The sequence below is a fragment of the Populus trichocarpa genome, chromosome 10, assembly GCF_000002775.5.
Source record: "Populus trichocarpa isolate Nisqually-1 chromosome 10, P.trichocarpa_v4.1, whole genome shotgun sequence".
NCBI lineage: Eukaryota > Viridiplantae > Streptophyta > Magnoliopsida > Malpighiales > Salicaceae > Populus > Populus trichocarpa.
Window position 1 is genome coordinate 21229344 of NC_037294.2, and position 137660 is coordinate 21367003.

A 137660-nucleotide genomic window follows, 5' to 3' on the forward strand; every position below is an offset into this window, starting at 1 on the left:
AGTTGAGATAAGGCAACACTCCCATGCCCCCAAGATCGCTAAATGCAGCCGCATTAACGTTGCCACAATGCCATTTGGTCAAGCTGTAACAAGAACCGAGTAGGATTGGCCACCATGCACATCAAAGGGAGTCCACCATGATTTGTATGATCCTTCACTTTCAACCACCACCACCACCACCTCCTCCTCCTCATGATTTTTATCCTTGAAATTGGAACTCCATTGGTTCCTTACGTCGAATATTTTAAATTAATATGTCTTTTTCTGCAAAATTTTATTGTGTCCCAATTAATTTATAGTAATTAAGCCACATGGACCTCCTTAACCTTCTATTTCATTACCTTGAGCTATCCTGAAGGATCCATAAAATTTTGCAGAAGGGTTCAAACATGGGCCTTTGTCGTTCATTAACATCCAGTGAGGGACTGTGGGTGACATTATTAATTATACATAAGATTAATGATATTTATTCTAAATTATTCCTCACATATATTTTTCTGTGAATATTATCAATATTGATGCTATACGAGACAGATATGTTGGGATATATAAAATTACTCTAGCTAAAAGAATTCCAACAAAACGGTGTAGTACCTAATTTATGTGATGGGGTAAATTACCTTGTGCATGGCTTTGTGAATTCCAATCACCAATGAGAAGGTCGAATTCATCTTCTGGTTTAGGGAGAGGTACACTAAGAACTTTACGATTGTTGACTCTGATGGGACTAAATCCTCCACCAGCTTTCTGGTAATTGATGGATAGGAAAGTAAGAAAAAGTTTCAATTTGGTCCCTGATTTGAAACACATAAGTTCAACTTGAACCAGGCACAATTGGAGAGTTTGTGCCGTCCACTGCATCTTACCATGAGTTCAGTCTTTGTTGCATCCCATTCCTGCACCATCAAAATCAAAAGAAAGCCTTGATAAACATTGCCAATACCATGTAAATTAGGGGTGATTATTTTTTGTTTGGTTTGGTTTTTATCAAAAAAAAGTAACCAGACCAAATTTTTTTTTAAAAAACCGAAACCGGTTCAAACTGACCGGTTTCGGTTCGGTTTTTTAGGACAAAAACCGGTTTGGCTCCATTTTCGCTCAGTTTGGCTTGATTTTTTCAGTTTGGGTTCGATTTTTTTGGTTTCAGGCTTATAAAACCGAAACCGAACCGGTCGGGTTTTTCAAAATTTTAATCAGGTTTTTTTCACAGTTCGGTTTTTTCGATTATTTTTTTTCCGGATTTCTCGGTTTAATCGGTTTTTCAATTTTTTTACTTTCCCCTAATGTAAATAAAATTGGCACATGAATGATATTGTTGGTAGTTGATAAGGGGTATAGGGTCCCTAAGGGGCGTAGGGTGATGGCAAAGAGCTTAAGATCTGCATAACAGGTCTCGAGTTCGAGTCAGGGCGTGCATCTCTTGTAAGAGCCTGGAACAGCCGGGGTTTTACTCACTCACCTGGGCTCACAAAGTGCACTTTTCGGGAGGTGGGGTTTCCTCGAATTCAAAAAAAAAAAAAAGTATATGGAACTTCTCATTGATGAGGATGTATGAAATATATGATAAATGTGTAGTATGGTGGAGTGTTGGAGAATTTTCTATTGATGGATCATGTGATAGACCCTAGTCACTATCCAATTGCTTTGATTCAAATTTTCTAGAAGCCAGAATAAATGTGACATGTGATGTCCTCATATCTAGAATATTTGTGTAACAAGTTATTTAATTTATATAAGTAATAGTTAATTAAGATATTCAAGTGAGTGGTTTTCTTCTTCTTACTTCAAGAAACACTAAATCAATGGTAAAAACCTAAGTACTGCAGAAACAGTCCCAATCAAGAGACTTGAAGACTTTCTAATGATAAAATCAATAATTTTATAAAAAAGATAATAAATGACTTAAAAGAACCTTAAACTCCAAGAACAAGTAATGCCTATTCTTGTATTTTATGATGATTAATGCTCTAAAATATATGCAAGCTATTAAGAAATAGAAAATGTTATGAAACTTTACCTTGATGGTTCAAGAGAGTATTTATATTCCCTGAACCTTGTCATTTATAGAAAAAAAAATTTACTGAAAAGTCCATTGTTTTCGGTGGCATTAATAAGAGACAAATATCTCTTACATATCATTAATAAAAAGATAAGTATGATATGCCCCTTAAAAAACCTTTTATGTATATATAAATGTAAGGAGATCATTAACTTTGACATGAATAATTCATGTAATTATTCTAGAGGTAGAATTTCTTAGTCCTCGATACTCAAGACCTGAGATGTAACCAAATATATAATAAAAAAAGACATGATAGTTTATTCAACCCATAACACTTTTAGTTTAGATGATTGTCTGGAATCTAACATATTGTATTGGATTTGATTTATTGTTGAACTCAAGTATTTTAGGTCTGACATCTTGCTAGGTTCATGTTTTATTGGGTTCAGTTGATGGTTGAACCTAAATTTATTGGATCTAGCATCCCGCCTAGGCCAAGTTTTCTTGAGTTTAGTAGACAGCTGAACCCAAGTATGTTGGGCCTGGTGAGGTTGAGCAAGCGGCTGAACCCAGGTATGTTGGGTCTGGCGCTTCGCGCAGACCCATGTTTTCTTAGGTTCAGCGAACGATTAAACTCAAGTTTATTAGATCTGGCATCCCGCTAGGCCCAAGTTTCCTTGGGTTCGACGGACGAATAAACTCAAGTATGTTGGATTCGACGTCTTGTCAGGCACGTGTTTCTTTAGATTCAGCTAACGACTGAATCTAAATTTATTAGGTCTGTCATATCATTAGACCCAAGTTACATAGAGTTCGGCTAATTGTCGAACCCAAGTGTTTGAAGTCCGATATAATGCCAAACTCATGTCATGTTGGGTTCAGCTGATTGCAGAACTCAAACGTGGTGGGTCTGACATTTCATTAGGCTTGTATTGCTTTGGGTTCAACCGTCAACTGAACCCAAATATATTGAGCATGATATATTATCAAACCTAATTTATATTATATTTAGTTGATTACTCAACCCAATTATTTTACATCTGATTTATTATCAAACCCATCTTATTCCAGACTGTTTTAATTCTAAATTATATATACCTAAAACAACTATCTTATCATGTTAATTAAAAAAAAGATAAGTTCCAGTTATTATTCTGTGGATGCTGAATGTTGAAAGTTGTGTCAATTGAAACATACCATTCTTGAAAATTTTCCTCACTTTTGGCTACCTTGACAAAGAGTACGAAAATAGCCACCAAAAAAAGTTGACCCAGAATTTTTTTTTTTAGTTTAATGTAGGTGTTCGAGCCAGCTTGCGCGCACCTCGACTAATCCGACGGGCCCTGAAGTTAACGACCATGTAAGTCTCCAGTGGCCATCATATGAGCAACCACAGGGTTCGAACCTGAGATCACAGAGGAAGCAAACCTCTTGGTCCCAAGCTCTTACCACTAAGCCACCACCTACCTAGAATTTGATTGCTTAAGACTTTTTTTTTTTTTTTTTTCCACTGGAGGTTCGTTATAGGAAGAGAAATAATTCGGATGGGGCAAATGTCAACGTATTTATATGCATTAGTGGAGACAAACTTTGGAGTAAAACCATGCACTGCAGGCCATGATTTTTTCAGCACAATATTGCTTCCTCTTGTAGTCATCGAAGCAAATACTAATGTCTTATATGTGAAAAATTAAATTAAGTTACATTGATTATTCTTTTGGAAATGAAAGAGATAAAAACAATGAAATAAAAAAGACATGTCTTTTTATATTTTTTATTTTAAAAATACAAAAAAATTATTCAAAAACCATTTCAAACACATATTTATTTCATGGTTTTGTCCCTATTTTTTTATTTTATCTTGGTACATAATGCAACCATAATAATATTTTTAAATAGTTTTGATGTGCTATTATAAGAAATAAGTTTTTTTTAATATATTTATAAATAAAAAATATTCTTAAAAAATAACATTCACTGTAATACCAAAAACATATTCAGCCACAACGTGACACCCGTAAAATAAGTAAATGGAGCAGTCTCCACGTGCACTAGGAAGCCGGGCAGCCTCCTCCCAGTGCACAAAACATCAGGATAGCGTTGATTCCTTTTGCCTTAATCTGCCAAACTATGTGCTAGCTGTTTAATTTCTGTCAATTGTGTTATATCCCAAAACTTTTCCTCAACTGTTAGTTTGCAAAATATGACTATTACTCCCCAAATAATAATAATAATCTATTTATATGTATATTTTATGTCTAGGAGCAGATGTAATTTAATTCAATATTTATATAATATTTTTAAAAGTGTTTTTCAATTGAAAATGTACTAAAATAATATTTTTTAGATTTTTTTTATTTTAACATAATACATTAAAATTATCACAAAAAATATATAAAAAATAATGATATGATGTTTTTAAAATGAAAATAATTTGAAAAATCACGTGCATAATAGACAAAATCATTAGACACTTTGCATACCTGACACACTTTAGAGAGAGAGAGAATACCTTTACCTGCTGTTCTATCCGACTAGCTAGCAGTCTGGCAAGTTTTTTCCTTTGAGAGTCCCAGTTGGAAAGATCCAGCAGAATTCTGAGATTTTAAAATTTCAAATCAGCAATCATTTTAAAATTCTTATCCTTCAAGTTTTCTCATGTGTAACTTGTCCTTTAACTACTTGATTGTTGATGTGGACCATTTGAGGTGCAAACAGCTGTGGGATGTTAAGAGGGCTGGTCAACCAATCATTCACCAAAATACTCAGCTTCCAAATATTCTGGACTGCTAAAGATTTAAATTATTTCAAGCTCTTTTTCTTTCAGCTATTGCGAAAGCTGAATTGCTCATAGTTTGGTATGGCCGACAGGACATTCTGCTGGGTGTTATTATCCTGCTCAAAGTGCTTGACACTCAAATGATTGTGATGTTCCCTCCACTGAGAAAACTTCAGTACTTTTAAAAGAATCAATGAAAACCACTTTCCCTGAAAATATACTATACAAGTGCTGCCAATTTTAACAACGTTCTTATTTTCTGCCCTCAACTGTGTGTAAGCATCTACTTTTCTCTGCGTGATGCACCACCGGTTTGGAAACAGCATTCACAAGCAAAAGATGTTACAGCACTCAACTTCCCAAAATTTTATAGGTTACAGCGGAAGCAGTAAAGATGACCATAAGAATAGATCTCTAAGAAGAGCATGAAATCGTTGACAGAGAGTGAAGGAGATCTGGCCACCCAATTGCCCTTGGCACAGATTTTGCGTCGTAATATTACAGGCAGTTTAATTAGGAGCAGCAACCGCCACCACGAGGTGCCTGGTATACTTGTTTCTCTTTCAGAATCTGTTGTCTCACTACTACTGAACCATTTTCCAATAAACTAGGAACCTCCGATATCTGTAAAGCAGTAGAAATGTTCAGAATTTGCACTAGATATTAAACAATGAGAACTACTTTTAGCTCTCAATTCTTTCATTAGATTTGCTACCATTAACTTTAAGAACATATTGTTCAGAGCACAGTAAAGAAAAAAGATAAAAGGGCATTTTCTTCGATAGCAATGTACCTTTAATGTGAGTTCTTTGAAACATTGCAGAACATTTTCCCTGGTTTTAGCACTACATTCTAGAAATGAACATTTATGCTCCTGTGCAAGAGCCATCCCTTCTTCTCTACTTACAACTCTTTCACTATCCTGAAAGCATTGCATCATTAAGACAATGTGCCCATTAAAAGCACAAAACTTGAAGACAGAAGGTCTCTAACATGACATGGAGGAATATAATCGACGGGCTCTTAATATTTAATGCGCATGTATGCATGTGTCGAAGTAGGAAAAGATAGGAAGTATTTCAGCTTACCCTATCAACTTTATTTCCAACAAGTATTTTGATACACTTCTGATTAGTGTAGAGCTCCACTTCCTCTGCCCATATATCTGACAAATTTTCGAAGGTTTCCCGTCGCGTCACATCATAAACTAAAACGAAATCAAAGCACAAACTAATCAGGATTTTATACATATGTATATCGCAAGGGAAAAAGCAAACTGATCTTAACTAATTTAGGTTGTTTCACTTAACCAATAATGATCAAAACTCAGGTAAACGAGGGGAGTTCAACTCAAGGCTTAACAAAATAGGATAACTTTAACTATATAAAATATGTAGTGAATGCTTAGACAATTGCCATACCAAGGATTATTCCATGTGCCCCCCTATAGTAAGAGCTTGTTAATGTTCCAAACCTCTCCTGCCCAGCTGCAATACAACAGAACTCATTATTCACACACCGCTTATTCTATACCTCTGCAGGAAAGAAACACCTGCCGAATCCAATCTGACACTTTATAAAGGGAATAGAGTTTAATTCAAATAAATAGTTGGCACTTGGCAGCTTTGATCTTATCGGAACCATGTCAAATTTTTCTTCAGGTATGAAAGGAGTGTGGATGAAAAACAGACTTGTTGAAGATTTTTCTTTGGGTATGAAAGGAGCGTGGATTGGGACAGTTGATTAGGACAACATCATGCACTGGATTTATGCTATCCAGAAATCTATCTAAAGGGGAAAAGGGTTTGCTTGATCTCTTCATATTAAGTGGCCGTTCGGATCCCATGAAAGCAAATGTTTCCCCAAGTTCAATCGGGGATGGAGGTTTGGAGCGCAGAATTCAGAGCATGAGAGCCATTTTCCTCTAATTACCTGTGTCCCAGATTGTTAACTTCAATCTTTTCCCACCAAGAGTGAGCACCTTGATTTTAAAATCCACACCTGCACATTTTTGAAGCCTTCCCCTTTAAAACACTATACATTTCAGAGCTAGACAAAATTATTGAAGAATAAAGACACGAGCAAGGCTAGTGATTTAATCCACTTGTATACACCCTGAATTCCTGATCAGATTCTAGATAGAAGCACAAGTGTGGCTCTCACAATAAATTCCAGTCACAAAATTTACATGAACAAAACAATCTCACCAAATTCGCCACTGAAAATCTATTGTCAAATCTCCTTACATGCAATTAAAAGATAGCTAGAAGTTGCAGCCAATACCTATCTGCAAATTTGCCGCTAAAAAAGAAAGAAAGGAGAACATTAAATGACAGTACCGATAGTAGGAGAAAGGTCTCGAACAGAGTTGGAGATGAAACTTAAGAGAAGACTACTCTTGCCAACTCCAGAATCCCCAATCAACAGAATCTTAAATGAATAATCATAACTGTTATTCCATCCTTTAGAAAAAGAGCCCGCCATTTTTTCTTTAATTCTTTGCAACCTAAACCAGATACAGGTAGTTTCTAAATGAAAACAAGAAAGAACTGTACGAAGAGGTTAGAGATTTGAAGAGCAAGAAAGCATAAAACGAAATGGGAAATTTCCTGAGGTAGAAGGAGACATGAAAGGTGGGGTTGGCAGGTAGTGATTTCTTTTGGTTGATGATGATTTATTATAAAGTAAGATTAAGAGTTTAATCTTCGAGACAAATGTCTTCTTTGTTTGAATTTGAACTTACTTTGATTTTGATAGCTGCACGCGCCATTGCAGGCCTCTTGGACTTACAAATATTATGTATTAAGGATTTTGGCCACTAATTAATCTGTATCCTTGTAATTAACTCTGTTCATTGCTTTTAACTCCTCTTTTTCATTAATTTAATAAATGAAGATTAAGTAAAAAGAAAAAGAAAAATTCTCCTATCTATATTTTGCAGTAGTCGATTCTGACTACTTATGTCGACGTAGTACGTCCAAGGTTTTTTTTTTTACCATGCACAAGGTTTAGCTTGAGACCATTTCTACATACAGATATATTAATTAGTAATTAAGATAATCCAATTAATTTTTTTTAATTAACACACCGGTTCATTATTGCAAAATCAATTGTATTTTATTTTGGAATTAAATTAGTTCCAGTTTTCTTTCTAATTTTGAACCAACAATGAAGTGGTGGTCTAGTAATTAAAACTGCTATATCCCTACAAGGATGAGAACACAAGTTCGATCCTAGAAATCGCACTTATTGGAAGGAGCAGTCACGAACTCTGAACAAGACTAGTCTCACCCTTTAGAAGGGTGTGAGAATATCCGGATAAGAACAAAAGAAAAATATCTTGTCCTCACCAATAAGCACAAAACTTGTCATGAAGAAATTCTTACTTATTGATTTATTATACTAAAATAGTTTTATTTGATTTATATTCTATCCAAAAGATTTTTAAGAATAAAAAATATAATCATATAATTTTCAAACGATTTATTTTAAACAAAGTGATTTGAATCATGTTTCGGGTCGGTTTTGATAATATTAATGCACTATTTATTCCTTGTTAGGTAAAGTAAATATCCAACAAAATTTTTTATCAGTTGTATAAGGTTAATATCTATAATTTTCATATTAAATTATAATCACTACAGGTTGAACCTTTCTTCTTCACTTAGCCAACCTCTTTTTCACGTAACAAAATAATTAATAAAATGAGAATAGCAAATAGCTATTGGTGGAAAAAACATAAATATAAATGTTATATTTCTTATTGGTAATAACCAACTGTCGTTCTATAAAAAAGACAAACACAAGAGGTTAATGCAAGAACACTTGACTTGAGTTTATGATTTCGATTTCAATTTCAATCACTCTAATTTTGTGTTGGAGTTCTTTTCCATGGCAAAAAAAAAAGCCACCGACCCTTCCACCAATCAGATCACACACAACGCCACACGCTAATCAGTGGTTTTCTGCTGCTTCTATATTTATTAGCCATTAATTAATGTATTTCAAAACCTTATTCCATTCTCTAGAATTCAGTGTCTGAAATAGGAAAAAAAATAAAAATAAAAATAAAACCCATGATAGCATTCGGCATTGCTTAATAGCTATGAAGCGAGGAACACACAATAAAGCCCATGTTCTTGAAATGGCTCAAGAGTTGGTGATGGGCCAGATTTGCTTTAGCCCTAGTCCTCATTCAAATTCAAAAGGACAACGGTTTGTTTGGTACTTTGACCAAGAAACGGCCAAAATTCACCACACCCACGTAAATATCTCGGCATGCACAGTTTCAAGTTACAGTGTCAACTGTCTAGCAGGCAAAAGTTACCCTCTTCAATCATCGGAGCTCGAGCCAGACCAGAAGACATAGCGCTAAAAATCAAACCAAAGTACTTCTTCTATATTAAAATCTTGGACAGAACGCCCTGCCCGTGAGGCCACATCAGTCTTGAAAAAGCGCTTTATTAGTTGAGCCCAGCCGATTTTGCTGCCTCAAAAGCTGAGGCACAGTAGACCACCGGGCATGACCATGAACCCATCTGGTCAAACCTTCAACTCCACGTCGTTGGTTGATGATGGAGGAGCCTGTGCAAGCAAGGGTTAGCTAAGTCATCCTCTGGGTTGATCCTTGATAATACTGTGTACAAAAACTTAGTTAGGTCCCACGAGCCATTACTTGCCTTAGTGGGCAAGTATCTAATCAAGACGTAATTTTTACCCTTGTTAGGGCATTTGTTGTGTCAGAATAGGATGCTCTGTCCAATTAAATATTTTTCTGTCTATTTTTACTTTTCAAGTAGTAATAAAAAAGGGGTAATTTCTTGGCTGTTTAGTCGTTTCATCCTGTGTTTTTTTTAATCTTAAGTTTTGCCCTCTCCTTCCTCTTTCTTACACCACACTCCAGAGGTTTCCAGCTATGTATTCATGGGCAGGTTTCCAAGATACTTGCCGAGCTGGTGATGGCTATTTTTACTGTTTTAAGATAGAGGATTTTACAAGTTATTAAATCATTAGGGTTGTTGGAGTTCATTTGTTTTTGGTAATGATAAATGAAATTCCATAACAGTATGGTGAAATCGGAAACAATGGCAATACTCCCATCACCTCCGAAGCCCCGAGATACTAACATCACCTCTTGGTGGCAAGATTCAGCCCATGAAAATTTAATCATGCTGTGTATATTTTTAGTCTTGGCTGATGAATTTAGGTTTTGTCTGGGAACGTGAAAATCTTGTTGGTAGCCACATTCTCGAGGAAGTTATTAATCTCCCATGAATTAATAGTACATAATTTCATGTTATATACCTGTCATAATTAACCATGAAAATATTTTTCATGCTAAGAGAATAATGATAATAATTAGTATATTTTCATAGCCGATTGACTTTTTATAACAACGGTATGATATCAAATAACCTTAATTATTTTAAATTTAATATGTTTATTGTTATTTTTACGGTCTAAATAACCGTGTTTGGTTATAATAGCTTGATACTATATGAAAAAAATTAACTATTAATTTTAATTTTTATGTTTATATAATATAAATACATGAAGATTTTATAGGACTTGGGTGGGATATTGTCAAATATTCTTATTTATTTCAAAATTGATTTGCTTACGTATATTATTACTAATTAAATATTTTTCATGTTATTATAACAACTCGTCAGATAAACTTATTTATTTTAAAACGATATAATTACAATTATTTTTGCAACTTTAAATAATTTTTACCAGCCTTGACAACTCGATATGATGCCAAATAACCTTATTTAGCCATAAACCAAGATTCACTTTATTTACCTACCATATATTTATCCACCCCTCATGTTGCCCCTGATCCAAGCCATATACGTGACCCTCAACAAACAAACATCCCCCAATTGAACCAACCAGAATGTATTCCATTGCAATTGCCATCAAATTGCTAGACAGTTCTTTTTCCTCCTCCTAAGTTCTAACATAACATATGTTACATATGTCTTGTCTACATATTCAACAGTAAACATTAAACCCCTCAAAAAATCAAAGGTCAGAAATTATTGCCCACAAAAAGAACCTAAATTGCTTGCAATCGAAGGCACTACCCTTAACTAGCCAGTTTCTTCCCCATCAATCAAGAAACCTTATCTCCACTCCCAAAAAAACCCTAGCCTCCTTTTCCACCCTTTCCCCTTTCCCAAACAACCATAGCCCATCATGGGTCCTGAAACTTCCTCGCAAGAACAGCAATTACGACTAGCACTGACAACCCCAGCACCACCAGCTTCAGCACCGGCAAAAACGACACCAGTCAGTACTAAAACGACAGCGTTAGCTCCTGGGTTTCGATTCCACCCAACAGATGAAGAACTCGTTATCTATTACTTGAAACGGAAGGTTTCCAATAAACCTTTCCGTTTCAATGCTATTTCTGAGGTCGATATTTACAAAAACGAACCTTGGGACCTTGCAGGTAATTACTTCTTCTTCTTCTTCTTTTCCATGTCTAATTGTTTTCTTGTTTATTTTTGTGATTTTTTGCTGTTCCTTCTGTTTTAAGGCATTATAATTGATTTTTATTTTATTTTTTTGTCCCATTTTTTAGATTTCGTACTACAGGTAGTGTTTATAGGAATACATATTTACTAGGCTGTTGCTGTTTTTAGTCTGTAATAACCATGGCTGGCTGCTATTATCTCTAATGGATTGCTGGTGAATTGGGGCTTTTTTTAATTGATTTTCTTTTTGGATGATACAGTTCTTTGTTGGGCTGTAAGTGTTTTGTTCTTGTTTTATTTTACGTTTGTTAGATTGGGTTCTTTGCTTGGTATTAATCTATTCGCATGGTGTTCTTACTGGGTTTCAATTATGCAATTATGCTGGTCTGTAGATAAGTCAAGGTTGAAAAGCAGAGACCAAGAATGGTACTTTTTCAGTCCACTGGACAAGAAATATGGGAATGGAGCAAGAATGAATAGGGCGACAGGCAAAGGATACTGGAAAGCTACTGGAAAGGACCGGGAAATTCGGCGAGAGTGTCAACTCCTTGCAATGAAGAAAACTCTTGTGTTTCATAGTGGGCGTGCACCAGGTGGGCTGCGCACCAACTGGGTTATGCACGAGTACCGGCTTATTGATGAAGAATTGGAAAGAACCGGAGCTATGCAGGTCAGGCTGTAATAGAATTGTTGTTCGTGGTCTTAGCAATGTGGATTTCTATATGGTTGCCTTGATAATTTAGGAAATGAAAAGGAAAATAGGTATTTTGGTTTGACAATAAAAGGAGCTCAACCAAAAGTAATTGTGGAGTGGTTGAGGAAGGGGAAGATTTTCCATTGTTATGCTGTTCTGATTTTGTTTGTTTTGTTTTCTGTGAAGATCGACTCATATGTCCTCTGTAGAGTGTTCCACAAGAACAATATAGGACCACCAACTGGGAACCGCTATGCCCCTTTCATCGAGGAGGAGTGGGATGATCGTGGAGCAGCGCTCATTCCAGGAGAAGATGCTGCTGATGAGGTGGTGGTTACTTATGATACTGGTGGTGAAATGCACCGTACCGAGCAGGTCTGTGATATTTCTTCCATGTTGAAGCATTACAACTTTTAGAGATGCTTACCGCTGTTGTAGTATGATGCTGGGGTATTGATAACTGTTAGGGGTGCTTAGTTTTTTTGTAGTATGATGTTGGAGTCTTGCTTAGTTTCCTTAACACTGGAGTATTACTTTTGGATATTAAAAAGAGCTATTGGTTATAATAAACTGCTACCTTGCTAATGTTTGAATTGAAGGTCTGAAAGCACTGCAGAACCTCTTTCTTTATTAGAATACGTGGTTTAAGTCTGACACCTATAGAGTGGAAAGGTAATGGATTCTCTTTTAGTTCCAAGAATGGGAGTGGGAGTTTGACATTGGAAATGCAGTTAAAAGTTGCTAATGAATTTGAGATCAGAACTGTTTTTCATGATTGTTTGTCTATTGGAAGAAGGGTTGGCAGATTGATGCTTATGACTAGGAGGTACATATCAAACAGATGTTGTTTGGAAGATTAACTGGAAACAAGCATTGAGGGTTGCTTGAAGAAGTTGACTTTTATGGAATGAAGAATGTGCATGATCATGATTGCTTATTACTTCAACTATATAAGAGAGCAGGTCCTTGGGGAGGCTGTAAAAAAACTCACTTGGTCAATGTGACTGCTACATAGATCAGCGACTCATATTATTGACCAGAGTTTCATCTTGCAATGGGTTGTGTTGATGAAAACATGGTTTTGATGCTGTAGCTTTTGTATTAATTTAGCTGCAATATCAAGATTAGCCATGAATGTGGAGTTGCATGACAAAAATTGCATATATGATTTTTGTTTGGTGATGTGGTGCTGGTGCTTTTTGCAAAGTGTGTTTGGGTTGAAAAACATCAATTTTTGATGGTTTTTATAGGGTACTTTTCAATGGTTATGACATCTTCATATCAAAACCATACACAAGCCACCTAAAAAGCATCAATTTGATGCCTTTTCTGTCCACATGCACTTTGAAAAACACTTTCAAATGCAACTGCTTCACCAAACAGTAAAATATTTTCAAATTGCTAAAGTATGAGGAACAGTGCCAATTAAAGCATTTTCTTTCCTTGAAAGCTAGCCCATACTATTCCTTACAGTTACCTAAACTATCAAATGTAAAACATTTAATGGACTAGATAATAGTGCATCCATTAGATGGATTGATCAAGTGGTAAGAATACAAATGCATATTTTGCTGTCATAATTAAACTTAACATGGAGAAAACAAGGATAAAGAGTAGCGTTCTTCAGTGGGATCAGGTGTAAACAAAAGGGCATTTGCTGTCAGATTGCTGAAATGGGTTTGTGCATGCATGGATCATGATCTTGCAACTCTACTCAAGTCTCTTGACATTTCCTTGAAAAGTTTTCAAGCAAACTGATCAAGCTTTACTTTGTATCCTGTCTGGTTATTGTTTTAGTTGACCTCCTTGATATGTCATTTGGAGACCAGAACCAGGTGTCAGGTTTTGTATCAAGTTCTGGTGAACCAATTCGAGCTTGAAAATTTGCTGCATGCCCTACCTTGGTGTTGAGGTTTTGGGTCGCAAAAAATGAACTGAAAAGTGATTCTACTTGTAGAAATTTAATCGTTTAAGCTTCAAGTGTGTTGGGATGCCTTGTAAAATAGGGATGGACAATTCAGAATTTCAGTCACCTATTGTAGACATGCTTGTTACTGTAATGATGTAAAAGTACACATCTATAGTAGTCAGCATGGAATTTCTTGAAATTTAATTTTGTATTTCAAGCAGCAACATTTTGCTATAAATAGTGTTACTTGTTTGTTGCAGGATAGTCATTCCATCAATAAAAGTCCTCTTGGTATTACCGAAGTTCCGGGGGACTCTCAAAATGCCTTACCTGTGTGTAAGACTGAAAGTGTGGAGGATTGTCCTCCACTGTGTGTGCTAAATACAGAAGCACCCTTCCCTCTTCTCCAGTATAAAAGAAGAAAGCACAATAACGAGACTGGGTCTAACCGTTCAAATGGTTCGGAGAACTCAACAAGGACAAGTCAGGATCCTTGCTCATCCACAACAACAACAGCAGCAACAACATCAGCAGAAATGATGATGGCAACAACTTCAGCAACAACAACGGCAATATCTGCGTTGCTAGAATTTTCGCTGATGGAACCTCTGGAACCCAAAGAAAATCCTCGTGTTCCCCCACCTGCACTAGATGCTGCTAGTCTTGATTCATCAATGTCTCCTAGCTGCAGGAAGTTTATCAATGATTTGCAGAGTGAGATCCGCAAGATTTCTGTTGAGAGAGAGACATTGAAGCTTGAAATGATGAGTGCTCACGCCATGATTAACATTCTCCAGTCTCGAGTTGACTTTCTCAACAAGGAAAATGAGGATTTGAAAAGGAGTGTCCACGCCAAGTGAAATCCAGTCAATCCTGAATCAGTTTCCCAAACAAGGGAAACTAGTCTGTGACCGGTGCCAGTGTAATCACACTGTTTGTATGTAATAAGAATCAAAGACACTGCCGCGGCCGCCTCCTCTTCCCTTCTAGTCGGATAAATTGCAATATGTAAAATTAGGATTTTATTGTTGTCTTTCAGTTTAGTCTTTCGTTGTAAGAGAAGTAAGCTGGTGGATTTTGTTTCTTTGTACTTCTGCAGTGGATAAAATGAATTGCATTGTTCGTAGTTGAATATCCTGTCCCATGTCAATTGATCAGAATTCTGAAATTTATGCTGTCCTCAAGAACTCAGTCCTGTCAGGAGGATCAGTTGCCTGCCTGCCAGCCGTTAGTTGCTCATTTCTTTTTTCTACAGGCTATAGTTAAAATCAATTTCTAAAATAGAGAATCAGTAAGTGTATTGCAATTTCCCACGCAAAGGGGTCGGATTAGGATTGCTTCATCTAATTTGAGATGGAGCCTTCTTTTCTCTCTCCTTAATCTCCATTGATTTGCATATATTGCTATTAGATCTTCTCCAGTGTTTTCAGCAATGCAAATATGCAATGGTAAGTCGCTTATCAGTCTTTTCTGCTGGTTGGTGGAGCTTCTACCTAGAGATTGAAGGGTGCAGCTTAGACAGACATGCCCAGCTGTTTACACGCAGTGAGGGAAACACTGGTCCTGGTTTTCATACCAGCAGGGGTTGGTCTTTTGTTTTTCTGGCCTTTGGCCCTCTTAATTACCTAAAAAATTATAAATTATTCCTATTTAATTAGAGACAATTTAATTTAATCTTGATACTTAAAAGCCCATTCAAAAACATGTAAAAAAAAAACGATTATTCTTTACAATGAGATACATTTATTTGTAATATGACTCAATTATATCAAAATGTCTCCAGTGTAAGAGATGAAGACAATGGAAATTCTGTTTTTAAAATACAAAATTCATTTTAAAATTGTTTTATAAACATATTTATATTATATTTCTATTTTTTGAATAAATATATTTTTGTTCTCACTATCTTTATTTTATTCATTTGTTTTATTTCAATAATAAAATAAAACAAGCTGGAAAATGAACTCAACTATCATTTTACCAAAAATAACGGGAAAAAACTCAAACGAAGTCTACGAGAACGACGTCGTCATTACGCGAAAAAGGTCAAAACTCTGAAGACGCGAATAAACAGCGCATCACTTCACTTTTCAACTGAAACGGCATCGTATTACAGAGAAAGGGCATAAGAAAAATATCTGCGCGGGTCTAAAACCACACAACCCTTCATTTTCTCTCCCTCGCAGACGCCACTGTTTCCGCCACTGCAAAAACATCAAACAGTAAGCATAAATTTCTTTAATTTCTTATATATATATATTCAACCATTTATCATTATAATTTTATTTTCTTTCCTTCGATCTGTTTGGCTATCAAGAAAATGAAGGCAAACAGGAGCAATTTTTTTTATCTTTTTTTCATTTCGCTTCAATTTGCTCTCTAGTTAGCGGCTCTGCTTTGTATTGGCAGTGAAATGACTCTAGGTTTATTTTTGTGGTGATTTTGATTTAAATTAAAAGAAAAACGTGTGTTGTTATGGGAGTTTAATTTTGTAACCATTAGGGTTCATGGGCCCTGTTTGGTTTCTAAGATGGTTTGGGAAAATTAAAGTTACTAGAAAGTTATTCATATTGGTATTTAGAGGTCATGAAATTTGTTGTGCTCCTCAGTGTTTCTTTCGAAAGAAACTGATGTTTGTGTTTTTCTTACATCAGCTCTTGTTTATCTCTGTGTCCGACTTTGTAATCTTCATGGCGAGCAGTAAGTTTCCTAATTTCCTTGCCGGTTGTTTGTTTCAGTTGTACGATTACTGAATCGTGCGAGTTTCTTTTCTTCTCTTTTGTTAATTTCAAGTTTAATTTAGATGGTGAGTGTTCTATTTATCTGAAGCTTAATGGGTGAATTTGTGCAGGACTTCAGTTTGAGAATAACTGTGAAGTTGGTGTGTTTTCCAAGTTGACCAATGCGTACTGCTTAGTTGCAATCGGTGGATCAGAAAGCTTCTACAGGTGTTCTGAATGTTGAGCTAACAAGTTATCTGATCTGTTTACAAGAGTCGTGTCTGGTATTATTGATTTACATGGATTCTCTAACCGCATGGGTCTCTTGCAGCACTTTTGAGGCAGAGTTAGCTGACGTCATTCCTGTCGTTAAGACCTCAATTGCTGGCACTAGGATAATTGGACGGCTATGTGCTGGTGAGAATTCTGAACTTTTTCCTTGTCCTAGAATCAGGTATCCATTGCTTCTTCCTACTTTAGTGAATGCGAGTGTACTCTTTTGGCAGGAAACAAAAATGGGCTTCTTGTGCCTCACACCACCACTGATCAAGGTGAGTTTGATGAGATACTGGAAGCAGGAAGAAAATATTATAGCTGCTTTTATAGTTTAGCTGTTTCAGCTAGATTATAGCATTGGATTATAATACCATGTTTAATGAATTAGCTTTTTAATATCACTCGTGCAATTATAGCATTGGATGATCATACCACACACACACAACACACACACACACTGCAATGCAACTCTCTTTGGCATCTTACCATTTGAAATTTCCAATTGTGCATTTTTAACAGTTGGACCTGTAAGCATCTCATGAAAACAAGAAAACGTGCTTTCAATCATGTTTAATAATGTTTGTTCTTTTAATCACCTGCTTGATTTCTGACTTTGGACTCGGTTATCTGTTGGAGATCTTATGCTCTAATTGTTTATGTTTTTAATTGAAGAGCTCCAGCATTTGAGAAACAGCCTACCTGATCAAGTCGTTGTTCAGAGGATTGACGAGAAACTATCTGCTTTGGGTAATTGCATAGCATGCAATGATCATGTTGCCCTTGCACACACTGATCTGGACAGGGTAAAGTTCTATATCCCTGAAGGATTTGTTTCATGACCTTAAACTAGACTCTTGTTATCATCATTGGGGACTAATGGAGAGTTCTGAAAATGATAATAGATTTTAGTGTTCATTTAGTTTCTTGGCATGTGCTTAAGTTAGGAATGGGCTCTTACTTAGCAGGAGACCTGAAGTTAAGCTTAAAACCTGTCTGAATGGATTCGTGTATTAACTAGTCAGTAGCAGATAGACTGTTAGGCTCAGAAAGTGACTCAGAGGTATAACATGGCCTCTTATTCCTACACGTTGTGGAACTTTTCTTTAATATGCTTTAAAGAAAGATTTTGTTGGAAGTTAAGAATATTCAAAGCCTCTTGAAGAACATTTTTTGACTGTTGTTGTAGTACTCTCTTTATCTGAACATGTTAAATAGTTGGTGGTGGGGTCATCATGCTCTATGATAACTTTACAAGGATGGTTGATTGAGATGTAAGAAATGAATATCAGAATGGTTCGCAAATCACAAAAACAACCTCTAATTACAAGCATCACTTTTTATTATTTTTTTGAGTGCCCGCATTTTCTGCCATGTTCAAATTTCACCAGGAAACTGAGGAGATAATTGCTGATGTTCTCGGGGTTGAAGTGTTTAGGCAGACAATTGCTGGCAACATTCTTGTGGGGAGCTACTGTGCCTTCTCCAACAGAGGTGGTTTGGTAAGAGAGACTCGCTTCTTCTTGAAGGATTGAACAAACGTTTTAAGTTATTCAATCACAGAACTTGCACTAAAATCTTGTGTTTGGACAGGTCCATCCTCATACATCCATTGAAGACTTGGATGAGCTCTCCACCCTTCTTCAGGTCCCCTTAGTTGCAGGTACTGTAAACCGTGGTAGCGAAGTGATCGGTGCTGGAATAACAGTAAACGACTGGACAGCCTTCTGTGGGTCCGACACTACAGCTACCGAACTATCTGTAATTGAAAGCGTCTTCAAGTTGAGGGAAGCTCGACCTAGTGCCATTGTTGATGAGATGAGGAAATCATTAATTGACAGTTATGTTTGAATTGACGTTACCTATTCTCCCACCTGTCAACGGGCTCCTTATCCTCCTGTAATGGAAACATTAATATTTTAACCTTCTTAAGTCGGATTTTGTTTTCCAATTAAGAATACATGCTTTTGAAATGGGGTTTTAAGTTCCCTGTATTTTACGGGCTCTCAATGTCTCTACAATTGATTCTCCTTTTGTTCCTCATTTTCCCTGCTAAATTATATTGTTCCCTCTCATCTGTGTTGTTTCATGTAGCTACAAATTTCACATGAATTAGATAGAGAAAAAAAATGTTATTTAATGGTAGCTTTTCATGGACTTCCTTTTTTTTAATAAAATTCTTTGATGTTAATCTAATCATTTTTTATTATTAAAAATTTAATCAGGGTAATTGAATTTTAAATTTTATGAGTTAATATTTTTTTTCCAATTTAATATAGAACTTAGTGTAAATAAGTTTTCGAATCAAAAATTTTCAAGTTAATTGATCTCTTAAAACAACTCTTTTTACTAGATTGGAACGTAATTTTTGCATCTTATTTGCAAATTAGTCCAAGGAAGGCAATTGCGAAATAAAAAAAAAAGTTTTATGTTTTAACTCAACATGAATTTAAGTCGAGTCAAAGAATAAGTAGATAAATAAATAGAAGAATACAGAAACACGAATTATTAATAAACTCACACCAACCATAAGGACAAACCGTCATTTCACTTTGACCTTTTCAGTCCTCTGTTCTTCCCCTTACGGTTGCGATTGCGTCAGTGTCCCTCACGAACCCCATTCGCGTGTGCAGTCTCAATTTCTCCACGCGTCAATTTATTTCCACGCCACGTAAACAATACCTTTACTTAGACCCCACTTTCTAGCCTGTCAGACACCGCCACATTCTCATCAGGTGATACTTTGGATTGTCCTCTCCATGTCGCTTTAGCTTTGCCTTACCGAATTTTCCTCGAAAAATCAGCTCGCTTAAAAAGGTAAATAAAATAAAATGAAAGACTCACTTCTCGACCCCAAAATAATGGCTTCTTCTTCAATCTCTCCTCGTCAACAATCGGACTCCGATTGAAACAAATTAACCCTAACCCTACAAATCTCAATCATTTCTTCAAAATCCTCTACTTAAAACTCTGTAAACTTTACTTTAACCCTAATACGAACTATCGTTTCGATTTCGAATTTGATGGGCAGTAGTGACTCGGCGACTTCACTTGCTCCCGGGTTTCGATTCCACCCGACGGATGAGGAGCTTGTCCGTTACTATCTTAAACGGAAGGTCACTAACAAACCGTTCCGTTTGGACGCCATCTCCGTCACCGATGTTTATAAATCTGAGCCGTGGGATCTTCCAGGTCTTAAATTTCACAACTTTCTCTCTCTTTAGATCCACGTGTCTAGCTCTTTATTTAATAGAATATAATTGTTTGATTCGTGACTTAACTTTTAAGTAATCGATTTTTTTTTTGTTTAATCATAGATAAGGTAGTGATTTAACTTGATTAGGTTTTGATTGTGAATTGAAATATAACTTGCTTGACTGTGAGCTATACATGGTAAAGTGATTTAATTTAGTTAAAAGTAGTGAATTTGGCGATTATTCAGTCTTTACTTTAATGGGGATTTTGGTTTGTGGGTTTTGTAGTTAAGTCAAAATTGAAAAGCAGGGATTTAGAATGGTATTTCTTTAGTATGCTGGATAAGAAGTATGGAAATGGGGCCAAGACGAACCGGGCCACTGAGAAAGGGTACTGGAAAACGACTGGGAAAGACAGGCCTATTAATTGGAACTCACGAGTTGTGGGGATGAAGAAGACCCTTGTGTATCATCAGGGTCGAGCCCCACGTGGTGAGCGCTCGAATTGGGTAATGCATGAGTATCGGCTTGCTGATGAGGAGCTGGAGAAAGCGGGAATTGCTCAAGTGAGATCGATATCTCAAAAAAGATTCAAGTTCTTTTTTTTTAATATGTAATTTGTTGGGATTTTTTTTTTGTGTTGATTGTCTTGTGTTTTTGTATTTTGGGTGGGGAAGGATGCATTTGTGCTTTGTAGGATTTTCCAAAAGAGCGGGACAGGGCCAAAGAATGGGGAGCAGTATGGGGCACCGTTTATTGAGGAGGAATGGGAGAATGATGAGGTGCCTCTCTTGCCAAGTGAAGAGATGGTGCCAGCTGGAGAAGCACCAGTTGGTGATGGCTCATACCTGGAACTGAATGAGCTTGACCAGGTTTGTACTTGTATGGTTACTAGTGGTAAATTATTTTGAATCGTTTAATTGTAAATTAAATGGTTGAGTATAAAAATGTAATTTTAATAAAATCTATTAGATCTACATGATGAATTGAGGTGCGCACATGAAAACATTTACATGCAAAGAAGTTAGCAAAAGTAGTTCATAAGAATAGAATGCCATTTAGTTGATTGTTTAAGTGTTAGTACTAGATCTTGCGTGTTCTTTGCATCGCCAATGCAAAGCTGTCCTTTTTTAAACTCCCAAGAAGTATATGTTCAAAATTTCAAATTTATATAATACATATTATGTTGGGGTAATAAGGATTCTTGATACAAGTTCTTAATCTAGAAGCGCTTGACTTGCACATTTATTTGATAATTATGTCCTTGATGTGACTGCATTAAAACTTTAACTTGCTTCATTAGTCCTAGTATCCAATACTTTAACATGTTGCATTTTTATTTTTTTTGCCATCTGATAATTGTCAAGGTTTTTGTGTTGAGGTTTGAAGTTCTTTGCAACTTCCTGAGAAAATGGGATCACTTTCTGTTTTTCCTTGTATTTTGCTTGTGATTAAGTACATACTCAATGCAGTTGCTTTTGCCATCTGATAATTTTCAAGGTGTTTGCTTTGAGGTTCTTCAGATGTTATGCCTTATTCCTCCAAAGGGCTAGCTTCCTAATAAGACTTGCCATGGTTAGGCTGTTATTTTGGACCACTAAGCTATGTCACTGTATGTTATTTTTTATTTCTTGATTGTGTTTATTGCACCAGGCTTGTAATATACTCTCTGGGGTCTACATGTTCTTAGATGGATTGCCTTATTCCCACTAAAGAACTTGCTGCTTATTAAGCATTTACGTGCCTTGGCTGTTAATTTGGATCACTAAGCTGTCATTGTATGCTGCGCTCTTTCTATTTATTGACTTTTGCATATGGTAATATTGGTTTATTGTAAAAGGGATCGAAACGTATTTGGTCAACTTAGTCAAATGTCTTATGTAGTGTATCTGCTGCTTTGGTCTTGTGTCTTTGCCATGGTGATTATTTATAAATTTTCTGGGGGAGTGTTGTCAATGTATGTTTCTTCATCATTACTTGTGATCCATGCTCCTCTGCCCAGCCTTCCTGTTTGTTTGCATTTCATGATTAATGTTCTCACAACCAATTAAAATTTTCATTATTTTTGTCTTTTTTCCGCCAGAATTTTGACAGTGGAATTACATCTGAAAATACTGCTCGTCCACTAAACTTCTATTATGGGGAAACAAGCAACCATGTGGAACAGCCCAGTAACTTCAGTGACAATGATATAAAGCCTGTGATAAGAGGGGCGGAGAATAGAAATGGTCCAGCTCCACCAGCTGACCAAAACTTGGATTTACCTGGACAATATGAGATGGATGCAGACAAAAAAGAACACAATGCGGAGCCTATCAATATTGTGAATGCTCTCAATGCAAATTATTTGTTTGATGAATCATACTTGGATGCACTTGGTGATCTTCCACCGAGTGAAGGATTTTTCCTGGAAGCTAATGATCTTTCAAAGCCTGTGGAGCCAGAGACCGGTGGAGATTCCTCAGGTTTTGACATGGTGGATGAGTACCTCAATTTCTTTGATGCTGTTGATGAGAACATGTCTTTTGATCCTTCTGATATCTTCGGAAGTGAGACTGCTGTTTCTGACCAACTTCCACCCCAAGAGGTAAGAATATAATTAAATGCTTCATTGCTTTAATTCACTGATTGAGCTGCACGCAGCAATTAATTTGTAACTGTATAACAGGATGTAAAGGGACAAACTGAAGAACTGTCCACGGCAAGCCTAAACCTATTAGAAACACATGGCACTATTGATCCATCTTCATCAAAGCAAAAGCCAGAGGCCATGAAATTTGATTCTGGTAAATTTATATTTCAATTTGTTTCATCGGTACTCTTTGTGCTTCACTTTCCTGTAGTCATTAAGAGATGTAAGTTTTGCAAGATAGAAATAATTCAGCTGGTCGCATTTTTGCTCACTGGTTTTTACATTTGCTTCTGTTTGTCTGTGCTCATTCTTATGTGTCTTGTTTAGGTGCAGATTTCAAATATCCATTTATCAAGCAGGCTAGTCACAGGTTGGGGAACATTCCTGCACCTCCTGCCCTTGCTTCTGAGTTCCCTTCCAAGGACGCTGCTCTTCACTTACATCCAGCATCTTCCAGCTCAATTAACGTTACTGCTGGTATGATAAGAATAGAAAACATGAGCTTAGGTGGCAATGAGATGGAATGGTCATTTGGCAAGAACGGGAATGTCAATATCATCCTTTCTTTTGGTTTGCCACAACAAGGTGGTCCTGCCAGTCTGGTGCCGATGAATAGCTTATTCCCAGGCAAAACAGAGTCGGTGGTGTCGCGAGGTTGGCTGTACTTGATGTTCTTTTGGGTCCTAATTCTCTCTGTGAGTTATAAAATCGGGACCTGTATCTGTGCCAAGTAAACCCACGGTCAATGAAGTTGGCTTAGAGATGCCCGGAATAGGGTTGATTGTTAGTTGATTCCTTATAGATCTATTAGGACAGCCTGACATCAAGATAAATCATTACTTTATGATTGTTATTTATGTTAAACTGCCAAAAATGAGGATCGGTGTGCTTAACTTGCATCATTTCATTGTGATCATACCAAATCGCTCATCATGCCTAACCTTCAAGGTTTTTATGGGGGTTCAGACATCGCACGTGGAGTAATCCTACCACACTTTTAAGTTTCTATGTTTGTTCTAAGCTTCAATTACACTGCATTAGCCGCTGCCTAAGTTGATTTACTGTCAAGTGATATATTCTAAAACAAAAGGATGGCCTACTGAATTTGTCAGAACAGGTTGATTGTTCTCCTACCTCTATGTCGATGATAACTAGCTGTAGTTCTCCTTGAAGTTACATCGGCCTTTTCGATTTGGGAATTGTCTTTTTTGGTCGGCGAATGTAATGTGACCAGAAACCCTGGCATGACGGATTTAGATATTTGTAAATTTAACCTTCGAAGTCCTTAATTCTTCAACATAACCACGGATAAATATCAGGATGCGTGGTGCTCATTTTCTACACGTAATCTCTTCTTGAAGGTTCCGGTGATCTGCTCAGTCTCCAACTAGAAAGATTTGGAAGTTGTGAGAAAGTAGGCAGTAGCATGCACAAGCACACAATGCATGTGACAAGCAGCTTGGAAGAACACGGAATCGAAGTATCTTTACAAATCCAGGATGGTCTTAATGTGGCTATCGGAAGTTTGAAGCACTTGTTCTCGACATGCATGACATTCAGAAATAGAGAGGCAAAGTACTTGTGTACCTTGTGCACTTGAAACTTCCGGTGACAATATATTCACCAAAGGTAAAGGGTGGAAAGAAATGGCAATGGCCATCTGAGCTAGATGGCTACAAGACCCAGCAATAGCAATGATTTGTAAACTGAAGGTTATCAAATGGACTTCTACTACCAGCTAAGGTTTTTTGGACCATTTTGAATAACGATTAACGATGTGTCTAATTACGTTTCCCCTGGAAGCTTTGTGTCCTCTGGTAAATCTCGGAAAGCAACACCCTGAAAAGAGCAGGGCCGTTAGTAATTGATGCGGCAGAATCAGCACAAGGAAGCAATGATGGGGTAATACATATACCTCTCCTGTGAGGTGAGCTACACATCTCTTCTCAGGTAGCAATTCAGCTTCAGTCTGCAAAATGACAGCTTTGCATAAGAAAAATGGTCCTTGTGTCTAGATTCTAGGTGACCACGAAGGGTCTGAATATACATTTCTAGAAACAATCAAATCATAGGAAACCATCTTCTTGTCTTCGGAAGTTGATGTCTATAATCACAGAAACATTAATGAACTTGTAATAAGAGATTATATGAGAACTAGTTGCACCAACTAGACAACTTATTTAACATACCAATCTCTATAATCCATATGATTAAACATGATCAAGATAAACAGACATAATTACATTAAACATAAGCATATGCACAAATATTATAAAGGGTAGAAGCATTTACAGCTTCGAGATCGTATGTTTGGCAGAAAACACCGAAGCGTTCAGACTTGTTCTTGGCTTCTTCGGTCTGAACTGCAACTGGGGCTGGAACTTGACTAATAAAAAACGAAGCAAAAGGTAATATCAACTAATTATGAGTGCATCAAGAAAGCAGAGAGAGAGAGAGAGAGAGAGAGAATATTAATTACTTGACAGAGCAAGTGATTTTGAAGTTTTGGGCACGAGGGATTGGTCTAAACGAGCGACGAAAGTGAAAAGAGGGACTAGTTGATAAATGTGAGAGCTGTGAGGAGTGTAAACGACTGCTTGTCTTTGTATATTTAGCAGTAGCAGGGGATGTGGTTTGCTCTGCCACGGCCATGGTAGCAGAGAAGAAAAAAGTAATGGGAAAAAAAAAAGAAGAGAGAGTGAAGGGTTCGGAGGGAGAGGAACTGAAGAAGAAATCAAGAACAAAGTAGGCAAAGAAAGAGAGGGGGAGAGAGGTGACGAGTATTTGAGGTGAAGAGTGAGTAGTCAAAGGCCATGCATATGGCACTTGGCTATAAAATGTAATCCATGAAATCTACTTCTTGATAATAATCATGGGCTTTGGTATGGTTATCCTCCATTTGGTGTGTCTGCTGCTACTTGGATTCCGCCATTTGAGAACCTTCAAACTCGCCAACATATAGCTTGGCTTCAATTATATTCTCATTTTCATCGAAGGATGTATTGGTGAGTCATTTTTTTGTTTGTAGATACCATCTTTATTTGGGGAATTGAATTGGTGAAAGATATGTCATAATTTTGTTCGCATTTCATAAATGCTCTCACCTATGAGTTGCATGAGATGTGTTTTAGAGGTATATACCTTAATGACAACAGAAATTGGACCGAAAAGAGATAAGAATACAAGCTAATTTTTTTTTCAATAATAGTAAGAATACAAACTAGCACACAAGCTTTCTAAAGCCAAATGATATACAATAATAGCCCAGCTCACAATCTCCCAGCTCTTAATGAAAACAGAGCTGTATATCATTTTGCAACTAACAAATGATAAAGGAAAAAAATCCCCGCAATGATCATCGTGCATGATCCCAGCCAAGTTGCAACTGATGAGAACCCAATTTAATTTCTCAGTTTTTAGCAACCTAAACGAACACATTCAAATAAAAATGTAAGAATGAATCCCAAAATTAAAAAATACCCTACGAAGTACAAAGGTAATCACTTGAACAAAACGAAGAAAAATGCAAAATTTTGTTGAGATATTGGATGTATTTTGAAAATCATATCTTAGAATGTAGTTGCCTACCTAAAGGAGTTGGTTGAGAGATGGTATCAGATATGAATACACGATATTAGCACCATTCTGTGAAAGATGTCCAGCGTCCCAAGAGATTGACAATGCAGGATTTTCGCATTTTTTCTAAGCAATTTGGCCACACATGTGACCATCCAAGCAGCATGCCTTGAACAAATTATCAGATCCCACAGTTTCTACAACATGAAAAAGAAATTATCACGATTCTGTGCATTCAAAGTTTGGATACATTGAGGTGAAATATTAGTTCTTCCATGTTTTTCATAAGTCCAAAGGCATGGAAAAGATGCAGAGCAAAACAACTTTGAAACATCTCTGGTTCGACACTTTATAGTTTCATGTCTTTTCAATGTACTGCAAAAAATTATTTTTAATAAAAAAAACAAAAATTTTAGAAACACTGAGGGCACTCAGCCGTACTAAAAGAATCTTCTTACTTTTGAGTTTTTCTATTTTCTCTTTATTACTTTGTTAGACCAAATTCCCCTCAAAATGCACCGGTCCAGTTTCTTGGATTAGGTCAATTCACAGACCCAAAATTAAGGCGATTTCATACTAATACAAAACTAAAAATTTACAAAATGAATTTCATTCCTGAAAAAAATTCATTATTTTTTCTTGCATTTCACAAATGCATTTACCCATGAGTTGGGTGAGATGTGTGTTTCGGAGATGTAAGAGTAAAGAGTTTATTGCCTGCGCTTTTGTTGTGGGTTGTACCCAGCTTTTTTAGGATGTAAAAAAATAATATCTAAACTATAAAAAATATCGAATATTATTATTAAACTTGATATAATAGTTTAATTTTGAAAAGTTTCAACCCAACTTTTAAATTAATTTATATTTTAAATTAAATTGTTTAAAAGTTATCTCGTTGTTATCTTATCAGTTAAATAAATTTTAAAAATCAAATAAAAAAGGTTAAATTCATCCTAATTAGTCTATTAAATTCACAACTCGAGTTGTAAACTCTATTGAATTAAATTATTATTTTTTATTATATAATAAAAAATATAAAAGATAAAAAAAAATATAAAAACTGATTCATAATCAACTCAATAATGAATAATAAAATTTAATAAAATATCAATATTAAAGCATGACATTAAAAAAAAAAAAAAAACTCAAAAAATCACTAAAAAAAATCATGGGCTCAAGCTAGAGACATGCTAGTGTGCTTGAGCTGTGTTTTTTATTTATTTATTTTTGATAAGGAGATAGGTTTTTCATCTTTTTTTTTAAAAAAAAAACAGATATTATTTTTTAAAAAAATAAAGATAAATGACAAGTCTTCTATCGCATAACAATACAAATTGTTGTGCTCAAATTTCGAACCCATGACGTTCTCTACTCATCACCACCATGCGTCAACCAATTCGGCCACTCCACAAAATTTGTACGGGGTAATTAAAAATATATTAACCTAGTTTTTATATATACAGTTAAACCGACCCAAGTTTGACCCCAAGTTTTCTAGTTGTATTTAAAATGAAATAGTGACAACAAAAATTGAACCAAAAAGAGACAAGAACACAAACTGGCACACAAGCTTTCTTAAGCCGAATGATATACAATAATAGCCCGACTCACATTCTACCACTTCCCAGTTCTTCATGAAAACAGAGCTTTTATATCAATTTAATAAAAGAAACAAATGACCGAGAAAAAAAATTCCCCATGATGAACATTGTGCGTGATCCCATCCAAGTAAGCACATGATGATGCCATATTGTTTATGAGAACCCAATTTGATTTCTCGATTTTTAGCAACCTAAAACAACACAGTCAAATAAAAATGTAAGAATGATTCCCAAAATAATATCCTGCAGAAGTAATCACCTGAACAAAACGAAGAAAAATGCAAATTTCTTTAATATATTTGAAATTAAAGCGTATCTTAGAATCTAGTTGCATACCTAAAGGAGTTTGTTGAGAGATGGCACTAGATATGAATAAACAATATTCGCACCATTCTGTGAAAGATGTCCAGCATCCCAGAAGATTGACAATGCAGGTTGGTCGCATATTTTCTGAGCAATTGGGCCACACATGTGAGCATCGAAGCAGCATGCCTTGAACCGATTCTCAGATCCCACAGTTTCTACAACATGAAAAAGAAACTATCATGATTTTGTGCATTAAATGTTTATATATATAGAGGTAAAACATTAGCTCTTCCATGTTTTTCCTAGGTCTAAAGGCATGGAAAGGATGCAGATCAAAACAACATTGAACATCTCTGGTTCGATCAACACTATATATTTTCATGTCTTTTCAATATACTTGGAAGCACCGAAGAACGCATCTTAATTATGCAGAATAATAATAACAAATCACCTTTGTTTTCGTCAAATAATGCTGACTCGATGGCACTATAAAGATCCAAATACACAAATTTGGCTCCATTGCTCTCCTTGTTCAGAATTTGCAGTGACTCTTTCAATAACTTGTTGTGCGTACTCGATGCTTTGTTCCAAGTTTTGTCACACCTTCGAAGCGTTTCACTATACATGCCTGGAAAGCATCCCCTTGGAGGTGTCCCAAATATTGCTATCTTTTTCACTCCTAAAGCACGAATTTCTCTTAGGTTCTTTGTAAGCAGATCAACAATTTCTTTAGTTTGATCGAACACATCCTGTTACGAAAACAGAAAAATATGCAGCTTATTTGAGAAAGGGCAAAAAAAGAAGAAAGTAAACGAGTCGAGGCACTTACGTTCATGGTGCCTTTTTGGCTTCTAGATTTGTATATATAATCATTGCCAGTGTAAGACACCAGAGCAATAGAATTTCCAAGATCAGCTTTGGTGTAGACTTCTCGGGCAATTTGTTCCTTAAAATTACGCACTTGGAGTGTCATTGAGTAGTTATTAAATGACACGTCGAGAACACCGCTCCCTCCACGCGCAAAGTTCATTCCATCCTGTAGTTCTGATTTTGATGCTTTGTCCCTCTGTGCATAAATCACGGGAGCTCGTATATGGAGAAACGACGCTGCATGTATTAAAAAGTCCAAAAGTAACAAATAGATGAGCAAACATGGAGATCGTTAAAGAATTAGTAAACGTTAAGTGATTGGTTTTTAAAGTGTATACTATAAAACAATCTAAAATCATTAAAAAAATAGTTTTTAATTTTTTAAAAAACACTGCTTGAAACCAATTACAAACAATTTCTAAATCCGGTCTAAATTTAATTTAACCAGCTTAACACCAAGAAATTTAAAATAAAACGGTATAATTTTGGATAAAAATAATATATTCTGGTTGATAGGATAACGTAGTAATTCGTACTTTTTTTAAATCAAACCAATATATGCAAGTGAAAATCAGACAATTAAGTACCTATATAATCCGTCAACATAAGACCATCAGAGGTCTTGATACCCATGTTTCCAGTGTCTACGAACGAGTCTCCGATGACAAAAAGCTTTGTTTTTTTGTTCTCTTCATGTCCTGCAATTCGTAGGGTTAATTTCTATGTTCAATAAAGAGTAGCAGAAATACATAAGAAAATTTTGAAAGAAGAAGAAAAACAACTTCAAATATAAATGGTGTGATTAACCTGTGGAAATAGCAACGAGGGAAAATAGAAGCAGAAGAGCAAAAAGTTTCCCCTTCATTTCCATTGAAAAGGAAATAGAGAGAAATCTGTAAATGTGGGTGAAGTTTTGAGAAAGACATGGTCGGGTTTTATAGGCATGGCTTTATGGTTATGCACAGCTCATTGACAGGGTTTCCATGTGAGTTGTGAGTTTTCTGGAGACAATCAAGTTAATGTTTCTTGATAGTGTTAGTTTTACCTTCCTATTTTTGGTGTGTTACATGTTAGCATCCATTGTCCCAACAGCTCATGAGTAATTACAGTGTGTTCCACTCAAAATTATGAGTTAATGTATTGGCAAATTAAGTATAAACTGCCAACTAAACATGATAAGTTTGTCTTCTTCTTCTTCTTCTTCTTCTTTTTTCTTTCTGTCTTGTTAGTTTTGATCAACATTCTGTTCGAAACAAAAAAAAAAATGAGAGAAAGGAGAAGAAAGGAAGGAAGCTTGGTCCCACCTTTTTGGGCAGGCAAGTCATATGATTAAGGTGAAACTATGTTGATTTGGTTTATTAGGTAGTTTTTGTTAGTGTGGTACGAGTGCAGGGAGGAACTGGTGTCTGTTTTTTTTTTTTAAGTGAATCTCAGGATATTATTAATTACTACTAAACACTATAAAATTTTCCATGGATGTAGCATAACTTAAGGAGAAGCTCTTGCTAAGTTTTTGATGTTTCTACAAAACTCCATATCATCTAATAATGGAATTGAAGCCCAGCTTCGAGAAGTATGCAGAGATGACATAGCCTGCTCGCATTGGTTCATGATGTCAGACAAGGTTGAAGAGCCAAAGCCCAAGTCTCTTTATGAGCTTTTCAATAATCTATTGAGGTGCAGAAACCAGGGGTTCATGTGTCAAACCCCCACTTGGGAAAATAAGAGGACAAGAATGAATTTTTCAAGACCTGGTCAATAGCCATGGGGTTTTGTGATATTGATCAGTGAGTGTTTTCATCGAAGCTAGCTTGTATACTAGGCGGCAGCAATATATGAACCTTTATGGGTAAAACAAAGTTTCATGGTATATGCTAAAGATAGATTATTCCATGTCTCTTTTATCAGCAACGTAAACACGAATGTTCGACTTTCAAGATACCATGATACCTGATTGTATCTTCCTTGACAGCTAATACGCCAATCGTCAATGTATTTACCAATGTTGATTATCTGAGTTCAGACGCGGTGACATGCATTAGTCCCAATTAGCAATTGTTTATGTAGACATCATGCAGCAGATGGTTCAGTCCAGGACATTTTCAATAGCTTTTCAAATTTCATCAAGATGCCTGCTGAAGAATTGTGGACTAGTATCATCACCGAGAAGGAAGCTGACAATGCTCAATCCAAGAGTGGTTTCAATCCAAAAACCGGAATTTATCACTCTTTACATCAACTTGGAGAAAATCTCCAAATCCCCACTAGACATGACTTAGATACGTCCAGTTATGTGCTATCCCAGTTCCCCCATCCTGATCATGCTGAGACTAAAGTTGCACTTGTTGATTTGGCTACCAACCAGCAAATCACCTATGCTCAGCTTCATCGATCTATCCATGCCCTTGCATCAGGCTTGTACAATGGTCTTGGAGTCCGAAAAGGTGATGTGGTGTTTCTTCTGTCACCAAACTCAATCTTGTACCCGACAATATGTCTAGCTGTATTTTCCATTGGAGCAATCCTTAGCCCTGCCAACCCAGCTAACACAATATCAGAAATTTTGAAACAAATACGGGACTCGGGTGCTAAACTTGTCATCTCAGCACCAGAGGAGTTGCATAAGTTGGTTGAAAATGGAGTGCCTACACTAGTTACAACTCGAGAGTCAAATGACGATTCACTATCTGTCAAAGAACTAATTGAATGTACTGGTCCGCTTGAGTTGCCACAGGTCAGGATAACTCAATCAGACACTGCAGCTATACTATACTCTTCAGGTACTACTGGCACAAGCAAAGGTGTGATATTAACACATTCAAACTTCATAGCCATCATGACCCTCCTGAAATGGTCAGTCTATGCAAGTTCATCGCAAAATGACATATTCTTGTGCTTCGTCCCAATATTTCACATCTACGGCCTTGCGTTTTTCAGGTTAGGATTATTCTGTGCTGGAATTACTACTGTGTTGATGCAAAGATTTGATTTTCAAGCAATGCTTGATGCTGTTCAAGCTTACAAAATTAATAACATTCCTGCAGTGCCTCCAGTGATACTTGGGCTAGTGAAACATGCTAACAAAGTCAAGTGTGACTTGTCATCTTTAAGAAGGGTGGGATCTGGGGCTGCCCCATTGAGTAAGGAACTGTCTGACGAGTTTAGGCAAAGGTTTCCATGGGTAGAGCTAAGGCAAGGATATGGGCTAACCGAAAGCTGTGGTGCAACAACCTTTTTCATCTCTGATGAGCAGGCTAAGGCACATCCAGCTTCTTGTGGAAGGCTCGTGCCAACTTTCAGTGCTAAGATTGTAGATACTGAAACGGGATCAGCTTTGCCACCTGGTAGAAAAGGAGAGCTGTGGTTGAAGAGTCCTACTATAATGAAAGGGTACTTGGGAAATGAGGCCGCTACTGCTGCAACATTTGATCCTGATGGTTGGCTGAAAACTGGTGATATGGGTTATTTTGATGAAGATGGATTTCTTCATATTGTTGATCGGATTAAGGAGCTGATCAAGCACAATGGGTATCAGGTATTTCAGAATACTCTTTCACCAGTTCTGCTCATCATGTTTTTGCGAAAAGCTTAGCTCTTCGAATGATCCAGAACCAAGCTCCTTTCTTTGTCAAGTTTGGGGGTTCTTTTAACCAAAACTGTCTGGTGCTAAATGCAGGTGGCTCCGGCGGAATTGGAAGCTATTCTTCTGGGTCATCCCCAAGTACTTGATGCAGCAGTTATACCGTAAGTTGTCTTTCAGTGTCTCTCTCTTTCCCTCTTTGATCTATCAGTATTTATTAACACATATTTTGCAGTGTTGAAGATGAAGAAGCTGGACAGATACCAATGGCATATGTGGTGAGAACAGCTGGTTCTGAACTCACGGAAGAAAAAGTCATTCAATTTGTTGCTAATCAGGTTGATCTGATAGCTTCTCCCTCTTACTTCAAGCAGACTCTTAAGATTTATTTCTTCTGATCCTGTTATATGAAAATCTTAGGTAGCCCCATACAAGAAAGTACGAAGAGTGGGTTTCATCAGCGCCATTCCAAAGTCTGCTGCGGGCAAAATCTTGAGGAAGGAGCTTGTATCCCACAGCCAACAAGTTATCTCAAAATTGTAACTTTCCTCCGTTTTTAACTTGATACCAGGCCAGGAAATGGTGGAGCTGTAGAACTCTCAGGCAGAAAGGACTTGAAAGAGAGAGCATAAACACCTCAGATAAAGATCAATAGAAGAAAATAGTCATTCAAACTTGATTTTTTTTTTCCGGTTCTGTACTGTGAGCTTTGGATAATTGCATATCTATGTATGATAACGTAGAACAGAGTGATGATACCTGATGATGAAATAAAATGCTTTCGAAACCTAGGGTCTCTTACCGTCATCATCTTTTGCTGTTGAAGTAGAACTCGTAATGTAAAGATCATAGCCATTTCCCACCCTGAGGAGGAAAATTGGAAGGCTACTTGTGATTCTCAATAACAACGTCAGATCTAGAAGAAAAATGGATGCTGTGGGTTAAATTTTACGGATGCTTTATGATGTTTTGTGGATATGTATATTTTTGCATTTCAAAAACATTTTTGAAAAAATTTAATTTTTTTCTTACTTTAAATAATTTATTTTTGTTTTCAGATCTTGTATTAATATCAAAAATAAAATAAAAATATTATTTTGATATATTTAAAAAACAAAAACACTTTGAATGCTCTACCATAATCATCTTGCAGAGAAAAGTCATGCAGTATTACATGGAACTGCTTGCCACCGGAAAGGGAAACAAGTAAAACGTTGGTTTTAGAAAGGCATCGCCAGAATCAATTCCCTTCCAAAGAATTATATGATATTGTTCTCCATAAAATAAATAAGTTCATAAAATAAAAAATATTTGTTTATTATATGATATCCAATGAAATTTATAATGTACTAGGAGAGAATAATTCAATTCTACAAAAACAAATAAAATAAGTGCATGTGTGGGATGGGGAAAAAATCAAACAATTTACCCGTTTCACAGAAAACAACGGTGCGACTGCACAGACTACTGTACCCGTTTCAAACTTAAACCTCCCAAAAAAACTCTAACAGTGGCCGAGGATTAGCACGCATTGGCCAAATACACACAAGCTATTTGTATTAGCTTGAGACGGCTATGGCTGCTAAAATTTTGGCACAATTTTGAGGCTTTGGCCTTGAACAGTTCGATGATTTGCTAGTTTAGCCAGCTATCCAGCGCCAGACACCTCCAGAACCTTGTCTTTGAGCTGCACTACGCTCTATCTCCTGCTCCAGTGCAGATTTCTGTCTTCGAAGTAGTTGTACTTCATTCTCTATGGACTGCAATGATTCCAGTATCTTCTGTAACTCAGCAATTTGAGCCTGGAAATTACAATTAACCAAAGTAAACCAGATTTAGGAAAAGGGAATCAAAGTCCACGCAATAAACCGGTCAGATCACCACAAGATGACATAAAAAGGTTAGCAGAGGGGGAAAAAAAAGGGATAGCAGGAACAAGATGAGAGAGAGGGGAGCACCTCAAGTTTAAAGCATCTTGATCTCTCAGCAGCTAGTTGACCTTGAACAGAATGGAGTTCCTTCAAAAAAAAAAAAGAAACAGAGAGAAAGAAAGAGAAACCAGAGAGAAAATGTTATTAAAACTATATATTACCACTTAATGAAAGAATGTGTTCCCTAGTACAAGAAAATAATCATCAAGAACATACCTTGGACAGTTCTGCATGAGTACCATTAACTTCATCAACCTTTTCTGTAAGCCTAGAATTTTCTGCTCTGACTTCGGTGAGGAACAATTCCAGCTCCTTTTTCTCTTCTTTAAGTGCATCAATTTCAAATGCTAAATCTAGTTCAGAAGGATTGTTTCCAACTCCATTAGAGTTCAGATTTAAGCTGGAGAAATCTAACTTTTCAGATTTGGCTAAAGCGTATGCAGCAGTAACAGAAGCTGCAGCTGCTGCTGCTGCTGGTGACTGAAAAATCTTTGGACGTGATACATCACTTGGTTTAAGTCTCATAACAAAAACCTAGAAAATACAGGTCAATCAAGGAAATCAGGTTATAGTGAGAAAGATGGTGCATATAGGCACCATAACCAGCGCAAATGTTACTATAGCACATACCTCGTTATTGTATTTCCCATTATAGCCACCAAAGGCAACCAAATGCCTCTCTCCGTTGATTAATGCTGAGCAAACACTAAGTCCCTGCTTTTGAAATTATATTTAGAAATTTTGCAAGCATAGAAGTAACTACCACGTCAATTCAACCACAACTAAGCTAGATCAACACATTAAAGTTGATTGAGCTATCTTGGACACATAATTAGCATATAAGTTTCGTCATCATTTTAGTTATAATCCACCAGAATTTTTGTGTTTCCCAACAACTATGAATTTTCTACACGACTTAAAATTACCATCAAAATCAACTGTACAAGCATGGAATCCATAAACGGATCATTCTGGAGTCTAAAACCTACAATCAGTGAATTGATGTCTGAAACTGGGGGTTTCTTCGTCTTCTTCAAATTGATGATTAGGTTATAGCCATATAATTTAAATGAGATCCAGAATGATACACCCCGTGTCTTTAAACTGATTTTGATTGTTTTCAGTCCTTTTCAAATTATTAATCTTTGACCTATGAAATTGCTATCCATTATCCAGCTTTCCTGAAAAATGAAGATGTACTAACAATGTTTTGCTTCTGGTCCAAAAAATTTTCTAAATAAAACAGATGGCTAAAATTAAAAACTTGAGAAAGGCACAAAGTACTGACCTCACTAGCAAGTGGATCTCTTTCCTTTACACTTGTCAATGCTGACCAAGTTAGCTTAGACATATTTAACACGAGGGTTTCTGGGCAACCTGTACATCATCACCAATTGGAGGTACCAATTTTAGAGAATAGTGGTGAGCGCATCCAATGGTAGGAATACAATTAAACAAAGAAACATTACAGCATACCATTTTTGTTATCTCCACCACCAACAATATACCAGTTCTCACCAATGGTTACACCAGCATGACCAGCCCTAGGAGTGACCAAATCACCTTGAACTTCAGGCTGGGACCACTCCATCTACGATAAGAAAAGACCTTGTCATTGTTAAAAGGAGACAGATGTCTGCATCTATGGAATCTAGGGAATGCAAAATCTGTATATATTCCAAATATTGATATACCAGAGCAGTAACTGCTGCTCAGTCAACATAATTTTCTTACTACATAAAAATCCCATGCAATAAAATAAAAAATAAGCATGTCTTGGTTAGTCTAGAAGCAGCCACTGGAATATTATCACTGAATATGCAAGCCAATGTCAACACCCATAGCATGCTTCTTTTGTTTACAAGTGTCTCATGGACTAATAATTTCATCAAGAAATATTATCATTTATAGAATACACTGGCATGCTATGTATCTTATTGTGATGCCTTAGCAATCCACTTCTTGACACATATTAAACATATGCATTGAGTTTCTAGTAATTCATTTCTCAATAAATAAATTAAACATGGTAACATTTACCTCGCATTATACACGTCAATTCAATCAAGCCCACATCCAACACCTACCTCTCATCCCAAAAGATAAATAAACAGCAACACTTACAGTTTGTAAGTCGAGTACATGAAGATCATTGAAGAAGATTGAATGAGAACAGCCACCAAAGATTAGAAGGTAGTGTTCCCTGTTAATTGCAGCTGTGTGATCAAATCTGGGAGCTGGAGGTGTCTGCCTATCAAGACACAAGAAAATGATGCAGAAGACTTCTGAAAAGTTGCAAGCAGCTGGATCTAAAAGTTGAACAGACACTTACCTCGCCACTACCACATCCCAAGTCATTGTTTCCAAGTCAAGGGCATACACATCATTCAGCAATCTCCTGTTCCTATCTTCTCCGCCAAAAATTATCAGTCTAGAACCAACCAGTGTAACAGAATGCCCCCCACGGGCTACCTGAAATACACTCAAGAAATTACCAACCAAATTTCCATAAACAAAAGTGCATTTTGCCTCCTTGTAGAGTACATAACAACTTCAAAACATATCATAGAGGAAAACATGAACTCGATGAACAAGCCCAGGACAGATATATATAAAAAAAACAAGCCATTGATAAAGTCAGTTACCGGAGCATTTCCTGAAGTCTCAATAAAACCACAGGCATGTGTTTCCAGATCAATGAACCTCACTGCAAGAAATCAATGACAGAGGAAAAGATTCTTCTCAATATACATCTGCGAGCATCGCCAACTAATTTAGAAAAACATCTAAGCCCATCTCTTGAAAAATATTGTAAAGAAACAAACCTGTCATACTATCGGAAGTTGTCTTCGAATGCCCCCCAAGGAGAAGAAGTTTGTTCCCCCACTTAACCTGACACAAAGATCAATAAACTGTCTGAATGCACAACACAAATCATGTCAAAACACTGCATTAATGCATACAAAGTCTTACCATACTATGATCTGAAGTGGCCGGGAGAACTTCCTGTGCGCCATTCTCTTCACTTTTTCCACCATCCGCCTCACTTTTAAGTTTCAAACTAGACCACACCAAACCTCTAAAATCAAAAACCTGCAAAAACATCCAATCCAAGATCAAGTAAACACACAACCCACGTCGATACACAACAAGCACACAACCGGCAATATCGTATACCTGAACATCAGGTAGATACCGACCAGTACGACTCCCACCCGCAATATACAATTTCTCGTCAGCAACTCCTGCAGCATGCTAAAAATTGACAACAACACGTCACATTGCCATTAAGAAAATTATACATTCATTAATCTAGACAACTATAATAACAATAATTGATTACTAGGTTTTTGTAATTGTAACAAACATCACCTTGTACCGAGCTGAAGGTCGTGTGCCGGAGACAGGGATTGGGACCCACTGTTCATAAGGCAATTGCGAAAACCAATTGGCCACTTCCATTTCCTTCTTAAACTCCTCTGTTCCCATTGAAAACTGTTCAAGGTTACTGAAATTCATCACTTGTGAAACCTTAAACAATTAAATCCATCAGCTTAATTAATTGACTATTTAACGTTAACAAGACAGACATCTTATCAGATTGAGATACAAGGCAACAGATCCAGGATTAAGAAGGGAAATGTACCTGAATTGGATTGAAATTGACGAGGAAATCAGGGGCGTTGGTGGATCAGGTTGAGAAATATTGTGGATCTGATCAGAGATTGGACGGTGTTGATTCTTCGAGTGATGAAATGAAGAATCGAACAGACAAGCGGAGAGATCGCTTGCCGTGATTGGGAGAGTGTGTGAAAATAGCACTGTAAAAATCTGAAAGTTGTCTCTGGTGGGTTTTATAGTCTACTGCAGTACTTGCTGTCCGTATGTGTAAAGGAAAATAAGAAAGAAGAATCAAATTTTATCCCCACGCTATAATTTAAATATACATTAAGCCCTTAATAAATTATTTATTTCACTTAGGTCCTTTTCATTTTCAAGTGACTATTCGGTTATTCGAGATAGGGACGAAATGGAACATTTTTTTACATGAACAGGTTATTTGAACGAATTCATAATTCATTAACAAATATGAACAAATAATTTAATTCAAAAAAAAATAAGAATTTATACTCTTAAATCATTCGTATCAAGAATTTTAAAAACCTTTTTTTTTTAATTGTGGATAGAATTATTAACGTAAATATAAACAATATATTAAGATAATAAGTTAGAGATACAGAATTAAAGTCAATGGGATTATAACCTGGAACCTCAATTCAAATTTTTATTACTCAATAAATAAATTTGATTTAGTTTGTCTCTCTAAAAGTTTCACATCTTTTTATTTCAAAAAAAAATAAAAATCCTGGAAAAAATAAAAATAAATAAAATTATCAATCTCAAAAATTAATTTTCTAAAGTAAACAAAATTAAATTTTTCCAACAGAACCTTAATTCATTTTTGTTATTATTGAATAAATAACTATTATGTAATGTGCTTTTCCAAGAGTTTATAACTCCTTAGATAAGTTTAAAACCAACATAGACAAACTAAGACATGAAATAAAGGGAAAACAATAAAGGTGCTAAACAAAATATAAAAAAATAAAATTAATAATATTAATGGAAAAAAATAAAAACATCATAGATGAAAATATATTCTTAAACCAATAATAATAACTAAAAAAAGTATCACCTCTCTGTAAATTCACATGCAACAACTATACAAATAATAAAATTATGAGTGATTATTTTCAGTTTGATTTAGTTTTTATCTGAAAAAAATAACCAAATCAAATTTTTAAAAAAAAAAATTGGAATCAAAGTCATCACTTGCAAAGATAAAAAAAAATTATTTAGGACCTGACCTCAGAGCTAGCCAATGAAAATCTATAAGTTATTTTAGAAGAATCTAACAGAAAGTCGTTGCAATTATAGTTATTAACTAGATCCAGTAATTTAATAATATGAAATTTAAACTGGATTTTTTTTAATTAAGACAGATCCAGTTAAATTAAAAAAGACTCAATAAAAATTTATAATTCAATTGACTTGATGAATCTTAAGTGAAACCTCACCAAGTTAATTTAAAAAAAAATATTTTTAAAATCCCATTTAAAAACCATTATTTCAGTTTAAAAACATATTGTTATGAAATTGACATGATGGACCATAATCTAAATCTTGAACCGTGTTATTGAGCTGGGTTCGACAACTTTGTGTTTGTGTGACCTTCCATCCTTGCCATTTCAGCACACAATCCAGGCAACATAGAAGTCATGGCCCAGAAGCTATAAAGGCCGGTTCAACCAGGCCTCAGCAGAGTGGTCCAAAATGATAGACCCAGTACTGTCGAGCCTTGAGCTAGCTGGACACATAGTCTAGCAAGCCCGCATACGAACCAGCAGTCCAGTCCGTCATGTTTTCAAGCTGGATTTTCTTCAGGAACACAAACTTTTTAATCGTTCGATGTGTTGCTACCTCCAAATAACAATCTCTGAAGGCAACAAAATATCGAGTCCTAGCCCTTTTCATTTTTTGTATTTTCAGAGCAGGGTTTTGATTTTGAACTCGAAACATTTGTTCCCTGCCATTTTTCAAAAGCTTTGCATCACAAGTCTAGTTGGCCTAAAAATTTTACGGAGAAAGGGATGGATAGACCAAAGTTGTTAATACGAGGATCCCGACTGCACTGTGAACAGGGAGGAGGGGTTTTGTTAGCATTGAATGGGGCTTACAAGATTATCTAAACTAGAGAAATAAGCAATTAGTCTTATAGATACACTTTGTTTTAGCATTCCAGGCCTAAATCATTGTGGGTAAACTCTGTGCCTCCAGAAAATGGCTGTGCAAAATCACGTGAAGTATGCAGCAAGGACTGAAACATAGAATAATTTAGAAACTGAAGATGGGGTCGAATTAGTGGGGGAGAGCAGGCGGAAAAGAAAGAGGGACGAATGGTGGAAATGATAAATAGAATATGCAGGGGGCTCACAGTAGTTTGTTAAAAACTGTGCGACATATTTTATCTTCCGCGTTGGACATAGCACGTCAAATTCAATCACAGATTAAGAGAACGCAACTCTATCCTGTCTACAGGAAAAGATAGACTCTTAACATGCAGCTGAATCTGTCAGGCATGGACAATCAGTATCATGGCTATTATTTCTAGCTTTAACTATTATGAGATTGCCCAGATCTACAGTGTTTTCTTGTTATGTTCGTTCTGTAGCACTCTAGTTGAAGTTGAAAGAAAATATAATACTTAGTGATCATCAGCTGAATCTCCAACCAGAGAAAAATCAGATAAAACTAAAGCGGTCTTCACGAAATGATACCGAATAATTGGATGGTACTAGAACAAGTCGGAATCATTAGGATCCCAGTGGAGAAAGCGAGTCGCCATCAAATTTACCAGACATAACGAAGAAATCTCGGAGGAAGAAGTCGAAAGATGCCTCTGTTGAGGGGTCAACTTCAAGATCAAGATCTAAAGCCCCAGCTCCAGAGGGGGTGGGGATTCATAAATGATTACCAAATATAGTAACAGTAACGAGCAATGTCAAACCAGAGGTTAGAGTGCTTCACGAGATTATGAAGAGAGTGGATTTAGTGGAATTTCTTGATCATATTTTAATATTAATATTCTTATTCTTACAATGGGTAGCTGCTAGAATCTTTAGTTGAAACCAATCCAAACCAAACCAAACAGAGTTCATTTCCATTTTGTCTTGATCGACCGACCCTTAAATGATCCCTATGGTACATAAATCGTGAGAACTGAATTTTTTTCCTTAACTAGACAGCTTCATCTTGTTTTTGTGATAAATATGATGATCACATGACTAGTTTTTCTTCTCTCTTTTATTCTTCCTATGTCTGTTCATAATTTATAAGTGGTTCTGACCTATGATAATGGTGAAATGATCATTAATTGATCACAGAAACATGTCCTGATATCCTGGGGCCAAGCAATCCTGCTCTACTAGAGGTGTGATATCATAGCAGCATGTATTACAGGAATCACCGGGTATGCTTCAGTGGAGGAGCACTAGCGCCACATTGCAGGAATGGAAACCTTTAAACGCACTTTATTAGTTGTTACTAGAATTGTTGCATCTAATTTCTCGGGGGGGTTATAGTAGTAACTAGATAAATAAATAGATTTTATTTGAATCATATTAAAAAAAAACCAACAATAGTATACGGGAATATATATATAAAGCTCATGATAACATGAGAAAAAAAAATTTATCTAATAGCAAAAATATGATGTTATTTAATTATTAGCCAATTAAATATGAAAGGATAACATATGGTAAAAAAAAAAAAAACAAATTGGTGCGAACTAATCTAAGCCAGCACGATAAACATGTAATTTGAACATTTAAGGGCAAGTTAGCCTAGTTAACCTGACAAACTCATATTTTAGGTCATGAGATCAGAATAATTTGATAGAAAAAATTTAAAGAAAACAACAAAGCTATATTTTTTTTAAAATGTAGAACAACAATATCAAAAAATAAAATAAAATAAAAAGATGTCAATCCCAATTAAATTTTCAAACATGTGACCAAGATTATCAGATCGAAAACGCTATACATGAAAATATCATGAACCTCGATCCATAGAAAATAAAACGTTGAAGGGTGATTTGAAAAGAAAAATAGATAAAAAAAAAAACAATAGTAATTAGAGAATGAGGGTTAAAATTAAAAAGCAACAAAATTTTTTTTACAAAATAAATTAATATCACAATACTGGTCATTTACTCAGTTGTGTTTAACAAATTTATTTATTAAAACTAATTTATAATAGAAATCAATACACACATAAAATTTATTGAATAAAATTTTAAAAAAAATTATCCAAGGCTCCACATATTAAAAAAATTCTAAAAAAATAAATGTTTTTTCTTAAATTTTAAAAATAAATCTAATCTAATTAATTATAGATGAATCGCACTAACCTCCTATAAAAACAAACAGACCCAATATAATTATAAAATAAGCCAAAACAAATAGCAAAAATTATTTTAAAAAATGCATACATACATACATATATACATTAAAAAAAAAGGGTGGTGTGCGTCTATAAAGCCACGCCAGGCGCCTCATCCACCACGAAAGGTCCCGGGCTCTTATTTAATTTTTAAGTTAACAGGGGCGGGCAACATGGGTTCTCTACACGCCTTTGCTTTATATGGTTTCTGAATGTAATGTTTTCTAGATAGCTGCTAGAGATTAAATTAATTATTCAACAAATATGTTTATGTTAATCTTTTTTTTAGTTTAACGTGGGTGTCCGGGCCAGCTTGTACGCACCTCGATTAATTTCACGGGCCCTGAAGTTAACGACCATGTAAGCTTCCAGTGGTCATCATATGAGCAACTACAGGGCTCGAACCTGAGACCACAGAAGAAGCAAACCTCTTAGTCTCAGGCTCTTGTCACTGGGCCGCCACCTAGATGGTTATGTTTATGTTAATCTTGCACATCCAACATCATATGTGTCTTGTTGGAAATCATATCCTTACCACAATATGCCATTCTTCTAGAGGATTGTGACATTACTAGCCGAGGAACCTGAACAAACCCCAAGCATAAACTTTTCATATGCAAGCATACCTTTATCTAAAATCACATCATTTGAAAAAAATAATTGTTTTTAAATTAGGATCACCTTAATAATTGTCAATTTAATTAGAGGCCAATCCAAACTATATTTAAGATTGGAATTCACGGTTCGATCTAAAAGATTAACCTATATAACCCTATCAAAGTTGAACTATTTAAAAGATAAAATAAAATTGTTTTAATTTTTTAAAAAAAATCTTAAAATTACACGAATATTTTGGATTAATCCAGAAGAATCCATAATCATCCACCCGGATGCTAAATCTAGTCGTGGCATGAGTGATTGTAATAACTTTCACTACAATTGTGCTAGCTGGATAAATGAAGAGAGTATTCAGATCACTTTCAGTATTGGAGTTTGTGAAATATAATTGAGTGGCTAATCAAGAACATGCACGTAGTGGATGCCATTAACGATGGTCAGTCTTGTTATTATGATGCCTTCCACTTCTTCCAGCTCGGCCGGCCATCCTTCAGAGTCCAAACTTCAACCACCTAAATCTTACCAAACAAATCCCAATCTGTCATTACAGAAACATATGACACCACCTTAACGTTGGTTGATGACTATCAATATCGTAATAAATAACAAATCACACCGAATCACGTTGTGTACGGCACAATGTAAGTGGCTAGAAGAAGTGACTCGTTCACACTTGAAGTCAGCAATTGCAGAAGCCCATTTCTACTCTGGTCAATGATATGATGGCTAGGCTGCTGTAATTGAATGCGAGCATGCTACGCAGATGTCCATCCAAGGCAAAGAAGAAGGAAGTGAGGTGCCAGATGTCAGAGTAAGCGTATATAAAGAAAGAAGACAGACCGCACTAACACTCCATGGAGAGAATATACGGGCGGACAGTACAATGGAAACTTCTTGCTTAATTATAGGCTTACGAGATGTTCTCGCTACCTAAAGTTAGGGCTTATTTTATTGGATAGGAAAACACACGGAGAAAGCTGAGAAATTTGATGGCACCGATAGTGCTCTCGTGACTAGAAGAGCCACTGAGGTTCAAGACAAATCGTGGAAAAAAGGGTATGCATACGTGCTGCCAGGCACAACCATTAGACCAATGCATTTACAGTGTATTATTAAAATAAATTTGACATGGCATTAATGGAAGTGATGCTAATCTGTAAATGCATGGAACTAGAAGTCATGAATAATTGCGCAAGAATTGAAGGTTAACAATCAACCATCCATGTATATATACATTCCCATTAGCAGTGATCCACGAGGATGGTGTTTTCATGTGACAGAGCATATGCAGGCACCAAAGTTTAAGATTATTCACCAGCATTCCGGCACCCTTTGTCGGTGTTCTGATTCCCGACCTGACCCGGCCCAGCTTGATGGATCCGAGTCCAGTCAGTGAAAAAACTGTGTTTTTTTAAATTAAAATAATATTGTGTTGAGCTTTTTTATTCAGAATAGTAAAATCAATCCAGATGAATCCATCAAGTCCCATTACTATAGCATTAATAATAAATTATGACAAGTGTTCTACAAAATGCTATCTAACAACTATACACACACACACACAGAGTACATAAACACTGCAAAACCCAGTGGGTGATGTAAATACAAGGACGATTAATTAACAGACATCTGTGTGCATAAATCTCCGTTGTTAGTTGATAAACTCATGCTCAAGGAGACAACTGTTAACATAATCACCAAACAAGTGTTAGTGTCTGTAAATTCCATGCCTTCAAAGTAGGGTTCAAATATATATGAACAGAATGACGAAAGTGGGAAATGCATGCCACTGGTCCCAGTTCCAAATTTGTACATTTTAAGACAACTCAAGTCAAAAGTGGAGATAAAGCTTTTATTCTAGGCAGATACTGCATTAAGGCACAGACAGACAGTCCACCACATCACCGTCACCCCCACCAGGCCACCACCAACACTCACCACTAACAAAAACCCAAAACATACATTCCTTTCTATCATCACCTTTACAATGCCTCTATATATAGGGTTACCACCTTAAGCATTCTCAGTCAAGAGAAGCATCGATCGGTTTCTATATATTGAGTGACAAAAACAGAACCACGCTAATTTCTTCACTAGCTACATTGAGTTGTGAAGTTTGGAAATGGCAAGCTCAAGAGTGATAGGGGCTGCATTCTTGATCTTATTTATTCTAGACCTCACTTTTGCTGCTAGGTCACCCAAGGCAATAGGTAAAGGAGGTGGTGGGGGTGGAGGAGGTGGAGGAGGGAGGGGCGGCGGTGGTGGTTCAGCATCAGGACTTGGATCAGGTTCTGGTCATGGCTCAGGGTATGGGTCTGGTGGTGGTGAGGGATATGGTGGTGGTCTTGGAGGAGGATGGGGTGGGGGTGGAGGCGGAGGCGGCGGTGGAGGCGGTGGTATGGGGTCAGGTAGTGGATATGGTTCTGGCTATGGGTCTGGCAGTGGCTCAGGCTATGGCTCCGGCAGTGGTGTAGGAGGAGGTGGAGGTGGAGGTAGTGGTGGTGGAGGAGGTGGGGGTGGAGGCACTGGGCTAGGAAGTGGGTCAGGCTATGGAAGTGGAGGTGGATCAGGATATGGAAGTGGCAATGGTGGTGGTAAGGGTGGTGGAGGAGGAGGAGGAAGTGGTGGTGGTGGTGGTGGTGGTGAAGGAGGAGGAGCATCCGGCTTTGGTTCTGGCTATGGTAGTGGGTCAGGATATGGAAGTGGCAATGGTGGTGGTAAGGGTGGTGGAGGAGGAGGAGGAGGAGGAAGTGGTGGTGGTGGTGGTGGAGGAGCTGGAGCATCCGGCTTTGGTTCTGGCTATGGTAGTGGGTCAGGGTATGGATCAGGGTATGGAGGGGATAGTGAATATGGTTTGCCATGAACTTGAGGTCATTTGTATGTTAAATGAATTGTAGTAGAGCATTACCTGTATGCATATTTTCATGTACTAGTATCAAGCATGTTCGCTAGCGGCTGCAAGTTGCGTGCATGTGACTTATAGTCTGCATGTAATAGTACTAGAGTCAAGAACTATATATATATATATATATATATATACTCAAATTCTAGCATTCTCCCTCCTCCCCAGTTTGAATAAATAAATACAATGATTCATAAAAACAGGCTCTTGTCGCAATAAAAGGGTAATTATAAAAGACAAGAATTCCTCCCCGACAGCTGATCAGACTTTGCATGGAGTGAAAAAAACATGCCAGCAGTGGGAATCAGCATGGCTGCTGAAAATTCCATGACAGCAAATTTGCCAGGAGTGATAAAAATGACAGAAAAACAGATATAAAATTAATAAAGAAATAAATACTGATCATAGATATTATACCAAAAAAAAACTAATTGGAAATTTTTTATTCTTTTTGTTTGGTTTTGTCTTAGTTTTTTTAAAAAACTCATTATAGACTAAAAACCCACTATACATGAAATCAAATTTTATTAAAAGATTAAATTAGATTTATTCAATTTTTAAAAATGTAGAACCGAAGTGAACCGGTGATCGGTTTGAACTCCTTACACATGAGTTTACAAAAATCTAACCTCTAAGCTTTTTTTCAGTGGCATCTAAACGCCCAGGCTCCAGTTTCTAAGAAATTTTGATGGCTGAACTCTTATCTAGAAGATAATATGCAACTGCAGCTTCTGCTACATGAACAACTTAATTTGCATTGATCTGGCGTCCAAATTATAGCTTGCAATCGTTGCACTTCAAGCCTCTCGTTTTCCTTTTCTAGAGCATCATCAAAACACATTTTTGGACAGGAACAATTAAGACTTTTTCAAAGCTTCAAATTTGATTTTCCTTCATTTTCTCATCAACCAAGCAGAACTTAAGATTAACAGTTAGTACTCTTCCTTTCAAAAAAATCTAGGGTTAATGTTTCAAAATTAAGTTTATCGCAAAAAGAAACCTTAAAAGTATGTCCTGATCAATTTATGTCAATCTAAATCTTCTTTTTTCAAGTGATATTAAATGTTCTAGAATCAATACCAGCTCTTTCTCGGCAGATGCCATGGAACATATTGGATGCTATCAAGAGCAAGTTGACAATATGAAGCAAGAGCTCTTTGCTTGTATAAACCCTAGTTTGTTTTTGGATCAAGCTGTCAAACAAATTTGCTACTACATAAATTTTTATGGCATGTGCTAAGAAAAATCCAAAACATGATAAGACTGAATACGGGATGAACGCAAAAGTTATCAGATTGAGTGATGGACTGGAGCCATTGATTCACAAACTGTTGGTTGTATGGTTAAAACTCCGTTTGAGTACTAGTTTATTAGCTAAATATTCCTTAAAATTTGTGTTTATTTTTATGCAGTAGCAGTGACAGAAGATAAAATAAATTTGACTGAAATCATGGTTGCTTCAAACCTGAAATTGCGGTAGAATCATGTTTTTAAAATTTTGGAAAGAAAAATTGTTTCAAAAACTTTTTTTTTGTTTTTTTAAATCATTTGGATGTTTTAATGTAAAAATAATTATAAAAATAAAAATAAAATATTATTTTGATACATTTATAACTAAAAAAACATTTTAAAAAACAACTTTTATCAAACTCCTAAACATATCCTAAAATATTTTAAAAAGTAACTTGTAGCACAATAGCTATTGCTACCTATTATTATCCTCTTTTGTCTATCTCGATAAGATGACCTAATAAAACCCATGAATTAAGACTTGAATCAAGTTTTAATTTGAACTGGTTTTCATCAAATAAAACTCAGGTTACTCAACGTGTTAATTCACAACCTGATTGATTTGGATAAACTGAATCTAAACCAAACTGGATGAAAACTATATAAAAAAAAAAAGCATTATTTTCAACAAAAATGATAGATCCTGACTCGTTGATCGACTCTAATTAACTCGACAATCTGTTATTGAATCTTAAATCTAACAACTACATTGCTATCCTCTCTGTGTCGATCCTTTATTAATCAATAGGAAAATCATTGTTGATGATACCAAGTATTACTAATGAGAGCATGTATATCCATGAAGAATCTTCTGATCACATTCGTTAATGGAGTTGGTAAAAAAGAAAATCAAAGAGCACATGCACATAATGGCTGCCACTTGTAAGAAAATAATGGCTTCCACTTCTTTCCCAGCTGGCATCCTTCACATCGCAAAAATTCTCCCTAACCAATTTATCTCCTGGTCAGTATGGTGTTAAACAAGCATCCTCTTAAAATCTAATCGCAGATTTGAGAGAAACAAAGGATAGCACCTTTAGACCTATTGTTGCACTACACACAGACCTGACCAAGCTGTGTATTGTATAAAATACAAGAAGTTGTGATTCGTTTACTGTACTTGAAATTCAGTAAATTGACGATAGCCCAATTCTTTTTTCCTCGAGGAAATGATGGCTAGGTTGCTATGATTGAAAGCAAGCATGCTATACAGATGGACACCCTAGGCAAAGTAGAAAACAGTAATGTGCCAGTTGTCAGTATAAGCGTAAATCTAAAGAAAGAAGACAGAGACCACACTTGGCATTCCATGGAGAGATTGGGACCGGGAAATTTTGGTTGGGAAGTTAGTGGGTGTCTGTGGCCTAAGATTTTCAGGATATCCTGAAGAGTAGAATATGGGATTGAGAAGTTCATTGGGAGCTGGAATACGTGTAAGCTTAGAAGGAGTTAATCACACTTTGTACTTATGGCTTATTCTATTGGACAGGAAAACATATGAAAAATACTAAAAAATTTGATAGCATAGAATATATAGTGCTTTCATCAATGGAGGCACCAAAGTTGGAAACTACTGGCATTTGACAATGCCATGTTTTGCTCGAGGAAAAATAAAAAATAAAAAAAGGATGTGATGCGAGGCACAGACATTAAAGTAAAGATTATGGCCAATTAAGCCACTGAAACTTAATAAAACATGGCATCAAAGGAGGTGATAATCTGAGGGTGCATGGTACTGAAATTCAACTTGTGCAAGAATAGAAGACTACTGTGTATATATCAACCATGTAGATGGCCTAACATTCCATTGTAGTAATGCAAGGATAGTTAGTGCTTTCATGCATCAAAACAGGCACCAAGTTTTAAATTATAAATCAGCATTCAGAAACTGTTTTTTAAGTACACGTCTATTTATATTCAATGATGCCCAGTGTTCTTTTATATGGGAAAAGAAGATGAGTCCTATTCCAAGTCCACCAGCAATAAGAAATTGACTGGACAACCCAGTTTGTCGTGCAAATTTAGACCATTGTGAATATACTTGAAGAGGTTAAACAGACATCTTTGTGCTTAAATTACTAGTATTAGTGGATGCATTGATGCTTAAGGAGACAATTGTTAGCATAAATCACCACAAGACCGTTAGTGCATGGATATTTCATGTATTAAAATTTGAAAGTGGAGTTCAAATTTGAACAGAATGATAGAGTGGGAGATGCAAGCCATCGGTCCCATTTCCAAAGTTAAATATTATAAGACACTTCATGTCAAAAAGTGGGGATAAATCTTTTATTCTATGCAAACAGTGCATGAAGACTGAAACAGATCCACAATACCACCACCGCCACACCCACCACCAGCACCCCCCACTAAACAACCACCTAAATCACACGTTCCTTTCAATCATCATCAAGACTAGCAAGTGATAGAAGGTACTAGCAATTTAATAAACTTTTCAAAAACAGTGTCTGGTAACCTTGGCAATGCCTATATATAGGGTTCCTACCTCAAGCATTTTCAGTCGACAAAGCATATTGGTATTTTATATAGTGAGTGACACACAAACATATAGATATATTGTGTTAGTTTCATTTGGAAATGGCTTTGAGGGTGGTAGGGGCTGCGTTTTTGGTCTTGCTTATTGTAGACCTCACCTTTGCTGCTAGGATACTAAAGGCAACTGGAGGTGGAGGTGGAGGTGGAGGTGGAGGTGGAGGTGGAGGTGGAGGGCAGGGAGGAGGTGGTGGTGGCGGTTCAGCATCAGGACTTGGGTCAGGTTATGGTTCCGGGTCTGGGGGTGGTGAGGGATATGGTGGTGGTAGTGGTGGTAGTGGAGGAGGAGGAGGAGGAGGTAAAGGTGGTGGCGGTGGTGGCGGCAGCGGTGGAAAAGGGTATGGTTCTGGCTATGGGTCTGGTAGCGGCTCGGGCTATGGTTCCGGTGGTGGGGTAGGGGGTGGCGGAGGTGGAGGTGGTGGAGGTGGAGGTTCTGGGTCAGGAAGTGGTTCGGGCTATGGTAGTGGAAGTGGTTCTGGATATGGAAGTGGAAGTGGTGGAGGCAAAGGTGGGGGCGGTGGAGGAGGAGGTGGTGGTGGGGTGGGCGGAGGAGGAGGTGGATTTGGTCCTGGTTCAGGCTATGGTAGTGGATCAGGTTATGGGGAGGGCTATGGGTCTGGCTATGGCGAGGGGGGATATGGTTTGCCATGAACATGAGGTTACATTTTCGTTTAGATAGCACCATCCAATCAGTCATTTGTATGCTGAAATAAAATTGCAAGAGCTCACCCATGTATGTTGGCGAAGCGACTGCAAAAGTGCATGTATGTCTGTTGACCACCGTTACTAAAATCACTTTTCATATTCCATATATGAAAGAATACAGTTTTTTTATAGATAATCTCTCCCTCTCCCCTAATGAAATGTGAATATATCGTTTCATACAAAAGGGATTTAATCACAAAAATGGACTTCAAAAGAAAGTTAAAGAACAGAGCTTGAACTAGTGAAAATTGAAAACTTCCTCCCAAAACTCTACTGATAGTTGAGACTTTGCATGCAGTAGACAAAAAACCATGACAGTAGAGACTTATAATTGCAGTAGAAAAAAAAGTCACAAGGGAAAAATTCAGCCTCAATACAAGGCTGCTAAAAAGAAAACCTGCGTAAAAATCTGACCTGGTTAATGAAGTCCAGTCATCTTCGGTATTGGAAACTACTACCTCTCTCTACCAAAATGTCACGGTTTAGGATCCTTCACCAGAGGCGGCCAAAATGCCATTAGAAGCTGCAAAATGAACTTTACAACCAAAGGACCACCTCAGGTCCGTTCAACAAACATTCTAAAAAGCTAATTAGATTGTCCTAATAGTATTGCATACAATGGTGACTTCTTAGAATCAGTAAAGTCTAAAAAGCGATGCAGAATCAGAAAGGTCTTACAGGTGATAAATAATGACAACCATGTCTGGTATCAGCATTCAAGTACTTACGGTCTTCAAACAAGCTTAGATTTCTTGCACTACTAAATATATTGCCAAAAAAAATAAGTTTCAGTGCTCAAGCCCATCCATAACAAAGAGATGTAGCAGAAATTGAAATGTCCAAGGAAATGGTTCAGCAAATTTCCATTTTAACTATAGCGAAGTATCCTTTGAAAACATATCAGACGTAAAACATGTAATAATTTAAAAGTTACAACTGTATCAAGGAGATAAACATGGGTAAATCTAATAATCAGACAAGCTAAAATAGCCTAATCCAACAACTGTTTCCAGAAACAGAATTTGTACCCTGTGAAGGATTTCCTATAGAAACCTGAAGAATCATTCCTTCTTCCTCCTTCCATCACAGATTTTGAATTGCTTACTAAATTCAGGGAACACCAAATAAACAAAGAAATTGCAAGGTCCACAGAAAAATTTGCAACGAGAATAATTCAGAATGCTCGATGGCTAATCTGTCTCCCTCTCAGAAGCATAGGATACCTTCTGCATTATCATGTCCTCAGCAGCACGGATGGCCCTCTGTGATCCGGTGATTGTAATTTTCCTGCAGAATAATGCAGAAAAGAACAGAATTGAAACCCTTGTCACTTCAGAACACACTTTTGAGGAGTAAATTGATTAACTCAAAATCCATTCCCGTACCTATCAGTTGTTCCAGACATGAAATCACCTCTGTCAGATATTTTTAGCCTGGCTCCACTAGTCTGCCAAAACAGAGTACTATGCATTAGGGGGGGAAGCAACACAAAGAATATATGGATCGTTTGTTGTATAAAAACCTGGCTAATTTCCATTATATTTCTTCCTCCACGACCAACAACCAATCCAATATGCTCATCAGCAACACCAATGGTCACAGAATTGGTAATATCATCCTGTAAAACATCAGAAGGCTTCTATCAATCACAATCAATTTACTCTTTAACAATCCCTACAGCATATGAATGTTTTCAGAACAGCACCGAAACATATAGAGATATTAATGATAGAATTCCAATGTGAAGAGGTGGATCAGCTAGAAAAATAATCTATGATGGATATTACAATACCCGATTTAGGATTGGTATCAAACTACCAACTGTAAACCTTACACAACCTGAGAGAAACATATATAAAGGACATGAGCACCGGTATGTGTTGCCACACAGACAGACTTATATGTGTAGAGTAAGCCTTTAAAGGAAAAAAATTTAGAGTATTAACTAAATAGGCCAAAGATGCGTGACAGGATGTCTGTGTTTGATTACTGAAAAATATTTCTAATCGCTTAAACTTTATAAAAACTCAGCAAGGCAGCTCAAATGTTGTGGGGAAACCTAAGGACAAGGAAAGGAAAAGCCAACTTGAACTGAAAAGGCTTATTTCATTTCATGAACATGCAAGAAGATCAGCTAGCAAAGAATAATCATAAGCGAACCAGCATAACTGAAAAAATCTGTTCTAGCACTCCAAAATAGAAGTAGTAACTATCAAATTCTTACTATGGAGACTGCATTAACACCAGGATACCCGGTTAAAGCTTAGAGAATTATAGAATAGAATAGGATGAACCTTGTTATGCTGAAACTTTACTGCAGCCCCATTCGGCCCATGGTTCATTGAATTGTACGCTGCTGTAGCAACATAAGGAAGCACACATGCATATTGAATACCGTCAAAACCAGAGAAGAAAACACCTATTCAAGTTAAAAGAATCTTAAAAAGTACCAAATTTTAAAAGAAAAGGTTTGAATAGAACAAATTTTCAGAAACCTCAAGGAAACCATGCCACATAACCTTTTTTCAAACAACCAGAAGTTTTTCAAAGATAAAATAAATAGCAACCAATTAACTGTGTCAGATTGATAGAAAAACAAAGTCAACACTTCCTTAATGATGAATGCGGTAAGAAACACATGATCCTGATTTGATAAAAAAAAACCTCTAATACTAGACATCAGTGGTACCTTTAGAGTCTGGTAGGTGAGTTAAGACTAACAAGTTGCCTAAATCTCGCCAATTTCCTAAAAGATGCTTATGGAGAAAGAACCCTTTGCACTAGTGAAAGACCACAGCATAATCAGCAAAGCACAGCTACTTGAATACAATTGCGCTTTGAAGTCATAACAATAAAACTCAATGGACATTCAAATCTTTCTCATAAAATATGCATCTGAACAAAAAAACAAACTCAAACTCTAAATCAACCCTCCCCTGACACTAATTATCTTTTCCATGGGCACCCTGACACAGTTTAGAACATTCCAAAATCTTTCCCCAGGGTAAAGCAGGGAGGAGCTTTACATCATGATACTGCCATTAATCATTGGGATAACTAAGTTTATGAATTCATAAAGAACCAATAAAACGTGATAGGAAAAAAAAAATGTAGAGGTGAAGGTAGAAACTAGAAGCTTTTTCTTCCAATAAAAAGAGAACATTACTGAGTAAGAAGTTAATGGCAATAGTCACACCTGCATATGAAAATGGAGCATGCATAGTCTGCGAGTAATGAGGATCATCGGTTAGCTTAGACAAAATTAAATCAATGGCATGCATTTGCTCCTCTAGAGTTCCTGTTACTGTAACCAGCCTATCAGTCAATCCAAAAAATTTGGTATCCAGAGGAGAAATCTTGATGCCAGCATGGGACTCTTCAATAAATGACCTGCAGTAAAGGCAGATATCAGCATTATACACTTCCTCCCTCTGATTTGATTTGAAGGTAAACTTCTAGACAATCTTACAGGAAACAAAATAAGAAATTAAAATTCCCCATTTTATGTCTCACAAGAAAAATAGTTGACAGCCATAATACAAGAACAAGACCCAAACATAGCCTGACAGAGCATCACAATCAGCAAAGACAGGATGAAAAACAAAATAAAGGACCAAATTTCATGCATTTATAATACATATGTATGCACTTTATGCATCTAGCTAAATTGAATGATTAAAGTTCCATGTGAGTTACTATAAATTCAACATTCAAGTAAAAAACAACAGAAGTAGCTCAGATGGTGTGGCACATGAATCAGAACGCATAAACTGAGGTCTATGTCCAAATCAATGCAATGCATAATTCTTGGTAATGGACTGATGCATCCATAAGCTTGCCACAGCCCTCAAACAAAGGGGATTGCAGATTCCTTAGTACCAGGAAATATACATCGATATATAAAATTTGTATTTCATTCCAGGGATGGAACTCTGAACACCAAGGAGGGTTGCTACAGTTTCTCATAAAGTTAAATACACTTCCTCACAGACCAACATTAGTGCATTGCTTTGAGACAGTTAGCAACATCTAACTAACTACATCCAAATAAAATTTCCAGGTACAAAATAAATTATATAATTCCTTTTTTTTACTTTTCGAGCCCTCGCCTAAATGTATATTGTAAGAAGAATATAAAGGAAGTTTTCGTACTTTATAATGGACCCTCCTTTCCCAATAATGCTACCACAAGCACTATTTGGAACAACCAATCTCACTCTCATTCTTGGTTCAGCTTCATCTCCATCTTCAGCGGGAATCTGACCAACAAAACAAATTAACAGCAGAAAACACACAGCATATCATATAGACCAACCATATGTCACAATAACTACCTCACTGAGCAATTTAGCAATTATAAGTTCCACGGCCTTCAACACATCATCAATTCCTCCAGATACCATAATTATCCTATCAGATGTTCCCGGAAAAAACTCATAATTTCTCGACAACTGAATTCTCGCTCCAGATTGTGACTGAAAATCAGTAATTGTTGCACCACCCTTTCCAATCACAGAACCAGCTGCCGCATTTGACACGAGAAACCTGGTATAAGTCGGCTTCTCTTCTGAATCTGAAAAAAAAAACGCAAATATTAGAACCGCAGGACCTGAAAGCAGGGAAATTAATTTCAAGGTCAAAATTAGACTTTAAATTTAATTTTCCTTCATTTTCCACAGCTTCCTCGCCAACCAAACAGAACTTAAAACTAAAAATTCCTCTTCTCAGAAATCTAGGGCTAAGTTTTCAATTTCAAGTCAAAAACATCCAAATTTAGCAAAAAATAAATAAAACAACCAACTCCTCATAGCAGCCAATCCTAGCACAAAATGTAACCTAAAAATACAATAACAAAACCGCTATCGTTTATTCATTGTGTGGAAAAATAATTTTAAAAAAAAAAGAGCAGAAAAACGCTCGTATTAGATCAGAGAAACCTGAAGGCGGCGATGCAGGCGGTGGAGGAGATCTCTTCTGCGGTTGCTCCGGTGATGAGACGTAAGACGACTCCGTCGATTCCATTTCTCCTTATCTTCTAAAACAGAAACTATCAAATTACTACACAATAGATAAATAAATAATCAATAGCTGGAACTATCTTCTAAAATGCGCGTAGAGGAAAAGAGAAAAAGAAAGAGTCACCGCTACCTTTGGTAGAGGTTTTTGAAGGTGCCTGTGCCTCGTGGTATTTGTAGAATGAGAAATGCAGATTTACAACTCTCTCTCTCTCTCTCTCTCTCTCTCTCTCTCTCTCATTTATCCATGGTGGTTTCGCTTCTAGATTGGTTTTCGCCTCTTGTGTTTTTTTTTTTAATTATTGACCTATTTTTGTTTCTTTTTTTCCACGTAATGGCCCTTGATTTTTTTTGCTCAGCTAGCTATGTACCGCGCATTTCCCCTTTTTTCTGCCATCCGCTACACTTTTTACTTTTTCTACGGATTTTTTACCGTTAGGGTACACATGAAATGCTGTTACTGAATTGTGAGCACTGTACAGCTGTACCTAATTTCAGTATCAGAAAGTGAAATTATGGATGCTACCTTATTTATTTATGAAGCTAAGTACCAAGCCTTTACCTCTTGTGTGCCCATAAACACCCTGTTGCAGCCATAAATCAATTTCTCTGCCCCCTCTTTCCCTTTTTTTTCATGGGACTAGAATAATCTTAAAAAAGTAAGCATTCATAAATAAATATATAAATAAATAAATAAATAAATAATGTCATTTATTCTGAACTAGTTGCCCAGATGGAATTTTTAAACAATATAACTTATTTATAAGATGGGTTAATTAGATTAGAGAATACATGAAAATTATACTTTTAGCCATCATCCATTAAGAAGTATTGTAGTGGAACCTATTTTTTATTTCAATCATGGATATAAAGATATTTGATTGATTAATATATACTAAAACTTTGTATAAATTTGTTGAAATTTCATCTTAAAATTTTAGTTAAAAATTAAAATTTATATTTTTAAAAAATTTTATTTTTTTTAAATGACAACTATAAAAACTACAAAAACGTATTTAAAATAGAAGTTTCTTTTGTTTTTTAATAATCACCTTGGTTAAATATGAACATGTATATGGGTTTATTCAGGACTCAAGGTGCATGCATACATGCAGTTGGCCGGTGCAATTAATGTATACATCGAATATGAATATGTATGTGGATTTATTTATATTCAAATTCGAGCTCTAGATTATTAATTTTAATGGTTATTAGAGACTTATATAATCATTAATTTCAGGGCTCGTGGAGATTAATCGAGGTATATATAAATTAATCTTAATATCCCCATATAAATAAATAATAATAATAATGTATATATTAAACGGATGTGGAAATGGAGACTATCTGAAAACCATGGGAACTGCAGTTTCGATATTTCCACGATTGAAAACTGTGGTTCCGTGTAGTTCATGAGAACTGAGATTCGTTCTCCTCCTCCCCGTCTCTCCCCCGTCGCCCTGTGCCTAGTTGCCATCGTAATTTTTATTACCGGTGTATAAAAAAGTCTTGCCGATTTTTCCTGGTCCATAAAGTTTGCTTTAAATCCCATGACAATTCCTTTAATTAATTATTTTGTTCAATTCGATTCATGCATAGTTAGGCACCGTTTAATTTTTAAAAAATAACTTTAAATTATTATTTTATTATTATTTTAACATAATAATATTAAAAATAAAAAAATAAAATTATTTTAATATATTTTTAAATAAAAAATATTTAAAAAAATATTATGTGCAATGTTTGTTTTTCAATTTAAAAAGATTTTTGAAAAAATTTAAAAAAATATTTTTAAAAAAATTAATATTTTTTAGTGTTTTTAGATCATTTTAATGTATTAATTTTAATAAATATTTTTAAAAATAAAAAAATATTATTTTAATATATTTTTAAATAAAAAATATTTTTAAAAAAAACACAATCATTTTATTAAAGAGACCCGAAATAGCCGCAAACCTGCCAAACATACTGTAGCTATGTACAGCTTGTTGAAATAAATAAAAGGACTTGATATTTGAGTGGAAAGCAATCGTTTGGATCGAATAACCAGGGTCAATGGTAACGGACGATCGCGAGTTTGGGCAGATCTCGCATTGAACGTGGGCAAGTAGGCATGTAGCTCAAACCCCGCAATATTTAGTTATAAACTAGCTAGTTGACTTAGCAGGTCATAATTTTTTTCTAAAATACCTTTAGGTATATAGGTTATTTAGAAAAAAATCAAAATATAAATTAAAAAACTCATATAAACATCTAATCAAATAAATTAATAATTATTTATATAAATAAACATAAAAAAAGTCATTAACCATATCCAAAAAAAAAACTGGAAAAACTAATAAATTGATATAGACCAGGATATTTAACATTATAATATGGGTCATTTACCCGGCTATTCTAATAAATTTATTTATAAAAATTAATTTATAATAAAAATTGACACACATATAAAATTTATTAAAAATAATCAAAGGAAAAAAATTATATGCAAGGCTGCATATATTAAAAATATTATTAAAAAATAAATGCTTTTTATTTTAAAAAATAATTTCAATTTATATAAAATATTTTAATGCATAACTAAAAAAATAATTATTATTTAAAAGAGACTCTCGAAACAAAATATAGAAGAGGAGGAATACTGATTTAGATATAATTTAAAAAAATTTAGAGAAAAAACCATAAAAAAGAATCGTTAAGTTTTTTTAAAAAAAAACAATTAGAAAAAAAAAAAGCAAAGGCCAGCCCGCCTGGTCCATTTTGTCAAGGCTCGCGTGATTGAACTCTTAATTTTATTTTACTTAGCAACTGGCGCGGACAACTATGATTTGTTCATATTCAGACCATTGTGGTGGCTGAAAAACTGGGGCTTAAGTTGTTTTGTCCAAGAACCTTTTTTTCACCCAAAAAACCTATTAAACATCGTAAGAACCGTGATAAACCAATTTATGGCCTTAAAAAACTGAAATCAAACCGGATCTAAAAATCAACTCGAGCTCATATTAGTTTTTTCACGAATTTTAACGTTACAAAAACACATAATATAAATTTCTCTCGTCAAATGAAACTATTTGACATAAATATAGTTCATTTTGGTGGTCTAAATCTGTGTGAATGACACTTTTCTCTCTCTATTTAAATGCATAACTAAAAAAATAATTGTTATTTAAAAGGGACTCTCGAAACAAAATATAAAAGAGGAGGAATACTGATTTAGATATAAATTAAAAAATTTTAGAGAAAAAACCATAAAAAGAATCATTAAGTTTTTTTTAAAAAACAATTAGAAAAAAAAAGAGCAAAGGCCAGCTCGCCTGGTCCATTTTGTCAAGGCCCGCGTGATTGAACTTTTAATTTTATTTTATTTTGCAACTGGGGTGGACAACTATGATTTGTCCACATTCAGACCACTGTGGTGGCTGAAAAACTAGGGCTTAAGTTGTTTTACCCAAAAACTTTTTTTTCACCCAAAAAACTTATTAAACATCGTAAGAACCGTGATAAATCAATTTATGGCCTCAAAAAACTGAAATCAAACCGAATCTAAAAATCAACTCGAGCTCATATTAGTTTTTTCACGAACTTTAAAGATACAAAAATATCTAATATCAACTTTTTTTATTAAATAAAACTATTTCACCTAAATATAGTTCATAAACAATCGTTGTTTTCTCAACTCACTTACGGAAAAATATCAGAAATTATTTATCTACTAGTGCTTCCCTTCTCGACTTATTTGAAAAGAGTAGAAGAATTTTGAAGTTACTTTTGGCAATGCGGTGGGAAGCTATTGAAATTGTGTTTTGTCTTGATCATGGTTTTAAGAAGATTTATTTGATCAACGATAATTTTATATGGTTCCATTATAGATTATATTTTGAAATTTTAATTAGGAAAATGTTATAATTTATAATTTTTATAAATTATTAACTTTTTTTAGTTTGCAAATACAAAAGCTATCATGACATTGAACAATACACATTCAAAATATAACTTTTTATCTAAAGAAATGTGTGAGAAAAAACCAGGATCTTTCGGTATTTTTATACCCGATCCCTCTAGACATTTACTGAGGAATTCTAGACCCTTCATTGCACTTCTAAGCATAGTTATTAGGGTGGAATTGATTTAACTTAATACTTGGGTTGTGAATTGGATGGATTAAATCAAATTAATCCAAACTTTATTTTTTGAAAAAAAAAGTGTCCCACTAATCCAACCTGGACCATGTTTAATGTGACTTGCTAAACTAGTGAGGTCTTGCAACCATGTTTGGAAGGTAGCTCCTTTAAATATTTGTCCGTTAAATGTAATCAATAATGTGAAGTAAAATGTTTTTTTAAAATAATTTTTGTTTTGAAATATATTAAAATAATTTTTTAATTATTTATAATACAAGCATATCAGAACCATAAAATACATTTAAAAAAATTTAATTTTTTATTTTTTCAAGACAAATGTAAAACAATATTTTAAACACAATAACAGAGGCATAAACAATTCACTTACCCCTCGGTGTTTTTATAAAACCAACTCTCTTACACATACTGAAAAAATTGGCGCTTAAGTGCCTTTTCAAGGCTGGGTGTGTGTTTGGGCAACGTGTAACCATCATTTTATTAAACTTTGATTATTTTTTTAAAAAAACTTCAAATTATTTTTTTCCAGGCCCAGTGTGGCTACGGCCACAGGAAGTTTAACATATCTTTATTTTTTTTTATTAACATTGAAAAAATTATGGGTAGAAAATATTTATTTTTACTTTAAAATATATAAAAATAATTATTTTTATATCAATATAAAGATTCAAATATAAAAAAATAATTTTAAATTAAAAAATTAAATTTTAACAAAAAATAAGATTGAAAATAAAAAACAAATACCCTAAGTATTATGCAACAGTACATTTTTGTTTTTGGACTACAGGATTTATCAACAACAAAGTTTTTATTTATTTATATTTTTTAATTAATATAGATGTTCGGATCAGCTTATACGTACCTCGACTAATCTCACGGGCCCTGAAGTTAACGACCATGTAAGTCTCCAATGATCCTGAGGTTTGTGGAACTCGAATCGATGAATTCTAGAAAACAAATCTAGAATCTGACCAGTTAAGTTATACCTTTTATAATTTTTATCTATTTATTTATTTTGAGTTGATGATAGCACCGAACATCATCTCTGCACGAGGTATTTATTTCACAGCGTCCAACATTATCCCTGCTCCAGGATTTTTTTTTCCCCACAGCATCCATCATCATCTCTGAACAAGATACAGACTGGGAGAGATGCACCGGTTGAATTGTATTTTTTAAATGTTTTATTTTCTTTTAAATATTTAAATAAATAAAATTTTAGTTTTTTTTTAATATTAAAAATATTATTTTCAAATAAAAATCAGCCTGAATATATAATTCTTAACACTACTTAGAAGAGATTAGGTTTTAAAAAATAACAGGGAAGAGAGCTTTCTTTGAACAAGCGATTTCACCTGCAACTTTTCTCGTCGTTTAATATTTTTTTGTTAGTTTAATAATCAACTTGATTACGTCGAATACGCGTGTACGAGTTTATTAGAACTCAAGGTACAAACATGTAATTTTGGCCGCTGGTTGTTCCCAGAAAAGTTTCTTATTTAAAAAGTAAATTTTAGAAAAGTAAATTATTTTCTGATATTTGATAATATATGGAAAAATAAGTTAGAAAACACTTTCCAGTGTTTGGTTATATTATGAAAAATGAGCTGAAAAATAACTTATTAATGTTTTATTTTTCTCAAGTTTATTAAAATAATAAGGAACAAATCTTACAAATTAAAAGGTTGAATGAGAATGAAATTGAAAAAAAATATAATTTCATAAATTATCTCAAATAAAATAAATAATAATCAAAATAATAGAGATCAAATCTAAAAAAAAAAGATGAAGAAATTAAAATAATAATAATTAACATTTCATAAATTATTTCAAATAAAATAAGTAACAATCAAAAGAATGAAGACCAAATTTGATTCAAAAAAAATTTGAATAAAAAAAATAATAAGGGAAAAGCAATAATAATTATAAAAATGAGAACCAAAATTAATATAAAAATTAAATTTTAAGAGATGAAATTGAAAAATAAATATTCAAAACAAAATATATATAGCAATCAAAAGTTTGAGGACCAAATTTGATATAATCAGCAAATAATATGATATTTTTAAATTTTTCACAACTTCCGGAAAGTGTTTTCCGCCCAAAATTTACAGGAAAACACTTTCCTGTAAACCAAGCCAAATTTTTCTTTGGCTGGAAAGTGTTTTCCGTTGACCAACTTTTCCAATGACAAACAAACACATGAAAGTTTGGAAAGTAGTTTCCCGAAAATGAATTCCGGGAAACAAACATAGCCTTGGGCAGTACAATGTAATATCAGCACGTGTTCAATACGATGGTGTGAAGTATTTTTTTAAAGCTTTTTTATATAATGTAAAAAAATTATTTTATACATATATATATATATATATATTATTTTTAAAAATTAATACATTAAAATTAATGCAAGGTATTAAAAAAATATATAAATTCAATGTTTTTAAAATTTAAATAAACTTTTTAAATACACACTTTTTTCATAGCTAGATATACTTTTAAAATACATGCTAACAAATACCAGACAGGATTCAATCTATTTGATATGGAATGATATGGAAATGGGAAGTACATGGAAACCATGGGATTCAGTTGAGATATTTCCACTGTTGAAAATTGCCTCTTCTTGGTTGTGGTTATTTTTTAAAGTGTTTTTCATTCTAAAAATATATTAAAATAATATTTTTTATTATTTTTAAAAAATTATTTTTGACATCAGCACATCAAAATGATTTAAAAACATCAAAAATATATTAATTTAAAATAAAATAAAAAATAAAATATATTTTTTTTTCAAAAATACTTTTAAATACAATATCAAACAGGGTCTATGAAAAATGAGCATTCAAAATAAATAAATAAAATTTAAATTAACATATCAGCAAAAAATTCATATGAAATATCATATTTCTAGATGTCATTATTTTAAATTCTAAACTGTAATTTTTAATTAATCTAGTAGTTTAAAATCATAATATTTATTTAAATATAACATTTATGAACCTTGATATGAATTAAATAATTTTAATTAGCATGACGGTTGATACATGTAACTTCAATTAAATTTTGAAATGATTTAATCTAACTACCTGCTTCGTTGCTTCGTGAATGAGAAGTCATGAGCTACGTAATGAAATTTGCAAGTGTTGAATGGTTATTAATACGTCACACTTGCAAACTAATTAAAGGTGATTAAAAATATAATTATAGTTGTTTTTTTTAAAAAAATTTATTTAAATATGTATTAAAATAATTTTTTTTATTTTTTTAAAAATTATTTTTATATCAATGCATCAAAACAATTTAATTACCTAATTTTATTTAAAGCACAATACCAAACATCATCTTGACATGATTTACCTAATAAATTCTAGCCACGTTTCATGTCATGGAAGTCTTGTATTTTGAAAGTGATGTTGCAACTTATTATCAGGAATAGAGTTAGTTTTCTGTGATTCAAAGCATGATATATTTAAATATTATTTTTTGAAATGTAACAATTATCTTATTATTTCTAGTAATAATAATATTTAATAAATATCATATCATGTTTTAAAAATATGATAAGATAAATATATTATTTCATTAATTTTTTTAAAATAATACTATTATACTAATTTTTTAATTAACAGTATCAATCAGTGAATTTTATTAAATTAGACGACGTTGTTTCGAACAGTAATTGGACTTGTAGTATGTGGATAGCAAGATCAAATACAGACATTATTTGTTTACTTATTTAACTCCTCTTTCATCTTTTTTTTTCTAAAAATATAAATTTGGAGTGATTTTTTTCCAAGCCCTCTTCTATGATAGATTTTACCCATGTTTTGCATCACTTGAAAGCAGTGCTACCATGATCGAACAGGGCGACGCTAGTGAACTGGATAATCGACCATTGAGTTGATTTCATTTTTAAATTACAATGTTCAATCATGGCAATAATAATAAAAAAAGATGTTACCCGATTTATAAAATTATAGTAATTTTATATAAAATAAATTAAAATAAGTTAAGAACTTCAATTTCTAATCAATATTAAATGATTGGACTGGAAAAAAAATATAAAAAACTATCTAAGTTAATTCGGATTAACCTGTCAAGTCCGTAACATGTATCATGAAATTGGGATAGCCTTATAAAAAAACAAAAAAAAAATGAAATCTGGTTTTTAACAAATCAAGCGTTGAATGATGAAACTGAAAAATGATAGATTAAAAAAAAATCAAAAAATAAACAATTCAAGTAAACCATGACTAACTTATTAAACTCGCGACACAAGTTATAAAATTATAGTAACTCTATAGAAAATATTAAAAAAATTACAAAGCTTTGTCTTTATCAAATCAAGTGTTGAAACACATAAGAAAAAACTTAATCTAAAAGGTCATAATAACTCTATTTTAAGGCAGAATAAAAAAAGTTATGAATATTAGTTTTTAATTAACTTAATATTAAACGGTAGAATTAAAAAAAAACTAGAAAAAAATAAGCCCAGGTCATTGAATAGTGAAAATAAAAAAAAAATCTATAAATATAAATCAGGTCAACATATCAAACTCATAAGTCTGGTCATAAGATAATGATAACTCATCTAAAGTAAATTAAAAAATACAAAGCCAAATCTCCAACTAACTAAAAGCTGGATGATGAGATAAAAAAAAAATCAATTAAAAAAAGTACTAAGAAATCCCGACACAAGTCAACTAGGGCCAGTGAGGTCTTGTTTATTTTTACGTTTTAAAAATGTTTTTGAAAAAATTTAAAATTTATTTATTTGTTTAAATTTTTTTTTTTATATATTTTCATATCATTTTGATGTACTGATGTCAGAAATAATTTTTTAAAAATAAAAAAATTATAACGATGTATTTTCGAGTTAAAAATACTTTGAAAAGTAACCACTCTTAAACACCTTCCAAGTTAAACTTTCAACTTGAGTTATATAATTGAAATAAAATCATATAAGACAAGTAAAAAACACTATGGAGATTTATTTTCAACAAATTCAATAATAAATATTGAAACCGATAAAGAAAAACCAAATCAGTGATACTGATATATCACCCAACACAAATAAAATAAAATAAAAATTGTATAGCACAATTCTAAAAAGCAACATGACATCAAACATCGATTTAAAAAAAAAAAATTAAGTTGCTGAAGGTTTAAACGAAAAAAACAGATTAATAATATTTTATGGATGTGATTTCAGTAGTTCAACCATACTCTCTAATGTTTTATTATTCAAATAGACGGTGAATAAAAGTGTTTTTTTTAATAATATAGTTATTTTTATGAGATCCTCTAATCTATTTAACCCACCTTAAAAATAAGTTATAATGTTTAAAAATTCCATCTGGGCAACTAGTTTAGAATCAACGACATTATTTATTTATTTATTCTGAATGCTTAATTATTTATTTATTGAAAAAATTAGTTATGTCCCATATAAAAATAAAAAAAAAAGGAAAGAGGGAGCAGAAAAATTGATTTTTGGCTGCAAGAGGGTGTCCGTGGGGACGTGGGCACACAAAAAGTCAAATGCTTCACTTGACACTTGACAGTGCTGTACTGGAGTTGTTTTTAGTTTTTACGTGAACAGCTGACTTGTAAAGTATAAAAATAACTTGGGTCACTCTTAAAAAAATTCTAAAAAGAAAATTAAGAGAAAAAAATGAAATCAATAAGAAAATTATTTTTTCTTGTTCATTTTATGTTTAAAAATTAAATGTTATAAAAGTTATTTTTGATATAATCTACTAATTCTATCAATTTAAAAATAACTGGAATGTTTGTTAAAAAATCTGAGGATAAAATATAAAAAATTAATTTTGAAAAAAAATGGAAATAAAAAATAATTTATCTGGGTTGAAAAAAGATATTCATTAACTTTCTCACGTTTTTAGTAGAGCAGGGGGAGAGATGATGACTACAAGTGTATTTTTCTAATCATTCAGTCCAATTAATCCACGTTGTAAATAAAACCTTGTTTATTTGATGAAAAATAACTTTTTAATATTTTTTTATTTGTTTGTTATTAGAAAAATTGATTAATGGAAAACACTTTTCAGTTAAAGAAAAATTTAACTTGATTTTTAGGAAAATATTTTTCTTTATTTTGGGCAGAAAACACTTTCTAAAAGTTATGAAAAATTTAGAAATGTCATATTATTTGCTGATTATATCAAATTTGATCATCAAACTTTTGATTGTTATATATATTTTGTTTTGAATATTTTATTTTCAATTTCATCCCTTAAAATTTGATTTTTATATTAACTTTAGTCCTCATTTTAGGATTGTTATTTACTTTTATCTTATTATTTTTTTAATTGACATTTTTTATCTATCAAATTTTGTTCTTATTTTTTTGATTGTTACTTATTTTATTTAAAATAATTCATGAAATTGTAATTATTATTGTTTTAATTTCTTCATCTTTTAATTTTTTTATCTGTTAGATTTGATCTTTATTATTTTGATTATTATTTATTTTATTTGAGATAATTTATGAAATTATATATTTTTTTCAATTTCATTCTCATTCAACTTTTTAATTTGTAATATTTATTCCTTATTATTTTAATAAACTTAAAAAAAATAAAATATTAATAAGTTATTTTCCATAACATAACCAAATACTAAAAAATAATTTCCAACTTACACTATCAAATATCAAAAAATAATTCACTATTAAATTTTTTTTTTTCCAGCAAATAAGTCTTAAGTTATATTGTCTGAAAAGTTCATCTGGGCAACTAGTTTAGAACCAACCACGTTATTATTGTTATTTTTTGAGTGCTTTCTTTTTAAAAATCAATCTAGTTCCATGAAAAAAAAAAAAAAAAAAAAAAAAAAAAAAAGGAAAGAGAGGGCAGATTAATTTATTTATTGCTGCAACAGAGTGTTTATGGGGATGTGGGCACGTAAGGCAGATGCTTGGTCGTAGATGCATAAATAAATAAGGTATCATCCATGACCGCTCATTTAAAATCCCCACAAACCCACGTCACCAATCCGCGTAACCCTAAAACCAACCGTTCAACACTCGCCACCTCTCCCAAATAGCACATCACAAGCCCAATACTTATCAAAACTATCAACACACCACCTGTTTACCATGGAAAAATGATTTTAAATATACATTTTACCGCAATTGATGGATTTGAATTCAGCCGGATTTAATATTTTTTTATATAAATTTTTATATAAAATATATATTTATAAAATCAAGAATCAATAAAATATCAAAATAATTAAAAAAATTCAAATAAAAACAAATTATATTGCTCAATTAATAATTAACAAAAAAATAATTGATGAAATTAAAAACAAAAGGTGAGGAAACAAAAATAAAATTGTAATGCATAGAAATTAAAGAAAAAAGGGCCCAATCTCCTAGACTTAAAGGGTCAATGGTTCACGAGCTTCCATAAAAATTCCAGACGTGTGCCCCTGCAATAGCTCATGCATAAGGTGCATGTGCAGGAGAAAAAAAGGAAAAAAACTAGATTAATCTTAATCAGTTCACTTAAACTTGCGATCATGTCATAGACTTCACTTGTCTGAATTTTTATTTTATTATGTTATAAGAAATAAAATAATTGTTATATTTTTAATATAATATTGAAGGAGGTGAGTTAGACGGAAAAAACCATGTCAATAAACTCATTCGGCACGGTATTCTAAATGATCTCTCCAGCTCAAAACCTCAAGAGATGGGCTCGGGGTCTATTCTTGAAAAAATAGTCTTAACCCATATCACGGGGTCACTTGGACAGATACATCAATCATATACCGTGCATTCGATGTATTTTTCACCGTGTATTGCTAATTTAACGTCGAAGGATCTTATATTCTAAACAGTAGACTTGTTTTACGGTTCCCATCATCAATTATAGGGGTGGGAAAAAAGCTGAAAAACTGATTAAATCAAAAAAATCAAAAAAGAAATAATTAAAAAAACCGAACCGAAAAAAAACCCTGATTAAATCGATTAAAATTTTGAAAAAATCGGTCGGTTTGGTTCGCTTTCGGTTTTATAAGCAAACAACAGAAAAAACCGAACCAAACCGAACCGAATCCAAACCGGAAAAAAACCGAGCCAAACCGGAAAAAAACTGAACCAACCGGAAAAACTGAGCCAAAACCGCAAAAACTGAGAAAACTGAGCCAAACCGGTTTGAACCGGTTTCGTTTTTTTTCTAAAAAAATTTCAATTTAATTATTTTTTTTTGATAAAAACCGAATCGAACCGAAAATAATCATCCCTATTCAATCCACTCTCAAAAGGTCACTTTCGAATACCTACCCATCAATCTTTCGAGGCCTAAAACGGAGGCCTCGTCAATAACCAATCCGCATAGATATTTGTTGACGATTTTCTAGTCCCTCCGGTGCATTTACAAGGATAACTTCTCCAGCATTTGTCGAGAAAGATTTCAATGCTTGCTGGGGAAATCTCAAGACTCTTGATGCTTTTCCAGGCCTAAACCTGTTAGAGATTTGCTTTGAATAACTTACAATTTAAATTTATTTACCAACTTAATTCGGATAATTCCATTTTTCTTTTCGAATAATGCTCACACTGTAAAATATAGAAAGGAACACGTTTAAAATTTAGAATCTTTCCTCTCCAGGGCTCAGTATTTTCACAAACCCAATTCCAAGCCACTTCCCGCTACACCCTAACCAGCCCGCGAAACCCAAAAATCAAAACCCAATCTCTAACCGTCCATTTAAATCCCCACAAATCCTACAACCACGTCACCAATCCGCGTCTTCCCGAAACCAACCAATCAACACTGACCTCCTCTCCCTATATAACCACATCACAAACCCTTCGTTTTATTAAGTCTTAAGAAAATCACCTGCTTACCATCTCCTAGCCAAAAAAACTTTCACTCTCTTTTCCAGGAATTCCAAATGGCTCCCAAGGCCGCAGAGAAGAAGCCGGCTGAGAAAAAGCCAGCGGCGGCAGAGAAAGCCCCAGCGGAGAAGAAGCCAAGGGCAGAGAAGAAGATACCCAAAGAAGGAGCGATTGACAAGAAGAAGAAGAGGTCAAAGAAGAACGTCGAGACCTACAAGATCTATATCTTTAAGGTCCTGAAACAGGTCCATCCTGACATTGGGATCTCAAGCAAGGCAATGGGTATCATGAACAGTTTTATCAACGATATCTTTGAGAAACTCGCTCAAGAGTCATCGAGGCTTGCAAGGTACAACAAGAAGCCTACCATTACTTCTCGGGAGATCCAGACAGCTGTCAGACTGGTTTTGCCTGGAGAGCTTGCGAAACATGCTGTCTCTGAAGGGACCAAGGCTGTTACCAAGTTTACCAGTTCGTAGGTGGCCATGTCTAGGGTATATGAGAATGTTTTGTGGGTTTTTCTGTATTAGTCTTTCATTTTACATGTAAAGGTTTAGGTTCTGATCTTAGTGGAAATCAGAAGGAGCCCCGTCGAAACAATGAAGCTTTAATTGCCGGCTTAAATGCTTAGTGGAAATAATATTTCAATCTCTTGACTACATGGCTTGTTATTATCGATTCAAAACCTCACCTTGAAACAGCAAGCTGAATGGCCAAGATTTGAATGAACTGGACACAGCATTTTCTTAATAATAAACAGACTTGATCATAACTTATGCCTTTTTGGGTCATCGAGGCCCTTCCACTGCCAGTGCTACTGTCGATAACCCAGCCTGGACTCCTCTTCAAGTTGGAATTCATCAATCTACACAAGGATTTGATCGCTCTAAAAGGCCGAAACCATCTCCGACGTCCATTAAGTCCCTCGCCAATCCAACCATCCACGCCATCTATCCGCGGCGACCTAAACCTAACCAATCATGCTCTCCCAAACTCTCTATATAAATAACCGAAACAAGTAGCCCAATCCACTTCACCAACCCTCTGACCGAAAAATTTTCAATTTTTTCTCTTCCAATTAACAAAGGTAGTCCCGTCTTCTCTAGAATCTCGAAATGGCTCCTAAGGCAGCTGAGAAGAAGCCAGCAGCAGAGAAAGCCCCAGCGGAGAAGAAGCCAGCTGAGAAGAAGCCAGCAGCAGGGAAAGCCCCAGCGGAGAAGAAGCCAAGAGCCGAGAAGAAGTTGCCTAAAGAAGGAGGAGCGATTGACAAGAAGAAGAAGAGGGCAAAGAAGAGCGTTGAGACCTACAAGATCTATATCTTCAAGGTTTTGAAACAAGTCCACCCTGATATTGGGATTTCAAGCAAGGCTATGGGTATCATGAACAGTTTCATCAATGATATCTTTGAGAAGCTTGCTCAAGAGGCTTCAAGGCTCGCTAGGTATAACAAGAAGCCCACCATTACTTCTCGGGAGATCCAGACTGCTGTCAGATTGGTTTTGCCTGGAGAGCTTGCGAAACATGCTGTTTCTGAAGGGACCAAGGCTGTCACCAAATTTACCAGCTCATAGGCCGCGCTAGGCTTTGTTGGGTTCTGGATTTGGGTGTTTTGTAGGTGACATGATCTATGAAATAGCTTTTCTGTTGAAGCATAGGTTTAGGTTTTAGTGGATTTGATGCAGGAAGTTTACTCTTCATCAAAGAAACTTGAATCTTGTTCATAATTTTTCTTTGATTACTGGGTTTGAATGATGTTGATTCCTGCTTGTGCTGTCTCATTTTTTATTCAATTCTTGTTTTGATTGATTAAGGTTAGTTTGGGTTTGACGATTTCTGTTTTAGTTTTTCCCTTGTGGTTTTGTTCATTTCTGGTATCTGTAGAATTGTTTTACATCGTTTTGTAGGAGATGTTTTGTAGGTAGTTGTTTGACTGGATCGAGTTTTTGCTCGTTTTCGTTTAAATTTTGTGGAATTACCTGGTAATCTATGATGTCTCTCGAATGGTTTCAATTTCATACGGAGAACCATTGGAAATGTTTGATTTAGATTCTGTTTTTGTACACCGACGAGCTTCCTTCTAATAACACATTGCTGAAGGCTGGGTAATCGGCCTGATCTGGTTGGGATTAAGAATTTCAATGGAGCTTCGTTGGTGGGGTTTAGAAACCTTCGAAGTAATTCAGCAACCTTTTAGTACTGGTAAAGGTGCCTGATAATCATCAGAGGCTGGGACTGGATCTAGCCTTGTGGAGCTGTTTATGGGGTGATCCTTCCACATAACTTGAATCAAGATAGTATTGGGTGGGAAATAAATCTTAGTGGTGAGTATTCTGCAAGAAGTGCTTGGGTTTCATCAGAGTGGGAAAGGCAGAAGGTTGAAGGACACAAACTGATTTGGAGCAGTTTTCATATTCCTGGTCACTACGTATTCTCTTGCTCGGTACTTGGCAGTCCTCAATAATCAAGGATTGGTAAATACCAAAAGAGGTAGAATTGTTTATCCTTTGGTTCCCCTTGAGGTGATGCAAATGAGCATCGTGGTCATGTGCTCTTTGATTGTGATCTTGCAAGGAGGGGGCGTGGTTTTCCATTCTGCAAACGTATTGTGTTAAGACTAGTCTAGGTAATTCGATTGCTGAGCTTAGTAGGGCAAATTGTAATTTGCGAAAGAAATGTTTTCGTTCAGAATGCCGCCATACATGCTCTGTGGAAGAAAGAAACAAGAGAGTTCATGAACTCGCTGGGTCTCGACTCTCCATCTCAAGCTGTCGTTAGGTACAGGATCATGAACTTGTCGATCTCTAATGAAAAGTTTTCTGCTGTATATTGTAGCTGATGATTCATGTTAACTTAGCTGTTCAATCTTTGTAGTAGGTTATCTACTTACTCTCTCTTTGATCTATGGAAATCATATATTTTTATATAATATCAGAGAAAACAGCAGCAATGAATGGACAAAACCCGAGCAGCAGCTACTCATTCACTTAAAGCACTGACATTGGCCTCTTCAACCTTTGCCACAATTTATTCTGTTTTCAATTGCTCACATTTCAACTTCCTTACAGTGTGGAGTTTGCTCTGAATTCTGATCACTTCAACAATTGGCCCTCCGCTCATGGACACTCTCCTCCACCACGGACCTACTCATCTGAACATCCGGTACAAGTTGCACATGTGCCCGCGTCTGCAAAAAGCTCTCAATTTGAGCAAAATTCTGGATAAAAGAAAAACAGCACATAATGCGATCGACAAACTCCAAAAGGGAAGACTGATATCTTGCAAAAATGGCATATATTTTAGAGAATCGACTGGACAGTCAACCTTAGGGGGTGTCCCTTCACTTTGCCTGAGACGTATCTACACACCCAAACCTTGCAACATATCTTTGAAATCAACAATAATCAAAGATTGAGTAAATGGTCGATAACCCTATAAAGAAAACATCGAAAGCTCCGTTTTCCCAGCTGATCTATTTTTAGTGTCTAACCGAGCATTGCAACTCCAACTCAAGCTGTATATTCATGCAATCTTCCTTGCCGAAGTCTTGCCATGGCTGTTCACAAATCATCAATCCTCTCCTTATCTCCCATTTCCCTCCTATTATTCGACTGTTGGGCCGACTTTGCTAATCATAGCCTTCAGTGTAATGACTAATGCAAACAGCTGGGCTGGGCCTGTACTCCTCCTCGTGCCTGACATTCGGTCTTCAAAAGTTACCGCATCTGACCGTCAATTCAAACCCCCGAAAAACCAACCATCCACGTCATCAATCCGCGTCTCACCAAAACCAACCAATCACCACTCACTTCCTCTCCCTATATAAAAAACCACATAATACCTAATTCATTCATCAAATCTTTCGAAAAGACCTCCTCAACTACCCTCTCTTAAAGAAACTCTCTCAATTTCTTTCTCAAGAATCCCAAATGGCCCCTAAGGCAGAGAAGAAGCCGGCTGAGAAAAAGCCAGCGGCGGCAGAGAAAGCCCCAGCTGAGAAGAAGCCAAGAGCAGAGAAGAAGATACCCAAAGAAGGAGCGATTGACAAGAAGAAGAAGAGGTCAAAGAAGAACGTCGAGACCTACAAGATCTATATCTTTAAGGTCCTGAAACAGGTCCATCCTGACATTGGGATCTCCAGCAAGGCAATGGGTATCATGAACAGTTTTATCAACGATATCTTTGAGAAGCTCGCTCAAGAGTCATCGAGGCTTGCAAGGTACAACAAGAAGCCTACCATTACTTCTCGGGAGATCCAGACAGCTGTCAGACTGGTTTTGCCTGGAGAGCTTGCGAAACATGCTGTCTCTGAAGGGACCAAGGCTGTTACCAAGTTTACAAGCTCTTAGCGGCTAGGGTTTGTTGGGTTTTTTGTGGGTTCTGTTTAATTAGTGCTTCTGTCCTATGTAAAGTCTTTTTAGATTCTGATCTGAATGAATCTGATGTAGGTTTTTTCTTTCATTGAATGGAATTAAAGTTTTCGGTCCTGAAATTTGATTTCCACTTTTTTTTAAATCTCTTTCGATTTTTAGATTCAGATTTTGATTAATTTATGGGTTAATCAAAAAGGCTTGCAGGGGAGATACTTCGGGGTCGCTTTGAACGAACTGTTTTGTGTCGATGAAGATTTAACGCCATGTGCGCTTCTTAGTAAAGCATTGACGTGGCTTTTTTTTATCCTACGCCCCAAGTAATCTTTGCCAAGCAAAAAAAAATTGGCCCACAATCAATGCCATGACCACCTGCTGGCAATTTCCTGTGCAGCTTAGGAAAGTGTAACCACGTGAGTCTAACTTGCGCCTCGTTATCCGCATAACCACTCGCCCTCGTATCCATCACCAGCACAGACAACACTTCTATTTTATCTTCTTCTAGCTTGCAATCCTTGAATTTTCAGTATTTTCATGGCAACAATAGGCCTAAGTTCAATTTCTTGCAGATCCAGAAACCCTAGAAATCCCCTCACTTCCAAACAACTCTTTCCAACTGAATATCCAAAATGCACGCTTCGTGCTTCGGCTGATTCCGCCCCGAAAGCGAAATTCATTGCCAGACGTAGAGAGTCCGTTTCGGTCCGGCAACTCGGGCGCCCTCTAGGTAATGTTAGGATGGATTAATTTCTTAAGCTAAAGATTACAAATGTTTTAATTTTGATTGTTTTGAAACTGAGTTTGTAATGGTTTTTTTATGTTGAGGTTGCAGTGGAGTATATGAGTTTGCCAGCGAGTCAGTACTCAGTGCTGGATGCGGAAAGGATAGAGAGGGTAGACGACAACACGTTTAGGTGTTACGTGTATAGGTTCAAGTTTTTTGCGTTTGAGGTTTGTCCTGTTTTGCTTGTTAGAGTTGAAGAGCAGCCTAATGGTTGTTGCATTAAGCTTTTGTCCTGTAAGGTAATAATAATACACTGGTTGTTGTTATTGTTGCATTTGTTGTTTTTGAGTTTGTATATGAAGTTTTGGATTACATGGTGTTATGCACCGATGTTTGCTTGTTTGTTGGTTGCGGCAGCTTGAAGGTTCGCCGATTGTCGTTGCGCAGAATGAGAAGTTTGACGGTAAGGGTTTCTATTTGGGTTTTCTGGCAAGAATAACATGGATTGATTTTGGATTTCTTTGTGTGCTAGACCAGGGTTTTGACTCTGTTTTTGTATGATGGGCTTGAAATGTGGTGGTAGTGTAATTGTCATTATTGGCCAATGCTTGCTATGATAGTTGTCTTCTTGAGGTTTGACTTGTTTATTATACCTTGTATAAGTCTGGTTTCGTTATTTTTTTGCGTTATAGGTGTAAGAATGTGTACTAGTGTCATGTTTAATGGGACGTTAGTTTCAATGTATGATTGGATGGATGCTGTAAATCAATGGTTTTCTTTAGTTTCAAAACCATGGTTTTAGCGAAGGAGTACATGATGCCCTGTCCTTCGTTTTTTTCTCTTTTGCTTGGAATTGGAAGGTAGAAAATACATCTTTGAAATGTTGCAACACTTGATTTGTTAAAATTTTACTGTACAGAATGAAATGCTCAGCAACTAAATTTCATCATGTGCTTCTCAGAATGTTTTTCATACTTAGCCTGGCCTTGCTGTAAAATGGCTACTGTTGACCAGGCTTTTATTTGTAGAATGGCTACAATTCAGGCATAGCGAGAAAATACTGGAAATGCTGTATTATTAAGTTGAGTAGAGGAAGGTGGTTTACCATCTCATAAAAACTGGTTTCTGAGATTTATTTTAATAACCTTCTGTCCTTGGCTATACTCCACTGCTTGTGTGTGTTCTTGGAGCCTGGACAGTGATTGGCAATAAGGCACCAACATGCCAGCAAAGCCATGTCTTTAACTTCTGCAGCTTAGCTGATGAAGTTAGGGAAACTTTAATAATTCAACTGTCATGGTGAAAATAGCATCTCTCTGTAAACCTTAACTGCTGTGCGTGACAAAAATCATTATCAGGAACATGCGATCATTTTGGCTGAACCAATGCAAAGGATGAGAGATTTTCTTTCGGAAAAAATCCATGTACAAAGTAGAGTTAGCAATTAAATTTCTAAATTTATTATTCTAAATGCTTTTTTCAGGAATGCTTTGACACTAATTTGGTGTGGGAATGCAGCTTCTATGGTGAACCAAATTTCATGCAGTAGCAACTCAAGCAACTCTACAATGCAACGACTTACTTCAGATGCAGTAATTGAGGTACTTGACAAAGTTGTCTTTGCTTGTGGCGCAGTGTTTTATAATGATTTCAATATTGGACATGGTCATATATGTAAACAAATATTAATTTTAAACTCGTTGTGTTTCATTCTAGGTTAGCATTGAGGTTCCTTTTGCAATTAGAGCCATTCCAGCTGAAGCGATAGAATCGACTGGTGCCCAAATCCTTCAACAAATACTTGGGCTTATGCTTCCCCGCTTTATGGCACAGGTTTGAGGAAATCAAAATTAAATTATCCTATGAAGAATGAAATAGGCTTGTTACTAGTTGCAGTTCTGATATTTGCCCGCCTAGTACCTCATTTTGGTTAAACCCTTGCATCAGTTGCATGTTCACTATTTGGGTGAGTCTTGAAGTTCCTGATCCAGGCTGAATTCCACTCGTCTCGCACCATGAAAAATGACTTCATGTAAACCATATGGCTATTAAAAGCAGATATCAATTAGGGGATTAGATGAAAGAACAAATCCCAGCAACATATACTAACAGTTCAAGATCATTTTCAGAATTCTGCACGAAATTCTCCTGTCTGATAAATCTTGTTCTTCAATTGGTAAATGAAGCACGATTTGGTGATTCAGTTCTTACAACAATGTAAAACTGCCTCCATAACCTGGATATACCAGTTTGATTCGTCTGCTCCTACATGTTGCCACCATCATCTAGGATTGATTTATTCCTCCTGTGTATTTGTTCATCAGGAACGGTTAATTTTTTGTGACATCAATTGCTTTAATAATTTTGCAGCTTGTAAAGGACTATCAAGCATGGGCCTCTGGTGACACATCAAGGCAGCCTCTTGGAACTGGTGAGATTTGAGATTTATGGAAGGCAGCGCTAGCTGCATTGTAATTAAATCTGTTAGTCTCCTTCGACCCAGGTATTGCATGTTTATATTGGAAACAGGCAATGAGAATCCTGGCTGTTCTATGTACGCTTGTGTTCTGTTTTCTTCTTGTTTCAGAGCTAGTCTTAGTTCAGAACAAACCATGCGATTAATTTCATACAAGCAACGATTCTATTTATGTTTTTGTTGTCAAGTGACGGGCTACCATTTCACATCGGAACAGTTTTCTGTTAGCTTGTTTCCTCCATATTCTCATGGTATATTTTATGCCCCAAAAATCGTAGTCACCACAAAGCATTCCAACTGGGAAAATGATACACATCACGACATCACAAAGACACACAGGCTCAGAAAATAAATACCCAGAAACTTGACGAAAACCACACACATTGCCATTGAGGTCTATTCCTTTCTTTTGTGATAAAACTTTCTTGATATGTAGCATCACTTTTCGAAAACCCATCCTAAAGGGAGCTACAAGACAAAATTTACCATACACATTAAAGTTATGTTGAACATTGAGTATATAGGGAAATGGTCATCTATCAAAACCTTGAACATTGAGTATATGTGTTTTCCACCCCTCCTTTCTACTCTTTTTTTTTTTTTTTTTCTTTTGATCATTTTAGCCAATTTAAATGTCAATCCTTTCTGTTTCCTCAATTTTATTTTGTAGCAACGTTTCTTATTTATCTATTTATATTTTTGTATTGTTTCATTATACTATAGATTAATTAATGATGGATGCAATCGGTTGTCTTCTCTTACTGCCAAACAGAGCATTGAGCAGAGCCCATCATCATCATGCTCTTCTCAGTGACCAGGCCGATCCTTCTGTACCTGTTTTTATCTATCACTTTTTCTTTGCTAGGATCAGCCCACTTTGGTAAGCCTTTTTTTAAGAATTGTGCATGCATAACAGTGCAAGTGCACACCTCTTCTAGGCAGCTTTGCTGACACGGTACACCTACTGTAAATATTGACACTGTAAAAAAATTTCTTCCATTGATTTCATGAGGACAAGCTGGAGCACCACCAAGTGTCTAAGCACAAGAGGAGAAGAAATATACACAGCTCCCTCCATGTTTTTGTGTCTTCAAGGATTACATAAAGGTAAACATTTAAAAGCAATTATACAAACCATCTCATCGGAGATGATACATCATCTGGAGTATACCTATCGATTAAAGGAGTAATCTTGATGACCAGGCCAGGGAAAACATCATCTGGGTCATGAATGTGTGGATTTTCCTCAACAATATAAGGATCCCCACATTTCTCACTAATAGTGTTTAAAGTCTCACCTTCTCGAACCACATAAATCTCATCGCATGGCTTGTTCTCAAAAAACCTCGGGTGCCCAACCGTGGACAATTCGGTTTCGCTCACTTCACAGCAGCTCAAAACCAGCATTAGTGCCATCAACAAAGCACAGTACCAAGAGATCTTTTCTGCCATAACAGTTGATGAAGAAACAGAACCCATTTCTTACTTGTCAACAAATCAAACAGAGTCTTGCTAGCTGGTCTTGGCTCAAAGACAGAGCTGGATATAAATGGTTAAGGTTTCTTGGGGCTGTAATTGTATAAATAGGGAACCACATTAAATAAGAGAGGCGGTGCACCGTTACTATCTAGAGGTGGTTGAACTAAGCTGGTTTAGTTCTGGCTGGGGTTGAGAGGGCTCCTTCAGTGTGGTAGGTATCTGTCAGCGGGAAGATTTCAAAGAAAAGCAATGGAAAGGGTTGGTTTAACTGCTTTTATTTAATGGGTTTGGTTTCATTTCTCGACCTTGTATTAACTTGCTTCCATAACGTTGACTCTCCTTCATTACCATATATTGTTAGTACGTAGTTGTATTCGTCAGAAATGAAACAATCAAGTCTATGATTTGATGACAAGAAAGCTTACCATTTCAGCTCAATAACATTTATTAATTAATCCCAGATATTTATGCATAAAAATAATATAAAGCGTTGAGATACTCTCCTGTCTATTTCTTTCAAAAACTTATCTGGGATTGGATACCTTGGAATGAATTGCATTACTGGACAGGCATCGGGGTATATGAATGAAGCAAACGTTTTGAAAGCAGCAGGTCCGTGAAGGGTTGAGAAGTAGACAAGCACTGGGATACTCGAACTCAAAGGACTAGCATGAAATGGCCGGTGCATCGCCTCTAGCTGCAACGGTCCATTTGCCCCTTCAGGGTTCAGAACTGTGAATTTTGAGCTGCCTTAATTATAATTGTAATCGTAAAATATACTAAAACTGTTCAGGATTGCACTGTGCAAGTCCACAGTGAACAACTGCTTTCCTTCTTCATCTTTTTTTTTAAATTGGTTTTTTTAAGTTGTTTTTTTTATGATTTTATTTGTTTAATTTTTTTTGTCAATGTTAAAATTTTTTTATTTAGTTATCAAACTTTTATGACACGGATTCTGGGTTTGACGGGTTAACCTAAATTTTTTTCTGGTTTACTTTTTAATTAATTATTTTTTCGAGTGCAGTCTAAAGTGAAACGCTGAGCTGTTTTTTATTTTGTTTTGTTTTTTTTAAGCTGTTTTTTTCTTTATTTTTTTTAATGATTTTTTTTTGTTAATGTTAAATTTTTTTCTATTTAGTTATCAAACTTTCATGACACGGGTTCCGGGTTTGATGGGTTAACCCAGATTTTTTTTCTGGTTTTTCTTTTTAATTAATTTTTTCGTTTAATTTAGTTTGTTAATGTTAAATTTTTTCTATTTAGTCATTAAACTTTCATGACACGGATTCCGGGTTTGACGGGTTAACCCAGCTAATTCTGGGTTAACCCGTAATTTTTTTTTCCTATTCAGTTATCAAATTTTCATAAATAGCTAAAAAGAATCAGTGTCAGTGCAGTCCACAGTAAAACACTGATTCCTTAGGCGTTTTTATTTTTTTTTTTTTTTTTTTAAAGTTGTCTAAGTTTTTTTAGCTGTTTTTTTTTATGCTTTTTAGGATTTTTTTGCTTCTTTCTTTGTTTTTTTTAATTAATTTTTTTCGTTTAGTTTAGTTTGTTAATGTTAAATTTCTTTCTATTTAGTTATTAGACTTTCATGACACATATCACGAGTTTCACGGGTTAACCTGGTTTCACGGGTGAACCCAGTTAATTCCGGGTTGACCCGTCAATTTTTTTTTTTTTTTTTCATAAATATTTTTGTTTAATTTAGTTTGTTAATATTAATTTTTTTTATTTAGTTATCAGACTTTCATGACATAAATACTGGGTTTAACAGGTTAATATGGTTTGACGAGTTAACCCGAATTTTTTTTTCTTTTTAATTAATTTTTTTATTTTAGTTCAGTTTGTTAATGTTCACTTTTTTTATTTAGTTACCAGACATTCATGACACGGATCCCGGGTTTAACGGGTTAACTTGGTTTGACGAGTTAACCTGAATTTTATTTTATTTTTTGCTTTTTTTTTTCTTTTTAATTATTTTTTTCGTTTAGTTTAGTTTGTTAATGTTAAATTTCTTTCTATTTAGTTTTTTTTCCTTCTTAGAGGTTTTCTTTCTTTTATTTTTTTATTTTTAATTAATTTTATTTAATTAATTTAGTTTATTAATGTTAAATTTTTTTCTAAGTAGTTCTCGGCTGATGCCTTTAGTTTTTTTTTTATGCCTTTGATTGTGGACTGCACAGTGCAGTCCACAGTGAAAAGGCTGATGCTTTTTGTTTTTTTTTTAATTAATTTTTTTCGTTTAATTTAAATTGTTAATGTTAAATTTTTTTCTATTTAGTTATCAAATTTTCATTACACGGATTCCGGGTTTGACAGGTTAACCTGATTTGACGAGTTAGCCCAGTTAATTATGGGTTAACCCATTAATTTGTTTTTTTCTTTTTAATTATCAAACTTTCACGATGCGAATTCAAGGTATGACGGGTTAACCTGGTTTGAAGGGTTAACCCAATTAATTCATATTTTTTTTTCTTTTTTTCATTAGTTTTTTTCTTCATGTTGGTTTTTTTTCTTTTTAACTAATCTATTTAATTATTACACTTTTATGACACGACCTTGCAGCCAGACCCCCGTCCAATGCTATTGGGTCTGATATTGCAGCCTAGACACTTTTATACTAAGGGTTAACTCAAGTTTAATGTTATTATTAATATTATAAACATTACTCTTGGGTCAGGCGTTGCAACCAAACCTGAAACTCTTGGGTATAACTTTGCAAAAAAACCTAACACTTTTAGATCTTGGCTATTTTTAAAATGCAAAAAATAATTGATCTGCGGCATCGCGCGGGGCATGTAACTAGTCCATGTTTATTTTCGATTCTGTCAGTTTAAGGAGCTCAAATGTGTGAAAACTGTCTTGTTGTGGTTTAGGTATTGTGGTCAATTGTATTTTTTTTAAAAAAATTGAGATTTTTGAGCTTTAATATTTTTATGTATTTTTAGATAATTTTAATGTATTGATTTTAAAAAACTAATATCTACCCCCATAACCTAGATATACACCCGTTTGTCTTCTGGAAGAAAAATGGTGTATAAACCGAACGCCTTTCAAAAATTTGTATGCCCTTCTCCCGTAGTTTTCTTGACCTTTTTTTTTTATGCATCGGTTTAATGAAATCTATTACAATCTAGGAATTGTCACTGTATTTAAAAAATATATTTTTTTTTGTTAATGAGTAAAATTTAGATTATTTTTATAGCACTAGAAAGACTTACTTGAAAATTATTTCAAAAATATTATTTAAAAGTATAGTTATAAAATCTCACTTCACGTCGATAATTTTATTTTTAATAAATAACATTATTCTGAAAAAGAGAGTAAATAAGTTGATATTACATCTGAGTTAATTGAGTTACTAAGTAACTGAATAAATTTTTTTTTTATATATATATATATATATTTTCAACCTAAATCAATTCAGATTCTGGATCAGTTGAGTGCAGGTTAACATGTTAGATTCATGCCAGGCTTTATAACTATGATTAAAGGAACATTTGTAGCTTGGCAATTGACAAGTCATGCCATTCTTAAAGAGAGAAAAAAGGGGCAAGTGATATGAAGAACGACATGTCACTGCGACATTTCCCGGATGTGAAAAGGCCCAAGCTTGGCGGGTTAAGCCATGTGAAGATCAGGAGTTAATTAAGCTCATATGTCTTACCCAATGAACAAGGCCCAAGTGGTAGGCTTGTTTCGACTCGAGAAAGCTTTTCAAGAGAAGCCCATGTTTTAATTGTTTAAAAGAGTGCCCGTGACCTTCCTCCTACAATGGAGGAGGAGGAGGAGGAGGAAAGCCTTAAAGAAAATATTAAAAAAAAGGGGGGAGAACAGAAAGCTAGCTGCTAGGGTTCCAGTAGAATCATGATAGAGATAGTGAAGTTGCTCCGTGATGGAGGCCATGGATATCTACATAGAATCCATTGATGTTTCCCACTTCACAAGAAAATGCCAAAACCAAGTACAGGTCCCCCACTTGGCCTCAAAAAGAGCACATGTAAGGTTCGGGATTATTCTCCGTAAATATTTGTTTTTTTTTTTCCGTTATCAATTAACACAATAAATTTAAAAATTCAAGAGAATAACACTGTTTGAATTTATTTTGTAGTAAAATAACATAATTTTATCTTGTTGTATTTCAAAAACAAGATCCATTAAATATTAAATTTAGAATCGTGACAACTAATGTTCTGGTTCATACCCCCTAATATATATAAAATAAATTTATAAAAATAATACTGTTTAAATTTTTTTTAATAAAATAAAATAAGATCACACGTTTGGAAATACAATATCCACTAAATATTATGTTTTAGGATCTAACAACTGATTTTACAGTTTATAACCACCACTATATATAAAATACCTTTCATGTGCACGCTTGTCATCCCCGTGGTATCTTACCTGTCTACTGGGCTTGCAGGATGTTCAGTAGATCCGGGGAATAGTCGTAGTGCGCGCAAGCTGACCCGGACATCCCGGATTATAAAATAAAATAAAATATATCATGTTTTTGAACAATGATGTTCTCAAACTATACTATTTTATCAAGATTTTTCATTATGTATTATTTATTTATATTTTAGATGCAATCTACTACCTCATTTATCATAAATATTTCCCTATTTTCAAGATTAGCATTCAAAAATCTGAACAACCGAAATGGACAAGAACCCACCAAGAAAACGACATGGTCACCTGTGGATCAGTCAGTTCGGAGTGACCCACGAGAGTTGAAATAAGAAGTGAACACAACTTGCTTACGTGGTTGAGTCTATTTGTTTTGTGGTGTTATTTGCTGATAAAAAAACGATAATCTTGAAATCAGAGACAAGTGGAAATAGAGTTGTCCAATCAATTGCTAGATGGACATTTAATGCTGCAACCATGGTTGCCAAGGGTGAGTTTACCTTATTATCCCCTTCAAAAGGGCATTCAAGTTTCAACTCTTGCAATGCAAAGGATGTTTTGGTCACTTTCCAAATTGTCGGTGAAAAGGAATGGACAGCGAACGAACCCCCTTCGTTTGTGAACTTGTCGATACCCAGCAACGTTTCTTTCACGATGAAAAGCGGTTTTTCTTTTTAAATTATTCACTATTCAAAAACTTAATTAACAGAAAATATCCTTGTTTAATTTACTATGTTTTTAATTTTATTTTTTAAAATTTTATTTTATTTAATTTTTTTAATTTGATTTAATTTTATTTTTATATCATTTTATATCCTTGTTTTTTATATTATTTTTAGCTTTTCTCTTATTATTTTTTTATTAATTTTTTTTATCTATTATATTTGATTCTTATTCTTTTGATTGCTATTTATTTTTATTTGAAATAATTTATGAATATATATATTTTTAATTTCATTATCTTTTAACTTTTTTTATCTTTCAAAATTATTCGTTGTTATTTTAATTGTTATTTTTTTATTTAAAATAATTTATAAAATAATTTTTTTTAATTTTATTCTCTAATTTTTTTTAATCTACGGTCTTTATTTTTTTAATAAACTTGAAAAAAAAATTAAAAAATTATTTTTTCAACTCATTTTTCATGACATAATTAAATACTGAAAAATTATTTTTAATATATTTTTCATGACACTACAAAATATATATAAAAAATTACTTTTCAAGAATTTATTTAAAAAAAAAACAGTATACAACTAAAAATTACTTTTTGGTAAAGAAAAGAAACAGGTTGTCTAAGATTAAACTTCGATAAAATAATAGCATTGGCAATTCTTTAGCTGCCGTTTCGAGATTTAACTCTTTCGGCCAAGAAAAAAATGATAAAAGTAACTATTATTATAGCAATTCTTCAACAAGAAAAAGGAATATTGATGAGAAAAAACCCGAGGAGATAATAATGTTCATCAATTTGAAAATGACTTGTTAAATTGGACAGGACAAGTATATAAATTAGAAGGTGACAGGAGAGTTAGAACTTAGAAGTACAGGAGGGAAATGCTTTTGCATGTGAAAGGAACGTTACATGAAGCTATTTGCTATCAATTTTTCAACTTTGATTATCATCCACTTGTTCTATTATCATCAATTTCTTCTCTATAGTAACCAGAATATATGTGTGTCTGTGTCATATTCAAGGGCCATGAAGAAGTGAAACAGCTACAGCAACTAGGTTTTATCCCAAGAAAAATTATAAAAAAATCTCATAATTTTCTCCAAGGATCATGTGAAAATATTTTTTTTAGATACAAGTATTAAATAAGTAGTTTAATTGGAAATTAAAAAAAAAAAAAAGAGTAGAAGCCCATGCTGAGCCCATATTAAACTGGGCAGAGCGGGCGCTCCCGAAGTCCCAAGCTCGTCGCCTGGAGAAAATCTTCACCCATCCTCTTCCCTTGTTAGCTTCCTCCTCCTTTTTTTACTGTAAATTTCCACTCTGGTTAAAATAAGTACAAGTCTTCATCTCTTTAATTTTAAGAACACAATGAATGGAACCTGACATGAAGGATTAGAAATTTTCTATGAGGTAGTATTAGTCTGAGGTCGATCTCTTCCTTAAAAGCTAGCTTGTGTGGTCGGGTTTTCCCTTGTATTTATGAATGAATTCTTTACTGGTAATTCTTTCCACAGCTGAAATGCGATAACCCCAACAATTTCCCCCTCACATCTCAGGTCTTGGATCAGAGTCATGCCAACCTATTCCTCGTCCTGATTGTAGGGTCCAGATTTGTTAGCAAACTTAATTAGGCTTTGATATCAATTATTAGGTGGTCTTGGACATATCTAACTCTAAAAAATAAATTAGCTTATGAGGTGAGGCTTTTCCTCACAATTATAAACTCTCCCCTAACATCTTCTACAAACGATGTAGGATAACCTCAACATATTTAAACTCAGTGGTTCAAATAATTACCATCATCAATGGCATTATGTCAATGCCCAAAACATAAATAAATAAAAAAAACTAATCTATTTGGACCATGCTCATATAAAGTGGCCACTAACCACGCACGTGGTCACACGTCAACCCCCTATGCCGCGTGTGGCCACCATCCATACCCTATCATTTGGGTAGGGTTGTTATTATTTTTTTAAGCCAATAATTAATAGTGCATGCATGTACTATTTTCTAAGTAAATCGTATCTATTTTTTCAATCAATGATTATTTTCATATAATGTATCACTAACAATCACCCACTTCTCCATCAATAGAGTGCAAGACAATATAATCAATGGTGGATGTTAATGTTTCCATCAATAATGAAACTCTTCACATCCCGAGATGAACATTTAGGGTCTATAAATATTTTAGGTCAACAAGTAAACAAGATAGGTTGCAATTTTTCTCATACTCTTCAACAAGTTTTGATTATATTTTCTCTTAATTTTTTTATGCACTTACCGATTTAAGTATTGAAGAGTTCTTCATTCTACAAATGACTTGTTTTTTTAGACAAATTTTTATATATCGTTTAAGCCCAACAATCAATAAATCCAATCACAAAGCTAGTAATCAAGCTCCCATGTCTTGACATTTCAGTCCATAAAAAGCTCAATTTCCATGTAAAGTTATTCCACGAATTCATCAATAATCAATAAAGCATGGCAACAATCCCTAACAATTTGATACTTGCAACTTGATCGAAAGCCTATGCTGAATGTACCATGACCGCAATGTCCCCTCAGGCCTCACTTGCAAGGAAAACCAAAAAGAACAATCAAGAACATAATGTCCAAATTATCAGCTTTACACGTAAAGAGAAGTGACATATTCCTTCCAGCAGAACCAGACAGTAGCAACACCTAAGCGATAAAAGTTTCATGGACCCAACCATGCAGTATTTTCAACAACAACATAGGATTCTAATCCACTAACACCACAGCCTTTGAATAAAGCCCAGGACATCCAGCAATGACACTGAAAAATGTAATGTGATTTGATTCCCAATGATAAAAATGCCACCATATCAGGCTAAGATGCATATATTGTCCATGATGCACGGACCAACTCCATGTATCTCTAAAGGGTGCAAAATGTGATGGAGGGTAATAGTTTTTTGGCTTCTTGGAGATGGAGTTTTGCTAAAAGTCTAAAACCCTAGAGGAATGATCTGAGAGAAGCAGATAGGAGACAACTTGCATGGAGATGGAAAATTGAATGACGGGTGACCTAACATAACTACACAGTTTTTTCCATCCCAATGCTCTTGTCTGCATGCTGATGGACACATAAATAATTACCCTTGTAATATGGCTCCTGCGTGCATGATTTTAACTATCTAGCCAGGTTGATTCTCGAGTCTTTTTTCCTTTTTGGATAAGTCAAGAGATAAATTATTACTTAAATTAAAGATCTCTCAGGTCCATTTTCATCTTGTAAAGGTTATTAAATGCTGATTTCATGTTTCATGTTTTCTTTTTTAATTTCATTTTCCAATTTAATTTATCTACACTATTCGGTAAATTTTATGATTATCACCGAGGCATGATGTTAGAACAAAAAGTTAAGAAACAGTACTATTAATTGCTTGATTTGTAAATCTAATCAACTATAAATTAATTAAGCCTTTTTATAGATATCAAACTAATTAATTAATAATTACTATATAAAATTAAATCCCATAGCATTTACTCCAGGGCGTCAAATCCCATGCACCACCAATATTTACATTAATTTTCAACTTCAACTTTTACCAGGGACTTTTGTGGCTTATAAATCATCCAACATGTTCGTTTCAATTCTAATATGGATTATGTTTCTTCCTTTCTTTATTTCCCCCCCTTTTTTCATCAAAACCATGTGGATTGCAACTGCTCTTTGATCCTGGCTTGGATTTATTGGTTTTTCTTTTTATGTTATTATCTCGATTTAAATTTAATGAGAGATCATAACGTGTAGGGACTTTTTAGGGAGTTAATTACTTTCGAAAAAAATAAATTTTAATTGGTCAAACTTGCGAGCGTTTGTCAAGAATAGAGAGAAAAGGTGACCCAAATTTTCAAGTCGAAATGATTAAACTGAATAGGTGGCTAAGATATCCAGTGATCCCAGCAAATTTTGAGTCATTAATTAATTATACAAGTTCAAACTCTTTGATCAATGGGTCCATGCACTAACAAAAGTTTTTTTTTTTTTTTCCTTCAAATGTTATGGACATGTGCTAATTAATGAAAGAATAACCCCTCGACCGACACAGGTAATTTTTGTGTGTAATTTTATGGCTTGAAGATGATCAATGAGTAGTGGTTTAATTAATTACTTGAGCTTTAAATTGCATTTATTTTGGCTTAAAACTTAATTTCTTGGCTTTGCGAGGAAGCAAGTTTAGAGAATCTTAATGTCCTCGAATCACTAGTGAAGTCTTAACTGGTTTCAGGGTTGGTCACTTTCCATGTCATGGCATGAACAAAAGGAGGAAAAGGTGGATTTAATTATTATATATTAATTTCTATAAACAATGGTTTCTATTTCAAAAGTATGAATTATTATGGAAAATAAAAGTTTATTTAATCACATGGATGAATAATTCTCACTCGGCAAATAAGAAGGAAAAGAAATAGCTAGATTGACTTGACGGATCTCGACTGCGCCCTGTTAAGATCTAATGGAAAAAAAAGGTGAAGCTCTTGAAAGAGTATTTTATTGACAAGTAAAATGAAATATATATATATATATATATATATATATATATATATATATATATATATTTGTTAATGGTATAATTTTTATAATTTGTTAATGGTATAATTTTTTTTTATTGATTGAAAGGTTTAATAAATCTTAGACAACCTTAATTTCATAATTAACTCAATATTAGACTAAGTAAGTTGGAAAAAAGAAAAAAATGGTGCATGGTAGTGAAAAAGAATTCAATGCTTCTTTTGCCTGAATATATGAAAGCTGACAGTAGATCCATTGTTAAAAAACTTGGTCCGATTAATGAGTTGATCAAAGATTTAAACTTATTTAGATTTTATAAAAAAAAGAAATTACCTCTAATAACCTGATTAAAAACCATGCTCACACAAGACCTAATTAAAAAATTTATTAATTTTTTTTGGAATCAATCCAAAGTAAAGGTCAAGTTAGTTTAATGAGCACGAGTAGATCATAGAATCCTCAATGCTCTCACCCAATTGAGGCATGCTAAAAATGGAGATATTTTCTATAGCTTCAAGTTTGGTGCAGCGCCCCATTCAAGATTTGACCCAATTTTTTTTTTTTTATGTCATGAAAAAAATATACATGCATTTGCAACATCAACGTCATTGAAAAAGGCAGACCAACGTACAGGAATGATGCTCATCACCCAACACCAACACCCAATTTTGATCACAAATTAAGAGTAAGACAAGGGCCTGATTTCCCTCTTGGCATCTCAAGCTACCACATGCTCCTTCCTCCCTTCTTCGCCTGAAGAGGAAAAATATTAATTTCAAAGCTTTTGCTTTCTACCTTTAGGGCTCCCTCAAGTAAACTCCATATTCCCTCGAGTCGGCTTCAGTCCTCACCTTTCTGCGCTCCTGCTATTTTCATTGATTTTCCCATTTTGAATTTAATTATTATGCTTCTTGTACCTTTCATGATGAGAGTTGACGCTAAGATCTGTGAAAATAATAATAATAATAATAATAATAATAACAATAACAGAGTTTTGGGTCATACCATGATCTTAGGCCAGGGCACAGGTAATTCCATTATATTAATCTTCTTTTCTTCCTTTTTAGTGAACTCTCCTCTTTCTAGACTAATTTAACAAAAAACAAAATAAAAAAACACGTGCTCTATCAATTCCACGTAAGAAATGTTGGCTTCTTTGTTTTTTATATTTATATATAATTAATAAACAATAACTTGACCATCTAAAGACTACACAAACATATATAATTGTTGGCTTGGATAATATTTTAAACAGTTCATTGTCAGATTTTCAAATAAAATAACAAGTTATAGAATGACATGGCACCAAACTTCTTGTGATTATATAAAAATCGTCCATCCAATCCAGTTAAAAAACCATCCATCCTCTAGTTAATTCACTAGCTTCTCAAGACCTTAATTTAACCAAGAAGATAAATTAATTTAATTTAAGAAAAGCTATAAATTATAATTTTTTTCTTAACTGGGATGTTTTTGATAAAATTCATTTAAAATTATATTTAATATGTTAATTAAGTAAATATTTTTAAATCTATAAATGGAATAGAAGGCAGCTACTGAAAACAAAGAAAGCCCCGCTGTAATTACACAATTTTAACCTTGAAATCAAATTAATACAATCCCATCTGCAGGCCGTGGTCCTGAGCCGAACAGAATCTTAAAATCCTGAAAAGTGACAGGCTAGCAATATACCTGCTGCCAGGACACTGGGCAGTACCAATATCATATTTTTCCTTAAATTGGCAGTTAATTGTCTGTATACCATGTTGAAAGAAAAGAGGACTCCTTGACTGACAAACCAATCATCATCACAAGAGTCTTTGTTAGATATTGCTCTCATTTTGCTGATCAATCTGTTTATTTTAGTATTAATTTAAAATTAATCTTCAATTTTCTAATCAATCTTGTAATCTTTCTGCTAAACAACTTCATCTACGCTATATAAATTAACATTGTAACATTTAATTCTTGTTAGGTGTTGAATAGTTTATGAACACTGACTGTTGGCGGTGGTTGATCTAATGTATTCAATTAAATTTCTTTACCATGCTCATTATACTTAATAACATTGATAATAACTTAATTAAGGTTGTAATAATATCATAATTTGCTAATTAGTTAATAAAATGATCTAAAGCATCAACAAATAAGTTTTTACAAGGTTTAAAACCTGAGTTATAAATTGAACAAATTATCTCTGGCTAACATGTTTTGTTTTGAAAGATTTAGCTTTAAAAAATTAAATTAAATTTTAATTGAGCTGATATTATAATACTAAATTAATCTTAAATTATTTTTTTAAAAACCTAGAGCTAAATTAATAAATTTTTGAGTTGATTTTATTAAAGCTAGTTTATTTGTCTCAAAGTGTTTTTTTTAAATACCATAGACTCACGCAAAAACTTGGAATGCAAGTTAATTTTATTTTTTTATTTTTTTTAAAAAATTTAAACGTAGATGAAGCCTTTATTTTTCTTATTTTTTTAAATTAATTCAACGATTTCCTTTTCTTTTTTAACATCCAACGTTTTACTGTTTAGATAAGGGAAAAAAGACAGATGTTGCTCGTGCAGACCCTTGCCAATTTTATGACGTGGCATTAGGCAATTGACAAATAAAATAAGAATAAAAAACAGCTCAAAATTAAGAAGCCATAATCCCCCACGTGTCAATCATAGTAAGCCCGCCGCTCCCTTCAGATCCGCGGTCCTTTCCCGAGCGAAAAAAATAAAAAACAAAACAAAACAAAGAAAATAAAAAACAAATAAAATCTCTCTCTCTCTCTCTCTCCAAGCTTTCTCCTTCTAAAACACTCTTAATTTCTTTTCTCTCTCTAAAAAATCTCCATGGACACTAATTATAAATTCTGATATAATTCCCTCCTGTGATCTCTCTCTTCCCTTCTCTTCTTCAACAATTCTCTCTTTACACTTCACATTTCCTGTTCCTTAAAAAAAAATCATTTTTTGTTTTGTTTTTGTTTTTGTTTTGGTTTTGGTTTCTCCCTGACATCCACAAAGCAAAACCCAACGTAAGACATTAAGAAAAAACAACGTTATAGACATAGCTTACCAGGTACGTTTTTTTGTCAAAAATATCAATCCTTAATTTTCTCAATTTGGTTAATTTTCTTCTTTTTTTTTTCTGCTTAAAAGATTTCTTTTTTGACATTTTAAATGTTATCAGGTGGTATCGATTTGGGACAATCAGAATTCAATTTAGGGAATAGATTTTATTTATATTTGGTTTGAATTTGGGACAGAATTTAGGGTTTGCATTTGGATTTTTAGAGTTTGATGTTATTTTTTAATAAGTTTTTGGATTGTCTAATGAAGGGATTATGTGTAATTAGTGGATTTAAAGAAGGGTTAATTTTTTTTTAAAGGGGGGTGTGAATTTTGAGAGTGGAGGTTGTGAGGTGTCGGGGTAGGTGGAGGGATTGTGTGAGGATGACTGATTTCTTACAACAAAAGCCTGAATCAACAGATGATGCTCGCACGGAATTTGAGAGGGGGTTGGAGGAATTGATGCGTGGGCATTTGGATGGTTGTATGCCATTTGCTTCGTGTAGTTCTAATCGTAACGTGGATGATGAGGATGATGAAGGTGATCAGCTTGTGCGCAGGAGACGGAGGTCTGATCTCGAGGGTGATGATTTGGCTGAGTCATCAGCTGCAAGAAGGCGCCACTCTCGAATTTTGAGTAGGTGGGCTGCTCGCCAGGCACAAGAGATGATAACTACTATGGAAAGGAGTAATCGTGAGTCGGAGTTGATGGCACTTGCGGGTTTGCACACTGTTTCCATGCTTGATTCCTCGTTTCTGAGGGAATCGCAGTTGCCTACTGCAAGAAGGCAAGGGGCAGTGGAAAGGCCGAGTACTCAGGCATCTGCGATTTTGCAAATGTGGCGGGAGTTGGAAGATGAGCATTTGTTGAATAGAAGGGAGAGGTTGAGGCAGCGAAGGAATGCTGATTCTAATATAAACATGTCAGCTTCAAATGCATCAGAGAGTCGCGGGAGTGAGAATCAGGGAATTTTGGAGGATGCAAGTGAGAGTGAAAATGACTATGGACCTTGGCCGCATGAGCATACGAGGTCACGGAATGAACATGGGGATAATGAGTCTAGCAGGGAGCAATCTCCTGATATTGGAGAAGTTGAGAGGAGTGTGAGACAGATTGCTCGGGGATGGATGGAGACTGGCATTAGTGATCATGCATCTAATCTATCCCAAAGGAATGGCAGTCCTAGAGCAGAATGGCTTGGTGAAACAGAGAGGGAAAGGGTTAGAATTGTCAGGGAGTGGGTGCAGATGGCAAGTCAGCAGCGAGGAGCTCGTGCGAGTCGAAGGGAAGATCAAGCTGCTGGTCATAATGCACAAGTTGACCGAGCACGTGATGGGTCGGTTGCTGACCATGATGAAGGGCAAACAGAGCATATTCGCAGGGACATGCTGAGGTTGCGTGGAAGACAAGCAATTCTTGACTTGCTTGTCAGGATCGAGAGAGAAAGACAAAGGGAGCTTGAGGGATTATTGGAGCATCGGGCTGTCTCGGATTTTGCTCACCGCAACCGCATTCAGGTCTGTTCTTTGTTGTAAATGTTTTTTTTTATTTGGTAGCATTTATTAGTAATTTAACCTAACTTGTTGTTCTGTGTATGTTCAGCAATACGATCACTATAAGTTGCAATGCTTCTTGTTTTAAAATAATTTCATTGTTTATAAGTTCAGCGTTTTGCTATGCTACTATATATTTCTTTCTTTCAATGGTCTATGTAAAGATATTAGAAAGTAAGGTTATGTTAACTTCATGATTAATTAAACATACAGGGATTTCTATATATCCCTCCTCAAGGCTAACAGCTGCCACGCTTGATCTAAATTAAATTCAGTTAAAATAAATTGTTTCAAGGGGAACCTTAATAAGCAAATCATAAAAACATTCTGAAAATGTAATTTTTTTATGGTGATTGGAAATTCTCTCTTCTAGTTCGTTTACTGTGATTGCTCATGCTTAAGCATTTTCCAGTCATTACTAAGAGGTAGATTCTTGCGAAATGAAAGACCGGTTGAAGAGGAGAGACCGCCTTCCATGGCTGCTAGTGAACTAGTTCAATTAAGGCAGCGACACACTGTTTCTGGCTTAAGGTATGCATTTTGTTTTTCAATTCCTGTGTAAATCCTTAGAATACTATTGAGAATGTTCATCTTATTGTACAAACACTTCAAAAAATTGTGCTTTCTAGGATACTATTTACCTTATCTGCCTTCTAAGCAGCACGTTGTTTAGGATGATTTGCTTGAGGATACAGATTTTGTTTAGAAATATATTAGGATCATCCTATCAAGGAAACACATGGAATACAACTTTCACCCACAAGAGTGATTCAGAGAAATTTGCCATCGAAATATTTCTTGTTCTCCTGAGCAGTTCTGTCGTTTATGTCTTTTTGTATGTAATCCATCTGTTATTCGACTGTTGATTGTTGACTAGATAAGGAAATTCATGTGTTAGAATGGGAATTATAATGCTGCCAAATTCAATTTATTCAACAAAAAAATTCTAGTTTTTCTAATCATAGATGAGAGGATGGTATTTGTATTTGGTGGTTTGGCAAATTCATTGTCTGTTTGTGCACATGCATGTGATGGTGGGAAAAATGATTTTGTAACCTAGGGCTCATTGCATCTAGTGTGAAAATTTTCTTAGTTTAGCAACTAGATTGTAGTGCCAGTTTTGCTTGGGGCGTTAAATGGCACATTTTCACATTTATATTGGTGATATCAACGGTAAGATGAGATATATCAGTGGATTTATACACATAAATGCATTACTGACTTTTGAGTTTGGGTGAGTGTTTTTTTTTTTTTTTTTTTTTTGGGGGGGGGGGGGGGAGGGGATAAAAGACCTGATCAGGAATAATAGAAAGCAAAATCCGAAATGCATTTGGAGGCAGTGATGGATCTATGTGGTGTGAATACATCTTAAGTTTGATTTGTATTGTTAACCTAACCAAAATATGTACCATGTGTTAAGGAGGGTGGATGTTGCAGCTCTAATGTTCGAACATGATCTAACTGTGCACATGTGCTGCTGATATTTTATCATAAATTGCTTAAGATGCAGATATCAGTTTGGATCACTTTCAAAACCGCTATAACAAAATTAACAGTTTTAAGGATATACCCCTTAGTAACTGATGCAAAATTTTCACCCCTCACAACATTATCTGATAAAAGATGACTCAAACCTGATCCTGAAAAATCTATAATTTTGAAAACACACCATATCATCTTGCCTGGAAAGAAGAAACCGACATTTTTTTCCTTCTTCCTCTGTCCCCCTTCTGAAATTTGACTGTCTTTTCTGGTTAAAGAACATTGGATTCTTGCTGTGGAGCAATGCTGTGTCCTCTTAAAAATTTGATCTTGTTACCATATATTGCTTATTTGTGCTTGATTAATGTCTGCTGCTGCTATCGCAGTTTTTGAACAATGAAAAAAAAAAAGATTTTCAATTGACACCCTAATGGCAAATGACTTTTCTCTTTCAGGGAAGGGTTCCGCTCCAGTTTGGAAAATATTGTCCGTGGTCAAGTAAGCAGCCATTCTGATACCACCCCTAATAATAACATAAATGATACTAGAAATGATCAGACTCAAACAAACACTTCTCAGGACATCCAACATGATGAGAATGATCAATCACAACCTAGGAGTCAAGAAAGTGACATGCGTCATTTGCCTAATCAAACAAACAGCTCAGAGAGCAACCTTGCTGCTGGCAACATGAATTGGCAAGAAACTGCTAATCAAGGAGAAGGTTGGCAGGAACAAGTTGCCGATGATGAGAGAGGAAACTGGCGACAGTCAAACTACAGTCAGTTAGATGAATGGAGAGGTAGTAACGCGGAACCTCTGGATGTAAATTGGCAAGAGAATTCAGTCAATGAATGGTCCCGGGAAACACCTGGAAATGTGCTTGGTGAACAAGGTCATCCACAGGAATCCCAGGAACTTTGGCGGGGGGACAGCACTAGGGAAGCTGTTCAAAATTGGACAGAGGGGCCTTCCGATCCTCTAAGAACTCACCGTTCTGTTCCAACGAGAAGATTCAATAGATTTCACCCTCCCGATGATGATAATGTGTATAGTATGGAGCTTAGAGAACTGTTGAGCAGGTAATTGATTTGTTACTGAAGGCCTTTTATGTGTTGAAAGTCATTGAAATTAACTTTGATCATTGAACAAATTTGTTTTTCCTGCTGTAGGAGAAGTGTGTCTAATCTTCTTCGAAGTGGTTTCCGTGAAAGCCTAGACCATTTAATACAGTCATATGTGGAAAGGCAAGGTCGTTCTCCCATTGACTGGGATTTGCACAGAAACTTGCCAACGCCAACTCCCTCATCACCGGAGCGAGATGAGGAGCAGCAGAGAGATGAACACAATGAGGGTCAACGTGATGCCACAAACAGACCTTCACTGGTTTTGCCATCTCCACCAGTGCCTCCACCTCAGCCACTATGGCACCAGGATTTGCACCACACTAGCTGGTCTCGTCATAGCATGCATCGATCAGAACTTGTGAGTCATCTTCTCCTCTACAGACCTTGAGACAATTTATTATGTTTTATCATCACAATTATAATCTTAGTTTTCTTTGTTGAATTTCTTGGAACATTTTGTCTGATTGCATCACACAAAAACTCAACTTTCTGACTTGTTCTGAAAATCAAATGGCTTCATTTTGTATGATCTAAGAGTTCAAGGTACAGAATCATTGCCATATATCGGAAAACAGAAAGGGCTCGCAGATTAGTTTCCCTTCCCTGCTGTTTCCAAATTTGGTCATTATACTGACAGAAACCTTTTGGCCGGTCTAAAAATAGTTTGAGGACATTCTGATGTGATACCATGAAAACATTCAACAGAATGTAATTCCTTTCTAAAAAGCTTTGTAGTATTTTTCCAGTAGTTGTAGCATTCTAAATCTGCCAATTCTTCTATTCTTCCTATCTTGTGTTATTTCTGTGACTGCAACTGTTATCTGAATGTGGATGCTGATACTGAGCAGGAATGGGAGATGATTAATGATCTGAGAGCAGACATGGCAAGACTTCAGCAAGGAATGACCCACATGCAGAGGATGTTGGAAGCCTGCATGGATATGCAGCTTGAATTGCAACGTTCGGTCAGACAGGAAGTCTCTGCTGCTCTGAATAGATCAGCTGGTGAAAAAGGTTTTTGTTGGCTACTTGACGTTCAATTTTTCTCTGTGAATGTTGATCATTTACTCTCTTTGGTTATGAACTTAAAAGATTCATTATGTTGCAGGGTCGGGTGCTGAGACATCTGAGGATGGGTCTAAATGGGGTCATGTAAAGAAAGGGACATGCTGTGTTTGCTGTGACAGCCATATTGATTCTCTATTGTACAGGTATCATAGCTCTTTGTTGTGAAATCATTCTACTAACCATTTTAGGATTTGTTGATTTCATTCCCCCGCTGCTGTTTGTTTACTAACAGTCTGTTCAATTTGTAAACTTATTGCAGGTGCGGGCACATGTGCACTTGTTCAAATTGTGCAAATGAGTTGGTCCGTGGTGGAGGAAAGTGCCCGTTGTGCAGAGCACCAATCGTTGAAGTGATCCGAGCATACTCGATACTGTAAAGATGTGGAAATAGGAAATAATTGATTATAACATGAATAGAATTGAGTGGTGAGGCTGAAGGGAGGCAGTGGCAGTTCCTTCTAGGTGAATGAGAAGCTGCTCCTCAGCCTCTCGTGTCTGTAGAGTGTCCAGTCCTTACCTCTGTTTTTCTGATTATATGTGGAATGTTTTGCAAAAACAAATGCCACCTCCATTCATTCATCCGTAAATAAAATGTTTGGCCAACAAAATTCTTTCATTTTTCAGCCCCCTTGTTCTTCACAAGCACAATGGCTATGGTACTGCATCCCATGTTATTTCACATCTTACCGCAAGAAAAATCTTTATTGACACAAAACGAAGTATAATTAGCTGCATACTACTAAAAAACGAAAGAGCTTTTCCCTCCCTAATGTGGTTTTAGCCAAATCTTTCCGTGTCACGGACGTGGTCAAGCAGTCTCTCCAGCTACTGGATATGGTAACAAAGTTCCAGGGCTGGTCCTTCCCATCTCTCTTTTTTTTTTTTGTATTTGATGGACACCACACCTTTTCCACTAGATCTCTCTTCCTTTACTTCCACAGACAGCTTCAAAATGGTATGTAAAATACCTAAAAATTGCTGGTGAAAATTTTACCAAACAGAAGCTACATCAACATTTCAAGGTATTGAATATCATTGCTATTATTTTTTATAACAGCAGAAGCTTATGCATCACGAAATAATCTTTCATTTGCTGCATTGGCTACATAAATAACCCAAACAACCAGCGCTTGGGGTTCCCCATCTGCAACTGCTGGAAGATAAAATGATAATGAAGATCCGTCTCCACAATAGCTGAAACAATCTTGGTACATCACCCTTGCACAGAGCCTGTTTCATGTAGAACTAAATTTCAGACCTTATCATATATGCAATGTACTAATCTGCGTGTGTGCATGCAGAAAGAGAAAGAGAGGTAACCTGAACAAGAGTCTTCTTAAAAGTATTTGCTAAATTGCTGCAGTCATCCAACAAATTGGGCCAGATAGTTCTGATGCCTTCCCTGTCCTGAATCTCATTTTGTTTTTGGCACTCACGAACAATGCAGGTGTTGTTTTTGTCTGAACAGACAGCCTTTCCATTGACATGCCTTACCTTGATTTCATTACAGAGTTCTTTGATGTTGCTGTACTGCATATCAAGAACTACTAGTTCTCCAGTTGAAAATGGATGGTAAAGATTGCAAAGAGCATTCATGCCAACAAAGCCATATCACCTCTTTGGAAAGATATTTATCGTCCAGTGAGATTTACTTCATCAATTAGAAGTAAATTTAAATATCTCATCCTGCTTAGAGGTAGACTTTTTGATGTAAAATGCACATCTAGTGCGAGACCCGCCACAACTTCAGTTAACTGAAAACAGTTCAAAATAGCAGAAGTATCACCTATAATGGTGTGGAAGATGATCCATCCAGAAAAAAAATTGGTGAACTCTCTAAAAAGTTGATATAAGAGACAGAAAATTGTTTGTGTGCAAGACCGGACTAGGCATACGGATTTAATTCTTACCGTCTGATTGTTGAGCACACCCTGCACATCCTTAGGAAGCCAAATTCTACCATGTTTTCCAGGATGGTTAGGTGACAATTCACAAACAACCTCTCTTCCCATGTCTCGCAACAGACCATGCATCTCTAATTGATTTGAGTTGTTAATAGTTAAAAGAGAACTATCAACGAGAAAATTAATATCAATTTCTGAAAAGAAACCAAGGCCATATAGTATCTCGATTATATATTCTGTCTGAATCAAAGAAAAAGCATGATATAGCTTTTGCTTTATCATAATCTAGCGTGTCAAAAATTATCCCAAGTCTTCTCTAAATACTAAGTTTTTCAATAACACTAAACATTAACATACAGGGATGCTTCTTTTGAACGAATAAGAACTCAAAACTTCAAGAGCTAAAGGAAGTCCTAAATCACTACACTATTTGAAAGCTTCACATAATCTTGTACTGGATGGGTGCGGTGCTCTTGGAGGCATGTCAATCCAACTTTCCAGCCTCATATCCAGTTCAAGTTCCTTTAGCAAATGTTCATCTCTAGTTGTAATGATTCCAGTACCAAACCAACTTCGCTCTCCAAGCTCTCCAACCAATGTATCTAATTGTTCTGATTAGCCCACGTCATCAAGAACAATAAGAACTTCTTTGCAACAAAGTCGTTCTTTGATCAAATTGATTTCTCTTTCAACTCTTTTGATCCTTAGAATATTTGGTTTTAGAAGTGATTCATGTAATTGAACCATAACTTCCCATTGTTTTGAGATTTCTTTAACATTTCAAAGAAAGCAACTTCCCTGTAATATTTAACAAAGTCTGTTAAATACAGACTCTGTCGTAGGTGTCTTGCCCACTCCTTCCATTCCATATATGCCCACAACGTAAACATCTTTCGTAGCAATTTCTAGTAACAAACCGGAATCAACACCTATCATGTGCTTGGAAACATGAAAGCATTTGCAATCCAATTTATTCAACACATCTTCGATAAATTTTGATTCGTCCCTATGCATACACAAAAGCAAATCATCAATTTGAACATGCTCAAACAAGATTTTCAGTATCAAAAATATAATTCAACACCAATTATTTACTGTCAAGTGGGACTGTATCATGCTTGGATCGAAAAGGAAAATTATTCCTTATTGATGTATAAGAGCAGATCTAATTAATCATCTTAGAACCAAAAAAAAGCTATACCCTTTTGCCATATCAGCGAGATCCCACTTCCACCCAGAAAGACACACACCCTTCATGATAAGAGCTTTTCTCCACTGGTTGAACCTTTCCACTTCTTGTTTGAAACATTCATCATGCATCTCAAAAGCAAATAAGGATTTGCAGGTTCCTGCAATACAAAAAATAGCAAGGCACTGTGAGGATTATAAAGACGAGAAGTCAGTCAATAAAATATAATCGTTTCTACTATTTGCTACTTTCCTAGAAAATTCCACACCCATCAGCCAGTGCAAGTCATTTACCTTATCGTCATTGCAATCGTCATTGCAGCATCAACTGGGTCCACAGTTTTCTAATATTCTCCTTCTAACAAACTTGCATATCTCATAATATAAAACAGTTCAGTGTTGGAAAAAAAAAAAAAAAACTGATTGAGAAAAGAAAAAAATTGAGAGATGTCTAAGAACGCTTGGGATTTATTTGATAAAATACTTTGTTTTGAGACTCGATCGAGAATTGTGAATACATCAGGGGTTGATTTGTTCAAAATGTGCAAATGAGCCTGTCCGCCCGTGGTGGAGGAGAGTGCTGATCGTGCAGGATATATTTGACAAATTCACTTTGGCTGTGCACTAATGACTCAACCAACCAAAAGGCAACACATAAATTACAAGTTCCACATCGGATTTTAAAGAAAAAGTATTAGCTTATGATAAATTTGATTATGTAATGCATATTTTTTACTTTTTTTTTATATATATCTATCTCTCAATTTAGCTTATGATAAATTTGATTATCCATGTTCTTTAGATTTCTTTGTTGTGTTGTAGAGTGCTTTTATGTAAGGTTTCTTTCATTGCCAGTTGTCGTATTGATTCGATGCCCCTTGAAGTCTTATTACTGCTATTTTGCTGTTCTTTCATTGTCAGTTGTCGTATTGATTCGATGCCTATTTTGCTGTTCTTTCATTGTCAGTTGTCGTATTGATTCGATGCCCCTTGAAGTCTTGTTACTGCTATTTTGCTGTGACTTCCAACTGCTTATTACTGCGTCTTTTAATGATTACATGAACACATGATGTTTGTGTAGACACAATTTTGAGCAAGATTTTTGTTTCTACAGATTGATAATAGAACCCGAAGGGTGATAGGCCACGAAGCAGAATCAACTTGATGGCGGGAAAGATAGACAGGCCTGGGAGAATGAGACGGCAGTGATCGTGGGATTAGGGAAGACAGACATCTGCAAACAGGGCTTTGCTTGTTTTTAAGGAAAAATTGAAGGTTTCTCTCCTCTTGCTCACTTACTGATCTAGGCGAAATTTTAGTGGACGCTTTACATTTTGAGTCTATAGGATGATGTGATAGACTTAGTCTATCTACCAAGTTCTTATTGAGCATGGCAAAAGAATGCCTTAGAATAGATTACGTCTACTAATCACTATCTGAAAAAAAAAAATTCGAACCTTAATTCCATTAACAAAGAGTAATAAACTACGTGAATTTAGCCTTCCGATTCAGAAGTTTTAACCTTCACAGCAATAGGAAACCACCAAATCCTTAGACCCTTTGTCCCTTCAGAAACAGCATTTGATCTTAACAATTTCTTCAGACAAAACCGATTCGACTGCAGTCTGCTCCCGTGTTCTCCTCCGCTGTAGTTTCCCCAGCTGCGACGCCAGTCTTCTCCTCGGCCGACTTGTCCTCTGCCTTTCTTACAAAAACAGGGAGCTTTTTTTCTTTGAGAGTTCTTGGAGTTTGTAGTGTACTCATATCGCGAGAGGAGGTGAGTGATGATTGGTTATCATGCTTGGATTGAAAAAGAAAATTATTCTTTATTGATGTATAGGAGCAGATCTAATTAATCGTTTAAGAACAAAAAACAGCCATAAACTTTTGCTGAGATCCCTCTTCCACGCAGGGAGACATGCAGAGAGCTTTTCTCCACTCGTTGAACCTTCCCGTTTCTTGTTTGAAACGTTCTTGATGCATCTCAAAAGCAAATGAGGGTTTGCACGTTCCCGCAATACAATTAATAGCAAGGCACTTCTAGGATTACTAGAGGCTCTTAATTAAGGATTATTATATAGTTATCTGTTCTCTCGATATGTCAGTGAGGTTTTAAAAATTTATTTTTATTTAGTTCTCTTGCAATTAAAATAGGTATTTTTAAGAAACACATCACTATAGATTTTGGGGGAAAATATATTTTGTTAGGTGAATATTTTCTTTTTAAATTCATGTATTTCTTTTACACTTAAACATGTCTTTTTTATTAGTAGCATGTTTGTCAAATAAAAACTAAAAATAATTAAAATATATACCTGTAAAAATTTTAATCTTCAGAATTAAGTAAGAAAAAATGTATCTCTTCACTAAGAACTCATTTTCTTTATTCATGTAGTTTTTTTTTTTATTTTGATGAAAATATTCTTTTATCAGATGCATTGCTTTTAAAATTTTTCATGATATGAAAAGCAATTTTGAATGAAAAAACATAAAAAATAATGGTTCGATAATTTGTACATGATTGAAGAAAAAAAATAAATAATTAAAGAGAGAAAATTATCTAACAAACCCACAACAAGACAAATAATAAAATAGATATTTTCTTTTCAGAGCACATTCTTAAATTATTTTCGCATATTATGTTTAAAAAAATAATTGTTAATATCATCATAAAAATCTATAGTTTTATTTAATAACCATGAAAAATTTTAATAATATTTTAAATATCATTTTTATTATTTTATTTATAATGAATTTTGATTATTTCTATTGACCAAAATGTGACCATCAATCCCTTTATCTCTCCTTTTTTTTTATATATATAACTTTAACTTTTTTCTCTTAACAGAATGATTGAAACATGAAGAAATAAAATTTATAATCAAAATGTTAAATTCTAAAACTATAAAGATAGAATACGTGTCAATTTAAACTTTAGGGATCAAAGTAGATTTTTTCACATCTCTTGAATAGTGGGCTCTTTTTTTTTCTGGTCCTTGTTCCAACAAAAAAACAGTTAAAATTTTATTTTATAATATTGATATGTAATTGAATATGAAGATTTTTTAAAATATTCTGCATGCATAAAAACATATAAGAGACAAACAAATCCTAACAAATAAAACAATATAAACAATAAACATAACGCGAGAGTATTAATTTGAAAGAAAAAGGTCTGATAACTAAAATAAATAAAAAATAATCATGTTTTTCCTTGAATAGCAGAGCACTATTTACTTATTTAGCCATGAAAAAAGGCTGATGAAAAGTGGCTGTGGTGTTTTGGCCTTTCGTACAAGTTGGTAAGAAACACATAACTCAGATATTACAGCTGTTTTAAAATAATCATGATTGCATTTAATAAAATATAATTGTTTCTACTATTTGTCAAATCAATGCAAGTCATTTACCTATAATCGTCGCGACAGCATCGAGGAAACTTCGTGCCGTGCGCTAAAGCAGTGAAGAAGAAGTCAGGCAAACTTGTCGTTGTAAGAAAATGGGATGCACTTTATGCACTGAACTAGCCCTGGTCACACGAAACCTTTGACTACATTACAGGTAAAATCCAAAGCACTTAAAAATAAAAATATTAGTATAAAAATTATTGTTATTTCTTATTATATAAAAATTCAAATCAATAGTTTTAAAATTAATAAATTGAATTTCATCAGTATAATAAATTATTTTATTGGAAGGGAGCGAATATTTATTGTCATTGAAGCTTTTGCATTGTTTTAAAGTGGCAATATTCGAATTGTTTTGTCGAGAATAATTTTTTGAGTTTCCTTCCACCAAAGTCTATATGAGGAGCAAAGGAGGTACAAACGGGAAACCTCAAACTAGTCTCTATACTATATATTTATTCTCAATCCAGTCCAAAAACAAAATAGTATCTCAGATTGTTCCTTCCACCAAAGTTTACTAATATTTTCCTTCTAAAAACTTGCATATTTCATGATATAAAAAAACATTATAGGCTGGGAAACAAGTAAATAAAATTTATTAAAATCAAGACAGGGGTGAAATTGAAAAAAATTAAAATATTTTGGATCGATTTGAAAAAATACCTTGTTTAGAGACTTGATTTGGGAACTGGAAATACATTAGGGGCTTCCTGGTCAAACTGTGCAAATGAGCCAGTCCGTCCGTGATGGAGGAAAGTGCTCGTCGTGCACGATATGTTAGACAAATTTACCTTTGTTGTCCATATTTTAAAATAGGAATAATTACAGTAATGTTTATCAAAATCTGATTGTTTGAATAAAAAATGGCATTAGAATGGAGAAACAGTGAGTGAAAAAAAAAAATCTCATTCTATGTGAAAATATTTATTTATTTATTTATTCCTACCATTCTTGATGATCCCAGTTTTGATTTTATCTTTATGGTTCAAAAAACATTTATTTATTTCTACTCCTAACAATATAAAATCTTCTAAATTTTGCTCATGATCAATTTGATTTGGCAACTTGGATGTCAAAGGTATAGATACAATAAACAAGAACTGTTAATTAGATTACGTTTACTGATCACAGTTTAATTAAAAAAATAATTCGAACTTCATTTCGATTAACAAAAAGTTATAAGCCACATGAAATTTGCTTTCGGATTCAGAACTTGAGAGACGTCAAGAAACATAGCCAAAACCAGTGATAAATAAGCCAATTTATGAACTAAAATAAAGTTTCATTAAATTTTGTTCAGATCAGAATCCAAACAACCTTTACATCACACACAAAGATTAACTCCGCCAAACCCACAAAAGACCCAAACAAACTATCCACCTAAGAGCTAGTGAACTTGGTAACGGCCTTAGTCCCTTCAGAGACAGCATGCTTAGCAAGTTCTCCAGGCAAAACCAATCTGACTGCAGTCTGGATCTCCCGAGAAGTAATGGTAGGCTTCTTGTTGTACCTAGCGAGCCTTGAAGACTCTTGAGCAAGCTTCTCAAAGATATCATTGATGAAACTGTTCATGATACCCATTGCCTTGCTTGAGATCCCAATATCAGGGTGTACCTGTTTCAAGACTTTGAAGATGTAGATCTTGTAGGTCTCAACGCTCTTCTTTGCCTTCTTCTTCTTCTTTTCGCTCACTCCTTCTTTGGGCAACTTCTTCTCAGCTCTGGGCTTCTTCTCCGCTGGGGCTTTCTCTGCTGCGGCAGGCTTCTTCTCGGCCGGCTTCTTCTCTGCCTTGGGAGCCATTTTGGATTCCTGAAAATGTGGGACTAAGAAGGAATTTTTTTCTTCTTCTTTTTAAGAGAAAAATTGGGGGATTACTTCTTTTGAGAATTATTTATGAGGATAGGATGGTTGGAGACTTGTAGTTTGTGGTGTGTTTATGTAAGGAGAGGAGGTGAGTGGTGATTGGCTGGTTTTTGGGAGACGCGGACTGGTGACGTGGATGGTTGGATTTAAAAGGATTTAAATAGACGGTAAGAGATTGGGTTTTTGCATTTTGGAGACCGGGTTCTTAAAAGTTGAAAGTTTTGGTTTTTTTTGAAAATTTCCGGGTTTCGCGGGTTGTGTTTTTAAAATGGGTCAGGCCTGGATTCATCAAGCAACACTCCTAAGTCCAGTAGTTTAACAAGCCTGTTTCATCTTCTGTCCCGACGTTTGTTTGCCTAAACTGATTTAGGAATAGGCCTGCGGTCTGTTCAGGTAGTTTTTGTAATTATAATTTTAAAATAATAATAATAAAAAATATATATTTGGTTAATTAAAACTGCATGCAAAATAAATAAAACATATTCTCACGAATAAAAACCAGATTATTTTAGCTTACTAATGTTTTAAATCTAATTACATGTGGGCTCAATGCAATGAGCATAGATTATTCATTTAATCAAACAGTTTTTTCCCAATAATTAAAAAAAAACAAAAATTATTAAATATAATTTAATTATTAAATAATTTTTCACTCCTGTTAAATATAAGCCAAGTATAAAATAGTTAAAATTATCAATATAATTTAATTTCATAGATATTTTAAAAAATATAATTGAATATAATTATATAATTTAGTATTTTATTCTAAATATAAAAATTATGATAAGTTATTGACTGTGATAAGTTACTAATGTAGTTTGATTCTAAAAAAGATGTAAATGAATTAAGCTAGTTTGCTAATAAAAATAGACTTTTAATTTAATGGTTAAATCAAGTTGAAGATTTTATGAACATATTTTACAGGAATTGGTTGATGTTGTTTTCTAGTCAAATTAGATTGGAAAGTTATTATTTTAATTTTTGAGTTTCTTTTCTTTTTTAAATATTCATTTATTTTGAACTTTATTAATTAATTAAGTCAGTTTAGTCTATCATTTTAAAAAAAATCATACGTTATTAAATCAAAATTCTGTTGTTAACAGTTTATCTGTAATTTTAAAATTACACGTTTATAAAACCATATTTCTTACTTTTCACTGTGCACTCGTCACCTCTGTACTCAAGAAAACCACCGTCGCCCATTATCGACTGTCTTAGCTGCAGTAAAAGTTTCGCGAGTTCGGCTCAACGTCGGCATATTTAAGGCTCATGTCGAAGTAGCGCTCCTGTAAATCTTGTAACTCCGGCTGAAGTGACGATATCTTGCCCTCGTATCCGTCTCCTTCTACTACTACATCTTCATCCATCAACCTGAAGTCCATCAGTTAACAAACTGAAACAGAGGCAGCAAATAAAACATAGTGAATTAGACTTGACTGTTATCCCATAGATAACACTTCTAAATCACTTGCCTCCTCTTTCTTCATTTGGTTAGAGATTATCTTCAATTTAATTATTTGTCATCTAAATAGTTGCATGCATAAACTATTTTCAATTGAACATGATATATAATTAATTGTTGGTACTGACCTGTGAGAGATTCAATTCACCAGGAGTAGAAGTAGTCATGTTACTGGATCCAGGACTAAGAGGGAAGGCTTGCATCATTGGATTAGTGTTGATCGTTTTCTTCTTTCCTCTGCTCAGCTCCTCTTTAAGTGCCCGAGTTCTCTTCAGGCACTCTTGCTTTTCCTCTTCAAGGTATCTCATCTTCCTCTGGGATTCATTATTTGCTCTCTTCACCTGGGCAAGCTCATTTTCAGCTCCGCATCCTGGGCACCTATTGCTTTTCTTGCAGTTAAATCCCCTTCCAGTCGAAAAAGCTTCTCCTCACGGGAAACTTTACCATGTCTGCAGTCTCCTAATTCAGCAATAGTTCTCTGCATGTCAGGAATCTCTTGCATAGACAGGATTTTATCAGCCTTCAGTTCCTCGTTATCCCCTGATAAAATATGCAATGAAGATTCAAGTTTTTTATTTTCAAATTTGACCTCATTAAGTGATCTTTTAAGATCCGGAATCTCATCTTGAAGCAGTGATGTTTTCAGCAATTGGATCCTAAGGCTGGAAGTTTCTTCAGTAACTTGTTGCTTCTCATATGCAGAAACTTTAAGTTTTAATTCCAGCCCCTTAACAATGCTTTTATGTTTCTCTTCTTTGGATTTGACATCTTCTAACAATTCAAATAGCTTTTAATAATCAGCAATCAGAACTTCCTAGTTTTGTTTGGAAGCAGCAAGTTCATGCACAACTCTAAGCACTTTAATCTCTGATTCCATCTGGAGGGAACTGAGGTTGCTCTCAGATAATTCAAGTTTTCCATGTAATTCTTGCAGAGAATCTTCCAGCATAGCTTTATCTGAACGCAATTGAGGCACTTCAACCACAGCTAATTCTGAAGCTGTCCTTTACTTTTTGTCATGAGTAGCCGTTCAGTCAGATATGCAATCTCTCTTTGAAGATTCCCAGCTTCAACTGTCTTCTCTAAATGAATCTGATTCAGAATGCTCTCTTCCGTTGCAAGTTTCGTTTATATTTATTGTTTTCTTGAAGAAGCTAATCAAGTTCTACACTAAGGGCTAGCTATTAATTCGAGGTAATTTCTTCCTGCAGCAAAATATGTTTACCTTCAAGATCTTCTACTTCCTTGGACATATCAGGAAAAAAATAATTCAGAATCCCTTAGCTCAGCTACCAAGACTGTACAATGCTCATGTAACTCCATCTTTTGCTTCCTCAGTTCTGCATTTGATTTCTGAAGCAAACTGCATTCTTCGAAAAGACTTTCAACATTTGCATGTCCTCAGCTTTTGCTTCCTATCAACCTTTTGTGCCTCCATTTCACTTTCCAATATTCTCATTTCTTCTAGGAGACTCGTATTACGAGGTTCTAAATTATGCAATTCCACGAGGTTCGATTCTCTATCGTTGGACAAATATCTTAACTGTTCTACCAGCTACATATCCAGCTCTGACAACTTCTTCTCTAAAATTTCCTTGGCTAAAGCCTGCAAACCCAAGTTACTACCAAGCACCGTCATTTCATTTCATAAATCATCTAAGCATTTAGAGGCCATAGTGCTTTCTCTTATCGTAGCTTCCATATTTTTCTGCAACCGCTGTTTCGCATTCTGAAGATTAGAAATCTCAGTTTCTGGCCTCATATCAGAACTCCTTAGAGTATCCATCTCTTGTTCCTTCAAAGAATTAAGCGTGATAAACCACCATATCTTTATATCTTGAATGAATGATAAACCTTCTTGTATTTCTATTTAGAATAATTATTCAGTAATAATTTTTCTATGCTCACATGTGTACACATGATTTTTTAAGGAATCTATTATACTTGGTGTTTTATTAATGATATTCCTTATTAATGTCTTCGAAAGCAAAGGATTTTCCAATCATTTCTTTATCTGAAAACGACAAGATTTAAAGAATATAAATACCTCCGAACCATTCAGGTAAGGGTTCAAAGCTTTTGATCTCTTAAGATAAACTCATATAAATTTTAGAATATTAACACACTTAAAACTTAAAAACAAATATCTTTGTTCCTTGAATTTAAGGTTCTTTTAAATTATTTATTGTCTCAAAATATTTATTATTTTTTCCATAAATATAATGACTTTATTATTGGAGAGTCTTTAGATCTCATGATTGAGACTATTTTTGCAGTTACTCAAACTTTTACCATGAACCTAAAATTCATTAGACTAAAAAAAATATTTAAATTATTAATTAACCATAATTTCAAACAATAAATAACTTATTATTTACATATCTTGAATTTTGAAACATCTTCATTTTCGAAAGAAGCAGATTTTTCTTCAAACAAATCTTTTAGCTGGACGAAACTGTTCAAAATAGGCTTTGCTTACTCATTTTGATTAAACAAATCTGTAGCATTTGAAATCACGGATTTACTGAAAGCAGAACTAGATTTCCCACTTGTAGGCGAACAAAGATCATACTGTTTCTTCTTCACATTCGCTAAACATGATTGAATGTGTTCCTGCAACTTAGATAATGTTTTGGCCATTTCAGCGGCAGCATGCATGTGAGTCGAAAAGCTTGACGTCTGTACAGATGTTTGCAGGATGGTCATTGGCCCTGGTTTCCATTTCTTCATGACGTTCTAACTGTTCTTGTACTGTATCAATCTCAATTTCTTTTCGTTCTAACTGTTCTTGTAGACTTACGATAGATCTGCACATTTAATCTGCAAAATGATCGGTGAAAAGTTCTTAGCTAATAATTTCCTTCTTTCTCAGCTCCTCTTCAAGTTTGCATGTCTGGGATCTCAATTTCCTAACCTTCAGATTTTCTTCTGTAAGCTCACTGCAATCTCTCTCAACGAAGATTTAGAAACTTTTGGCAGTAACGTTTGCCAAAATGTTCGTGTTTACCAAGTGTTTCTCATCTCTTCATGCCCTTTTACAAAGATCTGAAGTGGGAAACATGGATTTCAATAAAAATTCTGCAATCAATTAATAAACAACCAAGCAATCACAAAATAGCAAAGAATCCACTGCAACTGATCCCTAGTAAAATGGTTCCATAGTTACACTTCTTTAACGGTAACGAAATTAACCGTAACCTCTCTCGGGATGCCGGATCTTGACGATCCCTACACGAACAACGCCATCCCAATTCAAAATCACACATTAACATACATCCTAATCACATCAATGCCGATAAATTATCATCAGAGTAATCAATCCATCGTATCATGGAAACTGCAAACATGAAGAGACATTCATCAATCTCTTTTTTAGTTTAACGTGAGTGTCCGGGCTAGCTTGCGCACACTTCAACTAATCTCACGGGGTTGAAGTTAACGACCATGTAAGCCTAGTGATATTATGAGCAACTACAGGGGACATTCATCAATCTCTTAATGTAGTATATTTAATTGGAGCATGTTTGCATTTCGTTTAGAGATATTCTTCGGTGTACCGGGAATTATACTTCTCCCTCTACAAAAACATGAGATTCATGAATTATTTTTATAGCGGCTCTTGTATTCTTAAGAGAAAGGTGGAGTACAACTCCTGATTTGTTTTTTTTTTGATGAAAAACAACTCCTGATTTGTCTAATAATTTCTCCTTATTTATGCTTTTCTACTTTCTTTTTCTATAGCTTTCTAATCCTTTTTTTCTTTTTCATTTTTTACAATTTAAATTCTTTGTCAAGAACATATCATTCATGTTCAAGAGGAAATATGTTTCATTACTTTTGGAATTAAATCCTGGTTGACAGAGTGTAGAACATGTATATGTATTTACTAGCTAAGCTGTTTCTCGAGGAATTGCTTCTCCTGGTGAATCTCTTAAGAGTCTAACTTGGTTATGGAATTATCAAATTATAACCTGATCCTACTTAGATATGTGTTTGATGGAGAAAACTATATTGAAACATTAGTTAAAAAAAAATATAATTTATAGTTTTTCTTAGCTTACATCTTCAAACCACAATGACAAAACCAACCGCATTGATGTCAAACATACACTAAGGTCCATCTAGACATGGGCAACGTTTCTCAAAAACAGAGCTATGTAGCAACCCAAGAAACTGTGAAGGAAGATGGGGACAGAACACAAATAAAAATTACAGAAGTTCTTGGCGTTTGCAGTTGTTGTCTGAAGAACTTCCAAGTGGATATATGCTGGCTCGTGGGCCGCAGCTTACAGGGGATGCAATTAGTGATGTATTATGGGGTTTAGACAAGGGACCAAACCAAATGAATATGAAGTTTTGATCGTACATTTATTTCTTTGCCTTCCCATTAGATTTTGGAATAAAATTTGTTCACGTGATGCCAACTTGCATGTTGGCTCTCAAGATTCGCCGCCCTGTCCTGTTGTCTTCTTGTTCTTTTGGTTCACAAGAGTACAGTACTTGCTAAATCATGCTCTCACATGATGTTGGAGAATTAGAGTCCAATGGGTTGGAGTTGTTGGGTGGATGCCAAAACTTATTGAACTCACACGCCAATTTTCTTCGCCAAAAGCCAATGATATGTGTTATGATTTGTTCCAAGAGTGGCATCATTCCTTCCCATTACGTATATCCAACCCATTTAGTAAATTAATTACTGTATCGTGGATTAGGTTTGATCACCTTTTGAATATTTTACCCAAGTCTATAATTGAAGATATTTTCATCCATGAACATACTGATTTAGACAGCCGTCGGTCTTCGTTTTGAACACGAGATAGTTTTTGTCTGCGTACGTTATCTTCTCGGATTTATTTTGAAAAAAATAAGCATGGAAAGTCTATGCAAGAACTAATCAATAAGGGATTTAATTTTAATTTCAATGGACAGATACTGATACAGAAACCGTTAAAATCAGGAAGAAAAAAAATGATTGACTTCCATGTCTTCAATTTATTAGTCAGGGTGGGCTAGTCTTGAAGGTGACCTCGCTGTAAAGCTAGCATCGACGCCTTGATGCCAAAATGACAGTGATGCAGCAGCAAACTTCACTGCGGAAAAGTGGACTGAGTTACGATAAATTTTCTCCTGAGATCTGGTCAAGAGCCTATAAGTTCTTTTGCTTTTATATACCGTTGTTTGAACGATGGATTATGCAAATACCCGGCCCGAGCATAGTTTTTTTTTTTCCAGGGAAAAATGAAATTCTCACCTTCGGCAATGTGTGTGTGTGTGTGTGTGAGATGGCTTGAAAAAATCAGGGCACACAAAAACATTGAAGAAGGAATAATGTAAGCAGAAATAATATAGTTTTGATTTGATGTGCTAATATCAAATTTATTTATTTTTGTGTTTTTACATCGTTTTGATTTGATGTGCTAATATTAAAAATATTTTTTTAAAAAAAATATTTTAATGTATTTTTAAACGAAAAACAATTATTGCCGCAATGTCAAACACTATCTTAAAGAACCAGAGATTTAAAGCTTGATATAAGTTTTTAGTTGAATTTAATAAGATATTGACCCAACAAAATTCATTTAATTCAGCTAAGTTTTTAATGACTCACGAATCAAACCTACATGAGTCAACATCTAAAGAAGAAAAGAAAAATAATAATATCATTTTAATTAAAATAATTAAACTCAAAAGTTGAGAAAAAATTAATAACATCAAAAAGAAATCACCAAAAAATTGAGAAAATTAGGGCACACAAAAACATTGGAGGCCAATGTAAGCAGAAAAATATAGTTGTTAAACTTAATTTGGTATTATGAGTTTACCTAGAAAACTTGATATTTATAGTTTGATATGGATTCTTAATTAAATTTAATAAGATATTAAACCAATAAAATTCATTCCATCCAGCTAAATTTTTAATAATCTAGTTGAATTGATTAAACCTATATGAATTAATAACTAAGATTAAAAAAAAAAGAAATATAATTATTTTAATAAAAATAATTAACTTAAATTAATCCAATGATCTTTGATTGATAACTAAATACTTTTAAAGTTAATATCCGGAACGAGAATAGCAACTACAAAAAAAAAAAAAAAAAAAGTAGTAGAAAGAGACGTACAAGTATGAAAATCAATAAGTAATTTTGAAAAAAAGGCAAGCCTACCTTTACAGGACATCTGTTTGAATTTTGAAGAAGCAATGAAAATGATATGCAAGAAATTCAGCTAGATATTTCTTTGAAGTAACTGGTAACGCATCCTCTGTGCCTTGAAAAGACCGCCACCAAGGTAGAGTTTGTGCTTCGAGCAAGATACAAGTCCTCGTAACATGGATCCATCACCAGCAGCAACTTCATGGTCATATGTCGGAATTTCAAACTTTATTTTTCCAAATTCAAGCTGTTGATAAATTGATCGATCAGAATTCACATTGCATATACAAGTCTATGCATGAAAATTTGAATTTGTACGAACTTTGTCTTTAGAGTATTTGCGTGTCTAAGCTAGTTTGGGGTGTAGTTGCGGTTGTTTTTTAAAGTGTTTTTCACTCAAAAATACATTAAAATAATATTTTTTTATTTTTTAAAAATTATTTTTGAAATCAGCGTATCAAAATGATCTAAAAATATCAAAAAAATATTAATTTAAAATAAAAAAATAAAAAAAATTAAATTTTTTTAAAAGCGCTTTTGAAACGCAAAAACAAATAGAATTTTACGAAACTCAGTTAAAACATATGTAAAAACTGTGTTTCAAACTTAATTTTTTAGTGGGTCCCACAGTATAAAACACAGTTTGATTTACCACCAAATATCTTTCTGCGTTTATTTCACCGCAAATACAAAAACCGGTGAAAAATAAACATAGCATAAAAAGGATTTGAATTCTCTAAACATGTTTATTCTCTAAACATGTTTAGGGTCTAAACACATTGTTAAAATCCAATAAGACGTTTGAATAAGTCAAATAAGCTTATTAATAAAACTCATTAAGCATAACTTTTAATTTAATTATGAGTTGGAGCTAGAATCCAATAAGATGTTTCAAGATTTTCTTTATTTTTTTTATTGGTTTTTTTCTAGTTAGGTTTAAAAAAATGCATTTAATCTGGGTTTATTAGCGAGATCAACTCGATTTTCTGCTTAAAAATACTCTTGTACGTTACAGGCATTGAACTAGGGAAATTCAAAATTTATTTAAAATTCTCTCTGCAGTTTAACTGCCATTTTAAAATTTGTGAAATCGTATTTTTCTTTTCTTTTCTTGTCATTGTACGTGGCGTCAGGTCCTCTATGGTGTCTGAATCAAACACGCACACTTACTTTCGTTTCTCTAATTTAATTTCATCATCATGGAGTGCTGGTGATGAAGGACTTTGTCAACGTGCGTGGGCTCGGGGACCCAATGGACAAGGGTAGACCCTCCAAGATTTGGGCCTCTAACATGCAAGTGTAGGGATTAGAGTCCCTGTTCGTTTTGAACATAGCAAAAAATAAATCTTTATGAATCAAAAGCATGGACTCCCAGAGGCTTTATATATAGCAGTGAAAATGGAGGATAGATTAGCAAATAGCTATAAGTTACTTAATAACCTACAAAAGAACCCTAGGTTTCTTCACATTTTTTCTTTAATTCTAGCACCGATCCTAACAAGTCTTTACTACTGCGCTTTGATTTGCCTGTGCTCAAGGCAAACTTCTTATATTTGATATTTTGTTTATTTTTCCTGTAATGACGTAGTTATAATTAAACAAAACTCTTGTTACAAGTCAAAACTTTATTATCATGAAAAGATATTCAATTTTTATTTATTCAGGTTTCACTTGCTAAAAGATTATTACAAAGGGAAAAAAATTAGAAAACCCTAGTAATATTAGATAGAAAAAACAAAATAGAAAAATTACTCTCTTTAAATAAACTAAAAAAAACATAATAATACTTAATAGAAAAAAAACTCCTAAACTAAAGAAATAAAAATAAAAATAAATATATTTATTTAAAAAAAAACTCATGCATCGCCTAGCTGAGACAATCTCCTGGACTCCAGGAAGTTCTTGTTCTTGTGTTCATGAGATGCCATGTATTGAATAAAAGTCGCAAAGTCTGTATCCTTATACCGCCTTGGATTAGCATCATTGACGAGTTTTGGCGATGGACGAATCATGCTGTTGAAAGGTAAACTGTGTAACGAGGCAATGGAGATTCGAGACTTCGAAGGATTGACTAGAACTCTATGGAGTACACTCCTGTACTTCCCATTGCTAAAAATCTGCCAAATGATGAAAAAAGGGTTAATTATGCATGGATTAGTAATTGAAAAACTGTTAAACTTAGTAATTAAAGCTTAATGAACTAACCTCAAGATGATCACCAACATTAACAACAAATGAATTGGGAATTGGTTCCACAGTGACCCATCTCCCTTCATGCTGAATTTGCAGACCCTTAACTTCTTCATCTGGGAGAAGTAGAGTAAGGAATCCATAGTCTGAATGGGGTGGCATGCCAAGTGTCAGGTCTGGTTCAGGACATGAAGGGTAGCAATTAGCCACAATGAGTTGGCTCCCATCCTCAAATTCCTTTAAGAGATCACAGCTATCACTTTCATCGATATTTTTTTCTGTTTCAACCAATCCTAAGCTCTCTAATATTGCTTTCGCAAGCATTAGATACAAGGATTTTGTTCCTTTCGAGTAGTTAACCACCGCTTGCCTGTTAATAAATTAAACATGGAATTAACAATTAATAATTAATGGAGACATGTATAATAATACACTTGACACTTACGTACAATAAGGAATAATTAATCATCTAATTAATCTAATTTATTTGAGTAGGTAATTGAGCAGGACCAGATTCACAGCATCATGCTAGAAACATGAAGCTCATATTAGGTGCAATATTAGTGCAGATTTATCACCTTAGCTCGGCAGGAGAAGAAGGCCAAAAAGGAAGAACATCTGAGAGGGGATGGCAATTAAGCTTTATAAAGTCTCTCCAGCAAAACACCCTATCTTTGTTCTGATTAAAACTTGTTCCATATCTAACTGGTGCACTCTGATCTTTCGACATGTACTTCGATCTCTCCTCGAAAGGAAGCTCGAAGAATTTCCTAGCTGCTTGAATCATTTCGAGAACGGATTCACTTGCAATGCCATGATTTATCAACTGCATAAACCAAAATTAGAACTAAAACCAAGGATATATAATTAGCTGATGTGGTAAATCAATCATGCTCACCTGAAAAAAACCATATTCTTCACAAGCTTTTGAAAGGGATTCGAGGGCATGAATTCTATCCGGACCTTGCAGCTGAGCAAGATCGATTATAGGCAACTTGAGATTAGTAGCGCCATCTTTTTTCGATAACAGAGGACGTTCCAAAGCCGGCAATATGTATTTTCTAGGCACTTTTGTCAACCCTCTCTCACATAGATGTTTCACTCCTTTATGGTACTTATGACTTTCTACTAGCTCGTCTTCTTTGCAAATGGTTTGAACTTCCAAGACCAATGCCGGTGACATGGCTGAAATCCAATTATTTCAAGGTCGAATATTAATGCAACTTTGTTAGTTAATATAGTATAGATACGGCAAGGGGAAAGAAAACAATGATTTGTATTCAATATATAACAAGAAACGAGTGAGACCTTGGACCACTAGATATAGCTAAACAACTACCTTGAGAAAGAGGAGAGAAACAGAAATGGTGATGGGGTGAAGAGGAATGTTGAAGGAGAGGTGTATATATAGGGGAGAACACAAAAGTCTACCAACAGCAAGTCTTCATAAACCAGCTTTGGTTTTGCAAAAAATACTGACTAGTTTGTTTTTTATGAACAAGATACTGGAAATTATATGGACTAATTCCATTCCATGCAAAGGCGACCATTGACTTGGCTTAGTCAAATACCACGAGGCAGTGCCGAGGAAAGGTTCACATGCATGGCCCCTCAACCATAGAATATATTTCAAGCCTATAAATAAATTTATGGAACCTTTGTCTTCAAAGGATTTGTTGTTGATTTGATAAGTTTATGTAACTATCTTATAAAGAGGTATCGATACGTATAGGTATATCTACATCTACGAAAACTAACCTTTGATCGATCTATCTTATATATAACATCGAATATATGTATATAAGTGAAATTGTCATGTCTCTTGCCTTTGCTTTATGTATACAATTTCATGTACGAAGTTTTGCCCTATTTCTCTCCTTGGAAAGAGCTGATTACCTCGTATGCAATTTGATCATGTACGAAGTTTTGCCCTCTTTCTCTCTATGGAAAGAGTTACCATGCATAAATTGCTTTGATATATAGCAAGAATTGCATGTTGGTAAATATTCCATGAGAGCACGGGCACCCGTGCTCTCTTTACTCTCATTATGGCCACGGGGCCGGCCATGATCCCTAGCTAGCTAGTTAATTAGTTGATTTACCCATCAACTAAATGCAAGGACTGGTAGCAAACTTGAGATATTGGAAGATAATAAACGATGATGATGGAATTTAATCTTGTTGAGTAGCCAAGAGATACGTACTGCTTCAGCAGTACTTCCCGTGGATCTATGCTTGATTACAAGAAAAACAAAACAAAAAATGTGAATTAATTTGATACTAACCTGTCACCAACTGATCACTCATCGATGACGCGTGGTTAAGTTTTGGGTGTCCTAATACACCCCACCTTCCTCGATGTCAAATGCCTTAGCAGAAAGAGACAGTTTAGGGTTTTATAGCGGTATAGTACTATAGCTAGGAGTTAGTGGTTGTTTGGCCCAGAAGCTCCATTAATTTGTCCTATGTTTTCCATTCGGTGCACGCATCAGTTCCCTGAGTCTCTGCTTACTGTATGTTTGCTAATATTTTCTAATCACCTCTCAGTTGTCATGTCCATTGGAAGATCGAGGGGACCTTTTTTTTCCCCTCAAAACCAGAAGTCAATTATTATCTTATTTCCATTTTTTAATGGCAAGTGAAGTCAATGGTTTCTATATTCCAAAATTGCACGGGCCGGAGCCTCGCGTTTTAAATTTCGAACAACATACAATCCATATCCATATATATTTGAGTTAGATGAGAGCGGAATATTATATCAATTGAGAATATGATCGTTTTTCAAATGATATTAAGTGTAAGGTTGGTAATGAGGTATATATTGTTTTTATAAAAATATTTTTTAATTGAAAATATATTGAAATAATATTTTTTTTTTACATCAACATATTAAAATTATTGAAAAATATATACCTAAAAAAATTCTACTTAATGTATTTTCAAGCCAAAATTAGTTTGGAAAGCATTTTGAAAAAATGTTGAACTACAAAAACAAACACACCCTAGCTAAAATATGTATTCTATATTGACATGGAGATAATTTTCTTAAAAATACTAGTTTCAAAATTCAAACTCAAGAGATCAGAGAATAAATATATATATTAAGATGAGCTAGATTTCATGTATTAAAATTATTACAAAAAATTAATCAACTAATTCTACTAGCCATAAATATCTAAAAATATCTATGGCTAGCTATTCATGAAAAATATTTGTATTATGTTTTATGAATGAGGATTTCTTGAATGCAATATCCTCTTTACATGAGCAGGTTTAAATCTAATAGTCGGGAATTATATAGTTTTCTTCGCTTAGATAAGATTTGAGCCATAATAATTATAGTTTTTCCGGTTACAATGATACAATAGGACTAACTCCTGTACCTCATTGCGAGAAAAACAAAATTAGAACATGAGATGATATATAATTGCGATAATAAATAACTAGGTGTTAATTAAGCCCGTGAAGCATTCCTTGATGACGAAAACAAGTGTCTCCCTCGAATTCAACTCGAGAAATACTAATTAAATTTTTGGTCGGTCGAGTATAAATGAATTATAAATTTCAAGAATCGCGTCTTATGCTTGTCCCTGCACATTAAAATCCAAGTCTTTCATTTCGATTGCTAGGTAATTAATCTAGTAATCTTATTCTGGAAAAAAAAAATTAAGTGAGAAAATTTTAAGCAGGTGTAAAGGGAGCACAAGCTGTTATCCAATTAGCTGCCTACGTACCCCATGCATATTTAATCACCTCCCTCGTCGTCATTGCTCCCAAGCATGATATATGTGTAGATATATCCATTGACAATGGCTTGTATGCATGAATGCCCCCGAAAAGCACCCAGAGAGGTTAGGACAAAATCAAGAGATTCAGCATTATTTATCAATTAGGCATAATTACTATGCTTTGATCACTATATAAACGTTGGACAAGCACTATATTTCTTGAAACACATTCTAGCTAACTCCTCACCTAATACACGTCTCATGCTCATGATTTTATATATTTTTTTAATTTAATCTGAACTCACAATCCATAACTTTTAGCCATATGTCACGTAAAAAACACAAAATTAATTTATTCCTGTAATTTCACAAGGTGTGATTAATTAATTACTTAATTATGAAATGTTTACCTGCTGCTTATGAATTACCTTTCGCTGGATCAAAGATAAACGGGAAAGATATAATAGGATATCATCTTTTTGATTTTGAAATGTATTTAGATGTGATGAAACTATAGTGTTAATTACTTGAATTTTATTACAAGAACTTCTTGAGTTTTCTCTTAGTAATTAACAAGACATGAAGCCTGATTGAATCAATAAAATTTATGGAATTATGGATGAATAAAGCAGATTTCAGCTTTAGGCCCCGATGTCACTGGAGAATAAGCGACATCAATGGTGGGACATCCAATGTGGCCCATTATATATATATATTCGCCTCAATAATTATTTCTTATGTAATTTTTAAAGTCTTGGATGTTGATAGATACTGTATTAGTTATTAGATCTATCACGAATTCACTATATATTGATATTTTTTCCATTTTATATTGTTTGACTTAAAAAGAAGGCTCCATCTATTATTAGATTTGTTTAGAGGCTTTAATTATGCATGGTCCATTCTAGCTGAAAGCAATCATTAATGTAAATTAAGACTTAGGGTTAAATATATTTTCTCCTGCATCAAATAAAGCAAGGAGTATGCTAGAAATACTTGAAACTCTTATTAAATCTTATTATTGAATGATTTTTTTTATTAATTATTTTATATTGTATAGATAAGATTCAGATTCCATATATTTTGAAAAAAGCTGTTTACCATATAATCCAGTAAATAATTAATTAGTATTCCTAGCATCACACTTTTTAAAATATCATCATAAATCTCCAACTTCCCTAAGGTTGATGATTTGGTCCCCCTTCATAAATCGATCATAAACACAAGCGGTATATGAGACTTTGTTTAAAGATGAAAAAGAAAATGCCATAATAGTTTTCATCAATCTAATCTCATACTTTTTAATCTTAATTTATCATTAAGATAACTTCTACATATATGACATATATGATCGTGAGAGTAATTTAAAATTAGTTTTATATTTACTAATGATTCTTTTTAATTCAAAGTTTAAAATTCATTAATTATTAAACTTGATTTAATGAATCATGATCACTTGTCTCCAACTCAAACCAGTTATAAAGAAAGTCAACTTAAAATTGATCCTAGTTTAATTTTAAAAAAAATAATAATTAATTAGCTAACCAAACTCTTAATAACTTTTGAATTGAATATTAATTCAGATTTAATAACCATGTTCTACATATCCTAAAAACATGATAACAAGATAATTATTATCTTGAAAATAATTTTTTTCCCACCCAAACATTAATGAATTTACTTGTGCATTAATTTATATATTAATTAGAATTAAATTCTTTTATCCAAATAATTTAAAAAACATATTTTTTACATCAATAAAAAGTATTCAAATGAATATTCTTGTTTTAAAGATATTGGGCCGCAGAGTTTGAATATGGAAAAAAAAAATCAAACCTTTTGAAGCACCTGGACCGCTGCTTTTCCCCGACAATTCCTGTCCAAGTATTAGTACCTTAAATGAACTACAGCAATCTTAAAACCATAGGAGACTTCTTGTCAGCCTTTTAGTCTCTATGAAAAATTCTTCAAGTTGCATGACACGTGATTTTAAGACCAAATATTTCAGGCACATGTACATAGTCAAGAGAATTCATTGGGCAAAAAAAAACTTACAATAGACCACCACCTCGGCTTGGATCAAAATGACTGATTTAATTATATCAATTTGAAGTTTAAATTCACATATTTAACGAGTTATATGAGAGAAACAATTCTTCCAGGAATCTTTAATCCACTTGTTCAACGGCACGTTTCCATTATATTATTTTTTTAGATATAGTAGTAGCATATTCTTTCATGTGCTAGACTTGAAAATTTGTATATATTGACTTTGGTCCATAATAAAATTCTTCAATTCTCTTGTTCAAGAAAGTGCTACTAATTCTTCCATATCGGAGGCCTACAAACACAATTCTATACTCCTCCGCCTCCCCCTTCGATGCTCCACCCCGTTACATGTCAATGACACAATTCTCAGTGACCTGGATAAAAATAATTAAAAAAATTACCAAGTTGAATTAAAAGACAGACCATCACATGTTGTTAAGTAGATGGGCCAGGTCTTTTAAGTAGAGCCCAAGCCCGTAAAAGTGGTTGACTAATTTAGTAGTAGTTGGGCCTTGGACGTTCATTCCTCGGTTTTTTTTTTTTTTTGAGCTCACACTCATGGGGCCTGTTTAGGAAATCAACATACGAATTTATAATCAAAAGTAAGAAAGAAAAGCCCACCTGTTTCTTCTTAAAAACATATGAAAAGGAGAAAAAAAGAGCTTCCATTTCATAAGGCAGCAAAGGACAGAGGACCCGAAGAGAGAATTGGTCCCCGGAAGATGAAGCTATCAATGTCTTAACACCTACTTGGTCGACCAAATCACACTCATCGGTTTAAGCAGAGCAGTGTACTGATTAATATACTTGGCAGACCCAACTGGGGTCTAGCATAAAAAAAAAACCCAGGTCGTCGGGTTGCTGAGTCAACCCACGAGTAACCAAAGTCAACTCAATTTAAAACAATGTTATTTCATTTTCAGAGTTTCAACCAGCAATTTTCGAGTCATGAGTTTTTCGCATCAGCCTATCACAGAGCTAGCTTTAATAATAAGCCGTTTTAGGCTGGTTGATAAAATCACACTTTATCTTGTACTGGGCCCAAAACATCACAACTGTTAACGATGAAAACAAGGCAGGGGCCTGAAATCAGATTGTTTGTGCAGGGCTTGTGGGCCTATTGGATCCATTACTACTCCCACGAGCCGATGCTTTCAATGTAAATTCACAGAAGCTTTGTTCTTGGGCCCGCATCCGGGCCCATCATTGATTAGACTTCACAGTTAGCGTTTAATTGGGTTCCCAATCAATTTCAGCTCCCAAATCTTTTTTAACACGTTTAAGATCTGATAGTGAAAAAACCACCTGTATTATTTCCTTGAAACATTTATTCTTAAAGTGGATGTAAGTGTTTAAGTCTTTTATATTGTCCTAACAGGAATACATTAATTCTTGATGTATTTCCCTTTCCATCTTAATTAAACGCTAACATGTGTGCTAAAAGTATTATTCTGAAACCCAGCTTAGTCATTCAGATCGACCCAATAACTTAGTAATGTACTGCTCCAGACATGATACATTATTAGTGTAAAAAGTAAAAACCAATCATTTTATTTTATTAAAATAATATTTTATATATATTTGTTAAAAAATTAAAAATTAAGTTGATCCACTCATGTGAATCAATTAAAATTTATTTTTATGTTTTAAAAGCAGTTTTGAAAAAATTTAAATTTTTTTATTTTTTTCTTTGCTTCAAATTAATATTTTCTTTGTATTTTCAAATCATTTTGATATATTAATGTAAAAAATAATTTTTTAAAAATAAAAATATTATTTTAACACATTTCTAAACAAAATATATTTTAAAAAATAATTATAACCATATTTATAAACATCCTCCTCCTATGAATGTGGATCTCATATGAACATGAATTACTCATAATATAAGCCTGTAAGAAAATCGCAAGACCCATATATCTAGCGTGAAAAAAAAGATGCAGGATTCTCGAGATTTTTAAGGAAGTATACTTGTGAATATTGTCGGTACTATTTTTTTCAAATGTGAGACAATTGCTCAAATAATATATAGCTGGATGATGTGAGTGCTTTAGAATACATGACATGGCATGGTAGGGTTGATCAATCACACCGTTTTTTGGGCCTGAAAGATGCCCGTTGAAACACATATAGTCCCTATCACATTCATTGCTAGCGCCTGCGGTCTATATATTTATTACTAATGAAGAGGATGTTTGAGAGTCTTTCATTTTTTTTTTAATTTTAATTTTTTTTATAGTTTTAGATTATTTTTATGTGTTGATATTAAAAATAAATTTTAAAAAATAAAAACTTATTTTAATATATTTTTAAATAAAAAACACTTTAAAAAATAACCATTATTTTATTATCTCAAGAAACCCCCGAATCCTTGGAAACCAAATTGACAAATGGCATAGTGTTTTTGTGCACGTTTTGAAAGAGGCATGTGAAGCTTCTTGTTGTAAGGCCGTCAAATTATTACTGTCTTGACTCTTTAGCGAAATGCTGGAGTGTACATTACTCAACGAAATTTCATGACAATGTGAAAAGTAATCAGTACCACACATCAAGATTATAGATGGTAAAAATATGGGTTCGAATCCTTTCATGTTTCTAAACGAATATCACCGTATTAAATCTGAATAATTGAGTTAAAATTGAATAATCATAATTTATATTTGATAAAAAAAAAGAAAACGAAAATCATATATGAAGACTCCTCGATAAACTTTACTGGTAAAATAACAAGCAAGTGGCTGTAGTAGTACCAAGGCAGCACAAAAGAATATGGAATAGAGTTTGCTTTGCATCGACGATGGGATCTACATTTTGGTACACTAGCTAGCAATGTAATGCACACACCACTCTTGAAATGGAAGCAGACATGGACACCCATAAAGCTTGATGTCCCTGTGTTGGCTTTTACCTAGGTAGTTACATCCTATGAGTGCTACATTCCAAATCCTTGTAAATTCTGTTTCTTGATATCTTTCCGATCTGGTCATGACATGCAGACATGCTAAAGTACAAAATCACCACCTCGGATTCTGTGAATTTTGGATCCCTCCTACTACTGTAAACGTAATTCAGTTCGGCAAAAACCCTTTTTGAATTTCTCATGGATAACGCCCTTTCCTAGCTTGCTGTCTTACCTCACGAGACAGATGAAGATGTGTTTCTTCGAGTGGACGAGACATGATAATGGGCCCCTATGAGCATGTCTTTCCATCTCTCTAACAGTTATTAAAGAGATACAGTGCTAATATCATCTCTCGTTTTAATTTTGTGTGTGTGTATTAAAGTTTTTAATCATTAGGCATTCTCGAATCAATACTTTATATATTAGAGATTTTTTTTTCCTCTCAAGAAGAAGTGTTGTATCTCTTACATTTTTTCTTTTGTTTTCAAATTTAGCTAAAAAAATGGCAAAAAAATTGAAAATAAAAATCATATATGACATCAGATAACCCGTTTAAGTATAAATAGTATTAATATAATTTGGATCAAGTCTCGAGAATTATTTCCAAGTGCAGATTAATTGTGGGTTCTCGGATCACTTTTCTTATCACTACTTTTCCTAGATTTTCTTCTTTTTCACTTCCTTGATGTAATATTTCCCTTTACTATCCCTTTCCCCAGTTTCATCCAATCTTTCGGTCATAAAGAGAAACAGCACTAGACATACTTAATGAAGACGGTGCAGAAATAAATAAAGATACTATCTGCTTGGAGAAGCAAAATATTAAAGCAAATTATGCGTTTACTAACGTATAGCTAGTAGCTTTAACATTACGTTTTTGGACGGTCGGCCAGCATCTTTTTGTGGTATAAGCTACAAGATCTAAATAATTTCACTAGCTTTTGGAGAGTATGTGGCAGCCCACCTCCAGTAGTCACCAACCTATTTGAATACTCATCATCTTGTAGTTCAAGTTATCAAAAGGTAGGAAATTTTATCACAGACTCTCCATGTTTCTTTTAAACAGAACTATGTGTAGGGTACCCTACAAATCTAGTAAATGGAACATGCCCATTTAACCATTCTTCCTCTATATGCCCCCCCAAGTCACAGGAGTGAGAGCAATTAATTAATTAGACTACTGTAATTAATCAGTAGTAATATTGTAAAATAAAAATAAAAAAACAATATGTAGACTCTGTCTCAACTTTTTGATGGGATATTAATTAAGTTTTAAGCCTTTTAGTTTACATGTAAAAGCAGAAGCCATCTTGTAAATTGTAACACCGTCTTTTAGCTATTAATGCCTCCCTCCCTCCATCCCTCCACGTTGAGGGATGTTCTTTATTCCGTCAAAAATCAAGGCGTGAGGAGTGACTTAAGTTTTAAGCTCTCCAAAAAGCCTTCCTTTAATTGTTGATTAATAGTATTCTTTTCCTGAACCTCACTTTTTTATTCAGACATGATGACACGTAAAGATCAAGCAATATCTAATAAGACGGGAATTGATATGTGAACTTACGCTTGCATGGCCTTTTAAATGATTCAGCCCTGATCAAGGCTGAAGCAGACATTTTGTGCAACAAGATTCACTGTTTACTTTTCCATATTGTCGTCTAATTAATTCTCCAGCCATTATTGGCACATGGGCTATCTTTGCAAATGAAGCATGGCCCATAAATTAAATATCATCATATATATATATTGGTACCGACCATCGTTATTTTTATTATATAGTTAATTGATATAATTTGATCGGCTAGCAAGGCCTGTAGATCACCATGTCTAGAAAAGGACGGTAAAACGTGATTTTATTATAAGCCACTTATGTGGGCTAGATTTGTCTCTATCTTCGAACATTTTTAGGTGTGAAAATGGTAGAAATCATGTCAAAGAAATCCTATGCCATGCCAGACGATCAAATAGTGATCGTTTTGAATGGAAATTAATATCAAATTTAGAGTTAGCACATAATTCCTTGTTTAGATCCCAGTATCATTATTTATCCTTTCTAGTTTATTGATTTCTATATTAGATAATTAGAGTTTCCGAGAGATTAATTTAAAAATATAGTAAAATATGCAATATTAATTAATGTAAAAAGATTATATAAAAAAAATACCCATCTTGATTAAAAAAACCAACCGAATTAGAAGCCGTGTCAATCACTCAAATCTCAATGTCAAGCCAGAAACAAACCAACCATCTTAACCACCCAAGAAGCAATTAATCAATGATAAATACTCATCTTATTGATTGAAAAAAAAAAATAAGAAAATGACACAAGCGACCAACCCCATCTACCCTATTCTCAGTAAAATCAAGATCAATAATATTGTTTTCAATGGGTTAATTAGTCTCCTCTCCTCTTCCACCTCTCACACAGAATTGAATCCATTAATTACTGACAAATGTTTTTTTTAACAATAATTAATCACATCTTAAACATCTAAAATTCATAAATATTGCACCAAAACCAAACAAAAACTGCTCAAAATCTCTAAATCTCAAAGTCAAAATGACAAATTAATGCATATATGTAATACTTGAATAACTTTGAAGAATTAATTCATGTTATTAAAAACTAAAACCTTAATTAATTCAGATCCATTTAATTTCGTCTTGAATTACAGACCCTATAACAGCATGAATTTTACCCCACAAATTGTGGCTTTTAAGCGTGTAATTATACATACATACATGAAGGAGAAGAAAAACTGTAATACCCTGTAGCCAGTACATATCCGACCGTTTCATATACAAGGGCACCTTCTCTTTGTAAGAAGCTCAAAACTTGATTGAAAAAACGAATCTACTTCTTCACCGTTCACGATCTCAAAGAAGTCGATTTCTGTCAGCTTTCTTTTGCATGAAATATTCCTCTTTGCTTTTCGTGGCGCCGGCGGGCAGCTTAAAACGGCAGGAATCTTGTGCTCTTCAGATTTCGGCGTTTGACAGTCGTCATCAGTTTCGCTGTTTTCTTGCTGAATTATGGCTTTATTGCCATCCGTAGCACTACAAGATTGTAGGGTCTCAATCTTGATTGCAGGCCGAACTTGAATTCTTGGCAGATCATGGAGTAATTCAAGATCCGTAGACATGGGTTTTTTTCTTTCTTTTTTCTTTTTTGCTTTCTCGAAGAAGCGAGGAGGAGGAGGAGGAGGAGGAGCTCAAGGGGTAGAAAAAGAAGCGAGAAATGTGTGGTTTGTCAAGGTTTTGTAATCTATTTATGTAGGTAGAAAAAATGAAGACGTGTCTAGGAAGGTAAGAGAGGGAGAGAGAGGGTCGTTGGATTCTTTATATATTTGTTCAGTTCTCAACCTTTATTCTTTTGTATTGTATCATGTAAAGAAAATGATAAATGGATTGTTAAAACTGAGCTAGCTAAGCTTATGAGCTGATGACTATGATTGAGAATCTTTAGTTACCTTTCGATCTGCAGACTGCCTTTCCATCTATATATAAGGATATATAGCTGTTGATGAGTTGGGTTTCTTCATCTAAACCAACCGCCGATAAACCAACCGCCGATAGAGTTCATCTTCTCTAAAAATGTTTCATGGCTCAGCTGTTACTTAGTTTACATGCCTGTCTTACGGTACTGGTTAGATAAAAAATTTCAGTATTGTTATTAAACTGATTTAATAAATTAATATTAAAAGCTTTTAATCTGATTTTTTTGCCTAACTCAAGACATGATCTAGTTGATATAACGGGTTCAAAGATAAAATGCTAGTGACCCAATTAAGTAATATAAGATATTTTAATAAAATAAAAGGTAATTATAGATATGGTTGAGGGCACCAAACAATTGTTAAAGAGTTTTTTTACGAGTGTTGTAGTTTTTTTTTTAATGTGTTTTAAAAATATATTTTATATAAAAAAATATTAAATAATTTTTTTAAATTTTTTTTATGATTATAATGTGTTGATATTAAAAATAAAAAAATATTATTTTAATATATTTTTAAGTAGAAAATATCTTTTAAAAACTTCTTGTATTATATTATATACCAAAGGAATTTGATACGTGCAAATCATAAACTTAATAATGAATCAATTATAATTCTCATTTTTCATGATCAAACCAAGACTTTTATAATAAGAATTGACTATATGAACTTCAGTTAGTATTTATTATTGAATCGCATAAGACAAATGGATTCAAAATACGAGGAATAGTGCTAAAATTTGATTGGTTAAAAAATATTAGCTAAGAAACTTAAGATTCCTGAGAGAGCCACGTGTCGACGTGCAGGTTGATCTGGTGTAGATTAGAAACAGAGAATAACTTCCTTTCCTTTGACGATCTGGCGGGTGGATTTTTCAGGACCTTCTACTTTTATTGATTGACATGTGGAACGTGACATTCACGTTGGAAGCAAAAGGTTGTTATCTATGATGCTCTGGATCTCTCCACCCGCGTTGAAGAGGAGGTGAATACACTCGCTGAAATATTAACATATATTTTTTAAAAAACAATAAATTATTTGTTAACTATTTGATTCCGACTATTCTATATCCAAATCAATTGAATTCTTTTTATTTTTGTATGAAAAATGGAATCATTCATGTTAAAATTTAAAAACTCATGAAAATTATATTTTTTTTCGCTTGACTTGAGGTTTCAATTCTCCATGATTAAAAAAGAAACCAACATTCTTTAACTCAATCATGCATACTAATAATAACAATAAAAAAATCAAAAATAAAAATTCTAGGCTTTTTTTACATGAATATAAATAATAATATTAAATTAGAATAAAAGAATTATGAATTTAATTTCTATATCCAAGGAAATAATTCAAATATTTCACCAGAAAATAATGTTTTAATATTTTTGAAACGTACATCAACATGTATTTGGTAGATGTAATTATCATGATGGGTAATGGATGTGATTTTACCACTATTTATATATTTTGTGTCAATGGCCACGTATGCATTTCCTTTCATATTTGGATAATTAAATTTTGAAATTAAAAATGACAACTTCCCCATCATGATCATAGCTAGCATTCATTTGAGTGGTACTTAAATTGCTTGCAAGATGTGCTATCCAACCAGATCTTCCCTTTGTTCTTACTACCATTTTAGTACTATTGCTTCAATATTGAGAGGAAAATGGCGGCCAACCCCATTAATTACAAATCTTCATCGCATTTAATTCTTGGTAAGACAAGAGAACTCTAACTCTTTACACATTGACTCATCCCATCCCGAGCTAGCTGTTTATTAATGTCTTTGTCATGATATTTTTTTCTTTCATAGTTGTCAAACTTCACTTAGAGCATAATTTGAAAAGATGTTAAGGTTATTGGATTTTCAAATCAATTTGAACCTATATATATTTTCATTCAAAATAATGTTCGATTCAATCAATCCAAACCTATACATATTTTTAATTTAATCAAGTTTGTTTAAGTTTATTGAATCGTAAATTAATCTACCAGATCACCTGAATTTAATCGGATCAATATTGAAATTAGGTTTCAATTCACAAATTTACCAAAAAAACAATCAGAAAATCAAATAGGAGTTTAATAAAAATGATTTATTTCATGAACAACGAAACCAGTTACGTACAAGGAGAATGTTCCTTTGTTTTTCAATTTGACTAAAGATGCGTGATCGAGAACATGGCCCTGCAGCCTCTCTAGCTCGCTCGCTTCCTCCCTGTATTTCTATCTCTATCTTGCATTCCAATTTGAAGCATAGGATACCATGTTAGCTAGAGCCTTGAATACTCCTATCTACCAAAGATCTTATTCAGTATAAAAAATGGGAAAGATTGGGTTGGGTTTAACAAATACCAAACCCCATAATATAGTACTGATGAATCTTTCCACGTGAATGTCTGCCCTCGCCACTCTGCCTGCTTTCACCGCTAGCTAGCTAGCTAGCTAATCCCCAAGTCTTGAAAAGGTTAATTATATCCACAACTCTATTCGAAAGCAACATGTGTTGCTTGACTTTGACCTAATATTATTTGTTAATTATGACTACAATATTTTACATAATTATAAATGTTTTATTTTTCTTCAAATTGGGTTATAATATATAAGCATATGGTTAGTATTTTAAAAAAATATCTCACATGGCGTACGTACATGCATTCTTTCTTCATCTATATTTTACCTTGAAAAAAATACTAAAAAAATCCAATATTGAATTTAACTATATCTTTTATTGAACCTTCAGCTATATATATATTGACCCTCTAGATATATTTATTCAATGATCCACCCACCTTTCGAACGCTGGCTTCATGTGGATTAATTATGTTAACAAATACGTAGGATTTGAGTTGTTTTCTCGTATAAATATTTCACCACTCCTTGATGGTTATCGATAAACGTGCAATGATTTTACCATGATTGTGCAAACCCTAGCTAGGTCAATGAATTGGGGGTCCAATTCTTGCAAGTTACAGTGACGAAACCAAAGAGAAAAACATTCCAAATCTTTGCTAATCAGTTAATAACCGCACTTTATTCCTTGTGTCAAATGTTGCTTAAGAATTTTAACCTTTTCTTACTTTTCTTTGTCTTTTTTATAATTTTTTAATGTCCCCCTTTGAAGAAGAGTTCTTAATAAGCCTTCTCTTATATATGCCTCATTTTTAACTCCTTATAGAGGAAATTAACAAAGAAGTCAGTGAAGAAAGAAGCATGCAGAGGAGGGAGGGATCAGCAGTTCATGCTAATTTTCTGACTGCATTACAAGGCATAGGTGATTTATTTTTAACCACTATTTATTGCCCTTTTCTGCTATAATAAGATGGTAATTAATATATTTATATATAAAAAATAAACTGTGACAATGATTAATATACGTTTTTTTTTTTAAGTGTCAGATTGGAATGCTTTTGGAATAACATTCATACTCCAAAACTATTTGTTAATTTATCTGTCGAACTTTAAACATGCTATTCATGTATGCTCAGACTAAAGCAGTAATAAATTATCTTCTTTGTTGTACTATTCAAGCTCTATTTCACTCTTCTCAAACCCAGCCCCAAGAGTCTACTCGTCTCTTAGTCCCAAACCAAATCTTAAAAATATCAACCATTATTAAACTTGATTGATTTGATGGGTTAACATAAAATTACTCATTTAATTATTTTTTTAAAAAATAAATAACTCGGACTAATCTACACAACAACCCGCGAACCAAATATCAAATCATAAATTAGATTTAATTATAACTATGCTATGGTTCACGTGAGAAGCAAACTCGTTAATTATCATCGCCAGTGGGCGTTGAAAGATGTGATTAACCATAGGATACCAATATGATTGGAAGTAGAAAAAAACTTAGGCAATTAAACAATAATGCAATTGTGTAGTTGTGTTGATTTGCTTGCACACTTGAAATTAATGGGTCATACTCCAGCTGTTCCAAGTGCGATCTTGCTATGGTTCTCATGGTCCTAATTAAGCATCTTATTGATAGGATTTTCTAAAAAAAGAAAAAGAAATATTTATGGAGGAGGGATAGCATCTTCTTCTTCTTCTTCTTCTTCTTCTTCATCATCATCAAAAGTAAGCCTCGATTACTAATTTCCAGCCCAGAAATTAAAAAGAGATATATAAAGGAAGTCCTTAACAATTAATTTAGTAGAGACGGTCAAATTAATAGCAGTAAAGGAAGATCCCACTCCTCCGTTGAAGTTGTTGAAAAGATGAAAGAATTTATTAACTAAAAATAAAAGATATTGATTGAATCTATCTAATAATAAGACCTTAAAGATGACTGTAAAACAGTGACCATTCATGGATTGGTATTTATCTTCCTAACTTCCTGTAAGTCTCAAGTAAACAACAGCGAGGTCCCAACTGTGGCATGAAGATACTATTTTCTACATATTTTCTCCTTCTTTCTGTGGGGACATTGCCATTAAAAACAATAAAACTGGTAGCTAGGTGAAAACGTTTGCCATGAATATGATTTAACCCTGATCTTGAGGCATTCATGACTCAAGTGAAACGGGAGTTGGTTTGCACTCTATATTATCATTTTAAGTTTAAATTTACTTGAAGTTGCCAGGAATACTTTTATAATGAATACAATATATAGTCCAAATTTAAGTAATTATCTCAAACTCTGTTTATATTCTTAGTGAGGAAAAGTTACTTATTCAACACAGCACCATGATTGTTTGAAAAAAAATAGATGGTGAGATTATAAACTCTATTAATTTTATCCAAAATTAAATCAAAGTTATTAAATCTAGTTTAAAACCTGGACATATATTAAGCAATTTAATCTAGATTAATCAAAATATATAATTTTCTTTTTTTTTTAATCTTTAATTAAATCAACTTTCACTTTTTCTCTCTCAAAAAACTCGAGTTAGGTTCTGGACCGGGCAGATGGAATTTAACATTGCTGCTCAAAACAACCAACATTTTTCTTGCTTCGTCAAAATTAATTTGAAAAGGACAGTCTAACGTGCGTAAGGAAAACAAAAATAGTTTTGACAGGCCTTGTCAGGGAAATGGAAGTAAAAGCTTTTGTTTAGTTCATGAAGTGTTTAAATATTTATTTTTTTGGTGGGATAGGACGGGAAGCATTTAGCTTCAGAGTAAATGGACATGAAGTTTATACGACAGTGTCTGCTGACCTACCAAAATAAGTACATAATATTATTATATATTATACAATAAGAAATACCTGTAATCTCTCTATATATAATATAAGAGCTGGTGGATATATAGGCATAATTAAGGACTTAATCAAGGTGGGTAGTGGGTATTCAATTTTGTGATGCAAGAAAAGGTCCGAAATACATAGTAAAGAAAGGACCACAGCATCAGAAAATCTGTCAGCAAAGGCATTGAAACGTCAGAAAATTTGTTCTCGACTCATTCAGAACGTGCATGCTGTCAAGTTCTGGTTTGCATCAATAACACACACACACACACACACACACACACACACACCATATATATGCACATGCAATGGAGGTTAATTAACAAGCCCGAGCTAAATAGTTCTCATTGTAAAATTATGGTGAAATTCATTTTTTCTATATTTTGTTTTCATCAATTTATTAAAAACAAATCTCTCTGTTATTTCTTTGATCAATTTAGCTTCTGCAATTTTTTATTTCATTTAATTGAGTACAATTTACTGAATCGAAAGAGGGATATTGTTAAAAAAAAAAGGGGTGTGGATGGCTGAGGTGAATGATGGTATTAAAAGAAATGAAAGGAATGTTGATGATGATGATGATTCAAAATAGTGAAAAAAGACTACTTAATTGACTGAGATAAATTTTTAATTTTGACAAATTATACTTAATTGGTTGAAATCTAAAATATAGGACCATATATACCATATATATATATATATATATATATATATGACTCTCTTTATAATAGAACAAATTAAGGGAGTACTGGCTGATTAATTGATCGAAACATCGAAACTTCAAAGCTTGAAATCATTGATTTTAATGTCGAGTACAATAGTAGGTGACTCCATCAGGTGATGTGTAACTCAAGATTAGGGCTGAGCATTTTCGGTTCGGTCCGGTTTTGGACCAAAATAAACAACCAAACTGTTTTTTTTTTTTTTAGTTTTTTAACCGAACCGAACCGAAAACCGGTTCAAACCGATTAATTTTGATTCGGTTCGGTTCGATTTGTTTCCCTTCCAAATCGGTTCAAACCGAACTGCAATGCCAAGATGCCATCTTGTAAGAATCAACAACGTTGTTCTCGTTGTTACAAATTCTTGCAAAGAAAAAAATAATTGCAAAAAAAACAGTATCAATTCTTAGCAATCACTGCTTTGATTTTTCTGGACACTCTTCAGCTTCTAGACCCGAAATAATCTCTCTCTGACAATTGAGGTGGGATCTGTTAAAAGCCGTGACCCATGAAGGAGAATCAAGTAAATCAATGGAAGAATCATCAGCAATTCATCTCTGACATGGCAAGTTTGAGAGATGAGAGATGAGAGACAGAAAGTATGGAAGATTGAAAGAGAAGAAGACAAATTTTACTCAAATGTTGAAAGGAAATATTAAAGCTTTACCTGTAATCTTTATTTTTCATTCACGTTGAGAGATGAGAGACAAAGAGAGTATTAGGGCTGTGAATGAAGGAACCCTTCAATGTGAAAGCATTCAAAGACTTAAACAAGGGAGAGGGCAACTGTGTGCAAGGGAAAGAAATGATAAAGGTCTGCTAAGGTTGGCTAATGGAAGGGAGGGGTGGTCCGCGCTTGGTTTATTACTTTATTTTATTTTTTTCATTTTTAAACCGAACCGGTTCGGTTCGGTTCGGGTTGGCCGGTTCAGGCACACCAAAACCGGAAACCGGACCAGACATTTTCCTTAGTATTTTAACCGGTTCAATCAGTTTTTTGTACCGGTTCGGTTTTTTCGGTTAATTTTTTTTCGGTTTTTTCGGGTAAATCGGTTTTTCGATTTTTTTGCTCACCCTTACTCAAGATGCAGCACTGCAACTATGATCACTAACATTCACATGGGAGTTTTTAGTGCTCCACTACTGCTGCAAATCTGGACATGTATCAATTTTTTTTACACCAATTTTTTGTTCATTGAAATGCTTTAGGAAATTTATTTTCCTCGATATATTTTGTTGATTTAATTTGGTGCTTGAAGAAAGAGAAGAGTCTCATTTAAAAGATACAAAAATTTAGCTTAAGTAAAGAGAATTAATTAAGTTGTTATATATAGCGTCAAGCATAAAATAGAATAATTCACATATTTTATATGGTATAGAAAAAAAAAATCTTATCCATGATAGAATTTGGTATAATGTAATACTGAATATATACTATGGTAGCACTAGTGGAGTTTAAGCCTAATCATACACAACCTCACCAAAAAATATATATTATATATGGTAGGCAATATGTTTTATATGTTATGATCCAAAATTTAGAGGGAAGCTTTCAGGAAGAAAAAAAATAATAATATGAGTGTGAATGGTTATCTTCACGCTCCATGACTGCGGGAAGAAACTGAATTACTCTTGATGAGATCGAAGAATTCCCTTATCATTAAGGGAAAATAAATAAGATACAGTAATATACGTTGAAAGTTTGGAAAATACTCAAGCTATATAATAATAATAATAATAATAATATTTTATTACTATTTCGAAGAAGAAAAGATATATAAAAACACTAAAAGAAATACATCTCCTGTTTTTTATTTTAAAAATATAATTTAAAATTATTATAAAAATAAATTTGTTTTATTTCTCTATTTTTATCTGTTCCGATTCATATTTATGGTTGATGAGATATTAAAAAAAAAACAAGGAGAAGAAGCAATGTGCCTGCCATCCTAATTATACAGCTCCTCGAATGCTTTAGGAAATTTTGTGCACAAAAATCCAAGTTAATAAATTCTAATAAGAGAACATATCTTTTATTGTCTTATACCGAAAAAAGACGAGCAAAAATAGAAACACACAACCAACAACCTCTCTTAATTCTCTCTCACTATCCTGTTATAATGCACACCTCCTCTTATTGATTAATTCCCTCCATTTCCATGTAGTAACCCTGCACTCCCTCCTGTCAAACGACCATGTCTAGCGATCAGGAACTCTTCCAAAACTTGCCAAAACTTGGATTGAAAGTGATAAAGACGACTCGTAATGATGATGGTGAAGATGATGACTGTGAGCAATATGAGTGCTGCACTCCAACATCAGCTCAACACAAGATTCCCGCCTTGTTAACCTGTCCACCAGCACCAAAGAAACCACCAAGAAGTCCAGATTCATGCAAGAGGAAACTGTCAAATCTGCACTTTTTTGAGGTTATGAACCGTGAAGAGGTGGACTTGTTTTTTAGGTCAAGCAAGAAGGTTGGTTTCGCCTCTGGGGTGGTCGCCTAAACCATTGATTCTTGCTGCTATAAACGTGACGTGATGATACATATATGTCCCACTTTTCTTTTCTTTAATCTTGTCTCTCCTTCGGTTTTTATCTTTGGTGTCCTAGAACTGGCATGGATGCGTTATGAATCTATGATTGTACGTAATTACACGTTCATGTTCCACGTCTTGTGATGGGTCTGAGATTTTTAATGGATTGTTGATCTAAATAATAAATATTTGGTACTATATTTTTGAGTGATCTTACAACATTTTTGGAGTTTTGATAATCAAAATAAAGTGTTATGAAGATATTATATATATAAATCACGAGTGATTTAAAAATTTTATTCTGTGTTTTTTAGGGTTAAATGGAGTATAATAGGAAAACAACGGAAAACAAGATTAACCAATTTTTTAGAAAGTCAATAAAATTTTTAAACTTAATTTTTCTTAATCATAGGTGGTATTTTATAATATTAATATTGTATTACAGATAAAATACTCCTTTAAAAGTTTAAAAGAGTGTGTGCTTATATATATATATATATAATTAATAAGTAACTATAAGTGAAAATTATAGTATGCTTTTTTATATTAAAAAAGTATATGTTTATAAAATTTAATTGAGATATTAAAAGTAAAAAAATCAAAACTCTGACATTAATGCTTAATGCTATCAATCCCTTCAGTTAATCAATCTACTTGTAAATTCTAGATAACCATGCAACGTGCATAGCATAGTAATACTTTGTTGATAAATTATAGCTTAATTAATAATAATATCTCTTTTTTTAAAAGAAATTTCGAATTTCGAATCTCTTTTTAATATATATATATTCCTTAGCAGCACCACCAAGTTCACTCTTAAATCCTTAACCACGGTTTTGTGTTTTGTATTTTTTTTTTAAAAATATATTTAGCGTGCGTTTGTCATGGGAAAGATGGCTTTTAGGTTAAAAATAAAAAGTTTTATTAGACACATGATGGCCCTCTATCTTGGAGCTTAGTTGATACATGGATAGCTGGCTAGCATGATTCTTTTATATTTTCCTCGTTAATTGATAATTCAGTTGAAGTTCTTTGTATTATTATTGCATAGCTCAAAGTAGAAGACCATAGAAGGCATTTGGAAATTCATCTATGAAAAGAAAAAAAACAAATTAAAAAAAAACAGGGTGAATCAAGGGCAAAAAATTATAATTCAACTACATGATCTTAAAGCCAAGTAGTTTGCATCCTAACAAATAGTTTGATTTGGATCTCAGTGGGATTTCCCATTATTTTTATCAACGAAATTTTCAACCACCACAGTTCCCATAAAAGCTCAGTGGGAGTTCCCATAAAAGGGATGCTAACTATAGGAACAAGCTTTTAAGATCATCATGGTTTAGCAAGGAGGGTGAAAGGAGAAGGTTATAAATGTATGCAAACAAGTAATAACCACCACTCTTGATATAGACGGCGAAACTTGATGCCTTACAATGGCAGGTAAAGTATAAATCCACTCTGCAAAAGCTTTAGACAATATGACTACACTACAAAAGGATTTATTCTGACCAAAATTTCACCAAGGCAGCTAGGAATGATTTAAAAATGGCCAAAAGCGGGTTGGTTTCTGGTTCTGGTCGATTCTTAGATGCCCCTCCTCCCCACGATTCCCTGCACATGGAAACAAGGAAAAAGACTAATCAGTTTACCAACATCTAGAAATACTCTTGTTCAAGAATACAAGAATTAGAGAGAAAGGAAAATCAAAGCAATGAGTTTAGAGAGATGGTCGCTACTTGTACTTACAGATTAATTCTGTTTAATGTTGGACTGCTTTGTTTCTGCGAGTCCTGACTATGTTGAAAGGAAGCTTCATCTTTCATCTCAACCTCCTTGGCTATTGACTGACTACCAACAGTTGAAGATTTTGCTTGGATGCCATTTTGAGCGTCAATAACCTGAAAAAATAAAGCCAGCAGTATGCTTAAATTCTCTCCCAAGTTTTCAAATGGAAAAATGATTTTGCTTATAGTTGCTACACTGTCTGTTTACCATGCACTTATCCAAGTACAGATTTGTTCTAGACCCCAACAAGTGATATCATCATGCATATTAAGCGAATTGACTTTTACATGAAAATAAATATATCTCTGCTTCTTGTGTTAAACCAAAAACTTTGAATAAAATTAATGCACCAGAACACAAGAAATAATAGAAAGTAGTTAAAGAATTCTAAATTGCAAATGCCTTTTTAGCAGCCAACCACGCCATGCAAGTTGCAAGAATCTTGAGAAAGAAAACCAAGGAAAAGTAAAGAAAGATATATAAAATCAAAGATGGGAGACTAAAGAATTTATGATTTTTGCAGCGCGCACCTCCAAAAGAAAGTTCCCACATAATTATACATAGTATTTAAGAAAACTCACCTTAGTTTCAGCAATTGCCTTCTCATCATGTGATGACTTCACCTTCACATCTATGTCTGCCTCAGCATCCTGCACAATGCCTTCGTCGGTGACAGATGCGTTTGAGCTTCCCATTGCCAAAACTACAAGGTTTTCCACTGCTTTCTCACATGCCAAATCAGAGCTTCGTTCCAACAATGGAACTGCTGGCTTTTCCACTTCTTTGTCATCTACCAAACTGCTACCATGCAAGGAAACTTCATTGTCATCTACCAAACTGCTATTATGCAAGGAACTCATTCCGTCTGGCAAAGAAATGCCATTTTCTGGGTCCTGTTCTGGCTCCAAGAGCACCTTTTCAACATCTTTCTCTTCTAAAATCCCATTTACCTCCCTTACATTACTGGAATTTCCATTCAAGTTTCCAGCTGATTTATTTTCTGGGTCCTGTTCCGGCTCCAAGAGCACCTTTTCAACATCTTTCTCTTCTAAAATCCCATTTACCTCCCTTACATTACTGGAATTTCCATTCGAGTTTCCAGCTGATTTGGTAGCAGGTGGCAATGGGAATGTCTCTACCATTACATCAGCCATTTGAGTTACTTTAGCCCTAGATGCTGCCACTTCTTCCATTCTCTTCTCTGTTTCCAGAGGTTCGGTAACTTGAACCTCCACAACTTTTGGTTTATCAGCTTCTTCATTCTTTACAATTACATGACTCCCGTTAATGATTTTCCCATTATTGAATCCCTGCTGTTCAGGTTCAGCATGTTGCTCAGAAATTAAATCCAGCGCTTCACCTGAGCTCTCATGCTGATCATGTTCAGGACTTCCATTTGGAGATATGGACAGAGAAGTTTGAGGTTCTGTTGAAATTGTACCCAACGGGTACT

The 137660-nt window shown here is 34.3% G+C and overlaps 21 protein-coding genes and 2 long non-coding RNA genes across 43 annotated transcripts in view; 13 read left to right on the forward strand and 10 right to left on the reverse strand.

Annotated features, from left to right (window-relative positions):
• Positions 1-4960: 4960 nt before the first annotated feature.
• LOC7463464 (ras-related protein RABC2a) lies at positions 4961-7489 on the reverse strand. The gene is made up of 6 exons (XM_002316365.4): positions 7121-7489; positions 6714-6782; positions 6203-6268; positions 5870-5988; positions 5575-5703; positions 4961-5405 (listed from the first exon to the last, which is right to left on the reverse strand). Exons 1-6 carry the CDS (start codon positions 7263-7265, stop codon positions 5295-5297), a joined length of 639 nt encoding a protein of 212 aa, XP_002316401.1. The 5' UTR covers positions 7266-7489; the 3' UTR covers positions 4961-5294.
• Positions 7490-10691: 3202 nt separating this feature from the next.
• LOC7463465 (NAC domain containing protein 50) lies at positions 10692-14998 on the forward strand. Its single transcript, XM_002315300.4, has 4 exons — positions 10692-11238; positions 11656-11933; positions 12144-12332; positions 14127-14998. The coding sequence occupies exons 1-4, from the start codon at positions 10983-10985 to the stop codon at positions 14724-14726; spliced, it is 1323 nt and encodes a 440-aa protein (XP_002315336.1). The 5' UTR covers positions 10692-10982; the 3' UTR covers positions 14727-14998.
• A 959-nt stretch (positions 14999-15957) lies between these two features.
• LOC7468450 (eukaryotic translation initiation factor 6-2) lies at positions 15958-18902 on the forward strand. Its single transcript, XM_024609412.2, has 8 exons — positions 15958-16088; positions 16521-16566; positions 16718-16814; positions 16918-17003; positions 17093-17137; positions 17535-17665; positions 18251-18361; positions 18453-18902. The coding sequence occupies exons 2-8, from the start codon at positions 16557-16559 to the stop codon at positions 18708-18710; spliced, it is 738 nt and encodes a 245-aa protein (XP_024465180.1). The 5' UTR covers positions 15958-16088; positions 16521-16556; the 3' UTR covers positions 18711-18902.
• A 729-nt stretch (positions 18903-19631) lies between these two features.
• LOC7468451 (NAC domain-containing protein 78) lies at positions 19632-23587 on the forward strand. Of its 2 annotated transcripts, none has more exons than XM_006378727.3 (6): positions 19632-20051; positions 20342-20619; positions 20731-20925; positions 22137-22640; positions 22722-22839; positions 23019-23587. In XM_006378727.3, the coding sequence occupies exons 1-6, from the start codon at positions 19883-19885 to the stop codon at positions 23417-23419; spliced, it is 1665 nt and encodes a 554-aa protein (XP_006378789.1). In that variant the 5' UTR covers positions 19632-19882; the 3' UTR covers positions 23420-23587. The 2 variants fall into 2 exon arrangements, with proteins under 2 accessions (XP_006378789.1, XP_002315338.2); XM_002315302.4 differs by having other exon boundaries at positions 19635-20051; positions 23013-23587.
• Positions 23588-23722: 135 nt separating this feature from the next.
• LOC7468452 (malate dehydrogenase [NADP], chloroplastic) lies at positions 23723-26601 on the reverse strand. Of its 3 annotated transcripts, XM_024610502.2 has the most exons (5): positions 26274-26600; positions 25165-26109; positions 24978-25071; positions 24601-24654; positions 23723-24524 (listed from the first exon to the last, which is right to left on the reverse strand). In XM_024610502.2, exons 2-5 carry the CDS (start codon positions 25335-25337, stop codon positions 24471-24473), a joined length of 375 nt encoding a protein of 124 aa, XP_024466270.1. In that variant the 5' UTR covers positions 25338-26109; positions 26274-26600; the 3' UTR covers positions 23723-24470. The 3 variants fall into 3 exon arrangements, with proteins under 3 accessions (XP_024466270.1, XP_052312026.1, XP_024466269.1); XM_052456066.1 differs by having other exon boundaries at positions 23723-24654; positions 26274-26601; XM_024610501.2 differs by lacking the exon at positions 26274-26600 and having other exon boundaries at positions 23723-24654; positions 25165-26140.
• A 1138-nt stretch (positions 26602-27739) lies between these two features.
• LOC7463466 (GDSL esterase/lipase At5g03610) lies at positions 27740-31218 on the reverse strand. Of its 3 annotated transcripts, none has more exons than XM_052456576.1 (6): positions 31039-31218; positions 29626-29736; positions 28998-29275; positions 28620-28917; positions 28199-28383; positions 27740-28053 (listed from the first exon to the last, which is right to left on the reverse strand). In XM_052456576.1, exons 2-5 carry the CDS (start codon positions 29669-29671, stop codon positions 28199-28201), a joined length of 807 nt encoding a protein of 268 aa, XP_052312536.1. In that variant the 5' UTR covers positions 29672-29736; positions 31039-31218; the 3' UTR covers positions 27740-28053. The 3 variants fall into 3 exon arrangements, with proteins under 3 accessions (XP_052312536.1, XP_024466847.1, XP_002316403.2); XM_024611079.2 differs by having other exon boundaries at positions 30989-31218; XM_002316367.4 differs by lacking the exon at positions 31039-31218 and adding an exon at positions 29846-30018.
• Positions 31167-33173, forward strand: LOC7463467 (probable CoA ligase CCL5). The gene is made up of 4 exons (XM_024611076.2): positions 31167-32573; positions 32715-32782; positions 32854-32956; positions 33039-33173. Exons 1-4 carry the CDS (start codon positions 31167-31169, stop codon positions 33159-33161), a joined length of 1701 nt encoding a protein of 566 aa, XP_024466844.1. The 3' UTR covers positions 33162-33173.
• Positions 33174-33914: 741 nt separating this feature from the next.
• On the reverse strand, positions 33915-38398 carry LOC7468453 (acyl-CoA-binding domain-containing protein 4). 3 transcript variants are annotated; one of them, XM_024611078.2, is made up of 14 exons: positions 38196-38398; positions 37922-38028; positions 37727-37804; positions 37523-37642; positions 37375-37441; positions 37195-37256; positions 36882-37021; positions 36674-36800; positions 36026-36140; positions 35838-35926; positions 35180-35263; positions 34766-35083; positions 34577-34636; positions 33915-34420 (listed from the first exon to the last, which is right to left on the reverse strand). In XM_024611078.2, exons 2-14 carry the CDS (start codon positions 38009-38011, stop codon positions 34259-34261), a joined length of 1512 nt encoding a protein of 503 aa, XP_024466846.1. In that variant the 5' UTR covers positions 38012-38028; positions 38196-38398; the 3' UTR covers positions 33915-34258. The 3 variants fall into 3 exon arrangements, with proteins under 3 accessions (XP_024466846.1, XP_002316404.1, XP_024466845.1); XM_002316368.4 differs by having other exon boundaries at positions 37922-38044; XM_024611077.2 differs by having other exon boundaries at positions 37922-38080.
• Positions 38399-45013: 6615 nt separating this feature from the next.
• On the forward strand, positions 45014-46221 carry LOC18102765 (glycine-rich cell wall structural protein 2). The gene is made up of 2 exons (XM_052456448.1): positions 45014-45771; positions 45901-46221. Exons 1-2 carry the CDS (start codon positions 45291-45293, stop codon positions 46029-46031), a joined length of 612 nt encoding a protein of 203 aa, XP_052312408.1. The 5' UTR covers positions 45014-45290; the 3' UTR covers positions 46032-46221.
• Positions 46222-49658: 3437 nt separating this feature from the next.
• Positions 49659-50754, forward strand: LOC127905853 (putative glycine-rich cell wall structural protein 1). The gene is made up of 2 exons (XM_052456449.1): positions 49659-50046; positions 50077-50754. Exons 1-2 carry the CDS (start codon positions 49959-49961, stop codon positions 50562-50564), a joined length of 576 nt encoding a protein of 191 aa, XP_052312409.1. The 5' UTR covers positions 49659-49958; the 3' UTR covers positions 50565-50754.
• A 700-nt stretch (positions 50755-51454) lies between these two features.
• LOC7463468 (protein BTR1) lies at positions 51455-55953 on the reverse strand. 7 transcript variants are annotated; one of them, XM_052456445.1, is made up of 9 exons: positions 55767-55953; positions 55556-55653; positions 54953-55191; positions 54771-54877; positions 53815-54008; positions 52913-52974; positions 52141-52236; positions 52004-52065; positions 51455-51905 (listed from the first exon to the last, which is right to left on the reverse strand). In XM_052456445.1, the coding sequence occupies exons 2-9, from the start codon at positions 55638-55640 to the stop codon at positions 51809-51811; spliced, it is 942 nt and encodes a 313-aa protein (XP_052312405.1). In that variant the 5' UTR covers positions 55641-55653; positions 55767-55953; the 3' UTR covers positions 51455-51808. The 7 variants fall into 7 exon arrangements, with proteins under 7 accessions (XP_052312405.1, XP_002316405.1, XP_024466790.1 ...); XM_002316369.4 differs by having other exon boundaries at positions 52913-53037; positions 55767-55929; XM_024611022.2 differs by having other exon boundaries at positions 52913-53037; positions 55556-55650; positions 55767-55928.
• A 12660-nt stretch (positions 55954-68613) lies between these two features.
• Positions 68614-69300, forward strand: LOC7468455 (probable histone H2B.3). Its single transcript, XM_002315306.4, has one exon. It carries the CDS (start codon positions 68698-68700, stop codon positions 69118-69120), a length of 423 nt encoding a protein of 140 aa, XP_002315342.1. The 5' UTR covers positions 68614-68697; the 3' UTR covers positions 69121-69300.
• Positions 69301-69452: 152 nt separating this feature from the next.
• On the forward strand, positions 69453-70407 carry LOC127905806 (histone H2B.3-like). The gene has a single exon (XM_052456071.1). It carries the CDS (start codon positions 69757-69759, stop codon positions 70210-70212), a length of 456 nt encoding a protein of 151 aa, XP_052312031.1. The 5' UTR covers positions 69453-69756; the 3' UTR covers positions 70213-70407.
• A 2073-nt stretch (positions 70408-72480) lies between these two features.
• On the forward strand, positions 72481-73130 carry LOC7469475 (probable histone H2B.3). The gene has a single exon (XM_024609587.2). The coding sequence runs from the start codon at positions 72568-72570 to the stop codon at positions 72985-72987; it is 420 nt and encodes a 139-aa protein (XP_024465355.2). The 5' UTR covers positions 72481-72567; the 3' UTR covers positions 72988-73130.
• A 202-nt stretch (positions 73131-73332) lies between these two features.
• LOC7468454 (uncharacterized) lies at positions 73333-76380 on the forward strand. The gene is made up of 6 exons (XM_024609586.2): positions 73333-73735; positions 73841-74031; positions 74150-74195; positions 75251-75333; positions 75449-75565; positions 76103-76380. The coding sequence occupies exons 1-6, from the start codon at positions 73543-73545 to the stop codon at positions 76172-76174; spliced, it is 702 nt and encodes a 233-aa protein (XP_024465354.1). The 5' UTR covers positions 73333-73542; the 3' UTR covers positions 76175-76380.
• Positions 76381-77181: 801 nt separating this feature from the next.
• On the reverse strand, positions 77182-78043 carry LOC7468456 (uncharacterized). Its single transcript, XM_002316370.4, has one exon. It carries the CDS (start codon positions 77685-77687, stop codon positions 77334-77336), a length of 354 nt encoding a protein of 117 aa, XP_002316406.2. The 5' UTR covers positions 77688-78043; the 3' UTR covers positions 77182-77333.
• Positions 78044-89803: 11760 nt separating this feature from the next.
• LOC7463470 (uncharacterized) lies at positions 89804-96237 on the forward strand. Of its 3 annotated transcripts, XM_024610558.2 has the most exons (9): positions 89805-90400; positions 90512-91908; positions 92357-92475; positions 93882-93924; positions 94006-94508; positions 94599-94911; positions 95402-95567; positions 95662-95764; positions 95881-96237. In XM_024610558.2, the coding sequence occupies exons 2-9, from the start codon at positions 90775-90777 to the stop codon at positions 95996-95998; spliced, it is 2499 nt and encodes an 832-aa protein (XP_024466326.1). In that variant the 5' UTR covers positions 89805-90400; positions 90512-90774; the 3' UTR covers positions 95999-96237. The 3 variants fall into 3 exon arrangements, with proteins under 3 accessions (XP_024466324.1, XP_024466325.1, XP_024466326.1); XM_024610556.2 differs by having other exon boundaries at positions 89804-90400; positions 93882-94508; XM_024610557.2 differs by having other exon boundaries at positions 89804-90400; positions 90812-91908; positions 93882-94508.
• Positions 96238-96626: 389 nt separating this feature from the next.
• Positions 96627-99558, reverse strand: LOC7468457 (uncharacterized). 3 transcript variants are annotated; one of them, XR_008060391.1, is made up of 4 exons: positions 98727-98964; positions 97532-98531; positions 96942-97375; positions 96627-96851 (listed from the first exon to the last, which is right to left on the reverse strand). It is a non-coding gene; the product is annotated as an uncharacterized LOC7468457 (long non-coding RNA). The 3 variants fall into 3 exon arrangements; XR_002984325.2 differs by having other exon boundaries at positions 97532-98961; XR_002984324.2 differs by having other exon boundaries at positions 96942-99558.
• Positions 99559-99584: 26 nt separating this feature from the next.
• LOC112328947 (uncharacterized) lies at positions 99585-107404 on the forward strand. 2 transcript variants are annotated; one of them, XR_008060392.1, is made up of 4 exons: positions 99585-99988; positions 102142-102274; positions 105597-105744; positions 105842-107404. It is a non-coding gene; the product is annotated as an uncharacterized LOC112328947 (long non-coding RNA). The 2 variants fall into 2 exon arrangements; XR_002984330.2 differs by lacking the exon at positions 102142-102274 and having other exon boundaries at positions 99599-99988.
• Positions 103382-104039, reverse strand: LOC7463471 (probable histone H2B.1). Its single transcript, XM_002316372.4, has one exon. The coding sequence runs from the start codon at positions 103918-103920 to the stop codon at positions 103501-103503; it is 420 nt and encodes a 139-aa protein (XP_002316408.2). The 5' UTR covers positions 103921-104039; the 3' UTR covers positions 103382-103500.
• A 5820-nt stretch (positions 107405-113224) lies between the features above and the next one.
• LOC7463473 (probable 2-oxoglutarate-dependent dioxygenase SLC1) lies at positions 113225-115187 on the reverse strand. Its single transcript, XM_052456229.1, has 4 exons — positions 114689-115187; positions 114369-114616; positions 113806-114160; positions 113225-113717 (listed from the first exon to the last, which is right to left on the reverse strand). The coding sequence occupies exons 1-4, from the start codon at positions 114971-114973 to the stop codon at positions 113457-113459; spliced, it is 1149 nt and encodes a 382-aa protein (XP_052312189.1). The 5' UTR covers positions 114974-115187; the 3' UTR covers positions 113225-113456.
• Positions 115188-134080: 18893 nt separating this feature from the next.
• On the forward strand, positions 134081-134392 carry LOC7463475 (cyclin-dependent protein kinase inhibitor SMR1). The gene has a single exon (XM_024610729.1). It carries the CDS (start codon positions 134081-134083, stop codon positions 134390-134392), a length of 312 nt encoding a protein of 103 aa, XP_024466497.1.
• A 1402-nt stretch (positions 134393-135794) lies between these two features.
• LOC112328771 (uncharacterized) overlaps positions 135795-137660 on the reverse strand; it is a 3443-nt gene continuing 1577 nt past the window's right edge. The window contains exons 3-6 of one of the 3 annotated variants that reach the window (XM_052456876.1): positions 137272-137660; positions 136789-137157; positions 136169-136320; positions 135795-136033 (exon numbers count right to left, since the gene is read on the reverse strand). The exon at positions 137272-137660 is cut by the window's right edge and continues 173 nt beyond it. In XM_052456876.1, coding sequence (XP_052312836.1) covers positions 135922-136033; positions 136169-136320; positions 136789-137157; positions 137272-137660 — 1022 coding nt within the window. In that variant the 3' untranslated portion in view covers positions 135795-135921. Of the gene's footprint in view, positions 136034-136168; positions 136321-136788 lie in introns of all 3 variants that reach the window. The other 2 variants (XM_052456875.1, XM_052456874.1) reach the window with 2 other exon arrangements.

Excerpts from the sequence above, each read along its gene's own strand:
- LOC7469475 (XM_024609587.2), top strand. The coding sequence starts at position 72,568 with ATGGCCCCTAAGGCAGAGAAGAAGCCGGCTGAGAAAAAGCCAGCGGCG.
- LOC7468450 (XM_024609412.2), top strand. Across the intron at positions 17,004-17,092 it reads AATTGGACGGCTATGTGCTG|GAAACAAAAATGGGCTTCTT; the intron begins GTGAGAATTCTG and ends CTCTTTTGGCAG. Across the intron at positions 17,138-17,534 it reads TCACACCACCACTGATCAAG|AGCTCCAGCATTTGAGAAAC; the intron begins GTGAGTTTGATG and ends TTTTAATTGAAG.
- LOC7468456 (XM_002316370.4), bottom strand. The coding sequence starts at position 77,687 with ATGGGTTCTGTTTCTTCATCAACTGTTATGGCAGAAAAGATCTCTTGG.
- LOC7468453 (XM_024611077.2), bottom strand. The coding sequence starts at position 38,068 with ATGAATTTCAGTAACCTTGAACAGTTTTCAATGGGAACAGAGGAGTTT. Across the intron at positions 37,805-37,921 it reads GACCTTCAGCTCGGTACAAG|CATGCTGCAGGAGTTGCTGA; the intron begins GTGATGTTTGTT and ends GTCAATTTTTAG. Across the intron at positions 35,084-35,179 it reads ATGGGAAATACAATAACGAG|GTTTTTGTTATGAGACTTAA; the intron begins GTATGTGCTATA and ends TGTATTTTCTAG.
- LOC7463464 (XM_002316365.4), bottom strand. The coding sequence starts at position 7,265 with ATGGCGGGCTCTTTTTCTAAAGGATGGAATAACAGTTATGATTATTCA. Across the intron at positions 6,269-6,713 it reads GTTAACAATCTGGGACACAG|CTGGGCAGGAGAGGTTTGGA; the intron begins GTAATTAGAGGA and ends GTTGTATTGCAG. Across the intron at positions 5,989-6,202 it reads GGCACATGGAATAATCCTTG|TTTATGATGTGACGCGACGG; the intron begins GTATGGCAATTG and ends ATTTCGTTTTAG.
- LOC18102765 (XM_052456448.1), top strand. The coding sequence starts at position 45,291 with ATGGCAAGCTCAAGAGTGATAGGGGCTGCATTCTTGATCTTATTTATT. Across the intron at positions 45,772-45,900 it reads CAATGGTGGTGGTAAGGGTG|GAGGAGGAGGAGGAGGAAGT; the intron begins GTGGAGGAGGAG and ends AGGGTGGTGGAG.
- LOC7468454 (XM_024609586.2), top strand. The coding sequence starts at position 73,543 with ATGGCAACAATAGGCCTAAGTTCAATTTCTTGCAGATCCAGAAACCCT. Across the intron at positions 73,736-73,840 it reads GCAACTCGGGCGCCCTCTAG|TGGAGTATATGAGTTTGCCA; the intron begins GTAATGTTAGGA and ends TTGAGGTTGCAG. Across the intron at positions 74,196-75,250 it reads GCAGAATGAGAAGTTTGACG|CTTCTATGGTGAACCAAATT; the intron begins GTAAGGGTTTCT and ends GTGGGAATGCAG.
- LOC7463471 (XM_002316372.4), bottom strand. The coding sequence starts at position 103,920 with ATGGCTCCCAAGGCAGAGAAGAAGCCGGCCGAGAAGAAGCCTGCCGCA.
- LOC127905853 (XM_052456449.1), top strand. The coding sequence starts at position 49,959 with ATGGCTTTGAGGGTGGTAGGGGCTGCGTTTTTGGTCTTGCTTATTGTA. Across the intron at positions 50,047-50,076 it reads GATACTAAAGGCAACTGGAG|GTGGAGGTGGAGGGCAGGGA; the intron begins GTGGAGGTGGAG and ends GTGGAGGTGGAG.
- LOC7468455 (XM_002315306.4), top strand. The coding sequence starts at position 68,698 with ATGGCTCCCAAGGCCGCAGAGAAGAAGCCGGCTGAGAAAAAGCCAGCG.
- LOC7468452 (XM_052456066.1), bottom strand. The coding sequence starts at position 25,337 with ATGGCCGTGGCAGAGCAAACCACATCCCCTGCTACTGCTAAATATACA. Across the intron at positions 25,072-25,164 it reads AAAATCACTTGCTCTGTCAA|TCAAGTTCCAGCCCCAGTTG; the intron begins GTAATTAATATT and ends GTTTTTTATTAG. Across the intron at positions 24,655-24,977 it reads AAACATACGATCTCGAAGCT|ACTGAAGCTGAATTGCTACC; the intron begins GTAAATGCTTCT and ends GTCATTTTGCAG.
- LOC7463470 (XM_024610556.2), top strand. The coding sequence starts at position 90,775 with ATGACTGATTTCTTACAACAAAAGCCTGAATCAACAGATGATGCTCGC. Across the intron at positions 91,909-92,356 it reads CTCACCGCAACCGCATTCAG|TCATTACTAAGAGGTAGATT; the intron begins GTCTGTTCTTTG and ends AGCATTTTCCAG. Across the intron at positions 94,912-95,401 it reads GCATGCATCGATCAGAACTT|GAATGGGAGATGATTAATGA; the intron begins GTGAGTCATCTT and ends GATACTGAGCAG.
- LOC7463475 (XM_024610729.1), top strand. The coding sequence starts at position 134,081 with ATGTCTAGCGATCAGGAACTCTTCCAAAACTTGCCAAAACTTGGATTG.
- LOC7468451 (XM_002315302.4), top strand. The coding sequence starts at position 19,883 with ATGGGCAGTAGTGACTCGGCGACTTCACTTGCTCCCGGGTTTCGATTC. Across the intron at positions 20,052-20,341 it reads TGAGCCGTGGGATCTTCCAG|TTAAGTCAAAATTGAAAAGC; the intron begins GTCTTAAATTTC and ends TGGGTTTTGTAG. Across the intron at positions 22,641-22,721 it reads ACCAACTTCCACCCCAAGAG|GATGTAAAGGGACAAACTGA; the intron begins GTAAGAATATAA and ends ACTGTATAACAG.
- LOC7463466 (XM_002316367.4), bottom strand. The coding sequence starts at position 29,909 with ATGGAAATGAAGGGGAAACTTTTTGCTCTTCTGCTTCTATTTTCCCTC. Across the intron at positions 29,737-29,845 it reads CCTCGTTGCTATTTCCACAG|GACATGAAGAGAACAAAAAA; the intron begins GTTAATCACACC and ends TACGAATTGCAG. Across the intron at positions 29,276-29,625 it reads TATGTTGACGGATTATATAG|CGTCGTTTCTCCATATACGA; the intron begins GTACTTAATTGT and ends TAATACATGCAG.
- LOC7463473 (XM_052456229.1), bottom strand. The coding sequence starts at position 114,973 with ATGTCACCGGCATTGGTCTTGGAAGTTCAAACCATTTGCAAAGAAGAC. Across the intron at positions 114,617-114,688 it reads AAGAATATGGTTTTTTTCAG|TTGATAAATCATGGCATTGC; the intron begins GTGAGCATGATT and ends TGGTTTATGCAG. Across the intron at positions 113,718-113,805 it reads ATGTTGGTGATCATCTTGAG|ATTTTTAGCAATGGGAAGTA; the intron begins GTTAGTTCATTA and ends ATCATTTGGCAG.
- LOC7463465 (XM_002315300.4), top strand. The coding sequence starts at position 10,983 with ATGGGTCCTGAAACTTCCTCGCAAGAACAGCAATTACGACTAGCACTG. Across the intron at positions 11,239-11,655 it reads CGAACCTTGGGACCTTGCAG|ATAAGTCAAGGTTGAAAAGC; the intron begins GTAATTACTTCT and ends GCTGGTCTGTAG. Across the intron at positions 12,333-14,126 it reads AAATGCACCGTACCGAGCAG|GATAGTCATTCCATCAATAA; the intron begins GTCTGTGATATT and ends TGTTTGTTGCAG.
- LOC7463467 (XM_024611076.2), top strand. The coding sequence starts at position 31,167 with ATGCCTGCTGAAGAATTGTGGACTAGTATCATCACCGAGAAGGAAGCT. Across the intron at positions 32,574-32,714 it reads TCAAGCACAATGGGTATCAG|GTGGCTCCGGCGGAATTGGA; the intron begins GTATTTCAGAAT and ends TGCTAAATGCAG. Across the intron at positions 32,957-33,038 it reads TTCAATTTGTTGCTAATCAG|GTAGCCCCATACAAGAAAGT; the intron begins GTTGATCTGATA and ends TGAAAATCTTAG.
- LOC127905806 (XM_052456071.1), top strand. The coding sequence starts at position 69,757 with ATGGCTCCTAAGGCAGCTGAGAAGAAGCCAGCAGCAGAGAAAGCCCCA.
- LOC7463468 (XM_002316369.4), bottom strand. The coding sequence starts at position 55,640 with ATGGAATCGACGGAGTCGTCTTACGTCTCATCACCGGAGCAACCGCAG. Across the intron at positions 54,878-54,952 it reads TTGCTAAATTGCTCAGTGAG|ATTCCCGCTGAAGATGGAGA; the intron begins GTAGTTATTGTG and ends TTTGTTGGTCAG. Across the intron at positions 53,038-53,814 it reads TGCTCCATTTTCATATGCAG|GTGTTTTCTTCTCTGGTTTT; the intron begins GTGTGACTATTG and ends TAACTTGAATAG.